Raw genomic sequence first — 129,650 nt, 5'->3', positions numbered from 1 at the left:
GTGTCTTTAGCTCAGTTACCTTGTGAGTCACAGTAGGCAGTGAGGCGGAACTATGATTTTATATTTTTATGACCACTGTGTTTTATGTAATCAAGTTCCTTACAGCTAAACTCTGGCCTGGAACAAAAATAACCATTGCAGTGGGTAAAATACTAAATATTTCTTGGTTTCTAGGTGGTAGATGAAGGGACTGCATTATTTACCCTATTTGCCATATAACGCTCACTCCCAGAAGATCTGCTGGATGTATAAAGTTCTTATGTATATGGTGTTCTTCTTTACTAACGATTACCTGCCCCAGTGGAATTAAAGAATATGTAAACCCAACAATTTAGTATCCTGCTCTCATTGTATTGCTTCCTTTGATTGGAATCCCTTGTGTTCCTGCTAGTCCCTCTTCTTTTTTTACAGGAAATCAAACTGACCACACTAGGCATGAGAGCACAGCATGGTCAGTTCTCTAGCTGGGCTGCTCTCCTGCAACAATCAGACTTATCCTGACATGTCCCCTCTGCACAGGCATTCACTGAGAAGACCAGTGTACTGCTGGGAGGACACATGTCGTTAGCTCCCCAGCCCGAACAGCAGAACCCATTGCCGACAACCATGGCTGTCGACTGATCCACCTACGTGGGGTAAGGTACAGTATGATCCTGAGATGCACCACACTCTGATCCATGTCTAGCACGACCCTTGCCAACTCAACATTGCGCATAATCTCACATAATACACAAGGGCTGAACTCGCCGGTAAAAAGGCGGAAACCGCTCCAACTGTACCACTGTATGAAATCAGGTATACTATTCTTACAAGAAATCCACTTCCCCATTTCCTACTAGCCCACCTGTCAGGGACATTACCCGGATGGTCGCGGTGCTGCCCGCGCTGGTGTGCGCCAAGGTGCAACGGTGCGTGCGGGGGTGCGCCCTCCTGTGCGCGCTGGAATTTTTCCACTAACGGAGCAGGAGTTAGGCACGCTGAAAGATTATATCGATGAGAACCTGAAAAAGGGGTTTATCCATCCTTCTACTTCCCCTGCCGGTGCTGGCATTTTCTTCGTTGAAAAAAAGGACCATTCCCTACGTCCCTGCATTGACTATCGGGAATTGAACAAAATAACTGTTAAAAAACGTTATCCTTTACCTCTAGTACCCGAGTTATTCCAAAGGCTGGGGCCTGCAGTCATCTTTTCTAAATTGGATCTTCGCGGAGCTTATAATCGAATCCGTATCCGAGAAGGAGACGAATGGAAGACAGCGTTCCGTACTCGTTTTGGGCACTTCGAGTACCTTGTCATGTCCTTCGGGTTGTGTAACGCACCCGCGACCTTTCAACATTTTGTCAACGATATTTTTCGTGACTACCTGGATCTTTAAGTAATTGCATACCTGGACGATATCTTAATCTTTTCCTCATCATTGGAGGACCATCGTAGACATGTCCGTAGCGTTTTAACTCGACTCAGGGTACACGGGCTCTATGCAAAACTCGAAAAGTGTGAGTTTGAATGCCAGTCCATCCAATTCCTGGGCCTGGTTATATCAGTGGAGGGCATCAAGATGGATCCCCAAAAGGTGTCTGCCATCCTGGACTAGCCTGCGCCTGTGGACAAAAAGGGCGTACAGCGCTTCATTGGCTTTTCCAACTTCTACCGGAAATTCATCAGGGGTTTCTCTGCAATCATTGCTCCCATCACCGAACTGACCAGGCAGGGTACCCGATTCTCTTGGACCCCTGAGGCTCAGCTGGCCTTTGAAAGACTCAAGACGCTATTTACTTCTGCCTCTATTCTGAAACATCCGGATCCAGCCTTACCCTTCGTCCTTGAGGTTGATGCTTCAGAAATTGCCGTGGGGGCAGTGCTCTCTCAGCGGCAGGGTGCCAAGGCCCTTCTTCTTCCGGTGGCGTTCTTTTCCCGTAAACTCTCGTCATCCGAAAGGAACTATGACGTTGGGGATCGAGAACTTCTGGCCATTAAGGCGGCTCTGGAGGAATGCCGTTATCTATTGGAGGGTGCTGCACATCCTATCCTGGTCTACACTGACCATAAAAACCTGGAATATTTGAGAACTGCCAAAAGACTTAGACCATGGCAAGCCAGATGGGCTCTTTTTTTTTCCTGGTTTCAATTCCACATTACCTATAGACCTGGTTCTAAGAACATCAAGCCGGATGCGCTGTAACGTATGTTTTCTAAACCTGAAAAGACTCGGCCTCCTGATACAATCCTCCCTTCTGAGAACTTCCTGCTCCTCCAAGGGGACCTTATCTCCCGGATCAGACAGGCTTCTGTGGGAATACCCCCGAGCCCTGAAGTCAGCTGTAGTGAGGGGTTGTTCTGGCATAAAGGCAAAATTGTGGTCCGTGAAGCCTTGAAAGTGAACGTGTTGGAGCTCTGCCACAACCATAAGATGGCTGGACACTTTGGTACCTTGAAGACTGCCGAACTGGTTCAGCGCACCTTTTGGTGGCCTCAACTACTTAAGGATTGCAAGGACTATGTGGACTCTTGTAGCACTTGTGCCCGAAGTAAAAACAGCCGGACAAGGGCTTGGGGTCTACTGAAACCTTTGCCTGTCCCTGAGAGACCGTGGAAAATGATTTCGATGGATTTTATCGTGGAACTTCCCACATCCGATGGGTTCTCTACTATCTTTGTTGTAGTAGATAGGTTGTCCAAAATGGCTCACTTCCTCCCGATGAGGGGCACCCCCTCGGCAATGGAGATGGCCAAGATCTTTGTCAAAGAAATTGTAAGGCTGCATGGGGTCCCGGCGAGTATTGTGTCTGATCGAGGTGTCCAATTCACTTCAAGGTTTTGGAAGGCGCTCTGCGGGTCTCTTGAAATTGAATTGGCATTTTCATCTGCTTATCACCCCCAGACAAATGGACAAACGGAAAGAACCAATCAGTCCCTGGAGCAGTACATCCGCTGTTTTTCTTCTTTCTCGCAAGATGACTGGGCCTCGTTACTACCTATGGCGGAGTTCGCATATAACAACTCCTTACATTCCGCCATCAACCAAACACCGTTCTTTGCCAATTACGGCTTCCACCCAGCTTTTTTACCCAGTTCAGTTTCCAGAATGCACTGTTCCTGCAGTTTCCGAGACATTGGACTTCTTCTCTCACTAAACACTGATGCCCCAAGTTAAAATTGTACCTTCGTTAGCACAATCGGCGCTTGCGCTACTCCTTCCTTCGCTCACAGATCGTACGTACGGCTCACACGTATTATGCTTTATATATACTGCGCATGTGTGAAACTCCACTCCCGACCTTCTTTCTAGTATAATCTGCACCCCTTCTCTTTCGGCGCAGTGGGAGAGCACATGGCGGAGAGACAGCAGGTACATGATAATAGCAGCAATGACGAGGAAAGGCCGCAGCCAGAAACGTCCAGATCTTGGAGGAGAAATACAGCCTCAAATATGTCCTTTGTAGAGATGATGGAGATGGTGGAAAACTTGACGAGGGCCGACTATGATGGGAAGTATGGACCGTACCCAAACCCAAATGTGAGAAAGGCCAAGATCATGACTAAAGTTGTGAGATGTCTGCAGAGGAATTTTGGGGTATGATGATCCAAGGAGCAATTGAGGAAACGCTGGTCAAACCTGGAATTGAGGGAGCATGATCAGTACAGAAGGATCAGGAATCTGCTTCTAAAATGCAAGTATTTGTCCTGCGTTCCTATTATTATTATTACTTGCATGCTGCTCCATGTGCTTTGCTTTACTGTTGTACAGTTTAAAATGGCAAGTTTCAGGTTCGTGGGCACAGTAATAGTTCGAAGTAAACATTGTTTGTTCGCCCACTAATATGATGTTATTGACAGATGCAGGTTAACTACATTTGTTCATGCCTATTTGTATTAAAAGAAGTTTAGTACATTGTTGTCTAGATGGGTATGTAACTAGAATGAAATTCAAACTTGATTCAGTGTAAGGAGAGGACACTCAGCAGCTGTTTACACATCTGGACGCAGGAGCACTAGTGTGGGACACCAGAACACCCTTTTTAGGGTGTCCCACACAGGTGCTCCAGTGGATACTAGGGGTCTCTCTATGTGTGAAACTTTACCAAAAAAGGTAAGTATTCCAGCTTTAAGAAAGGGAAACAAATCATGTCTTCAGCTTGGAGTTCTGCCAAAACAGACAATTGTACAACACTTCAAGCAATGTTTCATATATTCCTATTTCTTGCCTCAAATATATGTGAAGTATACCTTTTTTTTATTTACATAGAGAAGAAAAGAATCGGCACATCTGAGAACACCAAGAACCCCACACCTCCTAAATAAGGCGAAATCCCCACACACCATGAAGAAAATGTGGAGGAAGGAGAGATTTATGGACTGGGCAAAGTAGTGACCACAACAGGTGAGTGTCTGAGACCGCTGCTTCAGATAATAGATGTATGACTGCATATTTATAATACATGGTATGTTTTTTATTTTTAGATGATGTGGATGTTGTGGAAGAAGAAACTAATTTCAACAGTGCAAGTGCACAGATTCTCATCGAGGAGATGATGGTGTGCAATCGGGAATTAGAGAAGATCAAGGAAAACATCAATGATATGGAAAAAAGACTCAACAACATCATTGATGTTTTAGGCAGAATCTAAAACACCCACATTTTTTTACAGTTTGTCGTTATATTTTTTATTTTTCCAAATTTTTTAAAGTAATTTAAAACCAAATTTTGAAGATGCACACAGTATGTCATCATGTGCTATCTGCCATCACGGCATATCAATGTACGCGTTTTGTGGGTGCAACCCCTTCCTCGCAACTAAAGTAGATGAGAGGAATCTGTTGCACCCCCAAAACACGTCCATTGATCCTCCATGATGGTAGCTGGTGCATGTTGACATTAGGCATGGGATCAGGAGTGAAATCCACATTTTGACTCCCAATTTGTGTGCATCCTCAAAATTTGGCTTTTACAGTGACATTACCCCATCCGATGAAGGCAAGATCAACATAGTTTTGACATACTAATGTCTAATATTGCCTTCAATTTATCAAAGTTGATTTTCTTAAGTTCCTGAGTTGTGTATGTTATGGTTTTAAACATGCCTGTTTAACCTAAAAAAGGATATTTCTACTGTCAAACATAAAAATGTTATACACCAAAGATGTTGGTTTGTTAAAAAACCCTTTTCTAACGCACATGTGAATGTGCATGGAGTAAAAATTTTTATACTCAACAATGTGTGGCTTCTTCTTTCAATGCTCAACGCAAGTTTTTGGAGTAGGCTGGTGTTGTTTACAGTGACAATGGGGGTATTTACTAAAGGCAAACCCACTTTGCACTACGAGTGCACTTTCAGTGCAGTTTCAAGTATACTTGTAGTGCAAAGTGGATTTGCCTTTAGTAAATAACCCCCACAGTGCTCTAAAATTTGTCCCAATCATGCCATTTTAGAGACTCAAAGCAATTCATGGAGCTGAAAAGGATGCTTATTTTATCATTAATGCATTACATACATTAACAACAAAAGCAATGTGTGTGTGTAGCAGACCCACAACATAATAGTTAGCTGAAAAACAGATTGTCACCTCATGTATCAAATAAATTACATGCATTATTGAAGAAAATGGCCATTGGAGAACCTAGGAGAACCTAGGAGACAGCTAAAAGATACGCAAGCACTAAATCAAATCAAATATGAGTTCAGTTTATAACAAAAATATTTATTTTAAAAATGTTTCACACATTGGCTGGCATATCAATGGCCACCCTACCCGCAAAGTACTCAACATACTTCTGACTAACTTTGCGGGCACTTTGGGGGGGGGCAAGCCAGGACGGCCAGGTTCAAGTGTGGTCAAGGTAGTTGGATTTGGATTCTGAACGTCGGCCTCAGTCTTAACTGAGGCCACATATCATTTTTCCGTAAGAAATTGTGGAGAATGCAACAGGCAAGGACAATATGATTTTGTTTATATTTCGCCATATGGATCACTGTCAGAAATAGGCGGAACCGGCTGGCCATTATTCCAAACGCATTCTCCATGACTCAGTGTCGCCTCATCAGTGCAGCCTATCAGTGCCCATCATTGCAGCCTCATAAGCGCACATCAGTGAAGGAGAAAAATTACCTGTTTCCAAAATGTTATAACAAACTATGAAAAATGTTTTTTCATAGTTAGTTTTTTCACAACATTTTTGGCCTTTTTTCATTTATTTAGCAAACATAAATAACCCAGTAGTGATTAAATGGCACCAAAAGAAAGCTCTATTTGTGTGAAAAAAAATGATAAAAACGTTTGGGTACAGTGTTGCATGACCGCGCAATTGTCATTCAAAGTGCGAAAGTGCTGAAAGATGAAAATTGGCCTGGTCAAGAAAGGGGGTAAAAGCGCCCAGTAGGCAATTGGTTAAGGTAAATGGCAGTACATACATAAATGAGCAGGTAGAAGAATCAGTTCAGTCACAATAAGCTAAACATTGTAATTACTAGGTATAGCAGCTTAGAGTAGAGCACTATACCAATAGAGCAAAGTTAACCCAGCGATAAGCAGTATCAGTAGCAAACAGTATTAGCAATAATGTTTAACTCCACAGTAACGCCTCTGCAATCAGTAGTCCATAACCAGGGTGTACACTGTATGGATAACTGTATCTAAAGTATCTCACAAAAGTGAGTACCCCCTTCACATTTTTGTAAATATTTTATTATATGATATTTTTTCATGTGACAACACTGAAGACATGACACTTTGCTACAACATGTACTATGACATACTGAAGCAGAGCATGACCCCCCCCCCTCCACCCGAGACTGGGCTGGAGGGCAGTATTCCAACATGATAACGACCCCAAACACACCTCCAAGATAACCACTACCTTGCTAAGGAAGCTGAGGGTAAAGGTGATGGACTGGCCAAGCATGTCTCCAGACCTAAACCCTATAGAGAATCTGTGGGGCATCCTCAAACGAAAGGTGGATGAGTGCAAGGTCTCTAACATCCACCAGATCTGTGATGTCCCCATGTTGGAGTGAAAGAGGAGTCCAGTGGTAACCTGTGAAGCTCTGGTGAACTCCATGCCCAAAAGGGTTAAGGCAGTGCTGAAAATAATTGTAGCCACACAAAATATTACACTTTGGGCCCAGTTTGGTCATTTTCACTTAGGGGTGTACTCACTTTTGATGCTAGCTGTTTAGACATTAATGGCTGTGTGTTGAGTTATTTTGAAGGGACAAGCTGTACACTCAGTAGTGTAGAAAAGTGTAATGTCATCAGTGTTGTCACATGAAAAGATATAATAAAATATTTACAAAAATGTGAGGGGTGTACTCACTGCTCTTTCACCGCTCCAAAGATGCGGGTAGCAGGACTTTTTTCACCGTCCTGCCTGCGCACCGCTCCAGTGTGAAAACCCTCCGGCTTTCACACTGGAGTGAAATGGGCCAGTTTTTTCCAGGCGCTATACATGCGCTATTTTTAGAGCTGTAGCGCCTGAAAAACGCCCCAGTGTGAAAGAGGCCTAAAGAGCTATCTTTGGTAAAGTCCCTGTGAAGTAGCTAGTTTAAACGTTCAGCTGGCTAATAGTGGGCCCAGTTTTTAAGGTGGTATGTACAGTCCCTCCAAACTCTGCATTCAGTTAGAATTTGCAGAATTTGCATTCACAGAAGTCACTTGGATGTTGGAAGTCTGTCTGTAGTCTCAGTGTCTGCTTGCAGTGGTAAATCAATTGCAGCAACATCCTCTTACCAGTCCTGGTGAAAAAGCAGACCTCAATTCAGATCCGCAGATGTTGGCAACATTAGCAGCTCTGCACCGGGGTGACTCTGGTCTCAGCACACAGGTCCTCAGTTTGTAGCAGGCAAGTGGGCACGCTGGAACAGAGGTGCACACTCTCCAGTCTCCTTGCAGCAAGAGGAAGTTTTCTTTCTAAAGCCCAAGTGAAAAACTGTTCCTTTCCACTCCTCTAAAGAGTCTATATCTGGGAATTGTAATCCATCACTCCATTTTATGGAAGATCCTCCTCCCAGGGCAACATTTACCACAGTTTCGATGTGGCCTGCAAAGTTTCCCAGGTCCTTCGTGCTCACCTCCTCCCTCAGTTGGATGGATGCTGAACGGCATTGAAAGACAGTATAGGAGTCTTATATACTGTAGGCACACAATGCAGCTGCAGCACAGTGTCTTTATAGTTGCCCCCCTCCTGCCAGCTAAGCACCTGGCTACATTAGTACATAAGGATCACTTTACCAGGACATCTGCATGAATGAATGGTGGTAATTTTTAGTTTTATTTTAACTATAGAAGTGTCGTATCCATCAGATTGCTCCATCAGAATAGGCAGATGTGATAAATCGTATTATCAGTAAACAAAACCAAACTGAAATTCCAGCAATTACATAAATTGCATAGTTTCATAAAATTGGCATTTTATCTTTTTTTACTATATACATAACAATCAGCTAACTGAATAAACAGTAGTAAAAGTGACAGTATAAATATATCTCAAACGGTCTTTTCTGGGAATGTATAAAACATCCAGAGCAACTAACACTGCAGTGACCATTTAAAAAATGGACTGGCGGTGGTTGGTTGCTCTGATCATCACACTTCAAACGTTTTCCTCTTCAAAAAGTTCCATGGTTACACTTAAAGATGGTGGCTATGACAATATCATAATTGCAATTCACCCAGGACTGCCTGAAAATGCTCAACTCATACAGCAAATCAAGGTAAACTTCAACTTCCAATATGTAGTACAATTGTAGTACAATTTTGTACTATGTATAAAAATGAGCAAATACTACTTTGAGATTGTCGCATGTGCTTTGTCGTAGCAGAGTTGCCAACTCATTATTTTCTTTATGAAACATATTAAATTACATGAGTTCAGCGACATACTCAAAGTAGTGTTTCGATTTATTTAAAGGGTCAGGAGCTTTAGGCACTGGTATAGACTAGAGTGGTTTGTGAGTTACTGAGGCCTTGCTCAGTTTTTGAGTATATCATTTCAGCTAGATAGCTCAAGATCTACTTACCAGTTTGACTTGCAGATTTTACTAAAGTATGCCTTTGCTTATATTTTTTTTTAGTCATACATTTATTTTTTGCCTAAATCAGTTACAATTTATATTTAAAGAGTCAGTCTACCCAACACAGATATTTCAGTTTTTTTGTAAATGCTGAAGTAATAACAATGTATGTTTCTTCTGTTGGGAAAGAGACAATTAAGTAGCGTCCGTGATACTTTTTATATTTGCACTAACATACAATTTTTCAGGACAAGCTTTAGGGATATGTCCCCTTATTCTAGGTCCCAGCAGTAATATGAAAAATGTATCACGGACAGTACTTAATAGTCTTTGTTGCAAGTCCACTAATACGGCTGCAATCACCTCAAGCATTCTGTTGGGAGGATCATTGTCTTCGGGTCTACACACCTGCTTTGACCATTATGGATTTTTAATTTATTTTCAAAGAGGGAATGCAGTTGGAGGAAAGGTGGTTTAAACACCCAAATGCTCCAGTTGGTCAGGAACACATTCAGTACTAATAAAATGTAGTTCCCCTCCTGGAATATTCAAGACTTTTACTGACTCAGCCCAACAAGTTGCACCTATAACTAAAATATCACTTTTGGGCAAACCAAGCCTTTAAATAGAAAAGTGTTTTACAGAAAGTGAATTATTCATTCATTAAAAAAGACCAAGAGGAGTTAGAATTAGGGGAGAATGAGTTTTTAGAAAACAAATTAATAACCTGGGGACGGAATGACCATGTATATGTTAACAGAAGAGCAGCAGATAGCAAAAGAGGCAGGATGAGTCTATACAAAAATAAGATCGACTGGATTTGTTAAAAAATGTATATTGTAATATGATCTTTCTAAGCTTTGTAGCATTGCCTTACTTTTCCCAACCCTAGGACATGGTGAATGAAGCCACACAATATTTATTTAATGCCACTCAGAAGAGACTTTTCATCAGGAGCGCCAAAATACTCATTCCATTGACCTGGTCTAATCAGAACTATACCAAGCGAAGGACAGAGACATATGACAAGGTAAGAAAGAACACCATTGTCTGTTGTGAGCATCAATGCAGATAAATATTATTGATGGGCAGCAGTTGTAATTGTTTCTTGAAACACTTCAGCCTCGGAAGGTTTCACTCCCTTAATGACCATGCTATTTTTTACAATACGGCACTACGTTATTTTAACTGACGATTGCGCAGTCATGCGAAGCTGTACCCAAATAAAATGTATGTTCTTTTTTCCCCCATAAATAGAGCTTTCTTTTGGTGGTATTTGACCACCTCTGGTTTTTATTTTTTGCATTATCAACAAAAAAAGACAATTAAAAAAAATATATATATATTTTTTACTTTCTACACCCTGGTAGCTCATTGAGAACTGCAACTGATGAAAATAAAAAACTGTAAGCGCAAATATTTGTGTACATGAAGTAATATAGCATGCAATATGAGAGCAATAATGGCTCAATAGTTCATACAACAACAATTCTTAGGGTGAGGTGGCAGAAGGCAGCTCTGTGAGCAGATTGAGGAAGGGGGAGAGACACAGGAAGGGCCAACCTGAGTGTAGTATATGTACGATAGACATGTGCACACTCAAATATTTTGTTTCGGAATTTCATTGTTGTCCGAAAAATAAATTTATTTAGTTACTTCCGGAATTCATTTTTATTTATTTTGTTTAGTTAAAAAAAGCATTCGTCTGGAAATCCAAAATAATTAAGGTTGAATCTATCTTTGAAGGCTTATGGTGTCTGTCGAATGTTCTAAGAAGATTCAACGGAGCAGCTAAACTGTACGACGCCGTAATCATACATTTACAGTCGAATGTTCCGCCTACAAGCTATAGTAGAATTCTAAAGTTGTATGACACTAGTAATAATTATATTTATTATTTATTTTTATTATTATTATTATTACTAGTCAACCAACATTAGAATTCTTCTATAGCCTATGCGCGGAGCATTTGACCATAAATGTGCACTCACGGCGACTGCTTCGTCAAATCTTCATGTTGAATCTTTTCTCTCTATGTTGAATAATCTTCAACCTTTTTTGCTATTGTCTCTATAATGTCGAATCTTTTCTCTCTATGTCAAATCTTTTCTCTCTATGTAGAATAATCTTGGACTAATAGAGCTAAGGTTAGGCACATTCGACCACAGGTTTGATGGACACAGATCGCTATTGTCAGCATCATGTCGAATCTCCTATCTATATCGAACTGTTGTCGCAACGAAAGCAAAAATAAAGCATTTGTTTATGTCTGATCTTTTGGTTTTTGGAGTCTGCATGTTCGTTATCGTTTGTTAAAACAATAACAAAAATACCCCAAATTCTGCCAAAAATGCATTTGGGTGAAAACTAATGAACATTTCTAATGTACGAGCATCCACAGATCTGGCAGATGACTGGGGGAGCCTCAATCCATCCTGTGGCCTCTTTTATTCAGTTATTTCCCCCTGGTGTCTCTCTGATTCCTGGTGACATCATCTCCCTGCGCTGCATGGTGGCCCAGAAGGACTTCCTGGTGGCCACAGGACGGATTGAGGCTCCCCCAGTCATCTGCCAGATGCGTGGACGCTCGTTTTGGATGCCAATCTACACCTGCAGACACCACCATTTACAGATGACCAAAATAAAATACTGCGCTATCTGTGAAACAAAAATTATTGAAATTCATATATGAATAAATTTAAAAGAACTCTGCTGCAACTTCATGTGAGACACACACAATAACATACAAAATTAAAATACAAGTTGCATCAATTGATAGTGAATAATCAAGGATAGTGCCTTGAATATGTGACACATACACAAATTAGTAACTGTGCGACCTGTGAAAGGAATTATTAAATGCTCCTATACAATGGGTGAAAAGATCACTGATTAATCCAAGACAGGTGAAAAAACAAAAAAAGTCCATGTGTTGAAGATGCTAATTCAATGTGATCTTCCACGGTGGCACAAAAACGAAACACCTCAGAAAAAGTGAAAAAAGTAATAGTGCCTCCACCTCTATACATACTGCCTCTTACCAGCTGTAAATGATCTTCTGTTACGGGAGATCAGATGCGCCTATGGCTTATTGCCTCAGGTCTCTGTACTGTGCACCAAAGCTCCCAAGCATTATCACAAAATGGATAGCCTCACATACACATGTATTCAGAAGGTCCCCATGGAAAGATAATAAAGGCTTGCATAGTGTAAATCCTAATTTTTTTTGATTAAAAGAATAAAATTGAAATTACAATGCAGTTGAAATAAAATGCCATTAGAAATCGAGCCGGCCGCCTCTCGAACGCAGCCAGTTGCTTCCGGGATCGCCGTACACATGGTGACATCAGCACATCACTGCTACATGTGTATATGAGACAAAAAGTAGATAACTTTCTGTCTCAATGACAACATCCTCAAGACAGTGGAGGGAAATTCCTAATGGGGAACAGAAAGCAATGAGCACTGTCAGCCTTCATCCACCCTTCTAAAATAATTGTTTTTATTGTTGTTGTCTCCCTGCTGTAGATGATTCCTTTCACTTCACTAATGGGGACACAGGGGCCTGGGAAAAACGCAGCTCAACCACACATTTTTACCCCCCAAAAAAACGCACATTAAATGAAGCCTCATTAGCAGTGATGGCGAACATTGGTGCCCCAGATTTCCCATGATGCTCCACTACACTACAGAGTACCTGAGCATCATGGGGAAATGTCATCACTGCCTTAGGGCCAGTTCACACCACATGCAGTCCAGTGCGTAACTTTTCTGCATCAAAAATGCATGGAAAGTAGATTATATGGTTTTCAATGGCATAGTTCCCACCAGTGCTTGCAGTTCCAGTGCTTTCCAGTTCCAAAAAAAAATTTAGAACATGCTGCATTTTTCCTGACTGTGTTGCAATCGCTACATGTTGAGTAGACTGTGCTATGGGCGCAAAGTGAAGCATCATGACCGTGGCATGTAAACACCCACGTCTGCTGCCTATTGCAGCTTAAGGGGGGGGGGGGGCAGTTGGTGGTTGGCAAAAGCACAGCTAAAACGCACATTTTTACTGCTCAAAAAATGCACTTTAAATGAAGCCAAAGAGAAAATTAAGCTCTTCAAAGTAGAAAATAAAACCTTACTATACGACTTAAGATAAAGTGAGCATTTATATTGCTCCTAATATAATTAGTAAAACTTCAGATGTTCCAGATGCACTCAGGTTGGTGGCTCCAGTTTTAACTTCAGTGGGACCGAAAGGGCTAGTGATGAGTGTAATCACCCAAATGAGCGGGCAGTCATGTGAGCACCAAACGGCACTCTGAAGTAAGCTATTATACCGCATAATTTATAAATGACATCCACTGGGGAGCTTACTGTTATATATCAGAGGGACCTATAGAAGAAAAACTCTTTAGTGCAGGAGGAGAGGATCAGGGAGTTGACAGGCAGGTAGGGGGGATGAGGACAAAGGGAGACACAGACACAGCAGAACAGGGCTGCGGAAGATGATGGAGGCACATACTGTGACCACAAAGTCAGGGCTCAGTATTCCTGATATATCGTGGACAGCGTACAGGGGGCAGTGTATAGCCAGGCAGGATCAGCCAGGTATTACAGGTGTTATAGGGGGCCAAATGACACAGCACAAGCACTGTGTTGTATAACAAATGACGGCTACAGTGCGGATCTCCTTTTCCGGGACGACGTCAATAGACGTAGTCCCGTGTACGAGCGGCCTGCGCGCCCCCTGAGGGGCGCGCGCGGCGCGCTCTGTGATCGTCGAGTCCATGAGACTCGCCTGATCACCGATCCGTGCAAGGGGTCGATCCCGACCCCTTATCACGTGATCAGCTGTCAGCCAATGACAGCTGATTATGTGATATAACGGAGCCGGTAATCGGCTATTATTCCTCCTCGCGCTGACAGCGCGAGGAGAAAAAAAAAAGCCGATCACCGGCGGCCGTGATCGGGACATCAGTCCCGATCACGGCCAGCCCTGCTAGCGCCCACCTGCCCCCTGCCAGTGCCCACCTGCCCCCTGCAGTGCCACACTTATTAAAAGTAAGTGCCCCGTCAGTGCCACCCAGCAGTGCCCAAAGTGCCACCCAGCAGTGCCCACAGTGCCACCCAGCAGTGCCATCCACAGTGCCACCCACAGTGCCCACAATCTGCCTCAAAGGTGCTGCACCCCAGTGCCACATATCCGTGCCCATCAGTGTCATCTACCAGTGCCCAGCAGTGCCGCCCATCAGTGTCCAGCAGTGCCACCTATCAGAGCCACCTATCAGTGCCACCTATCAGTGCCCATCAGTCCCATCTATCAGTGGTACCTATCAGTGCCCATCCGTGCCACCCATCCGTGCCACCCATCCGTGCCATCTTTTCTGTGCCCATCTTTGCCCATCAGTGCCGCCTTATCTGTGCCTATTAGTGCCGCCTTAACTATGCCTATCTGTGCCCACCAGTGCAGCCTATCAGTGCCCACCAATGCAGCCTATCAGTGCCCACCAATGCAGCCCATCAGTGCCCACCAGTGCAGCCTATCAGTGCCACCTAATCAGCGCACTTCAATGAAGGAGAAAAATGACCCGTTTGCAAAATTTTATAACAAACTATTAAAACATGATTTATTTTTTTTTGCATCTTTTTTTGTTTGTTTAGCAAAAAATAAAACTCCGAGCTGTAACTAAATACCACCAAAAGAAAGCTCTATTTGTGGGAAAAAAATGATAAAAATGTCATTTGGGTACAGTGTTGTATGCCCGCGCAATTGTCATTCAAAGTGCATCAGCGCTGAAAGCTGAAAATTGGTCTGGGACTGAGGGGGGTTTAAGTGCCCAGTAAGCAAGTGGTTAAGGGAACCTCGGGTACTGCATAAGCAAAACACTTTAGCACCATTATATCCTAGAACTAGATTCTGTTGTAGAAAATTGAGCTCAATGTTATATAGGAACTAGATTAGAGGCTCAGTGGATCTCTGTTCTGTTGACCTCATGAGATATAGCTGGCACAACAAAACTTTTCGACATAATGGGTTGATTTACTAAAAGAAAATTTGCTTTGCAAGGAAACTTTCTCTCTGCTGGGGAGCTGTTTCTTAGTTTATTGAATGTGGTGAGAATTCACTTTGCCAAGAATACCCAAGGATAAACATGGAAGAAAAAAAAATATTTTTGCTTTCATATGATTGGATGATGGAAGTCAGCAGAACTTCACCTTATTTACTAAACTAAGGGAAAACTCCCTTGCAAAATTAACAGCCTATATGTCTTTATTAAATCAACCCCTTTGAGTGTCCCATGTTTATACACCTGTAATTTTCAAGAGCTGCTCAGACCATTTCTACCAATGCATCCAGCTACCTCCTATCTTTAAGTTGCAATCAAACCAGTAAACGTGGTAATTTATCCAATAGTGAAGCACTGAAGGAATCCTTGTGTGGATTTCTTTAGACATTTCTGCATAAATATGGTTCATTTAAAGCTGCAGTCCAAGCAGATATTTAAACCTTAAAAATGATTAAAAAAAATTACATTGCAAAAAAGGATTAAAATGTTATATCTTAGTTTTTCTTTATATAAGCTTCCTATAGTTCCAGAGGTAGAACTTAAAAGAGAGGGACAGTACTAGTAAGCTTTTAGGTTCTTCTAAAATGCACATGTCTGAACAGTCATGACTGTCATGTCTGTCAATATAACACAGGTAGCTTGCATGGAGGAAGAGAGGGGAGTGTCATGAGTGACTTGTCCAGTGAGCAGAAAGGGGTGTGTCTTGGACCTAGCTATGCTGCTTAATTGCACTAGATTACAGGACAGGTCTATGCTCTATGGCAGGAGTGTCTAGATCCCAAAACTAACTGTACAGAAGTACAACTGCTTTTTTTGTAAGACAGCGTACCTATATGTATTTTAACTTTGTTTTTTTTTCTGCTTACCTGGCTCTGCTGACTGGCACTGGCACCAGAATTACTAGACTTACTGAACAGAGTTACAAATCTTTTAACAGATAGAACAGTTCACATACAACGATTACATGAATTTCTATAATCAAAATGACATGTGAAAGTCTATGAATGAGTCTGATTCCCCCTGTTCAAATAAAGCCTTTTATTGCGCAAAACATTATATTGGATAAAAAAGTCCACAGCATGAACAAAGGCCGGTTATATGTTAAATGATACCAGTCTTTAGAAACAACTCATTAAACAACCACATCAAAAATAATATTTGAAATTATTCAAAAGGAATGTATTAAAGGAAAAACAAAGGTTTGTACTGGGTCCACATAGCAAATTAGGTTCGGCCACCAATTTCAGGGATCTGTGGTTTGTCATGTAGTCATGAAAAGATTACAGTAAACTGCATGTTAAAATTGATTTGATATTTTTTAAAACATGTTAAATGGATCAGCTGGATATAAACAATCCTATCAATAATAATTTATTAAAGAATACAATCAGCAAATAGATCCACTAGGTTTTCTGAAGTCTTAAAAATAATGCTTTATGATTAAAGAACGTGTAAATCCAAACACTAAAATAACATACACAGTTTAACTTGCTAAAGTGCATTAAAATCATCCTGTACGACAGTCTAATCAATCCCCAGTCCAGTCACTATGTGATAAACAGTCTTTTAAAAGCCTGAGTCATCAAAATCCTCATTTATTTTTGCTTTAAGCCCCATACACACTATCAGATTTTCTGCTTATTTTTTTCTTAAGATTTACCAAAACCATGTAGTGCAAGGGCCTGCCTGATTGCATACAAATTGAAACTCCTAAGGTTTGACCTCATATTATATGATTTTGGTAAATCTGAAGGAAAAAATCAGCAGAAAATCTTATAGTGTGTATGGGGCTTTACACGCTTCCCCTTCCAGACACTACAGCTCACAGGAGGATTTCAGTAGACGAGGCAATACTGCCAATCCAGAAAGCAGTGGGCTGACTAGATGTTGCCAGATAGGGATGGCCGAACTGTTGGCCTGGCAGTCGGTTCGCGGCAAATTTTGCCTGTTCGCGATTCGCCCGATCGGCGGACTATTGCCGCTGTTCGCCCGGCGGACTTATGTGTTTACAATGTGAAAGAACTTTGACCCATGATGACACATCCATCATGAGGTACAGGACAGCCAATTGAGACATTTCAGCACATGGACAATTGGACATTCCCCCTAACTTATAAATATACCCGATCCGGCGGCCATTTTACATTCTTTCTTCTGTCACTATAGGGAGAAGTCGCTGTGTGGAGCAGGGAGAGACTGTAGTGACACAAATTGCTAGCAATTAGGTCCACAAAAGTCCTTTTAAGGACTGGTATGGTATAGGAGTAGGACAGTATATAGGGTTGAGTGAATTGCTGGGCTTGTAAATTCAGCAGCCTGTCTTTAGTGAGTGCAGGGAGTGACAGGACGCTGTGTGTAGCAGGGAGGGACAGTCAGTTTAATCATTAGCTGTTACTATTAGGTCCACAAAGGTCCTTTTAAGGACTGGTATGGTATAGGAGTAGGACAGTATATAGGGTTGTACACGTATAATATTCTTTCTTCCAAATATCGAAAGAATATTATACTTGACTGCTGCCCTATTCTGCAGCAGTCCTTTATCAGTATAGGGACTGAGGTACAGTCTGCTCATCCCTAGCTACTAGTTCCACAAAGGTCCTTAAGGACTGGTATAGGTCCACAATATATAGGGTTGTGGTGCACTACTGCTGACTGCTGCCCTATTCTGCAGCAGTCCTTTATCAGTGTAGGGACTGAGATACAGTCTGCTAATCACTAGCTAATAGTTCCACAAAGGTCCTTTTAAGGACTGGTATGGTATAGAGTAGTACAGTATATAGGGTTGAGTGAGGTACAGTCTGCTAATCCCTAGCTACTAGTTCCACAAAGGTCCTTAAGGACTGTTATAGGTCCACAATATATAGGGTTGTGGTGCACTACTGCTGACTGCTGCCCTATTCGGCAGCAGTCCTTTATCAGTGTAGGGACTGAGGTACAGTCTGCTAATCACCAGCTACTAGTTCTACAAAGGTCCTTTTAAGGACTGGTATGGTATAGAGTAGTACAGTATATAGGGTTGAGTGAGGTACAGTCTGCTAATCCCTAGCTACTAGTTCCACAAAGGTCCTTAAGGACTGTTATAGGTCCACAATATATAGGGTTGTGGTGCACTACTGCTGACTGCTGCCCTATTCTGCAGCAGTCCTTTATCAGTGTAGGGACTGAGGTACAGTCTGCTAATCACTAACTACTAGTTCCACAAAGGTCCTTTTAAGGACTGGTATGGTATAGAGTAGTACAGTATATAGGGTTGAGTGAGGTACAGTCTGCTAATTCCTAGATACTACTTCCACAAAGGTCCTTATAAGGACTGGTATAGGTCCACAATATATAGGGTTGTGGTGCACTACTGCTGACTGCTGCCCTATTCTGCAGCAGTCCTTTGTCAGTGTAGGGACTGAGGTACAGTCTGCTAATCACTAGCTACTAGTTCCACAAAGGTCCTTTTAAGGACTGGTATGGTATAGAGTAGTACAGTATATAGGGTTGAGTGAGGTACAGTCTGCTAATCCCTAGCTACTAGTTCCACAAAGGTCCTTAAGGACTGGTATAGGTGTACTATTTGGTGTGCAGTATATAGTTGTGTAATACACGTATAAAATACTTACACATATAGAAAGCATAGTATAGTGCGTTTCCACTGTGCAGCATTGTGACTTCTGAGCGGTTTTGCAGCGATACTACAAAGAGTGACAAATGCAATCAAATAAAAAAGTATTGTAACTGGTGTGATAGACCAGTGGCCCCCAAAAACAACAGATTGAAGCGGGGTGTTATATACCTTCTTCCACATACATACTGCACTTCTCTAGAGACTTTCGTCACAGGGTCATTTAAAAAATGACAGGCAGAGGAAGAGGCAGGCCCTTCCGCAGGGGTGGTAGGGGTAGGACAGGAGCAACAGGCTTGAGCCAAAGTGGGAAATTGCAGAAGGTGCGTGCGATTACGTCAAAGGAAGCACCAGACTTGGTTGAGTGGCTCACTCAGCCTTACTCTTGTGCACCCTCCTCATCCTCTCGATCTGCACCCTCTTCTTCACTCTCTGCTTTGTGCACCCCCAAAGACACTACCACCAACACCACCACCACCACATACCTTCCGCTTGAGTCACAGGAATTATTTTCCGATCCATATCAAGACATTTCTGATGCGCAGCCACTCTTGGCATTGGATCAGGAAGAGGAGGTAGCAACAACCGCCACTCAGCAGTCTGACGACAGTACCCAGATCAGCCCAAGGAGGAGGTTGGTCCCCGGTGTTGCTGCCTACTCTGAGATCTCTAATTATAGCGGTGGGGAAGGTGACATCGATGATGACGTGTCTAGTGATGTCACATGGGTGCCCACAAGAGAGGAAGAGGAGGGGAGTTCAGAGGGAGATATGGACCAGCAGATAGGGAGGAGAAGCAGGAATAACTTACATTGCACAGGAGGGACAAAGCAGACTGCTAATGTATCAGGAGCGAGGCATCGACCATGTACGGTCACATCTGGCGCTCCCAGGACGCCGGCACATGGCTCCGCAGTGTGGGCTTTTTTTATCGTGTCCGCTGCTGACAATAGTGTTGCCATCTGCAAACTTTGCAGTCAACGCATAAGTCGCGGTAAGCCCAACACTCACCTAGGGACGGCCGCCTTAAGAAGGCACATGAGCTGCCATCACCAAGCCCAGTGGGAGCAACGGAACACACAAAGCCACACTCCAGGCTCTCACTGTCCAGCCTCATATTCTACTTCTCCTCTCTCCTCACAATTGTCCTCCACTCCACCTTCCATCACGCCATCCTCACGTTTTTCTGCAAAAAGGCAGGCTTCCGTGGGCCAAATGTTCGAGTGTAAAAAAATTATGACGTTGGATAACCCTCTTGTTCAACGGTTGACGGCTGGCTTGTCAGAACTGATAGCCCGCCAACTACTGCCATATAAACTGATGGACTCGGAGGCCTTTCGAAAATTTGTGGCCATTGGAACACCACAATGGAAGGTCCCAGCAAGGAAGTATTTCTCACAGAAGGGCATCCCAGAGCTATATGGCCATGTTCAGCGGCAAATGAATGTATCTCTGGCACACAGTGTTGATGACAAGATACATCTGACCACAGACACGTGGTCTAGCAAACACGGGCAGGGAAGGTATATCACTTTTACTGCCCACTGGGTGAACCTTCTGACGGCCGTCAAGCATGTAACCCGTGGCACCCGTGTAGATTTGGTTTTACCACCACGGATTGCATGCAGGCCTGGCTCTTCTTCTCCTCCTCCTCCTACTCCATCATCCTCCCTCTCCTCCTCGGCTGACTCCTCCTTTTCCGCTGCTAGCATCTCTCGGAGGAATTCAAGTCCAGTAGACCATGTATATCTCTATAAACTATTTTTTTTAATTAAGCACACAGACCTTCTTTCTACATTTGTCTCACTTCCTTGTACAAAAAAAGCACACCGTACTATATTCCCGCACCCTCCTGTTTGAAGAGGTTGAGCGGTGTCATGTTTTTGGGGCCCAGCAGCAAGTTGCTGGTATCAGTGCTGCTGTTAGTGCTCTCTATCTCGGTGCTGGTGTCAGTGTTCTCTATCACGGTGCTGGTGTCAGTGCTTTATGTCACGGTGCTGATGTCAGTGCTCTCTATCACGGTGCTGATGTCAGTGCTCTCTATCATGGTGCTGGTGTCAGATCACTCTATCACGGTGCAGGTGTGAGTGCTCTATATCACGGTGCTGGTGTCAGTGCTTTATATCACGGTGCTGATGTCAGTTCTCTCTATCATGGTGCTGGTGTCAGTGCACTCTATCATGGTGCAGGTGTCAGTGCACTCTATCACAGTGCTGATGTCAGTTCTCTCTATCACGGTGCTGGTGTCAGTGCACTCTATCACGCTGTTGGTGTCAGTGCACTCTATCACGGTGCAGGTGTCAGTGCTCTATATCACGGTGCTGGTGTCAGTGCTTTATGTCACGGTGCTGATGTCAGCGCTCTCTATCACGGTGCTGATGTCAGTGCTCTATATCACGGTGCTGGTGTCAGATCACTCTATCATGGTGCTGGTGTCAGTTCTCTCTATCACGGTGCTGCTGTCAGTTCTCTCTATCACGGTGCTGGTGTCATTGCACTCTATCACAGTGCAGGTGTCAGTGCTCTATATCACGGTGCTGGTGTCAGTGCTTTATATCACGGTGCTGATGTCAGTTCTCTCTATCACGGTGCTGGTGTCAGTGCGCTCTATCACGGTGCAGGTGCCAGTGCACTTTATCACGGTGCTGGTGTCAGTGCACTCTATCACGGTGCTGATGTCAGTTCTCTCTATCACGGTGCTAGTGTCAGTGCACTCTATCACAGTGCAGGTGTCAGTGCTCTATATCACGGTGCTGGTGTCAGTGCTTTATGTCACAGTGCTGATGTCAGTGCTCTCTATCACGGTGCTGATGTCAGTGCTCTCTATCATGGTGCTGGTGTCAGTGCACTTTATCACGGTGCTGATGTCACTTCTCTCTATCACGGTGCTGGTGTCAGTGCACTCTATCATGGTGCAGGTGTCAGTGCTCTATATCACGGTGCTGGCGTCAGTGCTTTATGTCACGGTGCTGATGTCAGTGCTCTCTATCACGGTGCTGATGTCAGTGCTCTCTATCACGGTGCAGGTGTCAGATCACTCTATCACAGTGCTGGTTTCAGTGCTCTATATCCCGGTGCTGGTGATCATCTCCTGCACCCTCTTCTTAGCCTACCCTGACCTTCCCTCTCCTCCATTGCCTTCATGCCCTCCTGAGTCCTGAATTGTCAGAATTTCCCATCTAAAAAAAGAATGCTTGTAGTTGTCGATCCCAGATTCACTTCATACATGTGTTATGTCAGTGGCCATGTGGTGGGACTATGTGTGCACAGCTAGTAATTATTTTGTGGCAGGAAATATGACCTGTAGGTTTGTAAAGTTCGCCTGCCATTGAAGTCAATGGGGCCCACCACGAACTTTGCGTTTCGCGAACTTTCGGCCGTGTTCGCGTTTCGCATTCGCGAAACGTCCCGTCGGAAGTTTGTCCATCACTATTGCCAGATTCTGATTGACAGTCTACAGACTTGTGAGTCAACAGCATCCCGCCCCTGCAACATTTTCTCATCCTACTGTAGTGTAAGTAGGCACAGCCTATGTAAGAGTGACAACGCTGCTCTGAATTCAGGAGCAGTGCAGCATTGTTGCCACCCCATCACAGGAAGCTGCATTAGGTAAACTTTACTGACAGGATCAATAAATATTTGTTGAACTTTGTAGGGGGACTAAAAAGAAAGCCATAATAATAAAGTGCAGTAGCGCATATTTTTTTTAAGGGAGGCCAAACATTTTACATTAAGGCTGAACTCTGAAAACAAAACAAAAAAATGTACATTTAGGAAAACCAGGCTTCCAATACTGCACTCTCATTTGGTACTGGTGATTGGAGCCTGAGAAGGAAAGGCCATACAGTGATTGCATCACTGGGCTCAAAGTAATGTATTCAGCCATACAAATGAAACAACATATCCCTAGGTACAAAATAGGATACAGCTGGCAACTCAGTAATATCCTGTTGCAATTATACTTATTTAGCTTAAAGGTGAGTACAGCATAAGTATCTCTCTTAACAAAAAACAGAGCTGCTGTTATAAACTATGTTATAGTCTTATATAAAAAAATAAAATAAAGTGTTTTCTATGTGCAAATATTGTGAGAAATGACCACAAGTGCAAACACACAACTATAATGGAAGTATAAATATAGAAAAACTAATATCACAAACATAAATTATGAAAAAAACAATCAGCTGCAAAATAAATTACTTCCTCCTATAACAGGGTAAATGTGTGAAATCCCCAGTATATGTGACTGCACAGCTGCTGAAAACTTACAGTCATACACCACACCAAATTCAATATTGTTTTCTAAATAGTACAGCTCTGTGTCTCATTAAATAATGTGCATACAAAATTTATATTAAACATTTCATGATGAAAAAAATATTTTAAATAAAAAAAATGAAAATGTAAAAAACAAAAACAAAAAAAAAACAGTTCATCTGTGTCAATGCTTCCAAAAGAATCACCGCTGTGTGTTCATCTTCAAAAAAGGACCATTATCCAGTGCACACCTCCACCAGCTAAAGTACCTGCTTATCTCAAAGATGAATGGAAAAGCATAGACAAATCAGTCTACTGATGAAGGCCAATGAGATGCTGAGACGCGTTTAGAGGGGAGGAGCCACATTTTTTTATTGACGTTTTTTTGGATCATGAAATGTTTAATATAAATTTTGCATGCACTTTATTTAATGAGACACACCACTGCACTGTTTAGAAAACAATATCACAAACAGCCCATTTATTGTCTTAGTGTCTGTGTTCATGAAGACATATAATCTGGATGAAACGCATTGAGACGGACACAATACTTTGAAACAAACAAAAAGGAGAAAGACAAGTGGGACTTTGTATGAGGCATGCACCCTGGAGATAACATAGTGATAGTCAATATGACAGGTACCCAAAATAATATATAAAAAGAACCAAAGACGCTGCATATAAACATCACATGACATCAATTGGCACTAGAAGGTTTAATTGTAAAAAAATATAAATAAATAACAAACATATTATCATAGTTCATATTATGAATATTATAAAAACCCAAATTCATCAGACAGAGGTCTCTAATATTGTAAAATATGTAATCAGCAACATGATCAATTCATACTGTAAATGCTGTAAACAACAAATTCATTCAGGGCAAATCTCTATGACAATTAATTATATTCCAAATTTAGTTACATATAAAACCAATTGATATATAAAGTCATGTAGTGTTATAATTGTAAACATAGGGAGGCAACTATTTGGCTCACAATCCCATAGTAAAACAACGAATTGGTTCATATTGTAAACCTTTATAAGTAGTCACATTCACCACGACGTGTCTCCATAATAAATAGTTCCAATCATAGTTTGTTGGTACAGTCCAGCTGATATATAGAATAAATAGAGGATGACAATATAATGTAGAGGGGAGAGCACCTATTGGCTCATAATGTAAAAAGGGAGGCATCTATTGGCTCGACGCGTTTCGTGGCGACTGCCACTCTTCAGGAGCAGGTATGAAGTGGGTGTCTATAAATATTAAGAAACAATACGTTGGACAAATTATAACTTGTATGCCGTAGATCTATTAAGGGGGAGAGGAGAGGAAGAAAAAAAGAGAGGGAAAGAGGAATAAAACCCACTTTTCCAAGACTACTTACAGGTGATTCTATACGTTGGGGCATAAACATGGCAGACTGGAAACCGGACGAAAGGACATCAGCCCCACGGGAGCTGAGGTGGACTACCCAGACACACAGCGATGGAGTTCCAATAATAAACACTAGTCCCCACAGGCGTGCCATAAGAGGGGCACGCCTGTGGGGACTAGTGTTTATTATTGGAACTCCATCGCTGTGTGTCTGGGTAGTCCACCTCAGCTCCCGTGGGGCTGATGTCCTTTCGTCCGGTTTCCAGTCTGCCATGTTTATGCCCCAACGTATAGAATCACCTGTAAGTAGTCTTGGAAAAGTGGGTTTTATCCCTCTTTCCCTCTCTTTTTTTCTTCCCCTCCTCTCCCCCTTAATAGATCTATGGCATACAAGTTATAATTTGTCCAACGTATTGTTTCTTAATATTTATAGACACCCACTTCATACCTGCTCCTGAAGAGTGGCAGTCGCCACGAAATGCGTCGAGCCAATAGATGCCTCCCTTTTTACATTATGAGCCAATAGGTGCTCTCCCCTCTACATTATATTGTCATCCTCTATTTAGTCTATATATCAGCTGGACTGTACCAACAAACTATGATTGGAACTATTTATTATGGAGACACGTCGTGGTGAATGTGACTACTTATAAAGGTTTACAATATGAACCAATTCGTTGTTTTACTATGGGATTGTGAGCCAAATAGTTGCCTCCCTATGTTTACAATTATAACACTACATGACTTTATATATCAATTGGTTTTATATGTAACTAAATTTGGAATATAATTAATTGTCATAGAGATTTGCCCTGAATGAATTTGTTGTTTACAGCATTTACAGTATGAATTGATCATGTTGCTGATTACATATTTTACAATATTAGAGACCTCTGTCTGATGAATTTGGGTTTTTATAATATTTATAATATGAACTATGATAATATGTTTGTTATTTATTTATATTTTTTTACAATTAAACCTTCTAGTGCCAATTGATGTCATGTGATGTTTATATGCAGCGTCTTTGGTTCTTTTTATATATTATTTTGGGTACCTGTCATATTCACTATCACTATGTTATCTCCAGGGTGCATGCCTCATACAAAGTCCCACTTGTCTTTGTCCTTTTTGTTTGTTTCAAAGTATCGGGGATGGTCGTGCTTGGTTTTACCCACCTTGCGCTTCATATAAAGTCCCACCTAGCTGTTTGGTTTCTCCGGACACAATACTTTGATATAAGGATATAGAAAAGTTCATAACAACAGCTCAGCTTTTGTTGAGAGATTTTTAAACAGGAGTATATAATTAATAACTTTTTTTCAAAACCCGGCAGCTGTCATTTTTTTTCCTCCCACAATGGATTTTTTTTTGTATACTTAGTGGATTTTTTTTTACAACTTTGTTGGCATGGGAGGTCACATTCTTATTAATATCACAGTATAAATATGCTTACATGTTTTGGGCCTAAGACCCTAATCATAGCATAAGCCTGGGCAGCATTTTTCACAGTTTCCATGTGGGATCCCGGTAAGAGCGCTGCTTTTTTAAAATGTTATTTTATACAACATATTCCTGCCTGGAGACCGTCCTTCGATTATCTTACACTTATACTATACTCTATACTTTCCTTATCCATTGCTTACTTGGTTGTTGGTGCTCTCCTTCATTGTCCATTGCACTGGAATGTGGGCGCACCCTTGGTGTCCTCCAGAACAATGCAGGGCTGCTGGTTCAGCATTGTACAGAGTAATGTCAGATTGCTGCTTCAGGGGATCAGTCATACAAAGGAGGAAGCCTGTGGAAGCAAGCAATAAGTATACAACCTTAAAGTGGAATTCTGCAATAACCCTAACTACTCTTAAAGTTCTCCCATGCCCCTCCTAACACCTATACTTGCTAACCTGTGAAGGAAAGATGTGCATACTTACCTATTTCCAGGCCGCTCCAGTCCGGTCACTATCTCTCCCTTGTGTCAGCCAAAAGGGGCTACATGGGAGAGGAGACAGAGTACTCCAAGAACAACTGGTAATGGCTGGGAGCGTGACATTACACATATGCTTCAATGGCCCGTAGGTTGTCAACATCCCCTCCTCTCCCCTGTAGCAGTGCTGACTGACTCAGAGGAGCAGGATCATGTGGATTGCAAAATGTGTAAGTATACACATCTTTGTTTCACAGGTTAGTAAGCCTAAGAAAAATTAGGGTTATCCCAGAATTCCACTTAAATTATCATCCCCTAAGCCAGACCTGGGAAAATTGTGGCCCCAGGACTGCATCTGACCCTTTGGCTGTCCCTGCGGCCCACGATGCCTCCACTGTCAGCATGCCTCTCTGAGCCTGTTAGTGAGGAAGCTGACAGGCTCAGAGAGCCATGCTGATAGATGTCTGTGTGGAAAGAAGCAAGAAAGGAAAGAGCTTAAGAAGCTGATCAGTACAGTGAGGAGGCTCTGTTCTGGTAGGAGAGCATTTCCTAGGAGACATCCTAATGCTCTCCTGGCACTCTGCCACCTGGCCAAGTTTTAGTTGTGTTAAACCCCAGGAGTCATGCACCGTTCTACTGATTTCAGGCTCTTTCCTTCCAGTCACAGTGCTTGCAGCTCTGCCAGATAATTATCTCCCTGAGCCTGTCAATCACACAACCGCACTCAGAACAGTAATTAATGAACCCCTGTGCCTGTCAGCTCCCTCACTGCTTTTACCAGCCCGCCCTACACCAACATTGTGACTAGGAGATCAGCAGAGAACATTTATTTATTACTGCTTCTAATAATTGTAAGTGCGCACATGGTGTCATGTGACAAAAATAATTTTCAATATTTTTAAATTGACAGCTGTTAGTTTTAATCCCTTTACTGGGTAATATATATATTTTTTGTACATACTTATTAGCTAAAACAGTTGGGGGTTTATTAGTGTGATAGACATTCAGATAACAAAAAATAGTTGGTTACATTTGGTATGTTAATAGTAGGGAGCTTTGTATATGGTTTGCCAGTACATAAAAAAATCTGAAACTCTCATTAAATAAATATCTGGTTATCCTACCATGAAGGTCCTCATTCGGAAAAACGTCCTCTTTTAGGGTAACCACACTCTATACTTTTCTCCCAGTTGTGCTTCTGTGTTGTCACCATGTCATGCATTCTTCTAATGGTGGATATAAGTGACAACTCACAATGCACAGGTATGTAGTGTCTTATCATATACTTTTTTTAATTACAGTTTTTAAACATATTTTACTATTTTTTTGCATACTTTAATTTAATCAGAGTAGTTCAGTTTCACTATGGTAACACTGTACTGCCCTGGGTACTGCTCTAGGGGGGGAATCAGGGATTTTATTTTATTTTTTTAGCACTTTGTTGTTATAATAATGATCATCGTAAAAGAAAAGTTTTCAACTGTCATGAATGGTTTAAATTCATGACTAGTGATCTGTGATTGGCTATAGCTAGTTACATGGTACAGGGTGCTGTGATTGGCTCAGGTACCATGTGATAGTTGTGGGCCAATCACAGCATAGGAACCACTGCTGTTATGAATGCATTTGGACAAAGCAGTCGTGGGAGGGGCACACAAGCATGCATGTGGTGAGGGATGTATGGGTACGTCACTTAGCCTATAGCTACTGCTCATTTGCAGTATATGTACGGCAGGCAGTTAGCAACTGGTTAAGCTGATCTTTCTGGCAGCTCGTAAGTCAAATCTTCACTCTTTTAAAGAGATCCCGTCACTAGACCATTACTTTAAATAACAACCTTTTCATAAGATTGTACCTTATCTGCATGGTATTTACCGATCCTGTGTGCAGACCTCTTCTCCAGCAAATTCACAGGTGTCACAGCTGAAATACTATAGAGTGTCAGCTGTGACACTCTACAGTATTTCTTTCCACTGCTCCCCTGGCAGCTACATGTAGCTAGGTACTGAAATACCATAGTGTAAGACTTTGCTTCAAAATGCATCTGTCTTTTGACCCCTTTTTGCTGAAGTTATGATGCTGTTGTTTCATTCTCCGACAGCCAGCAGGGGGAGAGCCAAGTTACTCCAAGCTTATAGACTTTACTACAGAATGGATGGGAGTCTGAGAGATGTAGTTCAAGGCATTGGCCATGTTAATGAAATGGCTGTTCAAAAACTACAAATTCCTATGGCCTGTGTGAGGCAGGAGGAGCCAAGAGGGTTTTATATTTTTTGCCCAGGAAAAGCTTTGGTGCAGCAGGAATCTGAGCAGACCAAAACTGTTGGAGCAAAAGCCAATTGAAGGGGCCTAGGAGTAGGCTTGAAGTTGCTGGGGCCAGATTTGTTGCCTGAGATTGCTACTAAGAGATCAATGCATTCTCCGGACTCATCATCTCGTTCCTAACCAAGAGACTTGCATATCATCCAGATTTACTGAACTATTGGTGGAATCACCTCCACTTCGGGACCAGCTTAAGATGGGGACCCCATTTCACTACAAGACTTTACATCCTTAAAAGGAGTTGGTGAGCAGGCCACTGGTCCACCTATATCCTTAATATATCCTTAATATCAGACATATCGTTGAAGGAAGAATACCATTAGCTCTTCCCTTTTACTTAGATCCTCAGTTGGGATTACTATATTTTGACTTCACTTTACCGCAATCACCAGGTGCAGTTATTTTACAGCTACCATGCACCTCCCTGAGTAACTAGTGTTACACACCGCTTAGGTAAAACTGCATCTTGCATCTATACTGTCTGCAGGATCAAATTACCACTTCTAGTGCCATAATGGTCATCTAAGGGCCCCAACGCTAGTTGGAAAAAGCTCAATCTTAGAGACTGACGCTTACTAAGTCCTAGTCCCCCCCTTTTTTTGTTTATGCTTTTTAGCACTGATTGTGTACTTCCAACCAGTCTAAACCTAGCACAGCCACCATTAGGAAATGTGGGCATTATAGTCTTGACAATGCTAAATAATATTCATGTATTGTCTGCTTGGTATCTGGGTGGTATTGCTACTGTTTATGCTGAGTTGGGGCTAGTATGCCATTTATGCCCGCCCTGGATTGCATCATACTGCGCTACAAACTAGTGCATGTAGACCTTTTTTCAGCACACATCACCTGCACACCACCGCAACACAGTGGTGTGAAGTGGCCAGGTAGGAGACGAGGCATTTTACCTTGTCCTGCGGTGGGACTGTGCTGGAATAGCTACCCAAAATAGTTCTACTGCACCTGGTGTGAATCTACCCTCACATATTGTTGCATATTTTTGTTGCATTTCATTACTTTATTATTTAAGCTATAAGATTTTAAAAATAATAATAATAATAATAATAGAAATGTTTAAAATGTAAAGAGACATCAATACAAGCATGTGCCCAGTGTTAAAATTGCAAAAGTTACTATTTTCCACCCCTTTTTTATTAATGTATTAAATTATATGTAAACCCTCACCTTGTAAAACAACCCAGTTAAAAATATACTTGAAAGGCAAAACATTTGTGAATGCTGTGATATTGTGAAGATTAAACCCATGTGGTAGGTGCTTTTCCAATGAGTTGCGCCACTCAAAATTGCATTTAAGGGCATGGAATCCACTTTCATTAAAATAAAGGGAAAGTTCACATAGACATCAGTTGCCCACACAGTCCACATCAATATGAATGAAAATACAGGCTTCCATGTTGCCAGCACCACTGCTCTTCTTACCAGTCCCTCTAACTATGTTGTCCAGTTTTACTGGTTCTCCTGGCTAGGGATGAGCCGAACACCCCCCTGTTCGGTTCGCACCAGAACCTGCGAACAGACCTAAACTTCGTGTGAACTTTAGAACCCTATTAAAGTCTATGGGACTCGAACGTTCACAATCTAAAGTGCTAATTTTAAAGGGTAATATGCAAGTTACTGTCCTAAAAAGTGTTTGGGGACCTGGCTCCTGCCCCAGGGGACATGGATCAATGCAAAAAAAAGTTTTAAAAACGGCCGTTTTTTCAGGAGCAGTGATATTCCTTTAAATTTCGTAGCTGGGGGGTATCTATAGTATGCCTGTGAAGGGGCGCATGTTTCTGGTGCTTAGAACTGTCCCTGCACAAAGTGTCATTTGTGCAGGAAAAAAAGTCTTTTAAAATCACTTGCGGCTAAATTGTCGGCTCCCGTAATACAGAGAACACTCAATGAGTGTTCTCTGTATTAGCCGACAATTCATTTATTCATTGATAAAAAAAAAAAAAATAAAAAAAAAAAACGTGGGGGTTCCCCTAAATTCAATTACCAGGCCCTTCAGGTCTGACATGGATATTAAGGGGAACCCCGTGTCAAATTAAAAAAAAAATTTGAGTTACGCTTACCGGTAACATCTTTTCCAGTAGTCTTTCAGGACAGCCACTATGAGAGATAGACTCCTCCTCTTCCTCTGGAAACACTGCGCCAGCCCATAAATTCTTACTTCCCCTGCCGGACCTCAGTTTATATCGAGATTACCTCCGGCCAGCTGGGGAGACACAAGAACACATTAATAACATATTTATCAAATACCATTATCTTGCTGCGCTCTGGTCTTTTGTAAGACTCCCCCCAATTTTCGGGTGGGAACTAGGGCTGTCCTGAAAGACTACTGGAAAAGATGTTACCGGTAAGCGTAACTCTAATTTTCCCTAATCGTCTTTCAGGACAGCCACTATGAGAGGATAAATGAGCACTTACCAGTTAGGGTGGGACTACAGCTTGCAAAACCTTTCGCCCAAAGGTCTGCTCACCTGCCGACACCAGATCCACTCTGTAGTGTTTTACGAAAGTGGAATAGCTGGACCATGTTGCTGCTCTGCAAATCTGCTCTGGCGTTGCTCCCGCTCTTTCTGCCTGGGAGGCTGCCATAGCTCTAGTGGAGTGTGATTTAATACCCACTGGGATTTCTTTCCCTGCAACTGAATAAGCCTGCTCGATGGCTACTCTGAGCCATCTAGCAATAGTGCGCCGGGACGCTTTACAACCTTTTCTGGCCCCGGAAAACAAAACAAATAAGGAATCTGACCTTCTGAATGTCTTGGTCAGTTCTAGATAGTGTAGGATACATCTCCTAACATCCAAATAATGAAATTTTAGTTCCTTCTCGCCGGAGGGATTGGGACAAAAAGAGGGCAAAACAATTTCCTGGCTTCTATGAAAGCTGGATGCCACTTTCGGCAAAAAGGCCGGATCGGTCTTTAAAACTATCCGGTCCGGAAAAATAACACAAAAGGGAGCCCTGACTGATAAGGCCTCCATCTCACTGACCCTCCTGGCAGTTGTTACTGCTACCAGAAACACTGTCTTCAGGGTAAGTTCTCTCAGAAAACACTCCTTTAAAGGCTCAAAGGGGGGTCCAGTTAAGCTCTGTAAAACTAAAGATAAATCCCATCTGGGAAAGGACAGACCCTGGACCGGTCTCTGTCTGGACAGGGCCCTAAAGAACCTGACTACCCATGGATTGGCAGCTAAATGATCTTCCAAATAAACACTGAGGGCTGATACTTGACCCCTAAGGGTACTAATGGATAAGCCCTTATCTGCCCCACATTGTAAAAATTCCAAAACTGCAGAGGAGCTCCGTACTGGGAAAGAGCTCTCTGCGCACCACTTGTTGAAACGTAACCAGACCTTTTCATAGATCTGGCGAGTTTCCTTTTTCCTACTGTCCAGGAGGGTAGAAACTAGTCTCTCTGAAAAACCTTTCGATTTTAATAAACCCTCCTCAGTAGCCAGGCCGCTAACTTCCACTGGCGTACTCGTGGGCAGAGGACTGGCCCCTGAGGGAGGAGATCGTCCTGAGGGGGCAAGAGTAAGGGAGGTTCTACCGCCAACTGCTTTAGCATTGAGAACCATGCTCTCTTGGGCCAATGCGGAGCCACCAGAATCAGAGATGTGTTTTCCATTTGAAACTTTCTCAGAACTGCTGGCAACAACGCTGGAGGTGGGAAGGCATAGCAAGTTCTGAAGTGCCAATTCTGGTTCAAGGCGTCCACACCTAAGGCTCCCTCTCCCCTTCTTAGGGAGAAAAAACAGGGGGTTTTTGAATTGTTTCTGGACGCGAAAAGGTCCACCTCTGGAGACCCCCATCTCTTTATTATGAGATTGAAAACCTCCTGGTTGAGAACCCAATCGCCCTCCCTCAGCCTCTTTCGGCTGAGAAAGTCTGCTACCACGTTTTTCTCTCCCCTCAGGAAAACTGCTGAGAGCGAAAGGGTGTAGGTTTCGGCCCAGGACAGGATCTCTGTCGCTAAAGACAACAGGGCTCCGCTTCTCGTGCCACCCTGCTTGTTTAAATAGGCCACTACGGAAGAGTTGTCCGACCGCACCTGAATGTGGTGACCCCGGAGCTCTTTTTTGAAGAATCTGAGGGCTAGTCCCACTGCCCTTAATTCTTTCCAGTTGGACGATCGAGTCAACTCGCCGTCCTCCCAAGTGCCCTGGGCTAGAAGGGAACCCAAATGTGCCCCCCAACCTTTTCCACTTGCATCTGTGGTCACTACCCGAGAAACCAGGATGAGCCACAGACGCCCTTGCGACAGATTCGTCACTTTCCTCCACCACCAGAGGGATCTCTTTACCTGGTGTGGAATATGTACTAGGGTGTCTAGAGCCTCCTGACTGTGGTCCCACACCCCTAGGATGAAGGTCTGTAGGGGACGAAAATGTAGCCCTGCCCACTGCACTGCTGGGAGGGTAGATGTAAGGAGACCCAATACTGACATCAGAACCCTTATGGAAACCAGCTGGTTGCTCTGAAGAGAGGCCACCGCTCTGTCCAGCTTTTGTACCTTTTCTCTTGGTAGAAAAACTCTCAACAGTGTTGAGTCCAACAGGAAAGCTAGATAGGGGATCTGTTGTGAGGGGATCAGGCTGGACTTTTCCAAGTTCAAAAGCCACCCCAGGTCTGTAAGGACCCCTTTGGTTAGATCGAGATCCTTGACCAACTGTGTTGGGGATGCTGCAAATAAAAGCAGGTCGTCCAGGTAGGCTATTATACATATCCCTTGGAGCCGAAGAAAGGCCATGGCTTCTGCCAGGACCTTGGTAAAAATGCGGGGTGCAGAGGATAGCCCGAATGGCAGGGCCTGAAACTGAAAATGTACTGTTTCTCCCCCTAAATATATGGCAAGGCGTAGAAACTTCTGCGAGGCCTCCGCTATAGGGATGTGTAAATACGCGTCCCTTAGGTCCAGAGATACCATGAAACAGTTGCGGGGCAGAAGAGCCCTTACTGAAAAAATCGACTCCATGCGGAATCTTTTGTATTTCACTGAAGCATTCAGGGGCTTTAAGTTCAGAATCAATCTGAACTTTGCTGAGGGTTTTTTCACTACGAAGATGTGAGAATAAAACCCCCTTCCCTCTTCTGCTTTTGGGACCCTGAGAATAACATCCTGATTCTCCAATTCACTCAGAGCTTCTAGCAAGGCCTCGGCCTTTACCATGCACCTGGGTAGATGCGTGACAAGGAGCCTTTGAGGGGGTGGTCTTAAGAATTCCAAGAGGTACCCCCTTCTTATTACCCCTAAAATAAATTGATTGGGGGATATTGTCTCCCACTGTGGTAGAAAGGCCCCCAGTTTTCCTCCCACTGTAGCTGAAATGTCACTGGGTTTTACGGGGCTGGACAGGAGGGTGAAAAATCGCCCCTCCTCTGCCCCTGCCCTTTTGGGGCCAGGTTTTCTTTTTCCCCTCTGGTTTAGGGGTTTCCCTACGCCCTTGCGGACGAAACCCCTTTTTAGTTTGTACGGGGGTTTTCCGTTTAAGAGGAAAGGATTTTTTCCTGTCCGCTGTCTGGTCTAGAACAGTCTCTAGCCCTGGGCCAAAAAGGAGGTCCCCCGTCAGGGGTATCCCACATAGTTTTATCTTGGAGGCATTATCCCCTGGCCATGTTTTTAACCAGAGGGCCCTTCTGGCCGAATTGGCTAGAGCCGCCGTTCTGCCCGACATGCGGACGGACTCAGCAGAGGCATCTGCTATGTAAGTGATCCCTCGCAGCATAGTAGGGAAGGATGACAGAATGGTTTCCTTATCTGTGCCTGCATCAATATGTTGTTGGATCTGTGAGAGCCAGTGCTCTAAATTGCGAGCCACAACTGTAACTGCCATTTCAGGCTTTAGATTGCCGATAGCCGAGTCCCACGTTTTTTTAAGCAGAGAGTCAATCCTTTTGTCCATGACATCTGCCAAGGCCCCCATGTCTTCAAATGCCAAATCTGTGTGTCTGGAGACCTGGGAGAAAGCGGCATCCAATTCGGGATTTTTATTCCAAAGGCATGCCGGCCCCTCTGAAAATGGGAACCTTCTTTTGAGGGATCTAGATAAAAAGGGCTTTCTCTCCGGATCCTGCCACTCCTTTTTAATTGTTTCCATTAAAACTCTGTGCACTGGAAACACCCTTCTTTTTGGTTCCCCCAAACCTGAATACATTTGGTCATGCAGGGTTAGGGGCTTCTTATCCGTCTGGATACCGAGGGTTGTATAAATTGCCTTTAAGAGGTCCTCTACCTCATCAAGGGATAATTGTCCTGGTCCTCCCCCTCTGAACCCTCCTGGGAATCAGAAGAGGAACTGTCTGGAAGTTCCCTACCTGTCCCTGAAGGGCCTGCAACCTCTGTCCCCCCTGTACTAGCAGGTTGGACCGGAGCAGAACTCTGTGCTAGAGGTGGGGTTGTATCCTGGGGAGATGGACCCGTGGGAAGCTGACATTTTTCAAAAAGGGACCTAAAAGAAGAGAAGGTGGACGAGAGCTCTTTGACTGAAGCTGCTAGTCCTGACTCCTGTTCAGATTCCCTTTCCCTAATGAGGGAGTCAATACAGCCTTTGCACAACACTTTGGTCCAAGATTCCCCTAAAATGTCCCTACAGGAGGCACACTTCTTTTTAGAGCTATGCGTAGAAAAAACAGAAAAAAGACAAAGTCAATCCAAAGCTCGGGATACAACCCTGGGAGTGCACTAGACCCTTTTTTAAAAGAAGGAATCTGAGCCTCCCCTCCCCCCTGGCCACCCAGGGGGTATGCCCCCCCCCATGATAGAACCATACATTGGGGTGGGGGGATCCTAGATAGAGAGTACCCCTCCCCAGGGTGCTCTTACCTTAGGAATGCTGGAGATAGAGTCTGTTGTTTGAGCCTCAGCTTCCGACATGACTGCAGGTGGCTGCTTACTACAGAGTTCCACGCTGCCTGTGCGCGTTCCGAACTCATCTCCAGCTTGTGCCCGGCCCTCCTATCAGCTCCACGACCCGGAACCGGAAGTCGATCGTATTCTAGGTCAAGCCTTCGTTTCCGCCGGATACGACGTCGCCCGTCGTTCGGCCCGCTCGGTTCAAAGAAAAAAAGGGGCGGACTGTACCCTTGTACAGGGAAATCTTTCGAACGGCTTGCCAGCTGCGTCCCTGTAGACGCGATAGGAGTCCCCCACGACCTGAAGCCGCGCTCGACTAGGAAGGGGTGGCAGTACCTGGTGAGGTAAGTAAACTGTTCGACCCGCTTGGTTTCGAACGGTTTGAACCCAGCTTTCTCCAAACGAAGCCCCTGCTTCTTTCAACCGGGTTCTTTAACGAAAAAATGGCCACAGCCTCCCCGACTGATCGGCCTGGTTCCTTACACAGTGTCTCCCCGCCGGAGGAAACACTAATAACTGAGGTCCGGCAGGGAAAGTAAGAATTTATGGGCTGGAGCAGTGTTTCCAGAGGAAGAGGAGGAGTCTATCTCTCATAGTGGCTGTCCTGAAAGACGATTAGGGTAAAATTGACGTGGGGGTCCCCCTAAATATCCATACCAGAACCTTCAGGTCTGATATGGATATAAAGGGGAACCCCGCATCAAATTAAAAAAAAACTATTGACGTGAGGGTCCCCCTAAAAATCCATACCAGACCCTTTATCCGAGCACGCAACCTGGCAGGCCGCAGGAAAAGAGGGGGGGACGAGAGAGCGGCCCCCTCCCTCCTGAACCGTACCAGGCCACATACCCTCAACATTGGGAGGATGCTTTGGTGGTCTGTGACCCCTCAAAGCACCTTGTCCCCATGTTGATGAGGACAAGGGCCTCATGCTCACAACCCTGGCCGGTGGTTGTGAGGGTCTGCGGGCGGGGGGCTTATCAGAATCTGGAAGCCCCCTTTAACAAGGGGATCCCCAGATCCCGGCCCCCCCCCTGTTTGAAATGGTAAGGGGGTACAAAAGTACCCCTACCATTTCACAAAGAAAGTGTAAAAATGGTTAAATAAGACAAACACACTTTTGAAAAATTCCTTTATTAAAAATAAAAAAAATAAAAACAAGATTCCAGCGGTGCTAATCCACTCTTGCTATCTAGCGACGAATCTCCGGGGTCCAGCGATGGATGATCATATCCAGCGACGGGGGATCTCTCAGTCCAGCGCTGTCCATACATCCTTCTTCTGTCTCCATTGCGGAGACACTGCGGAGATCCCAGCGCTGACGTTTCTTATATTAGGAGAGCGGGGCCACTCGTCACCTGACCCCGCCCCCTCTGACGCTGGTGAAGGGAGCCAGGGGTTCCCCAGTGATGTATGGGTGACCCCGCCCCCTCTGATGTAACGGAAACCTGCATTACATCAGAGGGTGCGGGGTCACCCACACGTCACTGGGGAACCCCTGGCTTCCCTCTCCAGCGTCAGAGGGGCGGGGTCAGGTGAATGGTGGCCCCACCCTCCTAATATAAGAAACGTCAGTGCTGGGATCTCCGCAGTGGAGACAGAAGAAGGATGTATGGACAGCGCTGGACTGAGAAATCCCCCGTCGCTGGATATGATCATCCATCGCTGGACCCCGGAGATCCGTCGCTGGATAGCAAGAGTGGATTAGTACAACTGGAATCTTTTTTTTATTTTTTTTATTTTTAAAGTGGAGAGCCACCCTGAAAAAAAAAATATTAAAAATTACAAAAAAAATCTAAAAAAAAAAAATGAAATTTTTTTTTTTTTTTTTACTTACCAGAAGTGCCTGTTGCTAGGCACATAATCCTAATCTTCCTCTTCCTCCTCCGCGGAGATCTTCTTTCTTCTCTCCTCCGTGCGGCGTCTTCTGGGTAATGGGTCGCGCTGTGTTCTGGGAAATGTGTGTTCCAGAACACAGCGCGTCCCATTCACAAAGCGCTGCGTGACTCGCGCATGCGCAGTAGGAAACGGCCAGTGAAGCCGTAAGGCTCCACTGCCTGTTTCCCTTACAAGGAATGGTGGCGCCGGGACCCGAGAGCCGAGGGACGGGTCGGCCTCGGGCGGCCGACATCGCGGGCGCCCTGGACAGGTAAGTGGGCTGATTAAGTCAGCAGCTGCAGTGTTTGCAGCTGCTGACTTTTATTTTATTTTTTTAAACGGCCCTCTGCTTTAATAAAGGAATTTTTCAAAAGTGTGTTTGTCTTATTTAACCATTTTGATACTTTCTTTGTGAAATGGTAGGGGTACAAAGTACCCCCTTACCATTTCAAACAGGGGGGGGCGGGATCTGGGGGTCCCCTTGTTAAAGGGGGCTTCCAGATTCTGATAAGCCCCCCGCCCGCAGACCCTCACAACCACCGGCCAGGGTTGTGAGGATGAGGCCCTTGTCCTCATCAACATGGGGACAAGGTGCTTTGAGGGGTCACAGACCCCCAAAGCATCCTCCCAATGTTGAGGGTATGTGGCCTGGTACGGTTCAGGAGGGAGGGGGGGCCACTCTCTCACCCCCCTCTTTTCCTGCGGCCTGCCAGGTTGCGTGCTCGGATAAAGGGTCTGGTATGGATTTTTAGGGGGACCCCCACGTCAATTTTTTTTTAAATTTGATGCGGGGTTCCCCTTAATATCCATATCAGACCTGAGGGGTCTGGTATGGATATTTAGGGGGACCCCCACGTCAATTTTTTTTTTAATTTGACACGGGGTTCCCCTTAATATCCATGTCAGACCTGAAGGGCCTGGTAATTGAATTTAGGGGAACCCCCACGCTTTTTTTTTTTTTTTTTAATCAATGAATGAATGAATTGTCGGCTAATACAGAGAACACTCATTGAGTGTTCTCTGTATTACGGGGAGCCGACAATTTAGCCGCAAGTGATTTTAAAAGACTTTTTTTCCTGCACCAATGACACTTTGTGCAGGGACAGTTCTAAGCACCAGAAACATGCGCCCCTTCACAGGCATACTATAGATACCCCCCAGCTACGAAATTTAAAGGAATATTACACTTTTATTGTTTCACTTTAATCATTATTAAAATCACTGCTCCTGAAAAAACTGCCGTTTTTAAAACTTTTTTTTGCATTGATCCATGTCCCCTGGGGCAGGACCCAGGTCCCCAAACACTTTTTAGGACAGTAACCTGCATATTACCCTTTAAAATTAGCACTTTAGATTTCTCCCATAGACTTGTATAGGGTGTTCCGGCTTTTCGAATTTGCTGCGAACAGCCCAAATTGTTCACTGTTCGCTGAACAGGCAAACAGGCAATGTTCGAGGCGAACATGAGTTCTACTCGAACTCGAAGCTCATCCCTACTCCTGGCTCTCTTAAGCCGCGTACACACGGGCGGACTGTCTGTCCAACTTAGTCTGCCGAAACACATTTCAGCGGACAGTCCGCTCGTGTGTGGGCTTCAGCTGACTTTTTCAGCGTGCAGTCTGGCGGACTAAGTATTTCGGAATTTCCGTAATATTGTCCGTCCAACTTTGGTTTCAGCGGACAGTCCGCTCGTGAGTAGGCTAGTTGGATGGACTAAGTATGGCGCATGCTCAGAAAGGATTTACACGGCGGAAGGTTGCATTGCTGTGTATTGGACGTCCTATTTCTAGTCCCGTCGTACGTGCTGTACACGTCATCGCGCAAGCTTTCAATGGACTGTTTGTTCATCGTGTGTGGTCAAGTCCGTTCATTCGAAAGTAGGACGGACTGTCCGTCGGATTGTCTGACGGACTTAGTTGGCCAGACAGTCCGCCCGTGTGTAAGCGGCTTTAGCCTTTAGTCACAGCTCCCTGCTGCATTACCTAATCCTGGCTTCTGAATAGGGGCTCTCATTACACCGTGATAGGAGCCCACCTGACACCTGTAACAAAGCCTCCTCTCTGCTGGCTGGAGCATCTCTGATCCCTGGGTGAGACTGTCTCTTGATTCCTAGCTGGGGCTCATCTGACTCCTGGCTGAGACCTTTTTTTTCCCCACACTGGGAACCCTGATCTATCCTCAGCCTTGCACATATAACCACCCTGAACACCTGTGTGCTCAGACAAGCTGCAGGCCCCTGGTAAAATCCAGACAAAGGATTGGAAGTTCTGATCCAGAACTACAGGATCCGGAGAAAAACAAAAACACAGCTTTCTCCTCTCAGGAATGATAGTCTGGAACCTCGCATTAACCCTTAATGTGAATCCTGTGTCATATTCCCCTCCATCACAGTGACAGAGTCTCACTGCGTCACAATACATAAAAAAAATCATAAATGTCCTAGGATTAGGATCCCCTGAGTTAGCACATCGGAGAGGCACAGTTTGGCCTGTTTGCCCTAGATGCTGGAAAGCCTTGTCCCGCCACTGGTCAGAATACTGCAGCCTTTAACCATATCTCTCAGAATAAAATTATTGTCTTATTGATTGTATAAGTACAATTGCTAATAGTCTCTTCTTTTATGCTTTGCTTGGCCTAATAAATTCTTTGAAATGCAGTACTGTGCAAACGTTTTAAGCAGGTGTGAAGAAATGCTGTAAAGTAAGAATGCTTTAAAAACAAAACAAAAAAAAAACATATTTTAGACCTACCTGGAGCGGTGGTAACCCCATCTCTTTATCAGAAAGTGAGCAAACAGAGGAAAAATCTAAATCAAATCAATGTTTATTAAGATTATCCTTTGGCTTCAAACTGGCATCAATTCTTACACACTTTGTATACTTAGGGTCCTTTCACAGGGGCTTGTCCATTGGAGGGACTCCTCTTGCTCAGCAGGATCAATCTGCTGATCCCCCGCTGAGTAGGTGGATGACAGGTCTGTCTCTGCTTACTGTGCTGAGACAAACCTGTCAGAGCCCCTCTCTCCTCTATGGGGAGATCGAATGAAAACAGACTGCCTGTCCGTTTTCATCCAATCCCATCGGATCAGCCATACAAATGGAAAATAGGGTCACTATCCGTCTGGATTTTAAGGACAGGATGAGATCAAATAACAGTGGGTGTCAGCGGACATATCACCGCTGACATCCGCCATTCTATAGGAGGTGAATGGAAGCTCCGATCAGGTGCACCTGAAAAACTGACAGCCGGACATGATCAGAAAGATTGTGCGAATGGGGCCCTACACAGTCAGGGGTTTTACAGGATTAGAGTCAGGTGTATGATTAACCAATTTCATATGAAGGTTGAAACACAGTCATTAACTGAAACAGAAACAGTGTAGGAGGCTTGAAGAGGAAGTAAACTTCCCTGGGTTCACCCTGCTCGCTAGGGAGTACCAGAAGACACAGTCAGACAAGGATGGATGGATGGATAAAGCAAGGGAGAGCCAGATAGTGAGCCAAGGTCAGGGCAGGCTGCAGACAATCAGGACAAGCCGAGTCGGTACACAAGAGATCAGTTCACGAGAGGTCAGGTTAAAGCAGGTTAAACGAAGGAAGCTTCAGAAACAAGCATTGCTCAAGCAACCAGAAGCTGATCTGGAAGGAAATTAAATAGAGAAGCACATGGGGGGCTGAACAGGAAGTAGCAGAAAGGAATTATATAATTAAGCAACAGGTGGAGCTGGCGACACCCATAGCTGCAGAGTGCAGCAGAGCTGAACACAAGATAGTGGAACAACAGGTGCCAGCCGACCCACAGCAGTAAAGGTAAGACACAGATCAGCTCTGCAGCTGATCTGTGACAGTACCCCTCCACTTAAAAGGTCCCCATACATGTCTGGGGGCTTGCTTGGAGGGAAAATTCCGATGGAGTCTGGTCACCAAGCGTGGGGCTGAGACATCGGTGGCAGGAACCCAAGACCTCTCCTCCGGACCATAGCCCTTCCAATCAATCAGATAGAGTAGCTTCCCTCGGTAGTATTGGGAGTCCAATATTTCTTTAATCTTGTACTGATCCGTGGTATCAGCGACAGGAGCGGGGTGAGAAGAAGGGCGAGAGAAGCGATTAAGGACCAGTTGTGACCAGGAGACATGGAAGGCGTTGGGTATCCTGAGAAGAGATGGCAGACGGAGCTTGAAAACAACTGGATTGATCTGACAGAAAATAGGAAATGGACCAATGAAGCAAGAGATGAATTTATCTGAGGGCATCCAGAGTCGGATGTGCTTAGTAGAGAGCCAGACAGAAACTTAGGAGCTGGACAGCGATGATGATGTGCTGCCATTTCATGTCTGGAAGCAGCTAGATGAAGATTCTCAGAGACTTCTTTCCAGATTGAGTTGAAGGACTTTTGGGTTTCAGCTGCTGTTGGTACAAGAGGAGAAATGGGAACAGGAAAGGGAACAGATGGAGGCTGCCCGTACACAGTGAAGAAGGGAGATTTTCCAGAACTGGCATTGGAGTGATGGTTTAAGGCAAACTCTGCCCAGGGCAAAAGGTCCACCCAGTCATCTTGGTGGGCTGAGATGAAGGCATGGAGAAAACGTTCTAGAGGAAAAGAGATTTCATCTTCAAGTACGGAAAGGTTTCTTCACAGTTAGAGCTGTGAAAATGTGGAATAGACTCCCGCCAGAGGTGGTTCTGGCCAGTTCAGTAGATTGCTTTAAGAAAGGCTTGGATACTTTCCTGATGGTACATAATATAACTAGGTACTAACATAGGTAAAGTTGATCCAGGGAAAATCTGATCGCCTATTGGGGGATCAGGAAGGAATTTTTTTCCCCTGCTGTAGCAAATTGGAGCATGCTCTGCTGGGTTTTTTTTTCGCCTTCCTCTGGATCAATTGTGGGCATAAAATTGGGTATCTGGATTGTACGATTATTTTTTTTAATTTATTTATTTATTTGTTTTTAAGGTTGAACTGGATGGACTTGTGTCTTTTTTCAACCTGACTAACTGTGTAACTGTGTAACTGTGTTCTACATTTTGATTGACACGTTCCGTTTGACTATTGGACTGGGGATGAAAGGCAGATGAAAAATCCAATTTAATCCTAAAGGAGCTGTCCAAGGCTCTCCAAAACAGAGCAGTAAATTGAACTCCTCTCTCAGAGACGATATGTGAAGGTATCCCATGAAGATGCAAGATCTCCTTAATGAAAAAAAGTTGTGGCAAGACTGGGAGCAGAAGGTAGGCCTGGGAGAGGAATCAAGTGACACATTTTGGAGAACCGATCCACCACTACCCAGATGACTGTAGAGCCTGTAGAGGGGAGCAGATCTGAGATAAAATCCATGGAAATACAACGCCAAGGTATATCGGGAACTGGTAAGGTTAAAAGCAACACAGCAGGGGCGGACGTGGAAGATTTGGGTAGTACACAAACCGTACAAGTTTGAACGTATTCCTTGACATCCTTACAAAGAGAAGGCCACCAGTAATGATGCTGAAGAAGGTCACAAGTACGAGGTATGCCAGGATGTCCAGAGAGATTGGAGTCATGTGCCCAAGCAAGGAGTTTGGGACGAAGTGCAGGAACTACAAAAGTTTTATCTGGAGGAGGCTGTGCAGACCAGAGCTGAGTAGTGGCTAGAACACGATGCAGAGGGATGATGGGACCAGGAACTCATGATGGGACATCAAACAACCTGGACAAGGCATCGGCTTGTTTCTCGGAGATAGGTAGAGGGTAGACTCAGCCTCGGGGAGGAGAGGTCCCAGGTAACAGATCAATGGAGCAGTCATAGTGTCTGTGAGGAGGAAGGTGATCAGCGGACTTTTTGCAGAAAACATCTCGGAAAGACTGATATTGGGAAGACAACATGGGAGTTGTGGAGGTCTCAGCCAGAAGAATGGAAGGAGGAGGTAGCACCTTGGAAATACATAGTTGCTGACTCGGAGGACCCCAAGCCAATACTTGTCTAGAATTCCAGTCAAGATGCGGGGAGTGTTTCTGCAACCATGGAAGGCCCAGGATGATGGGACTGGAAGATTTATGCAGAATTAGGAAAGAAATCTCCTCAGCATGCAAAACCCCAAAACTCGGAAGCTAAAGATTGTTCAATGAAATTCCTGGCAGCACCAGAGTCCACATATGCGGAGAGTTGATAGGCATTTTGAGCCCAGTGGATAGCCACAGGAAGGGTGAAATGAGGGAAGCGGACACAATTAAAGGATCTGCCTAGATCATCTCCCTCCGAGTGACCTAGACCCTGGAGTTTCCTGGATGGACTGGACAGGAGTTCAAAAGATGTCTTTTATCGCCACAATAAAGGCACAGGCCCAATCCCATGCTTCGGGCGCATCCTTCGGGAGTGAAGCGAGTTCACCCAAGCTGCATAAGTTCTTCCAACGTGTGAGAGGTTGAAGATGTAGAGGGTTCCACAGGTCTTTGGACTACCTATGCTGGACGGCCAGCAGGGGGATGACTGTATTTCTCCAGGACTCGCTTCTGGAAGCGAATGTCTATTTGAATGCTCAATGCGATTAAATCAACCATTGTGGTAGGAATGGTGCTTCCAACGAGTTCATCCTTGACTCGCTCAGATAGGCCTTGCCAGAAGGTAGAAGTATGGGCCTCATTATTCCATTTGAGTTCAGCGGCCAGCGTACGGAATTGAACTGTGTATTGGCTGACTGTCATTCCTTGCTGACGAAGATGAAGGAGTGCCCCAGCAGCCGAAGACATTTTGCCGGGCTCATCGAAAGTTTTCGGGAATGCATCCAAAAAGAGCTGGAGGTCGGAGGTGATAGAATCGTGTGATTTCCAGAGTGGGGAGGCCCAAGCTAGAGCATCACTGGAGAGGAGAGAGATTATATATGCGACAGATGCAGGCAGGGATTGCCAGATGTAGCAGGTAACACAGGAGCAGCTGAAGCAGGAACAGGAGGAGCTGAAGTTGCAGAAAATTGCAGACGATCCAGACGGGAGGCAAGATCCTGAAGAACCAGCATTATTTGCTCTTGATTTGCTTGCTGGGAGTTAAGCTTTTAAACTAGATGTTGCATTTGATCCTCAGTCAGTGGCCGATTCTCAGAGGCGCTCATGGCTTGAACAAACTGTCACGGTACTACTACAGTGAACCCACAGGCAGGCAGGTGACACAGGATTTACTGTATACGCTGCCGATGAAGAACAGAACTGAGCCGGGCCCGAAGGGTAGGCGGAGGTCTGACATGAGTGTAGGGAACTGTGCGCAGGGATTGGGCAAACAACGGTAGGGGCGGAGTCAGCACAAAGATGCGAGAACGCTCTACGCCCCAGCGTCAGTCGGCGAGGTGAAGATTCCCACCCTCCCTCCCTTATGGTTAGTTATACCCACATATATGTATATGTGGATGTCTATAAAAAAAAAAAAAAAAGGGGGAAGGAATAAGAAGGCCAAATTGAAGGTGAATTGACTCAGGTTTGCAGTAGAGTTAATGCAGTTTAGGTAGGTGCTAACTTGTCTTTGATTTCAGGAGTTTGTGCTGGATGTCGTAGCGGTTGGCGGGTGTTGGTCAGTGCAGGTAAAGGAAGATAACCCCTCCCCACAGAGAAGTTGATGCGGGAATCATTGGAGATATGGGCCTGTTGCTGATATGCCATATAGCGATGGTTTATATGGAAGCTGGTGAATGGGTGCACTGCGGTCAAGAGTTGGGTGTCTTTGAGCTAGCATGTCAGCTTGAGGCCTAGTTACAGTAATATGACCGCAGTGCCTGTTTGATCGATATGTTAATGGAGTGGGGAGGGGGAATGTCCTGCAGAAGACCAACGCGTTCAGTTGTTTCAGTTAACTGATGTTTTATGTTTTGGTTTTTATATGTTAATTATTATTTTGATTAATAAAGGGGCTGCTACGGCCACTAATTAGTCCAAAAGAAGGTGTGGTCTCCTTTAATGGGAAGGGGCAAGGTATGGAGTGGGGTGGTCTTTTCAGCAGCAGTGCAACATCAGTTATACTATAATCATGTAATCAGCAAATGAGCTTTGAAGGAATGCCCGCCTGTGCTGTTTCTTCAGAGCCTTGTGCCGTGACTGTCACACAGCCGGAGTCCACAGACCTGGAAGGAAGACAGGCGAAGATTGATGTGGTCTCCAGCTGAGACAATGAGGGCTTCTTTTGCAGGTAAGTTTAACATAATGTGCTAGTACACAATGCATGCTAACACATTGTGTCTTTACTTTTGCAGGTCAAAAAAACCCTAATGCCCCGTACACACGAGAGGGATTAAGTCTGACAGACCTCCAAAGGAGTTCCGCCGGAGTTTCGACGGAGTTCCGACTGAGTTTTGGCGGACTTTTCGACCGAACGGACTTGACCACACACCATCACACCAAACTCCGACGGAGTCGAACGTGATGACGTACGACTGGATTCGACGTAGGAAGTTCATAGACAGTAGCCAATAGCTGCCCTAGCGTCGGTTTTAGTCCGTCGGAGTAGCACACACACGAGCGGATTTTTCGACGGGGACCGGGTCCGGCGGAGTTCCGTCGGGAAAATTTGAAGCATGCCTCATTTCTAAAGTCCGTCAGACTTTGGCGAGTCAAAAGTCCGTTGCAGCCCACACACGATCGGATAGTCTGACGGACTCAGTCCGTCGGAGTTTGGATGTCGAAAAGTCCGCTCGTGTGTACGGGGCTTAAGCTTTACTACCTCTTTAAAATTGGGTAAGGAACAGCCAAACTCTGCTACTAAGGGAAGATTTTAAAAGACAGTTTCATGTCAAAGATTATATACCATGGCAAGACTGAGCACAGCAACAAGACACAAGGTAGTTATCCTGCATCAGCAAGGTCTCTCCCAGGCAAAGATTTCAAAGCAGACTGGGGTTTCAAGATGTGCTGTTTAAGCTCTCTTGAAGCACACAGAAACAGGTAATTTTAAGAACCATAGACACAGTGGTCGGCCAGGGAAACGTAATGCAGCAGATGAAAGGCACATCATGCTTACCTCATTTCGACATTGGAAGATGTCCAGCAGTGCCATCAGCACAGAACTCCTGGAAACCATTAAAGTGGAGTTCCACCCATTTAGAAGTCAGCAGCTACAAAAAGTGTAGCTGCTGACTTTTAATAATCAGACACTTACCTGTCCCACGGTCCAGTGATGTGAGCGAACAAAGCCCCGCTCCTCTTCCCTTCCTCTCTGCTGCATTGTAACTGTGGGCACCCAGCTGTGGCTTCACAGCCAGGCACGCACTGCACATGTGCGTGCTGCGCTACACACTCTGAATGGCCCCAGGCAATCTTCTGGGACCTGTGACGTGTCCCAGAAGATTTCAGGGAGGGAGGGGGGCCTCTAAAAAGAAGGTATCTGGCCCCCCAATTTTGGGTGGAACTCCGCTTTAAGGCCCGTACACATGATACAAAAATCGGAATTAAAATTTCGTCCGATGAACGATCTGCCGATTTTCAGATTGTTAGTATGGTGCTTTCGACAACTGATTCCAGTGTTTTTCATCAGACAAAAGCTGAATGTGCAGACTTTAACATTTTAGTCGTACCTGAACTCAACGTCCGATTTTCATTTAATTAGAACGGTTTTCGTATAAAAAAGATTGTAAGAGCAAGACTACGCATGCTCTGAAACAAAAGAATACATATAAAACTATTCAACACATTACGTCACTTCTGAAGTTGAATTCTGTCGTATGAGAATTTTCGTATGGTGAATAACCTCTTCACTTTCGGCATGAGACTAGCTTGCAACAAAAAAACTGACAAAAATCTGCTCTGGTTTGATGAGTCAACATTTTACATATTTGGTTGTAGCGGGAGGCAGTTTGTTCGCCAAATGGCTGGAGAGCAGTACAAGAATGAATGTCTGCAGGCAGCAGTGAATCATGGTGGAGGTTCCTTTCAAGTCTGGGAATGCATTTCTGCAAATGGAGTTGGAGATTTGGTGAGGATCAATGATGACCTCAATGCTGAGAACTATCATCAATGTAAAGCAGAACAAGGAGTTCTGGAAGTGGCAATCTATCATCTGCTGAGTTCCTTCAAAAACTGTGTGCAATTGTACCTAGAAGAATTGATGCTGTTTTGAAGGCAAAGAATGGTCTCACCAAATATTTATTTAATTTGGAATTCTCTTCTGTTCATTTACTTTCTATTTTCTTATTTGATAAAAAAAAAAAAAAAAAAAAAAACTATGAACCCTTCTATTTCTAAAAAGCATTCTTAATCTTAATCTGCTTAAAACATTTGCACAGTAGTTTACCTCTAGTTATGTTGGTAAGTGCTGGGTGAGCGAGGTGTGTCATCTTCAGGTGTGCATACAAATCACAAAAATGGAACATAGCACCTCTAGGGGTAGCTATATACTTTTTAAATTGGGTATTTCTAAAGGGCTATGGGCACTGTGAAAGTATGTTGGATACTTGGTTCCCTTGCTGAACACTGTGGTTGCACCCACCAGCTGCAGCATCACGGCAGGACACAGAGCCCCACTTTCAGCCTAATTTTCAGTGTAAAGGAAATTTTTTAAGTTACCAGGTTTTAGGTACCTGTAGTTACACTGGTACAGGAGCTCTAGTCACTGTATGTATGCCAACGCTGTCCTCCTGTTTCATAATATGTTATAAATAGTGAACATTTTTCTTCTAGGCAGACATTATTATTGCCAACCCTTACCTGAAATATGAAAATGATCCATATACTTTACAATATGGAGGCTGCGGAGAGCCAGGAAAATATATACATTTTACACCTAATTTTCTGCTGGATGATAAGCTGCTTTCAGTATATGGACCTCGAGGTAAATACAGTTTCATTTTTTGTCATTTTTATCTGTACCATAATGAAGAAAATAATTATGCTATTGGCTTTATGAAATCTATTTGATAAGGATAAGATCCATATCCCATATTCAGTAATTGATAGCAACTACTTGGAAATCATATTTCCCTGGCATGGCTACAGTAAAACAATATATTGATGGTGGCTAAAGGTTACTGCACTTTATACCAGGTGTATTAAATTAAAATTCACAGAGGTCTGATCAGTAACATTTTCTACCAACATCACATCACAGTCCCCGACTTCACATCAGTTTCCCATTTACAGCAGTGTTCTCAGCCTTCTTCACAGTAGTGTTCTCATCCTCCTTCACATCACCCTCCCTCCACCCCTTCCACAGTAGTGTTCTGAACCCCCTTCATATCACACCCCCACCTAAAATTCAAAACAGTGTCCTCAACCCCCTTCACATTAACACCCTCCCCCACAGCAGTGTCCTCTGTCCTCCTTCGCATCCCCCCTCCACAGTAGTGTCCTTTGCCCTCTTCACATCACCTCCCCAAATGCACTGCCCCACTTCAAATCAACCCCCCCCACAGTAGTGTCCTCTTCCCCCCTTCACACCACCCCACCTCCACTGTAGTGGCCATGGCCCCCTTCATATCACCCCCTACACTGGTGTCCTCCTGTGACCTCTTCGCATCACCCCCCACAGTAGTGTCCTTCTCTGCTCCCTTTCACATCACTCACAGTTTTGTCCTCTGCCCCCTACACATCACCCCCCACAGCACTCCCTCTCTTCACATCATTCCCCCCTCCACAGTAGTGTCCTCTGCCCCCTCTCATATCCTCTCCACCCAACAGTATTACCCACTGTCCCTCTTAAAATCACCCTCTACAGTAGTGTCCTCCTCTGCTCCATTCACATCACCCCCCATCCCAACAGTACCAACAGTAGTTTCCTCTGCCTCCCTTAACATCATAACCTCCCCCTCACAGTAATTGCCTCTGCTTCCCTTCACATCACCCCCCCCCCCCCCACAGTAGGGTCCTCCTCTGGCCCCCTTCACACCACTCCCAACAGATTCCTCATCTGGCTCCCTTTCCATTACCCCCATGGTAATGTCTGCCTCTACCCCTCTTCACATCACCCTGCACATTAGTTTTCTCCCATGCCCCCCTTCACATCACCCACCATGTTAATGTCCTCCCCTAACCCTCTGACATCACCTCCCTACAATAGTGTCCTCCTCTGCCCCCTCACATCATCCCCCACAGTAGTGTTCTCCTCTGCACCCTTCATATAACCCCTCTGCAGCACTGCTCCCTTCACCCCCCCCAAACAGTAATCCTCTCTGCCTTTTCACATCACCCCCCCCCCCCCCCCTACAGTAGTGCTCTCTGCCACTTAAAATCACCTCCTTCCCCACAGTAGTGTTCTCTGCCCCTTCACATCACCCCCACCACCCCTCATTCTTCAAAGCCACATCTTCTGCCATCCTCCACTCTCTTACCTTAAACGAGTACACTTAGCAGAGTGGGAGACACAGCAGCCCTGGATGGAGGGTGGCAGCAGGAACTGCCAGAGTTAAGTTTTCATATTATCAAGCTGGTGATTGGTTGCTAGGACTGCTCTGTGTCCCAGTAACCACTCACCTGCTGGTTAAAGGGGTTGTAAAGGTTTGTGTTTTTTCACCTTAATGCATCCGATTGGATTGGATAGATAGGATAGATTGATAGCAGCGCAGCCATTGGCTCGCTCTGCTGTCAATCCCATCCAATGATGCGGCCACCGGGGGGCAGGACTGAGTCATACACTCTGTGTCTATGGACGCAGCATGTACAGTATGACAGGGAGCGCACCCACAAGCTAACCCCCTCGGGATAGAGCTTCCCAGAGGGAGGTTAGCTATTGCAGGGAGGAGCCGAGACAGCTGCAGAGGGACCCCAGAACAGGAGGATTGGGGTCACTCTGTGCAAAACGAGCTGCACAGTTGAGGTAAGTATAACATGTTTGTTATTTCAAAAAAAAAAAAAAGAAAGAAACAAACCTATACAACACCTTTAACTTAGAAAGTTGAAAGTTTACTCAGGCAGCTCCCAGTCCCACTGTGCATCCACCCAGACAGGAAAAAATCTCCAGAAAAATAAAAATGCTTTTTAAATAGAGTAGGTAAAGGTTAGAACCATCCTGTCTGGTGAAACTGGATTGTAACTTACAGAGACCTAGACAGTGGTAAACCTTATTTTCCCCAACTTTATGCAAAAAAAGAAAAAAATGGCTGAACTTACTAATTAACCTTAGGGCTCGGTTCACATATGAGCCGCATGTGGCTCACAGCAGGGGTCCGGTGCATACTGGTTCACTGTTTCAGGTCAGATTTCAGCCTGAATTTTGGGCTGAATTTGGACCTGAACCTTACTGTAAAACGCACTGGACTCGCTGCAACGATATGTGAACCGGCTCCATAGAGAGCCGATCAAAATCTCCTGCTATTGCCCTCATCCATTTCGCAATGGTGTGAACCCAGCCTAAATGAAAAAGCTTCTCCATGTTGCTGTTATAAAAAGGGTAAACAGTGTTTGGGGTAAATCATACATACTTGCCCATAAAATACATTTAAAGCGGGAGTCCGCCGGGAGTCCGTGTTTTTTTTATTTTAAAAGCCAGCAGCTACAAATACTGCAGCTGCTGACTTTAAAATAGTGACACTTACCTGTCCAGCACGCCCACGATGTCGGCACCCGAAGCCGATCTCTCGATCGTCTCTCGGGTGCTGCCGCCGCCATCTTGGGTATGGGAATCAGGAAGTGGAGCCTTTCGGCTTCATTTCCCGGTTCCCTACTGCGCATGTGCGAGTCGTGCTGCGCAATAAGGATGGACCCGCTGCCTCTGGGATCTGTGTGTTTCCCAGCAGGCAGCGGGGGACTTTCGGAAAGGGGCGTAATCTACGCCCCTTTCTGCAGAGAGCTATCCCGGAAGTGGGTGCAGATACCTGTACTGTACAGGTACCTGCACCCCCCTCCCCCCTGAAAGGTGCCAATTGTGGCGCCGGAGGGGGGGAGGATTCCAATGAGCGGAAGGTCCACTTTAGGGTGGACCTCCGCTTTAATGTATAAAGTTGGCCTTGATTTTTTTTTCTCAATTGTTCCGGTTATCTTTAATTGATATTTAAGATATAACCTCTCTTCTCAATGGACTGATGGTGTTGATATGTTATGTATTCTCATTTTCACAGGAAGAGTGTTTGTTCATGAATGGGCTCATCTACGGTGGGGGGTCTTTGATGAATATAACTTTGAAAAACCTTTTTATGTTTCAACTGACATTAAAGTTGAAGCAACAAGGTAAACACTTTTATTGAATAGTTTGTGAAATGTATAAATTAACCATTGTAATAAGGACTATACACACTTGAATACTGTCACCCATTGTAGAATCTCCATCAGTTCCCCATGAACGCTTAATTCACAAATTGAGGTTAGTTGGTTTAGACTGTATGGTAGGTGCCTGGTTGCAGGGGTGCGGCCAAAGGGCGGTGATACATAGTGTTTACTCAGAATGGTCTGGCATGGTAAGTAGGGTACCCTAAGACTATATCCTGGGACCAATTCTGTTTAATTTATTCATAAATGATGTAGAGGTTGGTATAAATAGCTCAATATCGGTGTTTGCTGATGATACAAACTAAGTAGGGCAATTACTTCACAGCAAGATATATAAACCTTACAAGAAGACCTCAATAAAAAAAAAGGGGTGGACAACTTCTTGGCAAATGAGGTTTAATGTTAAGAAATGGGGCCAAAGACATGCATGCAAGATACCCGTCGGGGGGGGGGGGGAGACCCTGGATGGAAAAAGATCTGCAGGCTGTAGCGTGGGGGGGGGGGCTCTGGGCGCAACATTTAGGGGGGTGCAGAGATTAGTCCTGCACTGTCCTGAGCCCCACGCTGTAACTGTCCGTCGCCCTGTGTCCAATCAGGGTGTTGGGTCCCTAGCGCTGCTGCCACTGCCCTCTCCATCCCAGGCCAGGCTTTCAGCGCCATCCAATGATGAGGCAAAGGAGCCTCATCATGGCTCCTTTGCAGCTCCCCGCTCTTTCTTACTCTTTCTCTTATGCTCCCTCTATCATGCTATCTCTTTCTCTCTCTCTTGTCCTCACTCTTTCTCTCGCTCGCTCTCTCTTTCACGTGCTTACACTCTCTCCCAAAAATTGCAGAAGGGAGTGCTAAAAGTCCATTGATTAGGCGGCGCAAATTTGTTCTCTTGCCTCGGGCGCTGACAACCCATGCTACACCACTGGTCCTAGTTCATTACAGACTCAGCGATGGCATGCAATGCCAAGCTGCAGTAAGCAAAGCAAAAATAATATTGACATGCATTAAAAAGGGTATTTACTCACGGGATAAAACTATAATTCTGCCACTTTACAAAACTCTGGTTGGCCTCATCTCAAATATGTCAGTTTTGGTTACCAATCCTTAGGAAGGATGTGCTGGAACTGGTGAGAGTCCAGCGAAGGGCGACAAAGCTAATAAGGGGACTGGAGGACCTCAGTTATGAGGAATGACTAGAAGCAATAAACGTATTCTCCTGGAGAAGAGATGCTTGAGAGGAGATATGATAGCGATATAGAAATACCTCAGTGGTGATTCTAGCATAGGGAAAAAAACATTCAGTTTCAGGTAGCTTAAAGAAGAGGGCCACCTTAAAAAAATGATTAAAAGTCAGCAGCTACAAATGCTGCAGCTGCTGACTTTTAATAAATAGTGCCCGCGATGTCGGCAGCAGATGATGAGCAATCACACATCTCTTGTCTGCCCCCACCTCCATCCTCTGTCAGGGAATCAGGAAGTGAAGCATTGAGGCTTCACTGCCTGGTTCCCTACTGCGCAAGCACGCTGCGCATCTTCACTGGTCCACGTTATGTTCTGGGAACTGTGTGTTTCCCAGAACACAATGGGGGGCAGGCATCTGCGGCTAGCTGCAGCTAGCTATTCCCGGAACTGGGTGCAGATACCTGGATTATACAGGTATCTGCACCCCCCTCCCCCCTGAAAGGTGCCATTTGTGGCACCAGAGGGGGGAGGAATCCGATGAGAGGAAGTTCCACTTTAGGGTTTAAGAAGACAGGGGGGCACCCAATGAAATGAGTGAATATTGTAGTAACAAATAATACTAGAATCAATTCAAGGAGTTTGCCTTCTGTCTGCTTTATATACCAAGATTATTTTTACTGTACTGTTTCTACTGTCTCTACTATAAAGATCCTACTGGCTCATCTTAACACCCACCTCAGTTATCAATGTTCACTGCAAACCCTTCTGCCTAGAATTCTCTTGTTGAATTTAGCCACAAATGTCTAAAATTGACCAGAAGAAGGAAACAATATGTATCACTAAATGTATATTTTGAGGTTTGCACTGCTTCCTCCTTGCTGCCAGTCCTATCTCTATTGCCAGGGAAAGACTAGGCTGGCTTGGACAGATGGCCCTGAGTAGAGATAATACCCTTAGTCCAACCTCAATCAGAGCTGGACCTGCAGTCAGTGACAAAAGTGAAGCATTATAAAACAACCTTCCCCCTATGATCTTCCAGTACCTTCTTTCATTGTTGCTGTGACATGCATAATGCAGAGAGCTGCAAAGAAAGTTTCTGGAAGCTTGCAGAACTGTGAAATGTGTTGTGCTTGACTGCCAAAGAAAGCTGAATGATGAAGATGATTTGTGATGATGTGCAAATACAAAACAAATACAGTATATCATGATGAAGGCTCATATTTTATTTGAAGGGGTCCATATAATTTTTAAAGAGCAGCAGTCTTGTTCATTTCATAATAAGTTCCTTCTTTACTGTTCATCTATCATGTTCCCCTTTTTAGCATACGTATGTGAAAAGGAGTGTTACAATAATCCATGTTCTTAATGAATGAAAAAAAACTGAGCTGATTTCCCCATTCACATATTGGAGGTGGATGGGGAAATCCTCCCCGTTGTGTCATTGTATTCTGATAGCAGGACTCCCCTGCCAATAAAATACAATGATCATCGCTGCAACTTATTGGCTGCATGTGCTGGTTGAGTGGAAATTTTACAACAAGCCTGTTCACGAAAAGTTGACCGATACATTGACTTCTCATGAATGGGAATGTCCATACATGGATCAAAATTCAGCCTGTTCCTGTTGAAACAGCTGAAATTCAATCCATGTATGACCAACTTAAGACAACAGCAATATTTCAGGGTGGCTACTGCTTACTGCATGCCATGGTAAACTTTGTGTGGTTCACTTTTAGCCCACAGGATACTGTCCCTACTACGACAGGACCCATTGGTTGTGTTTGCCTCCTTAACCAAAAGTTCCTCCCTGTCTGCTGCCCAAGCTACTGGCAAATAAGTGTCATTATAACAAATACAGCCCTGGTATTGCAAATTACTACTGTCATTTGTTCAGGATAATCAATTTTTTTACCTACTATATCTTCCTTTTATTAGATGTTCCCGTGATATTTTTGGAGTGTATATAAAAAAGTCAGACCAATGTCAAGGAGGTTCCTGTGACACACGTCCGTGCTATTATGACTCTAACACTGGGCTCTATGAGGAGGGATGCATGTTTGTGCCTGATAAGTACCAGCAGGTCAAACAGTCCATAATGTATCTGCAGGCATTACCATCAGTAAGTATTGTTGTATTTTACCATGCGTCTATTTAGATATTCATAAAAGACAAAACTACAAGTTATACTTGTCTCATACAAGAAGTAGCGCACAATGGGGATAGCATAAAAATGGATTAGTCTTTAGATAAGTAACAAAATTGATTTATTGCACTAAAAGTCAAATTAGTAAAAAACTGCAGCAACAGTCAATAATAGTGTGAAAACTTGCAGATAGTTGCGAGAACAGTCATAAAAGCATATAGCTAAATAAGATACTGGTATATAGTAATCAACGATATCACTACTGAGTCTGGATGAGAGGGGCTTAACATCAAACAATCAGCTTCAAGATGGTCAGTAGAAGGGGCTGTCACAACTCTAGATAGATGGTCTAGGAATCCCAGTATTTGAAAGGGGAGAATAGTATCTCAACCCTTAAACTGTCAGATGAAAAATACTCAGCCAGCATACACATGTACACACGCACGGGCACAGCGAGGAGAACCCCTAGATGGACACGGAAAGCCCCACCGTAGGACGTGAACAGAAGCTCCGCTGGGCTGGCTGTATAGCTGTACCATACAATGGCTAGACTGCTTGCGAAGATTAGTTCTGTTTGGTTTTACCACAGAATCCTGCGGTGGAATAAGGTAAGTGGAGATTTCTAAGGAATTGAAAAAAAAAAAAAAAAATATATATATATATATATATATATATATATATATATATATATATATATCTCCGTCCTGGCCACTGGTAAGAGTTTGGAGGTGGGGATTTTGCTAAAATTTATCCATCTGGGAATGCTTTCTTCTCCCCTCTCCAGGAGCAGGTAGGGGGGAGGCTGTATGGTCTGGTGGTTTGCCGCTCCGCTCCCCCTTCTTCATCAGCAGCAGCTGCTCTCCTCTTCCCTGTGCTCTCCTCCTCCACCGTCCCCCCAGCCCACACGCCGATCGCATCGGAGGCGGGCGGGAATCACTTTTTTTTTTAAAAATAAGGGGGGCGTAGTGAGGAAGTAAGGGGGCATGGCTTAGCGCGGCGTTGGCACGGGCGTCACAGCGGAGGGCAGATTAGCTTATGAAAAAGCTTCATTGTCTGTCTAATTTGGACTAACAGAGAGACACACAGGCATTCCCGAAGGCACATTTACTCTGCATCAGGCTGAGTGTATAATAGCAGTACCAATTACTGAACTATTGCTCAGCAGTGGGGGCATTTTTTCCTTGTAAAGTTCCTCTGCATTTGTGCTTAGGACTATGCATTCTGGAAGGGGACGTACAAGTTCCTCAAAGAGGGGACCAAAGGTATCACCTTAAGGCTCTGAGGACCCTAGTCTTACCCCAGCAATGCCATCTCCTCCGAAGATCCAGAGGTAGCTGATTGGGGTGAGCCGTCGGGTTTGTTAAATTTTGCAACTGTTTTCAACACTTCAGCCCCTGTCTACATTACTGAGGATGTTTTTTCCTCAGCTTTGGTGGGGCTGGATGAAATCTTCTGAGGAATCAATTGTGGAAGAGCCTTTTTCAGTATAAAAAATTGCTGGTACAATCAATGACAGAAATGGTTCGCTCCACATTTAAGTTACCCTTAAATGAGTCAGCTGGAAATCCATCTTCTTCTTTGGGTTTCCTAAAGCCTCTCCAAGCTATGCATGCTTTTCCTTTCCATCCTTTGCTGAAACAGCTTATGTATTCTGAGTGGGATCACCCAGATAAGCATTTTCTCCCTCCTAAAAGGTTTTCTACACTTTATCCTATGGAGGAAAAATTCACAAAAGAAATTAATGCGGCTATTTCCTCTGTGAATAAAAATGTAACTTGTCCAGTAGACAATGCTAAAATGCTTAAGGATCCAACCGATAAAAGAATGGAATTCCTCTTAAACAGCGAATTTTCTTTGGCAGAAACAGTAACTCAAGCTACAGTGGTGGCAATAGGTCTAAGTCAATCCCTGAAGGACCAGTTGAGACAGGTGCTCAAGGTCATCCATGATCAACAGGCATGGGATTTAGCCAAGCTACCAGGGGCATTATGTTTTGCTATTGATGCTATCAGAGATTCTATCCTTCAGGCTTCACGCCTGATGCTTGTACTTGTGCATATGCGTAGGATCTTATGGTTGAAAAATTGGTCAGCCGAAGCGCCATGCAAAAGACTCCTGGCTGGCTTTCCTTTTCACTGTGAACGGCTGTTTGGAGAGGATTTGGATAAATACATCCAGAAAATTTCAAGTGGAAAAAGTACCCTTTTGCCAATTAAGAAAAGGAATAAACGTCCTTCATTTAAACGGGCTCCTTCTCCAGGGTCAGGGGCATCAGCCTCTAGGCAGTCGCAACAGCCTCTGCCATCAGGTTCAAGGGGTAAACCTCAGGGTCAACCCCAAGGACAAAAGACATCATGGGGAAAGAAACCTACAAAGAAGAATGCTAAGAACTCTTTATGAAGGGACGCCCCGGCTTGCACGAGTGGGGGGAAGACTTCTGCAGTTCTCAATGGTCTGACAGGAAGAATTTTGGGACAGATGGATGCTCTCCATAGTAGGGGTTACAAACTAGAGTTCCAGGAGTTTCCATCTCCTTGTTTTCTGAGGTCAAACATCCCCAAAGATCCAGAGAAAAAGAAGAATCTCTTTCAAACGTTAGACCGGCTTTTGTCTCAACGAGTGATCATGGAGGTTCCCATGGAAGAGCAGGGGTTGGGATTTTATTCAAATCTCTTCATGGTGCCAAAACCAAATGGGGATGTCAATCCATTCTAAATCTCAAGGATCTGAACCGATGCCTAAATATCTGCTCATTTTGCATGGAATCAATCAGGTCAGTAGTCTTCATCCTGCAAGTGGGAGAGTTTCTGGCCTTAATCGACATCAAGGATGCATACCTGCATGTGCCTATTTTCCCCGCTCATCAGAAATTTCTATGTTTCGAGGTAGAAAAACTAAATTTTCAGTTTGTAGCTTTGCCCTTTGGTTTAGCCACTGCACCCTGGGTGTTCACAAAAGTTCTAGCCCCTCCTCTGGCCAGACTAAGGGATCAAGGTATAACAGTTATTGCATACCTAGATGACCTGCTCTTGATAGACAGGTCAGTAGCCCGCTTAGACAAAAGTGTGGTCACGGTCAATTACCTGGAAAGCCTAGGCTGGGTTCTCAATCTTCCTTAAAACCATTAAGAAGGTTAAAATACTTGGGTCTGATCATAGATACAGAGAAGAAAAGAGTATTTTTGCCACAAAAAAACATCAGCACCATAAAAGAGTTGGTCCGGGTCATAAGGGCAAAGAAGGACCCTCCTATTCGCCTTTGCATAAGGTTGTTAGGGAAGATGGTTGCCTCGTTCAAAGCCGTTCCTTATACTCAGTTCCATTTGAGACTGCTGCAAAACAGTATCCTATCTGCTTGGAACAAAAATGTCCAAGCCTTAGACCTTCCAATGCATCTATCTCCAAGGGTGTGCCAGAGCCTCAGATGGTGGTGGTTATCCAAGAATCTGCAGAAGGGGAAATCCTTCTTACCAGTCACATGGAAAGTGGCAACAACAGATGCTAGCCTTTCCGGTTGGGGAGCAGTGCTGGAGGAGGTGACTGCCCAGGGAAAGTGGTCCAGATCCAAAAGGACCTTGCCCATCAATATTCTAGAGATTCGGGCAGTACGCTTGGCACTAAGGGCCTGGACATTCAGATTGCAAAATTGTCCTGTCAGGATTCAATCTGACAATGCCACAGCAGTGGCCTATATCAATCATCAGGGGGCACAAGAAGTCTTACGGCCCAGACAGAGGTCAACCATATCCTAACTTGGGCAGAAAATCATGTTCCTTGCCTATCGGTTGTCTTCATTCCAGGAATAGAAAATTGGCAGGCGGACTACTTGAGTTGCTGGCAGTTGTTCCCGGGGGAATGGTCCCTTCACCCCGATATCTTGCTGGTAATATGCCAGAGATGGGGGATCCTGGATGCAGACCTATCTATGTCCAGGTTCAACAAAAATATCAACATCATTGTGTCAAGAACAAGGGATACTCTAGCATGTGGGACAGATGCTTTGGTAACCCCGTGGGATCAGTTTTTACTGATTTATGCATTCCCTACTATTCTGCTGCTTCCACAAATTCTCCGCAGGATCAAGCAGGAAAGGAAGTCGGTGATTCTTGTGGTCCCGGCGTGACCCAGAAGATCTTGGTATGCAGAGATCATAAAGATGGTGGTAGGGGACCCACGGACTCTTACACCACGCCCAGACCTGCTCTCGCAGGGTCCGGTATTCCATCCTACTTTACAAGTGCTAAATTTAATGGTTTGGCTATTGAAACCCACATTCTGAGGAAGCGTGGGCTGTCAGGATCGGTTGTATCTACCTTGATTAATGCAAGAAAGCCTGTCTCTATTGTCATATATTATGGAGTCTGGAAGGCATATGTTTCCTGGTGTGAATCCAGGGGTTGACATCCCAGAAAGTATATCATTGGTAAAATCCTTGCTTTTCTGCAAATAGGGTTAGAAATTAAGCTCGCCTTGTGTACTATCAAAGGCCAGGTCTCGACCTTATTGGTATTGTTTCAATGACCACTTGCTTTGCATTATTTGGTCCGTAACTTTTTACAGGGGGTAAATCGGCTTAATCCACCGGTTAAGCCACCCCTGAACCCTTGGGACTTGAATTTAGTTCTGTGTGTATTACAGAAACAGCCTTTTGAGCCAATACAACATATTCCCTGAGTCCTTTTGACAAGGAAGGTATCAGAGTTGGCTGCTCTTTCTTGTAAAGAGCCATATTTCATTATTCACAAGGATAGGGTAGTATTGCGTCCTCATCCTAACTTTCTACCGAAGGTAGTGTCAATTTTTCATCTAAATCAAGATATTGTTCTACCTTGATTTTTTCCAGAACCCTGTTCTATGGAGGAAAAGTCACTACATTCGCTGGATGTAGTGAGAGCAGTCAAAGTCTACTTGAAAGCAACTGCTCAGATTCGAAAAACAAATGTTTTGTTTATGCTGCCTGAAGGTCCTAGGAAAGGACAGGAGACAGTGAAGTCTACTATTTCTAAGTGGATTCGGCATGTAATTGTTCAATCTTATGGTTTGAAGAGGAAGATTCCACCTTTTCAAATCAAGGATCACTCTACCAGGGCTGTTGGTGCTTCGTGGGAAGTGCATCACTAGGCCCCCATGGCTCAAATCTGCAAGGCCGCAACTTGGTCTTCAGTCCATACATTCACTAGATTCAATCAGGTGGATGTAAAAAGGCATGAAGATATCGCCTTCGGGCACAATGTGCTGCAAGCTGCAGTATAGGTCCTCAAGTCTGATGGCTCACTGCTTTTTGTTTGTGTCTCCCACCCCTCTGGGACATCTTGTGATGTACGATAAAGAAAATAGGATTTTTACAACAGCTTACCAGTAAAATCCTTTTCTTGGAGTACATCACGGGACACAGAGGTCCCTCCCCTCTTTGGTTACACGTGTATTACTTGGCTACAAAACTGAGGTACTCCCAGTAATGGGAGGGGTTATATAGAGAGTGAATTTCCTGTCTTAGGGAGTGCCAGTGTCCATCATCTAAAGGTGGCCTGTATACCCATACCGTTATTACTATGGCTCTGTGTCCCGTGAAGTACTCCAAGAAAAGGATTTTACAGATAAGATGTTATAAAAATCCTATTCTTTTTTTTTTAAAACAAACCTTTAGAATAGTTTTAAACTAAAGAACCCCTTGGTGTTACAAGCAGACTTTTCTGCAGGCACCGCTGCAGTTCCAGAAGAACATAGAAAATGCAAATGCAAATGCACTTGGGCCTTGAGGAAACATTTTACCACATTTACTTTATATTCTTAGGGCTCATGCACACCAAATATTACTGAAAACCCATGCTGTATCATGCTGTATCACTTGTTCTCAAACTTGTATTTCCATTGTCTCTATTCAATAGATTTAATTTGGAAACTACAGTCACAACTATTATGCATTAAGGGTATTTTCCAAATGTACTGCAATACCTTAGAATGGGACGAGCTGTTGTCAGTAAATGTGGAAGGCCAGCATTTTTTGTAAGCTTTGGATAAAGTAGGGAAAGGATTGAACTTCTGTATTTTAAATACTTTTGCTGTCCACACTTAGATTTACCTTATCTCTCTGTTCTATCTGATACCCCTCACCTGGAGAGAAAATGAGGAAAAAGCTCTCTTGTGAGGGGACATCAGCAATAAAGATGACTTCTAACTATAACTCATTCTACTTTTATTGCTCATATAATTTTCTCCCCTTTTTTTTCCAGGTGTTTGAATTTTGTAATGATGATAATCATAACATTGAGGCTCCTACGCTACAGAACAGAATGTGTGATTTGCGCAGTACCTGGGACGTCATTATTAACTCCACTGATTTTAATTCCACTTTGCCAATGGATCATTTAAATATTCCTGTTCCCTCAATCTCATTGATACAGTATAAAGACAGGGTGGTTACTCTGGTGCTTGATGTTTCTTCAAGTATGGGAAATTATGTAAGTTATCATTCATAGTTGTGGTGTTGTGTTCCACACAAGGCTTTGTTGGATTGATTTTATTTAATGTTTTATGTATGAATTGGAGGCATCACTGGTGGAACTATGACCGTAGCAGTCCATGTGGCTGCTATTGGGCCCTAGCTAGAGTGTGGCCCAGTAGGGGCCCCAGAGATGAGGAATGGTGGGTGAATTTGAAGTTAAACTAAGCCCCATTTCCACTTCTTTCAGACTTATATTGCTGCTGTCACTTGTAAATAAAAGAGCTGGTAAAGGAAAATATCCAATACTCTTACATTGCATCTCTGTCTGGTGACATCATATAATGCAGAGCATGGCAGAGGAGGAGTAGTGGAAGATTTCCTCTGACTTCAATTGTGCTCAATTGTCACTGCATCTTTTTAATTTGTAGGGGTGGACAGAGCTGAGTAAGTCTCAGCCTGAGCAGCACCTGGAAGTTACTTTTTTAACTAGACGTGGTATATCTGGATTTTGCAAAAGCATTTGACACAGTTCCCCATAAACTTTTAATGTACAAAATAAGGTCCATTGGCATGGACCATAGGGTGAGTACATGGATTGAAAACTGGCTACAAGGGCGAGTTCAGAGGGTGGTGATAAATGGGGAGTACTTGGAATGGTCAGGGGTGGGTAGTGGGGTCCCCCAGGGTTCTATGCTGGGACCAATCCTGTTTAATTTGTTCATAAACGACCTGGAGGATGGAGTAAACAGTTAAATTTCTGTATCTGTGGACGATACTAAGCTAAGCGGGGCAATAACTTCCTTGCAGGATGTGGAAACCTTGCAAAAAGATCTGAACAAATTAATGGGGTGTGAAACTACATGGCAAATGAGGTTCAATGTAGAAAAATTTAAAATAATGCATTTGGGTGGTAAAAATATGAATGCAATCTATACACTGGGGGGAGAATCTCTGGGGAATCTAAGTTGGAAAAGGACCTGGGGGTCCTAGTAGATGATAGGCTCAGCAATGGCATAAAATACCAAGCTGCTGCTAACAAAGCAAACAGAATATTGGCATGCATTATAAAGGGGATTAATTCCAGAGATAATATGATAATTCTCCCGCTCTACAAGACTCTGATCTGGCCGCACATAAAGTATGCTGTCCAGTTCTGGGCACAAGTCCTCAGAAAGGAAGTACTGGAAATGGAGCTAGTACAAAGAAGTGCAACAAAGCTAATAAAGGGTCTGGAGGATATTAGTTATGAGGAAAGGTTGTGAGCACTGAACTTATTCTCTCTGGAGAAGAGACGCTTGAGAGGGGATATGATTTCAATATACAAATACCATACTGGTGATCTCACAATGGGGGTAAAACTTTTTTGCAGAAGGGAGTTTAACAAAACTCGTGGCCACTTATTAAAATGAGAAGAAAAGCGGTTTAACCTTAAACTATGTAGAGGGTTCTTTACTGTAAGAGCGGCAAGGATGTGGAATTCCCTTCCACAGGCAGTGGTCTCAGTGGGGCACATCGATAGTTTCAATAAACTATTAGATAAGCACCTGAACGACCGCAACATACAGGTATATACAATGTAATACTGACATATAATCACACACATAGGTTGGACTTGATGGACTTGTATCTTTTTTCAACCTCACCTACTATGTAACTATGTAACTGTACTATACACTTTACTAATAACTCTACTAGTACACTCCATGCTGTATTAGTTCATTCAAACTGGTATTGTTTCATTTCAAACTGGTTCATTCTATATGCCATGCTGTATATTCACTATTCTGCACTAGTCCCTTCTGTGTGCCATGCTGTACATTCACCATTTGCGCATTACTTCAATCCAGACACCATTATCTAATCTGCACCATTTTATTCTTCATCCCAGGCTGTACAGTCACCATTCTTCACTGGCTCTTTCCACATGCCAAGCTGTACATATCCTATTCCAGACAGGCTCCTTCTGTATGTCATGCTGGCCATTGACTATTCTGCACCAAATCATTCTACATACCATGTTGTATGTTTACCATTCCATAACATCTCAATCCAGACACAATGCTGTACAGTCAATAATTTGCACTGACTTTTTCTGCATACCAGGCTGTAGGTTTATTTTTTCCACGCTGGCTTTATTCTGCATGTCATGCTACACATTGCGTATTCTGTACTAGCTTATTATGTATGCCATGCTGTATGTCCACTATATGCATTGGCTCATTACACAGGGTTTGATATACATTCCCTATTTCAGAGCAGCTTATTATGTATGCCATGCTGTAAGATCATTATTTCACACTGGCTCATTTCATATGCCAGGCTCTACATTCTTCATTCTGCAACATCTCATACCATATGCATACACCCCAAGTTTTTGAGATGGGAGCAGTTGCTGATTAGCAAGAGTATGTAGGCATAGGACACATCCCCCGCCACACTCCGTTAAAAAGGAATTATAAAAAAAATTTTGGTTAAACTCGCAAGTGTTTTTTTACCACTACTATTTTATTTTACTGGCTTTTGAAATTTACAAACTCAGCAATTTAGACATTGTATGAAATGTTTAGCACTTTGCAACACTTTTTAAAAGATACATTTTTATACAACTATGTAGGTCAGACTAGGGGTAGGCAACATTTTGAGCACAGTGTGCTAAAAAATGTTTTTAAAGAAATTAAGCATGCCGATTTTATAACAAAAAAAATGGTAACTTCACACTCTCAATCACAAAAAGGATTTTTTATGAAGTAAAATCGATGGACTGTAACATGTCTTGGACGCTAAGTGTTTAGTCAGTTAGATTAGGCTGTAATAGAGGGGTCAATCCCCACCATGCATGTGGATAAGGGACTAAACCAAACATCTAAACTGTTTCTAGTGTGGTCACCAGGTGACGTGAACAGTGCTGACCTGAGTGAACTTTATTCACATTATGTGCCAAGTGTAAGTTTGTTGATCAATGGGAAGGAGGCGGCATTCTCCATCGAGGATAGAGCCTGCTTCCAAAAATGTGAATAATGCAATATTCCATAGGGTGTATTTACACTGCTATTCTGTCTTTGGCTGAGGACAATTGAAACCTGTTTAATCACGTATGTATATACTGCACCTTGTTACCATAGGATAGGATGCATTTGCATTGCTGTTTATTCTCTCTTTCAGGTGTTGCTGTGTTGGTGCGTCTTCATTGGCTAAGGAGAGACAGGGATCTAACCTGTTGTGTATACTAACCCATTTCTATATTATCACTGTATATATATTTTAAATAGATAGTGAGGAATTAAGGCTGTTGCTTAGGCCTGCCTTTAAAATTGTACAAAGATATTTTTGATAACTTTGTTGTCTCATATGACCCATCCCAACTTATTTTATGTCTATTTGATACCTATGTTTATTGCATGTGGTACGCCACACTAATATATATCTATATTGTTAACCCTTTCCTGTTTCCCTACCTGTCCCAGTTTCCGCAAACTCTGAGACAAAGTTTTGTGGGCAGGGGGAGGATCTAGCACCCTGGAGTTTAGGCAGGGTTGCTCCTGACATGTTTACTTGTAAGAGAGCAGTGCAGGGTTGGGACTGCAGCTTGCAGTCCAACCAAAAGTGACGGTTCTGCCAGCTGGAGAACCTGTCATGGTAGGAGGTGGAAGGGAAGCTGTTGCCACTAAAGGCCCAACCACCTTATTACCAGGGACCACAGTGAGTAACTGAAGAAAGTACCAGTGCAGCATTCTCACAAACCAGAGATGGTGAAGAATAGGGAAACTTCAGTGGGTATCAAGCCAGGGACCCAGCCAGTGGAGGTGACGCTTGCAGAGCAGCCTTGTGTGTCAAGCCAAGGACCGAGCAGTCCAGTGTGGAAGCTTGAGAGGTATCTTGAGGGCCAAGCTAGGAAGCCAGCAGAGAGGCGGGAGTGACGCTTGATGAACATACCACCGTGAAGACTGGAGGAGCTCAAGGGATTCAGTGGTAGTGAATCAGCGGGTCTAGTGAGAGAATAGGAGCTCAGTGGGCTCAAAAACTACAAGGAGTGATTGTAGTGGAAGTGAAAGGAACTGTTGAGCTTTGTGTTAGGAACTGTTAAAGACTGTTGTCATAGGAGACAGCATTCCCACACATGCAGATGTGGCGTCTTGCTGGATGCTTTTCCCTGCATGGCTGTCCTCCTATGGAAGTCTCGGAGTCTGCCAATTGAACTTGCAACTACTTAAGGGTGTCCTGGCCCTAACCCTCTTTCCCCCAAAACGTTTGTTAAGAGAAATAAAATCTCGTTTGCATTCAAGAAGTGTCCGGCGCCCAATGACTTTAATTAGCTTGCATCCACCATGCCTCGCAACCCACTATATACAGAAGTATGTCAGCTATCATGGGCCTGGAGGTTCTCATTAGACCGAAGGAGACCTGGGACCTTGCTACATATACAGTGTGTATGTATATATATATATATATATATATATATATATATATATATATATATATATTTATTTATATTATTATTATTATTATTATACAGGATTTATATAGCGCCAACAGTTTGCTCAGATCTTTACAACATGAGGGCAGACATTACAGTTACATTTCAAATTTGGCACAAGAGGAATCAGAGGGCCCTGCTCATTACAGCTTACAATCTAAAAAGCAAGGGTCAATTGATACAAAAGGTAATAGCTGTGGGGGGATGAGCTGATGGAGGAAGTAAAACAGTGTTAGATAGAAGCAGGATATGCTTCTTTGAAGAGAAGGGTTTTCAGGGATCGCTGGAATTCTGTCCAAGTGGAACTGGTCAAAGTGATGGTAGATAAGCAGAACACCAACAAAACATCCCGAACCGGCTCAGCCTTAGGGTGCTACACAGTGGCAAATACTGTGAATGCCTCAAACCCCAGGCGGGAAAGAAATTTCTGGTGAGTGCAGTCACAATAAGAGCACGGATAAGTCACGCATGCTATGATCACTTTGGGAAGAGGATTTCAAACCAGCGCCATGATTTCTTATTTCCCCACCAGCACTAAGCACAAATTACTGAACTTTAAGGGAAAACTATCGCTAAATTTGACTTTATTAATTTATTTTTATTTTTTCACTTCATCATCAATTTTTATTTTTAATTCATATTTACATTCATGCTTGGGATTGATGTTCACCAATGTGTATGTTATACATGTTTTTTTTGCACATAATTGTACTCAGCAATTTTTGCACAGAATTATACTAAGCAATTAGGCTTTAAGATTTAAGGTAACATTTGTTATAAATTACTGGTAGTACACATTTTTGATCTCAGGTGGATGATCACACCTCACAGAGACTACACATTGGGGCTGATTTACTTAGATGAATGCACTGCGCCGGTTCATACCTCAATTTGTGCGCCGGATAAATTATTTATTGAGCGTATGAACCAGAGCACGCATAAACACAACTGATAATATGTTGGCGCACGTGATAATAATATCCCATTGATAATAGCGCACGCCGTATCATTAACAGTCCATTCACACATGGACAACACAACTTCCAGAGCGACTTTGGGAGGCAACTCGGACACGACTTCAGTGTGAATCACAGCGCGACTTGGGGCGACTTAAAACACGACTTGGGGCGAATTACCCCAGGCCAGGCGACTTTAATAAAATAAAATGGCATGGGTTCCCCTCCAAGAGCATACCAGGCCCACCAAAAAAAAAAGGGGGCTTGGGGGTCCCCCTCAAAATCCATACCAGGCACTTCAGGTCTGGTATGGATATTAAGACGAACCCCACGCAAAAAAAAAATGTCGTGGGGGTTTCTCCAAAATTCCATATCAGGCTCTTTAGCTTTGGTATGGATATTAATGGGAACCCCGCACCAAAAAATAAAAATAAATGGCGTGGGGGTCCCCCTCAAAATCCATACCAGGTCTGCCATGGATTTTAACGGGAACCCCGCGCCAAAAAAATACATACCAGACCCTTATTCGAGCACGCAACCTGGCAGGCCGCAGGAAAAGAGGGGGGGATGAGAAAGCGACCAGAAGAAAGAAGATGAAAGAAAAAGACTTTAATAAAGGAATTGTCAAAAACTATCTCTTGTCATTTTTAACACTTTCGTCACTTTTTTGGTGAAATAGTAGGGGTACTTTTGTACCCCTTACCAGGATCTGGGGGTCCCCTTGTTAAAGGGGGCTTCCAGATTCCTATAAGCCCCCATGCCCGCAGACCCCCACAACCACCGGCCAGGGTTGTGGGGATGAGGCCCTTGTCCTCATCAACATGGGGACAAGGTGCTTTGGGCGGTACCCCAAAGCACCCTCCCAATGTTGAGGGCATGTGGCCTGGTACAGTTCAGGAGGGGGGCCGGCTTGTTAATAGTAAATGGGGAACTGCGCTGTGTTACAAACGCAAATGCTTTGTGCATCAGCGTGAGCTGCAACTCTTGGAGCAAACCTTTTGTAAAACAGCCACATTGTCTCCATGTAACACATCACTAACAATTGATCAAAATATTTTTAGACAATTACATTTTATATTTTAGATTAGAAGATATTGAATCGCATGATCAGTGCCACATCTACTTTAATTTCCTTTAAAATTTTCTTACCCCAAATCCATAGCTATGGGACTATGGGAAGCTGACATGGCCACCGAATTCTCACTTGAGGAGTGGCGAGATATGATCCTGAATATGCATAGATGTTCCAGGTCAATGGCTATAAAGGACACTGTGGTGAAATTACATACACAATGGTACCTCACCCCAGAAAGGGTTCATAAGTTCTATCCGTCGGTCCCTGACCTGTGTTTTAGGGGCTGTCCTGTGACTGGCACCTTGCTCCATACTTTTTGGAGCTGTCCCCAACTTCAACCCATCTGGGATCAAGTTTCAGCCTTAGTGGCTACCATCGTAGGGTCTAGTGTTGATCTAACAGCTGCACACTGCTTACTCTTTGCCCCGATCCCGAGGATTCCCCGATCCTCCCAAAGGTTAATTAATACACTATTTAGTGCCATCCAATGGGCGGTGGCACTACATTGGCGCACACCCTTGGCTCCCTGGTCTCAGGTCCTCCGGAGGATGGACTCTATCCGCCTCATGGAGCGGATCCACCATACACTCATGGATTCTATGCACATTCATACCGCCAAATGGGCCAAGTGGCCTACAAGTGCACGGCCCGAGGGGGTGATACTTCTTCCCCCCCCTCCCCATGAGGCTCCCTGAGTGTGAGTTGGATTTGAACCTCCTTCTGGGACACACTAGTCTCCCTTGCCTTGATCTTATAGCCTACTCCACCAGACAATTTGACACTATCAAGCACCCGGAGCTTAGCTGCTACTAGTTGCTACAGGGCTGAAAGATAACACCGATTGTTTTTTGATGGTATGGTCAGTTGTTATAAGAAAATTAGTTCATTGTTTTGTTAACCTACACAGACAATTCGAATAACTTGGCACAGTATCTTTAGATGTGTATGGCATGAGCTCAATGTAGACTGTCTATAACAGAGGTTTTTATTTTCTCTGTTCTTCAAGATACTAAATTGTCTAAATACTTCTGAAGTGTACTATTATGTTATCCACTGATACTGCACTATACATGTGTTTATTATTGTTTTATTGTTTCTCACCCAATAAAAATGTTTGTATTTAAAAAAAAAATCTTACCCCACCCAGGTGGGAGTATTTAGTAGAGGCAGCAGTTCTCCTGATTCTTTTCTTCTCTCCGTTTTTTTCCTGGCAGGTACTTTTCCTGTGTGCGAAATCACACATATTTATTTTATATATATATACATATATATATATATATATATATATATATATATATATACACTGCAGGCTCCTTACCGGGATTGTATCTTCCTTTACTTTGCTGCAATGTTTAACTAAATAGCTTTTAATATTTTTCAGAACCGTATTCAACGATTGAACCAGGCAGCAGAAATCTTTGTTATGCAGATCATTGAAGCTGGATCTTATGTGGGAATTGTCAAATTTTCAACGTCTTATGAGATTGCAATTTCACTGATGCAAATTAAAAATGATCAGGATCGAAAGACTCTGAAATCCTTTCTTCCACAAACAGCATATGGCGGAACAGATATATGTTTAGGAGTCCTGACTGGAATTGAGGTAATATTCTGAATTATTGTAGATATACTGTACTGTCGCTGCCCTGGATGGATTTAGTAAGGGGAACTCCACACCAAAATTTAAAAACAAACGTCCCCCATAAAATGCATACCAGACCCTTATCCGAGCATGCAACCTTGGGCTGTGGTTATGGGGGTCTGCAGGCAGGGGGCTTATCGAAATCTGCAAGCCCCCTTTACTTAGTACCCTTACCCATTCACCAAAAAAGTGTCAAAAAGTAATTAAAACACAGAGGTAGATTTTGACAATTACTTTATTAAAAAATAAAAAAACATTGTCCCCCCATGTAAATCCATCGTCAAATACGACACCTGGTGCACCACCGGACCCGAAAAAGCAAAAAATATATTGCTCCGTAGTCAACTAAGGCAAACCACCGAATGCCTGGCTTGCCGTTTGACAGTTCCTATACTGTATAGGTAAGGGCCCCTTGTAACGTTGCCAACTTAGCATGCATTGGTCGATAGGGGGGAGGTGCCACCAGGTTATGTCGCCACTCGCCAGTTGGCCTAGACCCTTACCTATATAACACCTGTCAAACTGCAAGCCAGGCATTCGCCCATTTGCCTTAGTTGATGGCGGAGTGATTCTTTTTTTTTCATTTTGGTTTGGGGTTGCCTTTAAAATCTATACCAGACCTGAAGTGCCTGGTATGGATTGGGGAGGAACGCGGTGCCGTTTTTTTTCCATTGACAGCTGATGACTCATCAGTTAAAAACACTGTGGCCGGCTTCCTGGCCCACTTCTTAAAAAACAGCTATCCACTGCGCCCTGATCGGGCAAAGCCTTGCCCAATCAGGGCTTAGAATGCACAGTGCAGCGTGCAAATTCGGGTGTTCGCTTAACAGGCAATGTTCCAGCTGAACTTTTGCTTGGCCCAAACCGTTCACCCATCTCTAACAGACACAACATGTGAGGAATATGAAATATTGAGGTAATATATACTTTAAGACCAGCTAAAGTGAATAGAGGACACTGATGCTGGGAAACATGGAAGGAAAAAGGAGAAGAGGATGACAGAAAACAAGATGGATAGATAGCATCATCGAAACAATGAACATGAAAATAAGCACTCTCTGGAAGCCAGTGCAGAACAGAAAAGCCTGGCTCGCTATGGTCCATGAGGTCACGAAGAGTCAGACAAGACTAAATTACTGAGCAACAACAACAGTACACTTTAAGCCTTGCCTTGCTGCGCAACAGAATTAATAAATGTGTCCCTATGGGTTTCTTGTACTGGGTAAAGGGACAAATGGTGGAGTATCATTGCCTCAGCAATAAGCAGCTTCTCCTATTATAAAAGACATGACCAGAAGCTATTGGCTTGATGTTCTTTGTTTGATGTAGGTGCACTGCTCCCCTGGAAAATGACCCCAGTTGTGGTCAAGACCTCTTATGAATGTGAGTAATGCTTTTCACCTACTTGTATAAGCTAAATCTCAGCACCCAAATTCGCAGGTCTATTCACCACAATATTTATTAGTAAGTTGTGTCATCCTCCCTTTGATACATTTAATTTTTATTTTGAAAGTAGAGGCGGACATTTGGACCTTGAGGTTGTGTTTGTTGATCTCATTCTCAAACATTGGAGACATGGAAACGTCAAAATTGATGGTTTGACCCTATTAAGTACAATCTTTATTGCTTATACACTTTGAAACATTTTACCACCACCATACTGTACAACTTTCTGTTTTCTCATTTTAAATGTAGGTTAATAAAAAGTTTGATGAATCTTCACATGGCACTGAAATAATTCTGTTATCAGATGGGGAAGATAATTATGACACCTCCCTATGTTTCAACGATATATATGAAAGTGGAGCTACCATCAATTTTATAACTCTGGGAGAAAATTATACCAAATCACTAATGGATATAGTTAAAAACACAGGTAAAGAAATGTAATAACACTCCTACTCTAAAACACAGCATTTTGCAGTTATATTTATTCAGTGTAAATATATTACAGTAAACTAAAACATATGGGCTCTTCTTGTAATATCCCCCAACCCTAGCCCATTTATCCTAGTATAATTACATTTGCAGTATTACTTGCAGGCGAATTCGAGATTGCAAAATTATACAAATATAGCCAATGTTCCATTACACATCCACAAATGCTTAAAGGGTACTGTACGTAAAGATTACATTTTATTTTTAGATAACCTGGTCAAGTTTAGATGGCTGTCTGTGTTCCCACTAGGAAGATTCACCACTTAATTTGTCCTAGGGACTTTTTTCACTGACGTAGAAACTGAGGCTTTACTGTGTTACACACTGATTCACGTGAAGGCTTTTGAATTGCTTTAGTCCCTTCTCACCACAAGGTCTCTTTCACATGAATGGTAGTTTCTACTGCCCTCTGAAAAGTAATCTGCAGTGAATCGCTTTTCAGAGCAGTAGCTGCCAGGAGGTGGTATCAGCCTGCCCATACATAGATCTAAATGTGTCCAGTCCCTGCTGAACCAGCTGAATTTCAATCTGTGTATGTCTGGCTTTAACAAGGACCTTCAGTGTTGAGGATTTTATGAGATTAAAGCTGGATACACACTATAAAATTGTCTGTAGATTTTTTCCTTCGGATTTACCAAAACCATATAATATGCAGTCAAACCTTAAGAGTTTCAATTTATATGCAATCAGACAGGCTCTTGCACTACATGGTTTTGGTAAATCTAAAGGAAATCTGACATCAAAAATTGTATAGTGATTGGCTTTCATACAACCATAGCCTATAGCTAAGTGAAAAGGCATCTCAAAACGTAAAAATTAAGACCTGGTTGTTTGTGAAATCCCTGCAAATTATAGTACAATAAATTGAAATAAATAGACATTTTAACAAATTTTTTTTTTTTTTTTTCAGGAGGACGACAGTTCTTAGCCAATGATAATGTTGACAACAGATTACTGATTGATGCATTTACAGGGCTTTCCTTTGAAAATGGGGATATTACACAACAGTCTATTCAGGTGATTCAATTTAAGATATCAGGCTCCTGCAGACGCTTTCTTGCTTTTCCCCCTTTCTACCTTTCCTTTGTATTGGCTTTCAGCTATAAAGCTGGAGGAAGTGTCAATGGACTACGAGTGAGCTGATCAGCGCACTCATAAAGCCTCATACACACGATAGGACTTTGTACAAACTTTCCCTTGGATTTTTGTACAAAGGGCGTCGGCCCTGAACTTGTATTGCATACACACAGCAGGACTTTTTCAGCCAACTTTCACCAAATCATGTGGGTTTTCTGCTCTTTATCGCCACCTTTGGTCAACTTCTGTATTGTTGTCTGATCTTTTGCATTGGTTCTGAGCATGCCTGTTTGTACTTTGTACAAAAGTCCTATGGTTTTCTGTACACACGATCAGACTTTGCTCCATCGGACTTTTGTTGCCAGAAAGTTTGTCCGTTCACACAGCCAACAAAAGTCAGATGAAAACCCCAAAAGTTTGTCTGATGGAGCGTACACACGGTCGGATGTTGCTCCAAAACAGCTAATTTGCATGTTTGTTGTCAAAAAGTCTGATCGTGTGTATGGGCCTTTAGTCCATTGAGAACTGCAAGCCATCTGCCGTAGTGGAAGACAAGACTTGTTTGTTTATTCACAGACCCCTGTGAATGAATGATGCAACTGTGTGGGCACCAATTTTAAATGTGACAGTGTCTGTTGGGGAGAGGAACCCCTACCCCAGCTGTCATGCAGAGGGGGGCTCAAGGGGTAAGGGCATAGGGGGCTTAGCAACATGTTACACCTTAAACATGGGTGTAACATGTAACATGTTCCCAGAGGTGAACTCAACTTTTAGCCCAGGTTCACACATGTGCATTGCGAATTGAAGCTCCGGTTTCACTGTAAAGATAAAAATCAGTTGTTCAGAGGTTCCTCTGCATTTAAGCTGTGGATCAATGAGCAGGGAGAGGGGGATGTGCAGTGAGGAGAAGGAGAGAATTTGTGTTCAGAACTGAATGCATCTGCGAATCAGATGCGTTCCCATAGAAGATAATGGGTTGTAATTCGCACCGCAATGCCCAGAAAACAAACATGTTTTTTGTGCAATTCGCAGTGCGAATGCAACACACATATGTGAACCAGATCCATTCAAATTAATGTATTTTAAAATGTCCTGCGAATTGGATGTGGTGTAAGCCGCATCTAATTCGCATAGGTGTGAACAGGGGCTTAAACAGTATAAACAATATGTACACATTAACAATTTTCATAACAAGTAATCAGCAAGGCTTTGCAATAAAAAAAGTCCAATGAACATGAAAAAATGTGAGCAACAATAGGATTATGAAAGACATGGGGCACCCTGGGACAGAACCGAAAAGTTTGTTTTGGTACATGCCGCAGTGATCAATTAGCATGAAAAATATCAGTGATTAAAAAAAATCTGAAAAAGTGAATCAGATGTAGAGCCAAATTAAATATATATTGATATAATGGGCCTTAGACATGTCTTGGGAATGAGCATGTGCACATCTTTTATATGCACGTGAAGAGCTGTGAACTGGAATCTGCCCAAGAAAGACATCTTGTCTGCTGGCATGCTCTTCCTGACACAAAGCGTCTCTTCTGCATTAAAATTCCTGCCCGTTTGCCAATTTTTTTATTTTGGCCTAAAGTTCCTCTTTTTCCACACCAGAACAATAAAATAAAGGAGCAATATTGTTTCCCCACTCTCCAAATTTAACTTTCTTGTGAAAGCCATATTATGAATGATTCTGAAAATGAAAGGTCTAGGCCCCACAAAGGTATCTGATAGTTGCAGAAAAACATCTGAAATAAAGTTATGAATTATTTCTCTGCAGCTTTCATACACCCAAAACTGAGCTTGAACTTTTATGTCATGCTGTTTCCAATACTGATGTAGTGCCCTCCTCGATAGGTCGCTAGGATGGATAGATACATTTTGGCTCCTATGTAATCAGTGGAGTTATTTGTGATTGCTTTGTGCTGTTCTGGACTTCACTGGCTGCAGGTTTGATTGTTTCCCCCTGCCTTCTGGAGGATTCTAGAATGTAGTGGGACGGGAAATTGCAAATCAGCAGCCTGAATTTTTTGTTGGCTCCGCCTGTCTCTGGGGGAAAGTACCCAGTAGCAGGCTGAGGGGTACATAAACAGTCTAGGGCCTGGGACAGCCTGTTCTTGTTCAACGGGAGAATCTCCCAGCTCAGCTGAAATTCTGCATGTGGTCACCAAGGTCCCAGCTGAGTTAAACTTGGAGGGCTTTGAGGGATTTCACTGAGCATCTGGTCTGGAGAGCTTGCTGGTGATACTGGAAGTATCCAGGGATATTATGAGTACAAACATGAGTTTAGGGATCTAGTAATTGTTTGCCATTTCCCTTGTGCACATGTACCAGTGGTTGCTTGGACTGGGACAATTCTAACAGAGTCTTAATGCTGGCTATTCTCTTAGCTCCTGCTGTAAAGGCTGTTCTAAGAAGCACATAAATAGTGTCATCTTGTTACTGCAGTGTTGTTAGAGTATCCCATAGCTACCTGCATCCCACTCAAGTTTATTCAGCCATAAAACCACAAAAAGACAACCCCCTAGACTGATCTTTGAGCCAGAGTGAGTGAATGTTGCTGTCTGTCTGCCTGGCTGCATCTGCACTAATCTGGGAGAAGAACCTGTGGCAATCAGCAGCCCCTTCCAGGTTAACACTACACCACATTATGGTTTTAATTTGCTAGTAATCACACTAAGTAATCATACAAAATAGGGGTAGAGTTCATATAAAAATAAAACATTATTTAAACCCGCCATGAACCTCATAAAATCGAAATAGCATATGACATGACTATTATCTGCTTTAAAGCACAGCATTTTATGTATATATGTTTACTTACAATCTATTTTAGATATATTTACCACTAATTATTTATTTCAGCTCGAAAGCAAAGCATCAATCCTTAAACCAAGAGACTGTTTGAATGGCAGCATATTCATTGACAACACAATAGGAAATTATACTTTCTTTGTAGTAACTTGGGAAAGTGCATTACTAAATATTAGCTTACAAGATCCCACAGGATGTATATATACTGCAGTAAATTTCACCAATGATGCAGTCTCTAAATCATCAAGGCTTGAAATTCCAGGAACAGCAGAGGTAAGCTATAAATGTAAAGTATTTCTTTATGTCTAAGCCCCCAATCACACCGGTGCGACTTGTCATGCGATTTGACAGAGCTCTCTCTCCCCTGCCTCCTTTCTGCTAGTGCAGCTCCTGTGTGTCTGTGAACACCGGCTTAATACAGGAATGCTGCACTGTCAGGAAGGTTGAGGGGCAGCAAGGACAGAGCCAGCACCACGTGCCAGCTCTCTCCTCTTCTCCTTGCTACTCCCAGCGCTGAGTTGACCGAAGTAGTGATGCCGTTGTCACTACTTCTGTAAGCCTCATAACAGAAGGAAAGTGCCCCCATCCCTACACTAAACTGTTGCACCCAGGGCAGCTGCCCCACCCTCCCGCCTCTTGTCCCGTTCCTGCTTGACACCATGGTATGTCTTAGTTATACAGTATATCATACAATCAAGGGCATACACAGGCATTCCATACATTACATTTTATTCCTATATAGAGCAAAGGGTGTCTTTTGCACATGTAGCTATTATAAAACAAAGTCTTTTTTTTTATGGAAAACTATGTGCAAATAAGATAGGGAGACAGCTGTCTGGTTGGATGACTTTCCTTCTAGTGTAATTGTCTAGTAGACTGAGATCAGCATCACCTGGTGAGAAGTAATTTCCCACTATACATGTAACAGTACATATGTCCTCTGAATTTGTGAGTGATACTATTGTCTCTATTAGGATTTGTTTCCACTAGTGCAATTTGTCATGCGACTTTGGATACATTAAGTCACATAACAAGTCACAGTCCATTAATTTCAATGGTACCCATTCCAATCTATGCGACTTTGAAAATCAACAACATTGAAAAGGTTCCTGCACTACTTTGATGCAACTTTGATCCAGAGAGTATAAAGTTGGATCAAAGCTGCACTCAAAGTCACACTCCAAAGTCACACTCTAAATCATGCAATTTTGGGGTTGCAATAGTGGAATAGTGAAAGGTTGTGAAATGCCACAGTGACCAAGGCTCTTGTCCCTTTTCTGTTTTCTCTATCTCTTCTCTTTTCCCTCTATTTGTACTCTCTACCGTTTTTTTTTTTTTTAACCTTATAGTGTAAGTGTTGATAGATAGTGTGACGGGAGTCACTTTGGGCGGTGGGCTGGTGGAACCCATAATCCCTTGGAGAGCTCAGGAAACCCTTGCTTCAGCTTCCCACCATGTCTATTAGGGGCATAGGTTGACTAATAATGTGGCTTGGATTTCTTAAAATGGAACAGTAATATTTATCCACAATATCTCTCAGGAAATATCCAAAGACTATTCCTGGCTGGTTTATTTGATTTTGAACTATACATGTTAATTGAAAGAGCTGGTCACCTTGGCCTTTGTAGCTGGACAGTCTGCTAATTCTGGGAGCTCCTGCTTTTGTGTAAAGGTGTCCTGTGTTTATATTTATAATAATGTGTGTTGTGTCTTCTGAGCTAAAAGGCGGCAAGTCTGCCCTGAATGGCAAGACACCACAGCAGTGATGCTCTATACGTCACGGATGATGCACCGCAAAACACACTATGGGGACAGTGGGAGTTACTTCTATGTAAGGAATCAGGACAGCGAGCTAAGACGGCTTTACTACGATACAGCGCCACCAGTGGTACTGGAATAGTGATGTTCCCTGGACTTCCGTTTGACTTCTGAGCACCCTGGACGATTGGAACTGTGCAGTACAGGACTCCCTCGCAGATGGGCTCTCATGGAGTTGCCTGGGATACCTGACGGACACTAGAGACTCCTACATAAACGGTTGGGTGAACGGACCATTGGCTTGACTGTCTAAATCACTGTTTGCCCTTGTACACACGGTCGGACATTCCGACAACAAAATCCGTCGGATTTTGTCTGACGGATTTTGTCCGAAACTGGTGTTGCATACAAAGTTGTCGGAAAATCCGATCGTTCGTAACGTGATGACGTTATTTCGTTACGACGGGACTACGTTCAGGCTAGTAGCCAATATCTTTGGTCTAGGAATTTGATTTGAGCATGCGTGGCACATTGTCTGATCGGAAATTCTCTACAAACGATCAGACTTTGAATCATGTTGTCAGAGAAGTTTATAGCCCAGCTCTAAAACTTTGTCGGTCGGATATTCTGATGGAAACAGTCCGATGGAGCCCACACATGGTCGGATTATCCGACAACACGGTCCGATCGGACATTTTCCATCGGAATGTCCGACCATGTGTACAAGGGCTATAATTACTCCTGTCCTGACCCATAGATAACCTCAACCCACTGCTCTTTTTCTAAACCTCTCACTGGGCTATCTCTACCAATATGGCTTGGCTTGAAGCTGAAGATAAATACTACTGATTGGTAGTGGTTACATGCCATCCTCTTCAGTGCACCTGTCTGCTGGACAATAGTCAAATATAACCATACTCAGTGGTAGTGGCTTCATAGGGTCAACTACTCAGTGTGTGGAACCTACCATATTTACACCCACATATCCCTCAGCCAGGGCCCCACAGTTATTAGGGGCGATATATGCACATTTTCTAATGGTGCTTGTCACCGGTATATATGTGCTTATATAATTGCTACCTTTTGTAACTTATATTAATACCTAATTGGATCCCTTCTCACCACTATCGCTTGTAAACACAGAAGACAGGTTTTTTTTCTGTTTTTTTTTAGAGCCTATTACCTATTTTAGCCAATAAAGATATGTACTTCCGCAGTACCACATCTGACCACCGGTTGGCTCTTGGGATATAAGTGTTATCATTCCCAGGAGTCAATGGGCAGCCTCTACAATAGGTGTGCCCCATGCTTTGTATGCAATGCGCATGCGCGAGTTTGGGAGATAGGGTATACTGCTAGGAGCTACGAGTGGGCTTCAGATGCCAACACTAAAGATGGTATCGTGCTTACTAAGGAGGTAACAGTGTGTAATTTGCATAACTATCTAACCTAAAAGAGTTAATTTACTACAAATGCCAGAATGTATTGTACAAGAAGTGACCACGGCGGAGGTGTTTTTTATTTTTTTTTAAACTGGAATTCCACTTAATGTCCCTCCCACAGTCAAATGTGACCACACCCACTATTTTATGCAGTGTGGAAGGTGCGAGTATGGGGTTGTGGTTGAGTTCCTGCACCTATTTTCTGAGAAAAAAAGTCCTGGTCGTGACGCAGATGCTTTTAATTAGACAACGTTGTCTTATTTTATATTAGTCTAGGTGTTGGTGGTGGGCGCCTAGTTTTTGTATTTTCAGTGTATTTTTTTTATATAATTGTGCAATAAAATTTCCCTTAGCAAGCAGCTTGGTCCGCACGTGACTTCTTTCTCAGGGGGTCCTCTTTACCCCTGTACCTATATTTTTGCTAGAGTTCTAAGTCTCGGAGATCACAACATAACTTGTAAGTCTGCAATTCTAGGGATGCTGTATCTGCTATGCACGACTACCTGATGGTGCAGCACCTATATAATAGTGAGTTGAAGGTTTCCATTTTTTCCAGGCCTCTGAGTCACTTAGGCTGGTTAAATGGTTACCTAATTAGCTCATGTTAACTTATGTTTTTGGTTACAGTTGGATAATCTGATCAGGAGGGGGTATGTTCTTCTCAAATGTATAAAAGCCTGTATTTCCATGAGCTAGTCTCGCCTAGTTACAATATGTGGCTGTAATATTTGATATCTGATGTACAGACTGGAGGAGGCTGTATACTGACGGAAGCACTCAAGCAGAGTGCAATGGGGATCCATTACAGATAGATAGTCTGTCTGTCTATCTACCTGCTGTTTTCCTATATTAGCAGAATTAAAAATCGAACACTAGAAGATGAATAGCATGCAAGCATTTCTGTGTCAGTAGTATTGTAGGTCTCTGCAGCTACACTACCCTAGCCACTTCAAGATCTCAATATGTATATATAAATTGTGGCTTTGAAGTGGTTTACAGGGATTATGGCTGAAGATATCAGCCATAAACCCGGTATTGTTTTTTTCAGACGGCGGTGGGCCTTCTCATTAAACCATTCTTAGCGGCTCATGAGTGCTTTTAGAAGCGGCAGGAGGGGACTTCCCCCAGTCCGCTTACCAGTTTTTTTCGGGTTTACCGTTTCCCAGGCTTGCTCAAGAAACGATCCGGTACCATTTTTATTCCCTGCTAAAAAAAAATGTATACTGTTCAGGGTTATAAGCCATTTTCTAGAAAAAAATACAAATTTAAGCTTGTAAACAAAAAGTGCCAGAAAAAAGCCTAGTCTTAAAGTGGCTAGACCAGGGGTGTCCAAACTTTTTTCAAAGAGGGCTGAGGGCCGACCATTTTGCCTGACATTCTTTAAACCATCAAAATGAAATGCAACTTGAAAAATACACTGCCCAACAAGAAATCTCTTGCCTTTTTGGCTGTGTGTGGTGAATAGTCTAAGGCCGCGTACACACTGGCGGATTGTCTGCCCAACTAAGTTCGGCAGACAATCCGACAGACAGTCCGTTCAAAATTTGCATGAACGGACTTGTCCACACACGATGAGCAGACAGTCCGCTGAAAGCGTGCGTGATGACGTGTACAGCATGTACGACGGGACTAGAAAAACGACGTCCTATACACTGCAATGCAACCTTCGGCCGTGTAAACCCTTTCTGAGCATGCGCCATACTTAGTCCGTCTAACTTGCCTACACACGAGCGGACTGTCCGCTGAAACCAAGTTTGGACGGACAAAACCAAGTTTGAACAGACTGTCTTACGGAAATTCCGTAAGACTTTGTTCGTCAGATTGTTCGCTGAAAAAGTCCGCTGAAGCCCACACACGAGCGGATTGTCCGCTGAAACACTGTTCAGCGGACTAAGTTGGACAGACAATCCGCCCGTGTGTACGCGGCCTTAGGATGAGCTTGGGCGTTTTATTTGGATATATATATATTTTGTGGTCCCCAACGAATCCCTGAGTGCCGCTCAGGACTAAGGATGAGCTTGGGCGTGTTATTTGGATATAGCATATTTATCTGCGTATAACACGCACCTTCAATTTAAGAGGGAAGTTTCAGGAAAAAAAATACAATTTTAAATTAAGAACTGTGAAGCAAATTAAGGAACAGTGCCCATCAATACAGCCTAATCAGTGCCCATCTGCAACCTCACCATTGCCATGAATGCAGCCTCTGAATGCAGCCTCACCATTGCCATGAATGCAACATCACCATTGCCATGAATGCAGCCTCTGAATGCAGTCTCAGCACTGACATGAATGCAGCCTCATCATTGCCATCAGTGCAGCCTGATCTACGCTCATATGCAGCCTCGGACGCGACAGGGAGGGGGATGGGACGAGCTCCAACAGATTACATACAGGAGAAACTCCTGTTTACTTGGAGGCCTCTTTAATACAAAGTCCTGCCTTCTATGATAGGCAAAACAGTTGTCCAATGCCAGCCCAGGAGATGGGACTTCCTATTACAGAGGCCACTGAGTAAACAGGAGATTCTCATGTATGTAATCTGACAAGACTTGTCCCGCCACCTCCCTGTCCCCTCAGAGGAATGATAAATGCGGTAGATATCTTTTGTTGGGGCCACAAAAGATATATATATATATATATATATATATACAAATTACCAATGGGGCCATATTAAAACCGAAACAGGGGCCAGCAATTGGCCCACGGGCTGTACTTTGGACATGCCAGGGCTAGACCCAAAGCAGTTAGCACTCTAAAGCTCTTTCAAAGGTAGTAACTGCATACCTGGAGCCCAGGGCACTTGGCAAAGGCCAGGAGCCAGTGATCCCAAAACCAGATAATAGCAATTCCCCTGGTTTTATACCTGCAAAGTGAGGCTGCAGTCATGCTCTACTCTTTTCATGAGGTGGCTCATAACCCGAAAGGGTTTTACTACACCATGAAGAGAAAAGAAAAGCAAAAGACTTTAAGGAAAGTAGGATCAACTCACATTTTGTAGGTTAAAAACAGGCATCGAGATAGTCCTTTGAGTCCACACTCATGGTGGTGTAGCCACCCATTCGGATCCAGGAGATGGCTCAATGTGTAAGGGGAATCCAGAAGCGAGGGCTGGAAAGCTCCTTGGAGCACAGCGGCAAGCGGGATGATTTCACAAGGCGTTCTGCAATGCATTTTTGAGTATGCGCACTGGCGATGACAGGTCAGGTGTGCTCCCTTGTCAAGCTGGTAGTCCAGGGCTAAGGATGCCTTTATATTTATAGAACACACTATCTAGTGGTGTAAATTGGGAATTACATCATAACTAAAATGAAGTACTTTACTAAATCACAATGGTGCAAATATAGAATATATGAAAAAAAATGATATCTATAATAAGAGAAAAGAAAGAAGCTGAGTGTGTAGCATTGGTATATGTGACTCTGTCAGAGACCCATATTATGCAATTACCATTACACTCTAGGTTCCCCCATTTCTCCTTTGTAAGGGCAGACAATACACATATGTGGCATAAGAAAATCTATATATAAAGTCAAATGGAAAATAATGTATAAAATCCACATATCTATATGAAATTATATAGTCAGCATATCTATATGACGTGGACTTATAGGCCCCCATGGATGATGATTATTACATTATTGATTTTTTATTTTTTAAAAACAAGATTTTCTTAACTCATTATTTATGAACCATATAACCTAGCGTGATGTTTATATGCAATGTCTTTCTTGTGTTTTTTTTTATTTTTTATAAATCAATAATGTTATACATTTTATAAAACAATAATGTTATACTCATCATCCATGGAGGCCTATAAGTCATAATCATGAAAAAAAAAAATACTTGCCCTATATTCCCTTTGGCCCAACCCATTCATGCTTGCTTAATGGAATTGTTAATGGACCTCTCCTTTAACAATATATATTTAAAAATTCCAGAAATATAAAATAACTCTTGTCTTTCTTTCTCTGTAGAGGGGACAATGGGATTACAGTCTCTGCAATACTTGGACAATGAATCAATCCATTGTTTTAATTGTGAATTCAAAAGCAGCTGATGAAAATGTGCCTCCAATTACCGTCAAAGCCCATATGAATACAGATAAAAATGTTTTTCCTTATCCAATGGTGGTTTATGTGTCAGTGAGTCAAGGTATGTTACCAGTGAAGGGAGCAAACGTCACAGCGATTATTGAACCCGTGTCTGGAGCACCTACTGTTCTGGAGCTTCTGGATAATGGAGCAGGTAACTGAAAAAATATTATTTTGTATGACATGAATTAAAGTAGGGGTATTGCAGAAAATAAATAGAGCAATTATACAGTTCATAAATTTAAAAAATGTCCAGTTCATGCAGAGAAAAAATGGTTGGTTGGTTGATTGGTTAACACTATCACTAACTGAACTCTTAATTCAAAATAACAGTAACAGTTCCATAATGAGTTCAGATGCAAGTATTAATTATTATCAAACTATGTTTGATTGCTGGTGTTTCCACTTGTGTGGCTCATTGGTATATCTTAATGTGGTGCTTCATTTGACAAGGTTTGGAAGGCATGCATTGTTATATACCTTTCTACCACTGCTTGTGCTGAACAGAAACTACCATAATGACAAAGAAGTGTAATTTGATATTACTGATCATATGTTTAAATAGTCAAATTCTAATATTAAAGTGATTGTTAACCCACTTTTCTATGTTTACATAATCTGTGCTGCCTCCTCATAAACTTCCTTGGTAAATAACACTATTAAATGATGCGTCAAAGCCCCCAATTTTGGCATTGAACCACAGCTTAAGTATCAGTTTTCTGTGGACTACCCCTGAAATTCTTAGATTTTTCCCTTTTTCTGTCTTAGGTGCTGATATTGTGAAGAATGATGGAGTGTACTCAAAATACTTTACTGCTTTTAGGGTTGATGGGAGACATAGCCTAAAAGTGCAAGTTAAAGGTGTAGAGGGTAAAAGCCGTTTAACATTGCGCTCAAGTCACGCACTGTATGTTCCTGGTTATATAGAAAATGGTAAGATTACCTTTAATTCATTTGTGTGGTCTAATTGCATCCTATTCCTTGGCCTTGGTGCCAGAGTATTGTTTGGTCACATGTACAATTGCTGTTCAAGCACAAACATTTAGTCAATGTGGTGAGCTAGGCAGACACATGCAGATATCTTTGCGATATCCTTAACTCCCTTATGGTCCATAATATGTGCTTGGGCTTAGACAGCAAACCACTTTGGTATAAACCAAGTGAAAAGTTAGGGCATCATGGAGAATACCTGCTGCCCTGCCTAAGAGAAGTAAGCAACATCCAGGTCTACATGACAGTGGGAGAAAGTTCTGAAACCATCCCAGCCCACATCTAGTATAAGTGAGCCACTAAGTCCCAAAGGGCCCTTGTGCTGCTGCATGGTCTGCATAATATGTCTAAAACTGCTACATCCTTTCTACATAGTGTGTATGTTTTGGTTTGGCACAATCTTGCATCGTATTGCTTATTTTAAACCTAAAATTGTAATTAGCTTCCTATTTATCAATCAATAAAGAAATTAAATGGTTGTTGACTTGCTAATGTCCTGTAGAGAATTAAAATCAGTGGCGCTGGTGCTTTTTTATTTAATTGTGATCAGCAAACTAGGGGATATACAACTTTAAAGAGGCCAGGAAATGTGTAAATATTCTGCATATACTATTATTTCCTGCTACAAAGCATTTGTAAACTTCTCCCCTAGAAACACGCAAGGAAAGGGCCAAACTCAGGTTATTAGGTTAATGTTTGCCCAGCCTGGGCTTATAAACCATAGTCTAGCATTTTCTGTATATTTTGGCCACTATGGAGATAGAAGATTTTAAAGTGTGTGTGTAAAACCCTAAAATGAAATATAAATATATAGCAGCTCAATCCCCTTCTAACTGTAGCACTGCCCGGATAGGGGTTGCAGATAACTGGGTTCCCCGCTCCTGCACAGCCAGGCAACAAGCATTTTTCACCTTCATCCAGACACAAGGAACAGTTATTGAGCTTGATTTTTGTATATTAGAGATAATAACTTGGGTGGGGGATTGGAATTATGAGATGCCCAGCTTTAACACAACATAACCAGGGACAACTTCCTCTCTATGTACATGCTATAGGACTGCCTTTCTCCTAAATACTGACAATCACTGATGATCAAACATGCAAAAGCCCCTTAAGGACTAGGAACTCTCAATCTCTTAGAAAGTAGCACAAAGTGTTGTAGGCTGCATACCTGAGTATTTCCAACTCTATTGTAGACACTGATCCCAGCCCTACTAACTGCAGGAACTACCAGCCCACCTGGCTGCTTCTTCACCAGCCCACCTGGTTGCTCAGAAGATCTCCCAGGGCAAGGGAAAGGAATGATTTAAGCTCAATACTGTCTTCCAGAAAGGCTTGCTACATGTGGCAGTCTTTCACTGACTCTGTCTCTGAGTGTGCTGATATACTCACGCTGTTCTGCTTGATCCCACTGCTTCTCAGGCAAAATTCCCTTCAAACCGCACTGTTGTCAGGAACCTCTCAAGCCAACCTGAGCTCTAGCCTCCCAGACCAGGGGTTTCCCTTTAAGGTCACTGACAGTCTCCTCAGCACAACATCTTCCACCCGACGCCCCTGCTGTCCCGATTCAGTCCCACTGCCTGGGGATTGGCCAAGTTCCCCTAAGTAAGCAGATCAACCCTCCTGGCTTCTGCCCACTAACATTTAGAAATTATTCCAAACTTCTAGAATCTGGGAAAAACACCAAAAACCTTCCTGCATAAGTCATCCAGCCTGACCTGCAGTAAACTCATGACCCAATTAAGAGTCACAAGTTAACTTGGAGTCTAATAGCACATTAGAGGATGCTATATAACATTAACAGAGTTTTTGGATTTTGACATTAATGACATTTTGTCTCACTATGTTTTTGTGGTTTTCACATCTTGCTCTTGCAGTATAAATAAGGGATTTGCATTGTCATCCCTCCACTGTGAAAGCAAAGCTGCCAAAATGACACACAGCATGGATGCTATTACCCCTATGTAGACCTTGAAATGGGGCAATCCCTGCATATGGCAGTAAAAAAACTGTGGCATTGACTTCTGGGTGTTAAAGTCTGGGAAAAGGTGATGTCGAAGGCATTGACTTTGAGCTGCTGGTTTTTGCCACCCTCTGCTCTGGTCCTGCACAGATTGCAGTACACAGCAAATGGTCACCTGAACACTCTTTTAAAAGAAAAACAAGTTTAAGTTACCTTTTTAATTTTTATTAGTAATCTGAAAAAGTTTTGTTAGTATCAACAAAACCTAGTATCTAAAACTTTAGTTTCATGTTGTCAGGATAATAGCATTTATGCTGGTTATTATGTATTTTCTCATATATATGTAGCACACCCCCACAAGGGCCACTGGTTGATGATGATTAAAGCACAGTCACTACAATCCTTCTGATAGCAGCAGCACAGATGATGATGACTGGAGTTCTCCCTCACTAGTGCAGAGGCTGTCAGCACACACAGAGCACAGTCCAGACACACCAACACAGAAATCAGCCTAGGGGATGTGTTTTTGGGATTTTATTGTTGAATAACTTTGAGGGAGTGTAGGGTAGTATGGATACCCCAAGACCAGTAACAGAAACAAAAGGACACACTTCTCTATAGTGCAAACTTCAGGAACAGATCCTCTGCCCAGCTCAGAATATAATCCTCCCATGAGAGAATAGAAGAGACCAGCGGTATGTACTCCTCAGGAGGGGAACTACTTGACTCCAGTTCAGTGGACTCTTCTCCCAAGAAAGAGAGAGAGAGAGACTAACTGTATGAGCCTCTCAAGAGAGGAAGTACTCAGCCCAAACTTGGAGTAAAATCTTTCCATGAAATTAAAGGGGACTAGTTGTTATGTACCTCTCAGGAGAGGACTTAAATGTCTCAGCAATCCCAATAGTACACAATCATCAGGATCTTGCAGTAAAGCAGTACTCAGCTCACAAGGCCAGGGGAGCAGCTGTGTCCTTCAGCTTCCTCCGGGTGCCTTCCATTGAGGCTCTGCAGACTAGAACCTTAGGGGAAATCTCAGGGTGACCAGAGAGCTTTCTGGTGTAGGTCCTCCCAGCTCTTCCATAACCGGGACCTCAATGAACAGCAGCTTGAAACAGCAGAACAGCTTGGGGTAGGGGTGAAATTCCTTTAACAGAAAGACACTGCTGTTTCTAAAGCTTGGACTGTTTATGTGCGCCTCAGCCACCTTCTGCTCACACCTCCCCAGGGATTGGCTACAGCACAATAAATATTTATCTGCCCATTTACCTTGCTCTGCTCCTATGTTCTACAACTTTCTTGAAGGCAGGGAAGAGCAATCAGATCCAAAACAGCAAAAATAAATCAACATCTGCTCCACAAATTACAGAGGAGCTAAAAAGAACAAAATGTACCTAACATTCTAGTAAGCTAACTAGGAGGGTGCTACATTGACATATGAACTGATCAAATTTGAAATTTTCCTCATTTCTACTTAGTGTTATTTAAAATAAACAAAATCAGTAACAAAAATATTTTCAGTAAAACTAATTATGAAGTTGAATGCCTAGAAGTATCACAATATAGCATTATTTCTATTTTCTAACATATATTAAAATTACAGGTAAAATCACATTGAATCCATCAAGGGTAACAGTTGATGATGGTGATGGTCTCAATCTGGGGGAATTCATTAGAACAGCTTCAGGTGGAGCATTTGAGGTGACTAATGCCTTATTATATCAGAAGCAAAATATCTTTAAACCGGAAAAGATATCAGATTTAGAGGCTACAATAGAAAAGGGGCGTATCAACCTGTTCTGGACAGCCACTGGTAATGTTTTGGATGAAGGAACAGGTAAGCTGTTTATTTGCTTTAAAATGTGTTTTATTTTGCATTTAAAATATAACACAAATTCACATTGTTACAATCGCTGAAATCCTTGATAAAGAGAGTCTTTTGTTAGGAATTCATCTACTATAATAGGTATTTTGTCAATTACTTCTGCTACAGTTTAAAAACAACTTTGAGTTATCCAACAGACTTTAATAAATAAAAATCTGACTTTTTTATATCTCAGACATCAGGTATGACACGAAAGCTTTGTTTTTGTTTTTTAAATAACAAACATATCATACTTACCTCCACGGTACAGCTTGTTTTGCGCAGAGTGCCCCCGAACATCCTCTTCTGGGGTCCCTCTGCATCTCTCACAGCTCTTCCCCACATTAGATAAACCCCTAGGAGAAGCGCTCTCCTGAGGGGGGGGGGGGGAGGGTACCTTGCAGGCACTCTCCTGAGTCATTCAAATGGCGTCCATAGATGCCGAATGTATGACTGGATTTAATTGACAGCAGAGGGAGCCAATGGCTGTGCTCAGGGCTCGAGTCCTGCGGGAACGCGTAGGAACGGCGTCCTTGCACTATTTTCACAGCGGGAATGCCGTTCCCTTTGCAGGACTAGACCCGCCCGAATGAGATGTATGCAGAGTAGCACAGGAAGCGTTTGGCTGTAGTAAGTTCTCCCTCACTTCACACAGCACTGTTCGCTCCCCAGCGGCCCCTCCTCTCTTCTCGTCTATCCCAGATGATGTCACAAGCCAATGGGGATAGACGAGAAGAGAGGAGGGGCCGCCAGGGAGAGGACAACGCTGTGTGAAGTGAGGGAGAACTTACTACAGCCAAACGCTTCCTGTGCTACTCTGCATACTGGCTAGTAAGATGACAATGTGCCCTATAATGTGCCCAATGGTGTGCTATGTGCCCCATGCCCTAATGTGCCCCCTGCCCTGATGTCCTATGTGCCCCACTGTGCCATATTATGTGCCCTGATGTGCCCCATGCCGTAATGTGCCCCCTGCCCTGATGTCCTATGTGCCCCACTGTGCCCCATTATGTGCCCTGATGTGCCCCATGCCGTAATCTGCCCCTGCCCTGATGTCCTATGTGCCCCACTGTGCCCTAATTTGCCCATGCCCTGATATGCCATGTGCCCTGAGGTGCCATGTGGCCTGATGTGCCCCCTGCCCTTATGTGCCATGTGCCCTGATGTGCTATGTGCCCCATAATGTGCCCTGATGTGCCATAATGTGCCCTGATGTACTATGTGACCCATAATGTGCCCTGATGTGCCATAATGTGCTCCATGTGCCAACGTTTCCCCATGCCCTGATGTGCCATGTGGCCTGATGTGCCCCATGCCCCGATGTGCCCCATGCCCTTATGTGCTATGTGCCCCATAATTTGCCCTGATGTGCTATGTGCCACATAATGTGCCATAATGTTCCCTGATGTGCCCTGTGCCCTGATATGCCATGTGGCCTGATGTGCCCCGCACCCTTATCTGCTATGTGCCATAATGTGCCCTGATGTGCCATAATGTGCCAACGTTTCTCCCATACCCTGATGTGCCATGCGGCCTGATGTGCCCCATGCCCTTATGTGCTATGTGCCCTGATGTGCTATGTGCCCCATAATGTGCCCTGATGTGCCCCAATGTGCCACATAATGTGCCCTGATGTGCTCCATAATGTGCCATAATGTGCCCCTGATGTGCCCCATGCCCTGATGTGCCCCATAATGTGCCCTGATGTGCCTCATAATGTGCCCTGATGTGCCATAATGTGCCCCGTACCCTGATGTGCCATATGGCCTGATGTGTCCCATGCCCTGATATGCCCCATGCCCTGATGTGCCCCGTGCCTTGATGTGCCCCGATGTCCTATTTTTTTCTTTTTTTTGGTGCGGGAGTGGATCTTGGGTGGGAGTTCCACACTTTTTTCCCCAGGACTTGACCCCTGGCTGTGCTGCTATCAATCCATCCAATCAAGACCTGAGACACTGGCTTTTGCTGGTGTACGCGTCCCCGGGATATGATAGAAGGGTTTCAGGCAAGTAAAACAGGGGCTCGGGGAGGGGGCTGCAGCATTACAGGAGGTTTTTCACAACAATGCGTAGAATGCATTGAGGTGAAAAACCTTGAAGGTTTATAACCCCTTTAACACTGTTAAAATAGCAATTATAAATAAATCTCTATCTATCTTTGGGAACTGTCCAATTAATCACTGCCTTAAAAGACTGAAGCTAACATGGATGAATCCACACTGCCTGGCCACTATATTCCGACTGTCCCTGGCACAAATGTGTTAATCCTATACAAACAAATATTAATGAAAGTATACCTCTGCCCAGACTATCGGACATTACATTATTTATGAGTTCTAAACAAGTAGCAATGCAGATCTTAAATCTCTGTCTCTAGCTGATTCTAGAAAGAATTAATTCTCAAAGATCCCCACAGATTACAACAAAGACCCAAAGTTTGACATGTATTTGTTTTTTAACAGCTTAGGTGTTCCCTCTGTGTATTAGCATTATAGGGTTGGTACAATAAAAAGTAATGGGGTAATAGCTAAGTTTTCAGTATCTCTGTTGTGAAATTTGAAGGTAAATTTCACCACAATGCATATAGCTAGAGGTCATTTAGAGCTTATTTTAAGGTGTTTTTACTGCTTGCTCAGAATATAAATACTTTAGTTCAGACAGAGGTTCACTTAAAACGCACCTTGCATGGAAATGAAAGGTCCACCTATCTTTTAACCCCCACCCTATGTAAAAACACTGTGTCAACAGACAAAATAAATTAAATTAAAATAAATTTAAATTAAGTAGAAAGATAAAAAAATATATTTATTTTACTTATACTTTACACATCAGTTTTTGCCCGTGGTGCATAAGTGCATAAGTGAGGGTAACATCTCTGGGCCTTCCTGTGGGTACTTAAGACAGAAGAATTGGCTTCTGCACTGTTCTGGGGCTAAACTCCAACCACAACTTTTTACCTTTGTGTAGAGTAAGGAAGACTCCTACCGTGTTTTATTCCTGTGCCCTGCTTAATGAGGTTTCCCCCCACCAGTGTCAATGACTCTTGGCTTACTCTGGCTCACAGAACCTCAGCCATAAAAATGGTTGAAATCTGACAGAAGGCCTAATTCTTTTCCACTGAAAAATATTGGAGAGCAAGAAGGGATGAGAAATCTCTGTAGTAAGGACACAAACAACAGAAAAACCCTGTCAGAGATTATAACATTTCACCACTCTGTCCAAAAGTAAAAAAAAATATTTGGGTTTAAATGTATAAATTTGAAATAATATTTTTGGTGAATTGATTTTAGAACCTAACCTGGTTATCTTTTCTTTTTTAGCTTCAGAGTATGATTTAAGAATGAGCCAAAGCCCTAAAGATTTAAGAGACAACTTTTATGGATCATATAAGGTTAACATGACCAGTGTCAACCCACAGTTAGCTGGATCAAGGGAATCCTTCTCATTTGTACCACAAAATGAACCAATTTCAAATGGAACAATTCTATTTTTTGCATTAGTTGCTATTAATGACGCCTTTCAGAAATCGGACATATCAACTATTGCCCAGGCAGCTCTCTTCATTCCTCCAACATCAGAGGCACCCACAACACGGAAGAGAACAACCACAGAGGGAGCAAACCATGCTGAAACACCAAATGAACATGAAAATGAACATGAACTTGAACATGCTGAGGGACTTAATTCTTCTGTGATAGTCGCAATAGTGTGTTCAGCTGCCGTTCTAATATGGATACTTATATATATTATTCTTTGCTTTGTGAAAGTTTGTAGAAAATAATTGAATGAGTGGACAACAGTGAACAATATATTTAAAGTGCACTTAATTACTTACACTGTAATTTAATAGAGTCGATAATTTATATCTGATAGAGTTAACCCAAAAATGAATCAGATTTATTTATGCTTTAATGTGACAATACTGTGGTTCTTGCTCATATTATGCGCAGGGTGGTCAGTCAGATGAAATGGAAAACGAATGCGTTGCATGCACTGTTCAATGTTTATTATTAACATTTATTAAATGTATTCATTGTATCAAATTGCTTTTTCTCTAACCACTTCATCTCTGTAAGGTTTTACCCCCTTCCTGACCAGGCAATTTTTTGCAATACGACACTACGTTACTTTAACTGACAATTGCGTGGTTGTGCAACACTGTACCCAAATCAAATGTATGTTCTTTTTTTTCCCACAGATAGAGCCTTCTTTTGGTGGTATTTTATCACCTCTGTGGTTTTTATTTTTTCGCGCTATAAAACAAAAAAAAAGAGCAACAATTTTGAAAAAAATAAACAATAATTTTTACTTTCTGCTATAAAACATTTAAAAAAACAATATATATAAAAAAGCAAATTTCTTCATAAATTTAGGCCAATATGTATTTTGCTACATATTTTTGGTAAAAAGAAATCCCAATAAGTGCATATTGATTGGTTTGTGCAAAAGTTATAGCGTCTGCAAACTATGGGCTAGATTTAAGGATTTTTATTTATTTATATTTTTTTTAACTAGTAATCAGCTATTTTTAGTGGGACTGCGCCATCGCTGCGGACAAATCTGACAATAAATTACACTTTTTGGGGACCAGTAACACCAATAAATGACACTGTATAAATGACACTGGCAGGGAAAGCGTTAACATCAGGGGCAATCAAAGAGTTAACTGTGTTCCCTATGTAGCGGATGACATTTTGGACAGAATGTCATACCCATGTAAATTTAGTTTTTGTCTCAGAAAAGTAGGGGTTCTGAGGGTTAATTGTGTAGGTAGGCCTTAACACCAGTCTGGCCAGGCTGTGCTTGGAAGTTCTGCCTGGTCACGTGCACGGTGAGGTGCACATGACAGGCCAGAACCAGGTCTGGTTGGATGTTTGGATATCAGCCTTCTCGGAACCAATCAGTGGGAGTGCCGGGCCTGCTGAGGAGTCTGGGAAGGGGTACTTAAGAGGTGTGGGTCACGTGTTTCGAGAGAGGAGTTTGCGAGACCCGTGGGGTCTGTTCTGGTTCCAGGCCTGGGGTAGCCTGTGAGGAGTCCCGGTCAAGGGGTGTTCGACACCCCGCAACATGTTCCTGTGGAAGGCCCCTGATAGACCTGCCAGGTCTAAGGGTAGGGATCCGTCTGTTCCTGAGTCTTGGACCCAGCTGGTCCGAGGCGCAGTAACTGAGGGAGGATCCAAGGTGTCCAGGTGCGCTCTGGGCTTGGAGAGGCACCACAGCTCGTGGAAGTGACCGGGGAGGACTCTTTGGAGGAGGGCCGGCAAGTGGCATCCTGGGAAGTGTCTGGTTACTGAGTTGGGAAGGAAATTGGCGAATTCACACTTTTCCAGTACCATTGAGGAGACTGGAAACATTCCAGGTACTGAGGAAAAGGTTCCTATTCACCTTTGGTTACTACTTGTCCACGTTCACAGGACTGTTTCAAGTTTTGAGTCAACGTGCTGACTGCCATGATCTCTGGCTAGAGATCTGTTCAGCCTTGAAGTGCCCAGCTGCGAGTGGCTACTCTCTGGGTGGAAGTAGAAACTTTGCTAGACCTGCAGTTCAAGGTGCCTGAGTTCTTCACCCGTGCCCTTTGTTCCCAAAGAGACTGTGTTGTTGGGAAGTTATTATTGCAAAATAAAACCCTTTAACCTCCCTGGCGGTGCGATTATTTCGGATTTTAGGTGCTAAAAGCGGTACAATTATTTTGCATGAAAATTTGGCGTTTTATATTGTAGTCCTGTAATTCTTAGCAATAACTCTCTTAAATCTGTCCAAACCAGAGTCTAGCAGACATCCCGGTATGATAAAGTTTGAAAAATGAAATCATAAATTATAATATAATAAATAATTATAAATAATTGTACCAAATAATAATATAACAATAATAACAATTATTCAATAATGTAATCAAATCAAAAACACTGAAATTTGCTCAGTTGCAGAATTGTCACTGTCATTACTTTTCAATATTTGATGACGGATCTCCCCACAAATCGCTATCGCTCAATTCTGCAAGTGATTAAAAAATTTTATCGCTGTTTTCTAGCTGGTCTAAAATCATTTTTGATGTAAAGGGACAGTTTTGGTTGCTATGGACAATCTCCAGTTTCCAGGCATAAAGAACAGTTTTTATTATATAAAACTGCATGCAGGGCACTGGGCAGAACACTAGGGACAAAGGGGATGTGAAATATTTACATACAGCAATGTAATCTGTAACATTACATTATACTGTATGTATAGTGAATGTTTCACTTTTTGAATTTGGGGCCGATCTCCATCCCCATGCGTCGCAACGCTCGCAGGGAACTGAGATTGGCTCCATGATAGATTGAGTGGAGCATGGCTCGCTCGTACAGCGGGGGGGACATCGCTGGATCCGAGGGAGAAGGTAAGTAAACATCCTCCTGGATCCAGCGATGCGGTCCCGAGTCTGGCTCGGGGTTACCACTTTTGGTATAAAAATTCCACCCCGAGCCAGACTCGGGGATACCGCCAGGGGGGTTAAAGAGGACTTCATCTGTGTCAGCATTCAAGTTGTTGGGTATCAACCCTGGGAACCCCTAGACTTGGAAGAGCAGGCCAAGAGAAGGTAACTGGTAAGCCCAATAAGTCAAGGCCACCTAGCAAAGGTTATGGCCGCTACATGTGAGGGCTCGTGGTCCGGGATTTACAGTTACCTCGCAGGGCCTTGGAACAGAGGGTGAAGAATGTTTTGGAACTGCGCCACAAAGATCAGCGCCATTTTGGAGAGACTTTCACTGAGGTGCGTAAGCATGGGAGGAGTCTGGGTGGGTTAGACAGTTAGCTGGGTGGTATGCATACCGCATTGAATGTGTCATCGTGATAAGTGTTAATGTTTAAACATGTTTTTCCCTTCTTTCCCTTTCCCAGCACCCTAAAACAAGAACTCAGGCACTACTTAGTTTTTTTGTGTGTAGGATTTTTACCCTAATTGTTACCTGGACAATGGGGACATCGTCTAAATAACTGGGGGGATGTGTAGCGGATGACATTTTGGACAGAATGTCATACGCATGCACATTTAGTTTTTGCTTCAGAACAGTAGGGGTTCTGAGGGTTAATTGTGTAGGTAGGCCTTAACACCAGTCTGGCCAGGCTGTGCTTGGAAGTTCTGCCTGGTCACATGCACGGTAAGGTGCACATGACAGGCCAGAACCAGGTCTGGTTGGATGTTTGGGTATCAGCCTTCTCGGAACCAATCAGTGGGAGTGCCGGGGCCCGCTGAGGAGTCTGGGAAGGGGTACTTAAGAGGTGTGGGTCACGTGTTTTGAGAGAGGAGTTTGCGAGACCCGTGGAGTCTGTTCTGGTTCCAGTACCGGGGTAGCCCCGTGAGGGGTCCTAGGCATGGGGTGTTCAACACCCCGCAACATGTTCCTGTGGAAGGCCCCTGATAGACCCGTCTGGTGTGGGGTAGGGATCCGTCTGATCTCCCGAGTCTTGGACCTGGCTGGTCCGAGGCGCAGTAACTGAGGGAGGATTCAAGGTGTCCGGGTGTGCTCTCAGCTTGGAGAGGCAAGTGACCGGGGGAGGACTCTTCGAGGGCCGGCAAGTGGCATCCTGGGAAGTGCCTGGTTACTGAGTTGGGAAGGACATTGACAAATTCACGCTTTTCCAGTACCATTGAGTAGACGGGAAACCTTCCAGTTACTGAGGAAAAGGTTCCTATTCACCTTTGGTTACTACTTGTCCACGTTCACAGGACTGTTTCAAGTTTTGAGTCAACGTGCTGACTGCCATGATCTCTGGCTAGAGATCTGTTCAGCCTTGAAGTGCCCAGCTACGAGTGACTACTCTCTGGGTAGAAGTAGAGACTTTGCTAGACCTGCAGTTCAAGGTGTCTGAGTTATTCTCCCGTGACCTTTGTTCCGAAAGAGACTGTGTTGTCCAGAAGTTATTATTGCAAAATAAAACCCTTTAAAGAGGATTTCATCTGTGTCAGCGTTCAAGTTGTTGGGTATCAACCCTGTGAACCCCTAGACGTGGAAGAGCAGGCCAAGAGAAGGTAACTGGTAAGCCCAATAAGTCAAGGCCGCCTAGCAAAGGTTATGGCCGCTACACCTATGTGTCATTTCTAACTGTAGGAGGAGTGCTTTGACTAAAGGAAAACAGAGATCCATGTTTCTGTTTAGCAGAAACATGAGATCTCCATTTTCCTTTCTGGCAGAACAGCTGTCTACCTTGTTTACATAGGCAGACCACTGTTCTGCCTCTTTACAAACATTCGCCGGGTTCCCAATGGCCATTGCGGCCACCGGACCCGTTTATTGGGTCCCGCTGTGTCCAATCACAGCAGGAGCGGGGCTCTGGTGGTGCGCACGTGCGCCTGAGAGCCAATCACGTACAAGTGGGACGGTCCTTATGAAATGAAAGTCTCATATCCACTTATTCTAGAGAGAAGTCATCAGGAATTGATAGCTGGCTTTTGTATGGAAAAGCAGAAATCCTGCAAAAGAATTAAGTGCAAGGAAGATGGGACTGCTGTTCTGTTTCAAATGCTGTTTTAGGCTGGGTTCACACTGTTGCGAATTGGATGCAGGTTTTGCCAAATCCAATTTGCATAGCAGGATATTGTAACAGGCTCTCTATGGTGTGGGTTCACACGTCTCCGCAGCTATTTTAAAATAGTTCCTTAGATCCAGTATGTCTGGACAGTATGGTCATCTGTCGACTTTGCACCATCCGCAGGCAGCTTAACACTTCAGTAAGACACAGAAAGTGAATCCAACCCAATTTTAGACTACAATATTTGTACAAAAGGACTTTCAAGACACCCCACTCTGACCACAATATGTATAAGTTAAACGATGTAACTTTATTACAAAAGCAATGCAAACATACAGATAAAGTTAGTAAGGTTGACACATTTATAAACAGTTGCATCCATCATTGTATGGCTCAAATATTAAAATAAATCCAAATCCCACACAATCTCTGGTAGTCATAGGCGAGATAGCCCAACATATTTCAATATTATATCTTCTTCAGGAGTAGAAGCAATCATATGTCTGTAATACAATGTGCAAGCTTTCAGATAAATCATACACAAATATGAATGATTACTTTAAACTATGTAGTGAAAATGCTCAACAAGGCCATCACTTACTGGAAGTACAAAAGGTTAGCCTGCCATTATGTTAAAAACAAGGTTGACCCTTGGATCAAGGAATGCCCTGGCTGTCCGCCACATGAAAGATGAAGGAATAAATAAAAAGATCACAGGAGAATTAGCCCAGATAATAGCTGGAAATCGTCCCAGTAACAGAAAAAAAAATGTATCAAATAAAAATTAGTAATCAAAAGTAAACTCTTATGAAAAGAATAATTGTTTGCAAAGGGAAGTGCAAAAAAAAAAAATATCTATCTTTTACCACCAAATTGTGTTTTTTGTGTAAATCTATACACTGAGCTTTTAGAGTATAAAAGAAAATCTCGGAGTGCTTTCACCTCAAAAAGTTATAAATATAAGCAGCACAATTACCTGTATAATCCATGTGTGTGTATTGCCAAAGATGACCAGATACCAAGGATAGAGAGGAAGAGATCTTGAGCTCTAATCTTAAGTACCCTGCCCAATGTGGCAAGTCAAAAATATCTTCCCCTATATGGCTGTGTACATAATGCCAAATGGTTCAGGCATATCACCCTATTGTGAATGTGCCAAACACAAGGCCTATGGACCAAATGCCCCCCACCCCCCACCCCCCACCTCTCCTACAGTTCTGCCCCCAGCCTCTACTCTGAAGCAGCACATGGTAAAGGGGGTGCAACGTGATATAAGGGAGGGTGGGAGGCTTGACTTCTGATAGTGGGTGGAGGGGCACTTGACATCTGATGTAAAGGAGGGGTACTTTGGATATATGCTTATAATTACTATGAGAATAATACAATCCTATGCCAGCTGAAAAGGTGGGTGGCACACCATTGGTATCATCCACAGGAGACTTAATTGGAGAATCCTCAGACAAAAGACCATGGCAGAACCATGTTCTCTCTGAGCAATCTCCAGTGTTGTTGCCAGGTGTCATCATGTCAGGAGCTGCACCGAGTCTCCACTCACCATGACGGCATCATGATGCTACAGTGATGGACCTGTGCGGGGGCCAGGAAGAGGAGAGTCACGGAGATGCTTCCTATGCCTCATGGGACTTGTAGTTCTGCAACAGCTGGAGGTCCACTAATTGTATATCCCTGAATTACAGGATCTTAGAGGCCTGTCACACCAAAAGGGGAACATGGAGCTGGGATATTCTAAAACATTTAATGTGAAAATGGCTTATTGTAGCTTAATGTGTAATAAAGTACCTAAACCTCAATCAATCAATTGCCCTGAAACTTTGCACAGGTTAAGTTTTTAACTTTCCAAACCTATCCTAGAAGTTTCATGCATTTCAGTGTTTCACAAGGTAAACTAGGGGCCGTAAGCTTGTTTTTTGAGGAGCTTAATGTGGCTTAATGTAAAAAAAAAAAGAGCTGAAATGTTAACCAATCCCCCAAAACTTCGAACAATAGAAGACTTTGTCTATGTCAACATAGTCAGAAAATTTTATAACATTTGGTAAATCACACCAAAAGTTTTTTACATTAAGCTATATTTTACAATCCCAAAACACGTGGCTTTGTGTAAAAAGAGCCTAATGTACCATAATGTGCTTAAACTTTAATAAATTGTCTTGAAACTTTGCACAACCTAAGTTTTCAACTTCTCAAAACTATCCTAGAAGAGTCATGGATTTTGATCTTCCACAACGAAAATTAGGGTGTTAAGCTTGCTTTTTCCCTCATATGGAGCTGCCCAAACATTCAGACATATTGGATGCAGATTGTTCAGTTTTGATGACAATATGGGATCCCCAGTAGTATTAGACCCCAAACTATGTCTTCTGGGACTTCTGCCAGGTGTAGAAATTGACAAATACCAAGGTAAATGAAACTCTGTTCATGGCACGTAAGGGCATAGCCAAGGTATGGATGCAGGCTCAGCCTCCCTCCATACGCCAATGGAAGAGGGACATTAATGATGCACTGCCACTTAAAAAATTAGTCTATGTCCATAGAAAGTGCTTACTCAAAGGTGTGGGATAGATGGTTAGAAGATGGAGAAACATATGCCTAAAATACTCCAAGCCCTACAGACAGGCCTATTTAGATGAAAGTACAAATTGACTGTTCTATGAAGATGTAAACCATGAAAATCTTAATCAGAACTGTATTGGTAGCAGAATGACATGAAGTCTCTTAAATACTGGATGTCTATATCCTCATAAACTTGTGCCTTAACATGTATGCACAAAGAATCGAACGCAAAATGACTTATAATGTACTGTTTATTATTCTACATAAGAAACTACTTTGTAAAATGACTTTTATCCAAATAAAGTTGGCTTTTTCCAAAAAAAAAAGGAAAGAAAAAAAAAAAGCTTATTGGGGCTTAGCTTACAATAAATTACCTAAACCTTAATCAATTGCCTTGAAACATTGAACAACTGAAGCTTTCAGCTTCCCCAAACCTATCCTAGATGTTTCATGTATTTTTGTTTTCCCTTGTTTTTTGTGTAGCCCCTACCACCTTTTGTGTAGTGGCCGTAGTGTGGGACAGCCAATGGGGGAATATTATGTGTGTGTGTGGGTACCACTGGCCAAACGCTAGGGGTTTCTTGGCCATTGGTGCATGCCATGCTAATTGAGGAAGGAGAACCAGAGATGCTGGATAGCTACTGGAGGTAGCTGTTACTGGAAAGGACCTAAGGAGGAAGTCTGGTGTCTATCCTACTATCTTATGTCTATCCCTATTCAGCCGTTGCTCTAATACCCAGTGTCAGCCTGTGCTCCTATTGATTCTGCACTGTGGAATACTGAAAGGGACTCGTGAGTCGGGAGTTCTGTTCTAATCTAGTTTTGCCATGGATGTTCTCAGCCCTATACCTTCTCTGTCAGTTACTGAGTTCTCCATGAAAGCATTCAAAAATGTACTTAAAATGACTGGCGCCAAACTTTTCTTTGATTGCACAGCCCTTTACTGGCATAAGGTTCTACCCAAGCTCAAAATGTAAGAAAGAAACCCACTATTCACAGAAAGCAAATGTTGACAGTCACCACATCCTGGTTATGTATAACATAAGAGAAGAAAAAAGTCCCCCTAGGGAATGGGATTTTGAAAGTGCTGAAAACAATGGAGTATGTAAAAAGTATAAAGCTCATTTTATATAGTAAAAACATTCAAGAGTTAAAAATAAATCATGTGGAATATACAAATCCAATTTGAATATAAATTAAATACATAAAAAACATCTCTTAGTAAGACCCAACACTTGTTTCCAGCTTGATGCCCTTCTTCAGGGTATTTATCAATGTATAGAGCCAAAATGTCTAATGAAAGAACATATTATATTAGTATACCAAATAAAACATACATATATTGTGTTCAGCAAATGCAATGTACAGGGGCAGATAAATAAGGACACAAAAAGATCTTATATCAATGATGATTCTGCATGGTATCTCACACGACAAGAAAAAGTGTAAACAGCTTGTGTTAAAAAGGTCTCTCCAGATCCAAAGAGTCAGTCCCAGCGAGGGTCTCCGCACAAGGAAAAAATTGCAGACTAAAGATCTAAAAATAATGGCAAATAAAATGTATATTTTCAAAAACCAAATAAAGAAAATGGCTTTCCAGACTGGTTAACCACTTCCCGACTGCCTCACACAGCTATACGTCGGCAGAAGGGCACGTACAGGCAGAATCACGTACCTGTACATTGCCCTTTAAGAGGCGGCAGGGGCGCCCGTGGGAAGCTCCGTGAGTCGGGGCACAGGTCCCATGGACTCGATCGCTGCGGGGATACCCACGATCGCCTCACAGAGAGGAAGAACGGTGAGATGCTAAAGTAAACAAGCATCTCCCCGTTCTGCCTAGCAACAGTGTCACTGATCTCTGCTCCCTGTGATTGGAGCAGAGATCAGTGATGTGTAAAACACAGCCATGCCCCCCACAGTTAGAAACACGCCCCTAGGACACACTTAAACCCTACACTGCCTCCTAGTGGTTAACCCCTTCACTGCCAGTGTCATTTACACAGAAATCAGTGCATTTGTATAGCACTGATTGCTTGATAAATGACAATGGTCCCAAAAATGTGTCAAAAATGTCCGATGTGTCTGCCATAATGTCACAGTCACAATAAAAATCACTGATTGCGCCATTACTAGTAAAAATAAAAATTATTAATAAAAATGCCATAAAACTATCCCCTATATTGTAAACGCTATAACTTGTGCGCAAACCAATCAATAATCGCTTACTGCAATTTTTTTGTCAAAAATATGTATTAGAATACATATCAGCCTAAACTGAGCAAAAAACTATTTTTTTTATATATTTTTGGGGGATATTTATTATAGCAAAAAGTAAAAAATAATGCGTTTTTTTCAAAATTGTCACTCTTTTTTTGTTTATAGCGCAAAAAATAAAAACCATAGGGGTGATCAAATACCACCAAAAGAAAGCTCAATTTTTTGGGGAAAAAAAAGACATCAATTTTGTTTGGGAGCCACGTCGCACGACTGCGCAAATTGTCAGTTAAAGTGGCGCAGTGCCGAATTGCAAAAAGTGCTCTGGTCAGGAAGGGGGTAAAATCTTCCGGGGCTGAAGTGGTTAAAAAACTAAGGTAAATATTGACCTACCCAAATTTAAAGATCAAAAAAGATAATTGGTAAGCCAGAAAGTCCAGCCATATATAAAAAAATGCATGCCAATATGGAAAAAGTATCCAAGTTGTCCTATAGTCAAAGGGGTATGTTTACAGATGCAAATAAATAGCTGACATGAGTGCCCAAAAATAAATATTAGAATCACAACATGGAGGTAAGTAAATGGAAAAGCAACTCATTTACCTGGTTAGTTTTATACCAAGAAGTATGTGGATATCTTTCCGCTATATATGCCGTCACGGCTGATATATACTTGCCGCTAGATGGTTTAAATAGGAGACCGGAACGCCCAAGCATGCGCAGTGATGCTGAAGGGTGAAGTGATGTAGTCGCGATGGCACGTAACCGGCGTTGCAGATGGATGACGTGCACAGATGTGTAATGGCATAGTGTTGCCAAGACAACAACCTAACACACCAGCACAGAAACACCGCAAAGCAATCACAGGAAAACAATGTACTAGAGCGTCAGGGAAAAGTAGCAAATCTAATGCGAGTGACATTGTAACGGAACAATCCACAAATACTGGTGTTCAAAGAATAGCAAACTAATCTCCCGAATAGGATAAGGCGGGGGCCCCCTGCACCAGAAGCTCACTGACACCCCCCGATGGCGGAGTGATGCCCTGCGCTAAGCGTGCGCCGACACAGCAATGCCATGAATAACCCGAGATGTGACCGCCTGAGAAATGGCGTGCACATCCCTAGGTAAGAGAATTGATATATAAAACTGTGTCATATGAGACATTGCAGACCTCACATCATGGACCAAATATAAGCCTACAAAAAGGATACACAAAAAGAAAGAAAAAAGTAGAATATCAAAAAACCACAACCATGTCAATGAATTATGAAAAGTGGTAATACATACATATGCAAATTGATCAAGCATCTTAAATATAGAATATAGATCCCATCTACTCTAGAGTAAGTATTATAGGGAAGAACATAGAAAAATAACACAAAATATGATGTCTAGTGTTTTCATTCTTCCCATCCACCTGAGGCAAAGCCTTCTAAAAAGGGACGAAAACTTATTACATCATTAAGACCCGGGGCTGATGTAGCATTCAAAATTGCTATCCATCTAGTTTCTCGCTGCAGCTAGATCCTATTCCAGTCACCTCCCCGAGTGTTTGGTTGTATTCTATCCAATATAACAAACTTGATTTTAGAGATCCTACTGCCATGGATATCCCTTACATGGCGGCCCAGGGGAAGCTCCGGGCAAGATTTTTTCATACTAGTAATATGTCTTGACGCTCTTTTGTGGAATGGTTGTTTTGTTTTGCCCACATAAAATGCGCCACACTAGCACATCAACATGTAGACAACTCCTATGGTTTTACAATTTGCGTAATGAAAAAGCGTTTTAAAAACCTTACCACTGAGGGACCCAGAAGAGGAGGATCAGGGCCACTCTGTGCAAAACCAACTGCACAGAGGAGGTAAGTATGACATGTTTGTTTAAAAAAAACAACTTTATACAGTATCTCACAAAAGTGAGTACACCTCTCACATTTTTGTAAATATTTTATTATATCTTTTCATGTGACAACACTGAAGAAATTACACTTCACTACAATGTAAAGTAGTGTGAGTGTACAGCTTGTATAACAGTGTAAATTTGCTGTACCCTCAAAACAATTCAACACACAGTCATTAACCACTTCAATACAGGGCACTTTCGCCCCCTTCCTTCCCAGCCCAATTTTCAGCTTTCAGCGCTCTAGCGCTTTTAGTGACAATTGCGCAGTCATGCTACACTGTACCCAAATGAAGTTTTTATCATTTTGTTCGCACAAATAGAGCTTTATTTTGGTGGTATTTATTCACGACTCCGTTTTTTATTTTTTGCGATATAAGCGCAAAAAAGCGGAAATTTGGAGAAAAAAACAATATTTTCTTTTTTCTATTTTAAAAGAAATCCAATAAAATCAAATTTTGTCATAAATTTAAGCAAAAATGTATTCTGCTACATGTTTTTGGTAAAAAAAATTCCGTTAAGTGTATAATAATTGGTTTGTGTGATCACGGACATATGTACGCAAATGATCATGTACATATGTGTGCAGGTGATCACGTACATATGTGTGCAGATAATCATTGGGACATATGATTTTAGTGGGACATATGTGGGGGACATGTTTTTTATTATTAGAGACATGTGTTTTTATTATTTGGGGACATGTATGTTTTGGGGACATGTGTGGGGACATTGTGTTTATACTGTGTAGTGTGTTTACTGTGTGGTGATTTGTGTGTACACTAGACTAGTGATCAGTGAGTAAAAAGCTGTAAATAACAGCTCATACTCACTGATCATCAGCCGGCTGCAGCGATCTGCTCTCCTCTCCTCAGCGATGACTTCTGTGTGAGGAGAGGAGGAGCCGATTGCCTAGCAACCGGCTGTTTGTTTACATCACATGACGGCCGTAATTGGACACGGCCGTCATGTGATCAGGAGGGCCAATCACAGAGCCCTCCTGCCGATCTGAGATGCGCCGTGTCTGGGTGACACGGGCGCATCGGGATCGCGCAGCTGCGCGGGCGCGCGCGATCCCGCTCCTCCTGATGGACGTTCCTGAACGTCCTATCAGGAGTAGACGGCTCCCACCCGGCCGTATATGTGCATTGGCCGGGTGGGAAGTGGTTAATGTCTAAACCGCTGGCAACAAAAGTTAGTACACCACTAAATGAAAATGTCCAAATTGGGCCCAATTAGCCGTTTTCCTTCCCCGGGGTCATGTGACTCATTAGTGTTACAAGGTCTCAGGTGTGAATGAGGAGCAGGTGTGTTCAATTTGGTGTTAACGCTCTCACTCTCTTATACTGGTCACTGGAAGTTCAACATGGCACCTCATGGCCAAGAACTCTCTGAGGATCTGAAAAAAAGAATTGTTGCTCTAAATAAAGATGGCCTAGGCTATAAGAGGATTGCCAAAACCCTGAAACTGAGCTACAGCACAGTGGTCAAGACCATACAGCGGTTTAACAGGACAGGCTCCACTCAGAACAGGTCTCACCATGGTCAGCCAAAGAAGTTGAATGCACATGCTCAGCGTCATGTACAGAGGTTGTCTTTGGGAAATAGACGTATGAGTGCTGCCAGCATTGCTGCAGAGGTTGAAGGGGTGGGAGGTCAGCCTGTCAGTGCTCAGACCATACACCGCACACTGCATCAAACTGGTCTGCATGGCTGTCATTCCAGAAGGAAGCCTCTTCTAAAGATGATGCACAAGAAAGCCTGAAAACAGTTTGCTGAAGACAAGCAGACTAAGGACATGGATTTCTGGAACTAGATCCTGCGGTCTGATGAGAGCAAGATAAACTTATTTGGTTCAGATGGTGTCAAGCGTGTGTGGCAGCAACCAGGTGAGGAGTACAAAGACAAGTGTGTCTTGCCTACAGTCATGCATGGTGGTGGGAGTGTCATGGTCTTGGGCTGCATGAGTGCTGCCAGCACTGGGGAGCTATCACTGCCTTGCTAAAGATGCTGAGGGTAAAGGCGATGGACTGACCAAGCATGTCTTCAGACCTAAACCTTATGGAGCTTCTATGGGGCATCCTCAAACGGAAGGTGAGGGGACAGAAAATTTACACTGTTATACAAGCTGTACTACTTTACATTGTAGCAAAGTGTCATTTCTTCAGTGTTGTCACATGAAAAGATAGAATAAAATATTTACAAAAATGTGAGGGGGTGTACTCACTTTTGTGAGATACTGTATATCCTTTAAGCTAAATGTCACTCATTTGCCTTGTGGGAAACCAAAATCTATAACATTTTCAGGATAGAGTTGGGAAGATAAAAACTTTGGTTTGCGCAAAGTTCCAAGGCTATTGATTAATCACTTTAGCCCCAGAAGGATTTGCCCCCTTAATGACCAGGCCAATTTTTGCAACATGTAGTAGGAACAGATGATCTGTCTCTCCTCCTACGTCAGAACATGGATTTGTGTGTTTACACACACAAATCCACTTCTGGCTCTCGTGCCCACAATCGCGTCTTCTGGCCACAGGCATTGGGGTCCCCCACCGTGCAGCGGGTACGTGCCTGCTATGGCTCTTAAAAGACATTTCTTCAGTGTTGTCATATGAAAAGAAATAATAAATGATTTACAAACATGTGAGGGGTGTACTCACTTTTGTGAGATACTGTACCTCCTCAGTGCAGTGGTTTTTCACAGAGCAGCCCTGATCCTCCTCTTCTCAGTTCCTTCCCTGGCACTCCTCTGGCCAAGTGCCCCCACAGCAAGCAGCTTGCTATGGGGCACTCGAGCCAAGCCGCAGCTGTGTGTCCATTTAGACACAGAACCATGGTTCGGCCCGCCCCTCTCTCTCCTGATCGGCTACATGACTTTGATTGACAGCAGTGGGAGTAAATGGCGTTACTGTTGTGTCTCAGTCAGGAGGGAAGGAGAGTCCCAGACAATCGAGGCACTCAAGCACATCGCTGGATAGAGAGGGGGCTCAGGTAAGTATTGGGGAGCTGAGTGAAGTTGCTGCACACAGAAGCTTTTTTATTTTCTTATCTTAAAGTGGAGGGCAACCCTAAAATAAATAAATAAATAAATATATATATATATATATATATATATATATATATATATATATATAGCATTAAAATTCTTAAACAAATGTGAAAAAAAGTGAAAAGAAAATAATTTAACCAGAAACCCCTTTTGCTAGGCAGCATTCCTAATCTGCCTCTTCCTACTCTGTGGTGATCTTTAGTCTTCTCCTCCTCACATTGTCTTCTGGGGAATGGGGCACGCTGTGTTCTGGGAACTGTGTGTGTCCCAGAACACAGCGCGCCCCATTCACAAACCTCTGTGCGACTCAGGCATGCACAGTAGTAAATGGGCAATAAAGCCGCAAAGCTCCACTCCCTGTTTCCCTTAGTGAGGATGGTGGTGCCAGGACACGATACCAGGGATGTATCGGCCTCGGGGGGGGGGGGGGGGGCAACATTGCGGGTGCCCTGGACAGGTAAGTGTTCTTATTAAAAGTCAGCAGCTACAGTGTTTGTAGTTGCTGACTTTAAAAATAAATAAAAAATTCCACTGGAACACCCCTTTAATGCATAGAATGCACCTTCTGCCTTTACAATCACTTTAAACCACATTAAGTTCCCCCAAAAAACAAGCTTAAAGGGATTGTAAAGTCAGAAGGTTTATTTATCTTAATGCATTCTATGCATTAAGATAAAAAGCCTTCTGTGTGCATTAGCCCCCCTCAGCCCCCCCCCCCCCCCCCTAACACGACCCTGAGCCCCATCTAGATCCAGCAATGACATTACAAGATCCTGACAATCACAGTCACGATTCCTAGAGGCAGAGGCATGATAGGATTTGTAGTTTCACCACAGCGGGAGTGCCGAGCTTTCGATAACAATGTAATACATGCATTTTTTTTTTTTTTAAAGGACAAACAAGGCTCTTTCTTTTTGTGAATATTGTCCTGTAACAATTATTTTTTTTTGTTTTTTTGCAATCCTTAGTTCCAATTAAATGTAATAATACTAAACAAAATGCATTTTTTTATATATAGTAAATATATGTAAAAAGGTGTAAAAAAATATTAATAAGAGCAAAGCAAACAAAAATAGAAAAAAGTTTAACTATTAGTTAATATAATAGAAAAGAAAAAATCACCAGGAAAATTACAATTGAATAGGGGAGGAGAATATAGAGTTAATCAGTGCTGATTAGAGAAAACTAAAGGATTTATAAGGGGTTCAACAGAGGAACATTTAATTGGAAAAATAATTTGTTTTTTTTACTTGTCAAGGTTGATTTAACTCTGTTCACCTGCAAAACGAAGTTCATCCCTTTGATCTGTAGATGCAAAACATAGAAAGTTACAATTGATACAATGTAACTTTCTGTGATGTGGTTGTTGTTTATAATAATAAAAATGCCATAAAACTATTCCCTATTTTGTAGACGCTGTAACTTTTGCACAAATCAATCAATATCTGCTTATTGCTTTTTTTTTTTTTTTTTACCAAAAGTATGTAGAAGATTACATATAAACTGATGAAAATTTGAACATTTTTAAAAATTGTTTAAAAAAAATTGGGATTGTAGCTCTTATTTTGTTTATAGCGCAAAAAATAAAAACCGCAGAGATGATCAAATACCCCCAAAAGAAAGCTCTATTTGTGTGTGTGTGTGTGTGGGGGGGGGGGGATTATAAAAATTTCCTTTGGGTACAGTGTTGCATGACTGCCCAATTGTCATTCAAATTGCAACAGTGCTGAAAAATGAAAATTGGCTTGGGCAGGAAGGGGGTGCAAATGTGAAATGGTTAGTGTATTCTAGTAAAGGTATGCTGTAAACTAAGGTCTGTTTTGTATTTTTTCAGCATTGTTTTCTTACTTTTGTAAGTCCCAGCAGGCCATGGCCATCTCATATGTGGGCATCTGAAGCCAGACTGTATCTGTTTCTGTATACCATGCATGCAGGTTACCCAGCATGCACTTACAGATCTCGCACATACTCAGAGCAGCACGAGCAGTGTAATAGTTTGTAGGTACGGTTTCCATAGCAACAGCAGTGTCAGGAAATTTCTGCCCCTCAGCTATGGAAACATCTTCTCCCCCTCCAGGAACCAGAAAGTTTATCTATTAACCCCATCAAAATTGCCTGCATCAAAATTGCTCCATCAAATTGCCCCCATCAAAACTGCCCCATCACATTGCTACCATCAAAATTGCCCCATCCTATTGCCTCCATCAAAAGTGCAACCATTATACTTCCCCATTTAAAACTGCCCCATCATATTGCCCCCATCAAAATGCCCCATCATAGTACTCTATAATAAATAATTAGTAATGCTGTGGCTGTGCTGTCCCCCAGGCTCTGTAATCAGAGCTGAGATGCTCCAGCCGCCTCCCCCACCACCCATCACTGTGTATAAGAAGCTTTGGTAACCATGGCAACAAAAGCCTGGTCAAAGGGAGGAGGAAGTGAAAAATTAATACAGCATATATACAGTAGGTGCTGAAAAAAATAAAAATAAATGTCCAATTTGTTTACAGGGCACAGATTAGTGAGGGACGTTGAAGAGTTGAAAATGTGGCTGTAACTTCGCTTTAAACTGTTCACATTAAATGTTTTAGCAATGTAAAATATAGCTCAATGTAAATAACTTTTGGTGTGATTTACCAAATGAGCTGAAATTTTGAGAATATGTTGGCATAGATAGAATCTTCTATTGTATGAAGTTTGGGGGAAATTGGATAACATTTAAAGTCTTTTTTTGTACATTAAACCACATTAAGCTGAAACATCTCCACCCAAAAACTGAAACACATTTGCTTTTGCTTATGTCTATTTAATAATGCTGGTATGTTATTTTTCTTAACCAAAAAGAAGATAGAGAAGGAAGTGCCACCTGAATATAGTATTAGAGACAGTTTTTAATGGCACAGATAAAATCACACTTACAGGAAACAGGATATACAAAGGCTCATCTGTGTGTGAGTGGTCCGTAAGGAAGCCTCGGTTTTTCTATGCAGAGATGGGAAACGGCAGTCGTTGTTGCTGCTCAGCCTGGAGCAGATCCTGTGGTCATCAGGAAGAAGCTGGGGCTGAGGTCACGGGTCACAGGATCACTTCCAGGGGAGGACTCCACAGAGTGAGAAAGGTTGGATAGGCAGGCTACACGCTTGGAGCTGCTGCTCCTTCAATTGGCCAATACACAAGAAAATACTTTGAAAAACACCACACAGACATCAGGTGACCTTGTTTACCCCTTTAGCTCTTTCTCCTTGTAACGTCCACTCTCTACCACTCCTTCTGACAGCTCTGTCCTCTATCCTTAAACTATCTCTCCTTCACCCCTCTTCTCCCCCCCACAGCATATATATATATATATATATATATATATGTATATATATATATATATATATATATATATATTTATTTATTTATTATATTATCACCCTCATTTCAGTCCTCTCCTTATTAATGCACCCACCAACTCCTGCTAATTCTAAATCCACACACCCAAAAAATCTCCAGGACACTGGGGCATGTCCCTTCATTTAGACGAAGATAAATTCCACTCCCATATTACCTCCCTCACCCTCCTGGTTCTCCTAACCTCTGCAGATATATCCCCAAACCCTGAGCCTCCATCATTTAACTGTACCCCATGCACCCATTACCCTCTCTGGCAGCAGCCGCAATCAACACAATTTAGTTCCCATTTCTATTCTTTCCAAGACCAGACTCGCTTTCTCTTGTGCCCTTTGGAATTCTCTCTCTGTCTTTAACAAACTCACCTCTCTTCATGACCTCTTTATCGCTAACTAATTTAATCTACTCACCATTACCGAAACCTGGCTTCATGAATCTGACACTGCGTCAACCAATTCCATGGTGGTCTTCTCTGGACTCACTCCCCCAGATCCAGTGGACATTCACTTTCAGGTACTTCAACCACCGCCCTCTCTGTCACTCTCCTCTTTCGGAGCACGCTGCATTCGTCTTTTCTCTCCAGTTTCTCTAAGGATAGCTGGGATCTACAGGCCCCCTGGACCAGTATCAACCTTTCTTGATGACTTCTCAGACTGGCTACCCTACTTTCTTTCTTTTGAAATCCCCACAATCATTCTGGGTGACTTCAACATCACTATTAATACCAACACTCATGCCACTTCCAAACTTCTCAGCTTAACCTCATCCTTTGACCTAAAGCAGTGGATACACACTCCTACTCACTCTGAAGGCAATACCTTTGACCTTGTTTTCTCTCACCTTTATACTCCATGCAACCTCTCTAACTATCCATTCCCTCTCTCTGATCACTACCTTATTAGTTTCACTCTCTCCCTCTCCTCCACCACCTCTCCCTCCAACCGCCTTAAAGTTACACGCAGAAACCTATGTTAACTCAACCCTTCTCTTCTCTACTCTGCTAACGACGACCTCTATGACAAAATCTCGCTTACTCTGGTTTGTCCTCTCCTCCTCTCTCTACTCTTTGCTTCATGATTCTCTTTTTTTCTTTGTGCTTGTGGATTTCTCCTCTTCTTTTTTGGTCCTGATATTTCCCATTTAATTTTTCTTCTACTCCCCTTACTTTATGGTTTGCTCTATTCCTTCACTTCTTTTCACTCAATGCAAATTTTTAGGGTTAGCCCTCTCATCCCATAGCAGCAGATGCATATATTTCCCCACTGGCAGTTGCGGAGCTGTCTGACATCATGGGTAGTTCCATGACAGGTACACCTATATGAATATTATACTAGAAACCTTTTTTGATATGGTGATATACTATATTGCCAATAGTATTGGGACGCCTGCCTTTAGACGCATATGAACTTTAATGGCATCCCCTTCTTAGTCCATAGGGTTCAATATTGAGTTGCCCACCCTTTGCAGCTATAATAGCTTCAACTCTTCTGGGAAGGCTGCTCACAAAGTTTAGGAGTGTGTCTATGGGAATATTTGACCATTCTTCCAGAGCGCATTTGTGAGGTCATGCATTGAGGTTTGCTGAGAAAGCCTGGCTTGCAGTCTCCACTCTGATTCATCTCAAAGGTGTTCTGTCGGGTTGAGGTCAGGACAGGCCAGTTAAGTTCCTCCACCCCAAACTCACTCATCCATGTCTTTATGAACCTTGCTTGGTGCACTGGTCCAAAACATTTGGTGGAGGGGGGTTATGGTGTGGGGTTGTTTTTCAGGGGTTAGGCTTTGCCCTTAGTTCCATCAAAAGGAACTCTTAAGGCGCATACCAAGACATTTTGGAAAATTTCATGCAGAGAGAAGTGACCGACAGTCACCAGTAATAACGAATATGGCGGCAACTCATTGTGAGAGTGACATGGAGGCATTGGAGGATGTTCCTGGGCCATCTACAAGTGTTTCTGTATATATATTATATACTCGTTCAAACAGAAACTGGTGGACTGGTGATAGCAATCACTGATCAGACAGGTAACAAGATTCTATAATAATAAATCCCCCCCACAACACAAGCAGCCTCTGAGGATATCACAACAACACTAGCAGCAACACTAGTATCACTATAAGGTTCTCACACTAACACAATAGCAGCAGATTATTAGGAAAAAGCTAAGTTGAACTGTAGCTTGCTTCACCATTATTCTGCTGCTGTGCTTATGCTTAATAATAATTTGGGTTCTCTGACAAGTGACAATTCAAACGGACCAGCTAAGATTGACTGTCTTCTGAAATGATTCAGTGTCTGTGTCTCTCTCTGCTAGAAATCGTAAGTGAAAGTAAGTTGGCTGTACGTGTGTACTTAGTTCTAGCTATTTTACTGCTCCTCCTCTTTGGTTACAATCAGCCAATAACATTCATCATCATCATCATTATTTTTATTTTACTTCCCCCTTCCAATTCCAGAATCTTTTCTCTGTCAATTTTTTTTTCTCTATGTCGAATATTTTCTCTCTGTCAAATCTTTTCTCTATATAATCTTGGACTAATAGAGGTAAGGTTAGGCACCTTCGACCACAGGTTCAATAGACACCGATTGTTATTGTCAGAGTCACGTTGAATCTCGGATTCAATATCGAACTGTTGTAACAACAAAAATGAAAATAAAGCATTTATTTATGTCGGATCTTGCGTTTTTTGGATTCTGTGCTTCGTTATCATTTGTCAAAACGAAAACAAAATACCTGAAATTCGGACGAAAATGCATTCGGATGAAAACGAATGCACATGTCTAATAATTAACTGTCAGGTTTGGAGCTGCACAACACTAATCAGGAAATCTGCTGGGCCTGCCTCCCTTTAGACGTGTTCCTATTGAAATTATCTCTCAAAAATTGACATTTCTGTTGCAGGGGATGCCTGAAATCTGGTTTTTATCTTAGTCAGGCTTTCTGGGGAGTGGTCAGTCCACAATTTGTGTACAGAACAACTCCAGGCAGCCATATTGCAATCTATTCTCAGAAAATTACATTGGCTGCACATTGAAAAGGAAAGGCAATTTTTAATAACATTCAATTATAATATGATTAGTGTCACAATTATATGCCCTATATTAGTTTTTCTTTATTTGCTATTTGTGGAGTTACTCTTTAAGTATCCAGACACAGTGATAAAAACAACAATCTCCAATTCCAAGCATACAGTATTTCACAAAAGTGAGGAAGTGAGTACACCCTCACATTTTTGTAAATATTTTATTATAGCTTATATCTGTAGTGAGTAAATAGTTTGTATAACAGTGTAAATTTTCTGTCCCCTTAAAATAACTCAACACACAGCCATTAATGTCTAAACCGCTAGCAACAAAAGTGAATACACCCCTAACTGAAAATGTCCAAATTGGGCCCTATTAGCCATTTTTTTTCCTCCCAGTTGTCATGTGACTCATTGGTGTTACAAGGTCTCAGGTGTGAATGGGGAGCAGGTGTGTTCAATTTGGTTTTATTGCTCTCACTCTCTCATACTGGTCACTGGCACCTCATGGCAAAGAACTCTCTGAGGATCTGAAAAAAAGTATTGTTTTTCACAAAGATGGCTAAGACCCTGAAACTGAGCTGTAGCACGGTGGCCAAAACGATACAGCGGTTTAACAGGATAGGTTCCACTCAGAACAGGCCTTGCTATGGTGGACCAAAGAAGTTGAGTGCACATGCTCAGCGTCATATCCAGAGGTTGTCTTTGGGAAATATATATACATATGCTGCACAATGTATCAAATTGGTCCAAATTGGTCGGCATGGCTGCCGTCCCAGAAGGCAGCATCTTTTTAAAGATCATGAACAAGAAAGCCAGGAAACAGTTTGCTGAAGACTAGCAGACTAAGGACATGGATTACTGGAACCATGTCCTGTGTTCTGATGAGACCAAGATAAACTTATTTGGTTCAGGTGGTGTCACATATGTGTGGCGGCAACCAGGTGAGGAGTACAAAAACAAGTTTGTCTTACATACAGTCAAGCATGGTGGTGGAAGTGTCATGGTCTGGGGCTGCATGAGTGCTGCCAGCACTGGGGAGCTATAGTTCCTTGAGGAAACCATGAATGCCAACATGTACTGTGACATACTGAGGCAGAGCAAGATCCCCTCCCATCAGACACTGGGCCGCAGGGCAGTATTCCAACATGATAAGCTTACTTATTGAAGAGTACAAGAAACGACTTTCTGATATTGATAAGAACATAGATAGGTTATATTTACAAATCAATATACTTAATACTCATCCAGCTTTCTCTGAACTTAATGAAAAGCTGAAAGTGCATATTGAATTTTTTTTTCGAAAAAGGAAAATACATTTTTACGTGATAAACAGGCCTTTCTAGAAGGTAGAGACTACAGATGGCAGCAACATGCCAATGTTGGATCAAACCAACCTAGAAATACACAGGGCCACCAATCAGATGCATCCGATTCTTCATCAGTGGCATCTACCATATCTCAACCGTCGGTTAAACAGTTCAAGTGCACTAGACAACCAAAGAGGTATAGAGATGGTGATATCACTGATGTAAAACCTAAACGCAATCAGGGCAATCGTACATGCAAAACTCTTACTAAAAACATTTCCTTGTTGCCACAAACCCAGGATGAGTCGGTCTCCTCTGGTAATATAGGACCTATCAGTAAAGAAGCCAATGCTACTGCTATAAAAACTCCAAGTATATTTTTTCCAAAAAACTTAGGACCCCAATGCCCTCCAGATCCAACTAAATAAAAAATACTACACTTGACCTTGACAGCAATATACCAAAACTTAATGTTATCAATCTTTGCTCCTATTCCCCTACAGCTGATGAAATTTCTGTTCTTTCTAAAGGACTTACTTTTTGTCCTAATCATAAAGTTCATAAATTCAAAACGATTAAAGACCTTCACCTATTTACACGTAAACTTGTAAACTCCAGTTACAGAGTATGTTTGACAAAACCAACTCAGGTGGGGATATTGGTTAATCTTTGAGTGAGCGACAAGCGTTAGCCAATTTAAATTCACCACTAGAATAAAGTGACACAAGATATCTGATCGATATTATCGATTTGGAATCACTACTAACACAAGCAACTAATTCAATCGCACCCCAATCGACCATCCCAGGTTTAGCGAAAAAATCAGGTCTATATCCACCTCCAAATTATAACCATGGGATAGCTACTTTCTTGAGACTCACGACCAAAGAGATCAAAAAATTAAATGTGACATCATTAAATCGTCAGACAAGGGAAGAAACATTGTCCTAATGGACAATAGCAAATATGTGTCAGTGTTCATGGATAGACTTACCAACACTGACTGGTATAGGCCCATAACATATGAGTTGATTACTAGATACAATGAGCAATTTTATATCCTTGTTGATAGAAGAACCACAAAAAAAATGTGGATCCTCCTGGGAGACCAATTGTGTCAGGGAATGGATCTATTACAGAGAATCTTTCAAAGCTGATAGATGAGTATTTTAGACCATTAGTATGTTCTTTACCATCTTACGTGTGAGATACTATTCATCTCTTCCAAATTATTGATGGGGTCCAAGTCTCTGATCAAACCATTCTGGTATCTATTGACGTAGAAACATTATATAGTCCAATTCCACACAACAAAGGCTTAAGTTGCATTAAAAAATTCTATCACAGAATCTACTCCTGAATCAACCATTGAATGAGTTTATTTTATTAGCCTTAGGTTTCATCTTGGAGCACAATGTGTTTGGCTTCAATGGCCAATATTTCCTCCAGGTACAGAGCACAAGTGCCCCTGGCTACGCCAATCTGTACCTGGGGGAATAGGAAGGCACCCTTTTCGGGGACGAGACCCTCTCTATGTTTATGTCTAATATTATTTTTGTGGCGCAGGTACATAGATTACTTTTTCATCTTGTGGAATGGCCCAATTGAACTATAACATACTTTTCTAAATATTCTAAACTGTAATGAATTCAACTTAAAGTTTAGTATGTCATATGATTCAACTTCCATGACCTTTTCGGATATTGAGATCTTCAAAAACTCGACTAATGCGTTGGCTTGTAAACTCTTTAGAAAACCAACTTTGGGTAATACCATCTTACATTCTAACAGTTTTCACCCTAAACCTCTGTTGAATTCGATCCCCTTCAGTCAATTTTTAAGAATCAAACGCAATTGCTCCAATAAGGATGATTTTGTTCGGGAAGCTAAATCTTAAAAAAAAAAAGTATTTTAGAAATAGGGTATAGTCATAGATGTTTAAAACGAGCATTTAGCAAAGCAAACAATAAAAATCGTCAGGATAGTTTAAATCCACAGATAAGACCTGTAACGGACAAAAATGCTTATACTAGAATCATTACTACTTTTTCCAATGAACACAGACAAGTAAAAGAAATCTTAAATAAATACTGGCACGTTTTGACTAGCGACCCACTTATTGGCCCTTTCGTTCCTCCAGTACCTTGTCACTTTCAGGTGTAGCACCTCAATGGGATATCTTTTAGTGAAAAGTGAGTTCAAGGGCCTATCCCGAGGGGATCCCTGTAATACTCTGGATACATTCCCCTGTGGGACATGTGGGTATTGCCATTATATGAATACGGCCAGAAATCCAAGTCTCCCCAATGGTCGTCTTTTTTACGGCCAAACACTATGTCAACTGTCAAACGATGTTCATGATTTATTTACTGCAATGTGAGTGCGGCTGCTATTATGTCGGCAAGACAATCCCAAAACTATGGAAGAGACTTTACCGACATGTAGCAGCCATGACAAGTGTGAATCCAGACTTCCCGTTAGGCCGTCATGTAGCAGCAGTACATGACGGACGTTTTCCCAAAATCTCAGTTTTAGTACTTGATAGACTCCATCATACCCCCAGGGAAGGAGATCTAAACAAAATGCTCCTCCAACGGGAAATGAGATGGATTTCTAATCTCGATGCGACCTCCCCCCCAGGGTTGAACGAAGTGTTAACTTCTAAACCTTTTCTTCAAGGTTTTGCATCGGGTGGATATGAAGGGGATCTATAATAATTGGCAGCTATGCTTATTAATCATTTATCACTGCCTTTTCCCTTTACCTTACCTGCATATATTTCACTGATGTATTTTCATATAGATTCATTTGTTAGATATGTTATTGCCCATGTTATGTTACCTGGTACATTTTATTGTCATATTTGCATTTCATCACTGCCTATTTGATTGGTATATTGTACGTACAGTGGTGTGAAAAAGTGTTTGCCCCCTTCCTCATTTCCTGTTCCTTTGCATGTTTGTCACACTTAAGTGTTTCGGAACATCAAACCAATTTAAACAATAGTCAAGGACAACACAAGTAAACACAAAATGCAATTTGTAAATGAAGGTGTTTATTATTAAAGGTGAAAATAAATCCAAACCATCATGGCCCTGTGTGAAAAAGTGATTGCCCCCTAAACCTAATAACTGGTTGGGCCACCCTTAGCAGCAACAACTGCAACCAAGCATTTGCGATAACGTGCAATGAGGCTTTTACAGCATCCTGGAGGAATTTTGGCCCACTCATCTTTGCAGAATTGTCCTAATTCAGTTACATTAGAGGGTTTTCGAGCATGAACGGCCTTTTTAAGGTCATACCACAACATCTCAATAGGATTCAGGTCAGGACTTTGGCTAGGCCACTCCAAAGTCTTCATTTTGTTTTTCTTCAGCCATTCGGTGGTGGACTTGCTGGTGTGTTTAGGATCATTGTCCTGCTGCAGAACCCAAGTTCGTTTTAGCTTGAGTACACGAACAGATGGTCGGACATTCTCCTTCAGGATCTCTTGGTAGACAGCAGAATTCATAGTTCCTTTTATCACGGCAAGTCTTCCAGGTCCTGAAGCAGCAAAACAGCCCCAGACCATCACACTACCACCACCATATTTTACTGTTGGTATAATGTTCTTTTTATGAAATGCAGTGTTCCTTCTACGCCAGATATACTTGGACACACACCTTCCAAAGAGTTCCACTTTTGTCTCATCGGTCCACAGAATGTTGTCCCAAAAGTCTTGGGGATCATCAAGATGTGTTGTGGAGAAATTGAGACGAGCTTTGATGTTCTTTTTGCTCAGCAGTGGTTTTCTCCTTGGAACTCTGCCATGCAGGCCATTTTTGCCCAGTCTTTTCCTGATGGTGGAGGCATGAACGCTGACCTTAACTGAGGCAAGTGAGGCCTGCAGTTCCTTGGACGTTGTTGTGGGGTCTTTTGTGACCTCTTGGATGAGTCGTCGCTGCGCTCTTGGGGTAATTTTGGGCGGCCGGCCACTCCTGGGAAGGTTCACCACTGTTCCATGTCTTCGCCATTTGTGGATAATGGCTCTCACTGTGGTTCGCTGGATTCCCAAAGCTTTGGAAATGGCTTTATAACCCTTTTCAGACTGATAGATCTCAATTACTTTCTTTCTCAATTGTTCCTGAATTTCTTTGGGTCTCGGCATGATGTGTAGCTTTTAAGGATCTTCTGGTGGGCCTTACTGTGTCAAGCAGCTCCTATTTAAGTGATGCCTTGATTGTGAACAGGTGTGGCAATAATCAAGCCTGGGTGTGGCTAGAGAAATTGAACTCAGGTGTGGACAACCACAGTTATAGTATGTTTTAACAAGGGGGGCAATCACTTTTTCACACAGGGCCATGATGGTTTGGATTTTTTTTCACCTTTAATAATAAACACCTTCATTTACAAATTACATTTTGTGTTTACTTGTGTTGTCCTTGACTATTGTTTAAATTGGTTTGATGTTCCGAATCACTTAAAGTGGTTGTATACCCACATTTTTAACTTTTACCTACAGGAAAGCCTATAATAAGGCTTACCTGTAGGTAAAAAAAATATCTCCTAAACCTGTACGGTTTAGGAGATATTCCCCTCGGTATGCGCCGCTGACTGCAGCGGCGCATGCGCACAAGGGGTTTCTCGCCGTCAAAATCCGGCAGCGGCCGAGCGGCCGGACTGAAATCTCCCGCGTGCATGCGCGGGAGTGACGATATCGCGGCTCCGGCCACTCACAGATACACAGAAGAAATGCCGAGGGAGCATGTCAGCTCCCTCGGCGTGGTTCGGGCCAGATGTCGGGGCCTCGTTCTAAGATAAGTATTTCATAATGAGCTAGTATGCGGTGCATACTAGCTCATTATGCCTTTTGCTTTGCAGGTTTAAAAAAAAAATGTGCGGGTTTACTACCGCTTTAAGTGTGACAAACATGCAAAGGAACAGGAAATGAGGAAGGGGGCAAACACTTTTTCACACCACTGTATATGCTGTTCAATTAGTGAACGGTTTATCATGCTGACTGCTGTGTTTTTATTTTTACAGAACTATCCCACGCCTTAGCTTCCATTTTAAGTGTTCTTCGCTCCTAATGGCCTATATAATGCTTTATGCCATTTTTTGACAATATATGCCCTGGTTTGGGGATGATTAGCTGCTCTATGCCTGTTTGGTTGGATGTCCCCTGGCACGGAAAGGCCCTCTGACATTTTCAGGTGTCTCTGGGCCTGCTTCCAGCTTCTTGTCCCATCTGGGCAGTATACCGCGCATGTGCAATTGTGCTATGCCGGTTGAGGCTTGGCTGTTCTCTCTGTGTCTGGCGGCGCTCCGACGTCTGATGCCATTGTGGCACTGCATGCCTCCCCACCGAGGGAGCAGCTGCTGCTTTGCCTACTAGCACTTCTCTGCTGACACTTGATGTCGGCAGGGGGAGGTTTGGCGACACACCCTTTTTTAACCATTTTTTTCCCTTTTTCACTCTACTATGGTTTTTAATTATCCCAAGTATTGATCCGCCTGTGTGGGTGGTTTTGGGGCTTCCTTCCTTATTCATATATAAGCATGACTGCAGCATTAGCTGATTGCTGCATGCCAAGCCTGTATGGTTATCAGCAATGATGATTTCACTCTCCCTTTGAACTTTGGTAAGTTTATTGCCAAATATTTTTGCAACATTTCCTGGAGTATCTGCATAATAGTTTCAGTTTGAAGTCTATGATTTCCCCGTGACTGTTTGCTCTTTACTCTGTGGGTTTATTTTTGATATACTCTCCCTGTTGCATTTTATATTAATATGTGTCAACATGTGTCAGCCTTGATTTACTTGGGAGTTTTTTGAACTAATATTCAGGGATTTATGTTAATTAATTTTATAACACAGTAAGGTTTACCTGTTCCTTCAAAATGATATACACTTAAGTTTTTTCCTCTGATTTTTACATATTTAGGTAATGGTGGTGTTTTGGATATTTTAACCAACCCCTCCATGTATATAGACAAATAATTTCCAAATTTGTATATAATGGTTAACATATATTTATACACCTGTTTTCATGCTATATACTGTGTTTTTTTTTTATATATAATTATTATTGTTTAAAGGGATCTTGGTTTGAGGTTTGCAGCTCCTTGTAGATTTCCTAACCAATGCCTGGCTGCTTCCTTTTCTCTCCCCCCTTATTGGCATTGAACCACACACCCTCAGCCGGGTGTTGATTTACATACTCATGCCATTTTTTGGATTGGTATTTTGTGATTTGACTGTCCATAAATATTTTTGCGCAAAAAAAACTTTAATACTTTGAAAAATGTAAAATACTCTACTCTTAATATACCAACCTTGGAGACCGGGGCTCTGGAATATTCTCTGTCTGAATTAAGTCATCATCTTGTACCAGCATCATATGAATTGTAATCAAATATTTCTAGTAAGTGCCTCAGCTTTTCGCTTCAGATCTATCGCCATGTGTACATATTTTGTGTTCTAATGTTTCGATGCATGAATTTCATATATTATATTTCTAATTTGTACTTATTTGTCTTTATGCTAGACACTACAGCATATATCTTCATAACCCTGAAGAAGGCATTGTAATGATTTTTCCAAAACATGTTGGGTATCCTGTCTTGTTAAGCCAGGTGGTGCTCTTGCTATAGAGAGTCTCTCTGACCTGCCTTACGGGAGATTTAGCTGTACTGTATTGTCTTATGTATTGTTTTATTATTTATTCATATTTTTATATATTTTTTTGTAAAATGTTATTATTTTTCTTACATTTTCCATACTTCTTTACTTCATTGATACTCATTAAAACCCCTACCCGTACTATCCCTGGGGCCTCTTTTCCTTTGATTTTCCAACATGATAACGACACCAAGCACACCTCTTAGATGACCACTGCCTGGCTATAGGAGCTGAGGGTAAAAGTGATGGGCTGGCCAAGCTTGTCTCCAGACCTAAACCCTAATGAACATCTGTGGGGCATCCTCAAGTGGTCGGTGGAGGAGTGCAAGGTCTCTAACATCCACCAGCTCTATGATGTCGTCATGGAGGAGTCGAAGAGGACTCCAGTGGCAACCTGTGAAGCTCTGGTGAACGCCATGCCCAAGAGGGTTAAGGCAGTGCTGGAAAATAATGGTGGCCACACAAATTATTGACACTTTGGGCTTAATTTGGACATTTTCACTTAGGGGTGTACTCGCTTTTGTTGCCAGTGGTTTATACATTAATGGCTGTGTTGCATTGTTTTGAGGGGACAGCAAATTTACACTGTTATACAAACTGTACACTCACTACTTTACATTGTAGAAAAGTGTAATTTCTTTAGTATTGTCACATGAAAATATATAAGAAAATATTTACAAAAATGTGAGCGTATACTCACTTTTGTGAGATACTGTATATTGATAATCATAACGACAAATTATACTGATGGGCTAATACTTCCAGAAATGTACTGGGAGTAGATGGTATAAAGGATCCTCAGTGTACAGAAGGCTATTCTACAAGGTTCCTGGATAATTACGCTTCTTCAGGAGGAATAGTATTTGATATCATCTGTAACAAAGCATAATAGAAAACATATACACACTGGACATTTTTGGACGTTTTTACAGCAGCTATTTTTGGCTTCAGATGTTTTTTTTCTACAGTCGATAAACTCCACATCATGTTATCCTAAGTGTCCATGCACACATAGGCAGTTATCAGCTGGGGCATTTTTTTGGCTTTAAAAAACAAAACAAAACTAGTGGGTTCTGAGAAGAGTCGTAAAAATGCTCTAATGTCAATAAACGCAGATAAGCACAGATAAACACCCAAAAATGGTGCTCACCAGCTTTTTGTGACGTTTTTGATCCATAAAAAAAATAAAATATAAATGCTAATGTGGAAAAATGCTAATAAGCGCTAAAAAAGGATATTGCAAAAACGTTGAAAAACTCACTGCAAAGCTACTGGCGTTTTTATAATGTTATTTTAACGTCCAGTGTGCGTGAGGCCTAAGGCCTCACGCACACTGGACATTTTTATAGCTGATATTTTTGGCTTCAGATGTTTTTTTCTGCAGCCAGTAAAGTTATCCTATGTGTCCATGCAAGCATAGTTTGCAAACACAGTTTTTGGCAGGGGCATTTTCTAGCTGGAAAAACCCCCAAGAACTAGTGGGTTTTAAGAGGAGTTTTTCAACCGTAAAAATGCTCTGATGCCACCTACACACGAGCGGAATGTCCGACAGATAAAGTCAGACAGGCACTTTTCACTGTATATTCCGATTGTGTGTATGCCCCATCAGACTTTATTTTTCAAAAATTCTGACGGACCTAGAAATAGAACATGTTCTATATATTTCCGACGGAACCAATTCCTATCGGGAAAACCACTTCTGTATGCTGTCCTGACGGACCAAAAAGAACTCATGCTCTGAAGCAAGTACGAGACTGAAGCTATTGACTACTGGCTATTGAACTTCCTTTTTCTAGTCCCGTCATATGTGTTGTACATCACCACATTTTTGACAATCTGACTTTGGTGTGATCGTGTGTATGTAAAACAGTTTCAGCGGAATTCCGTTGGAAAAACCTTTAGAGATTCCGATGAGAAAACCGGTCATGTGTACAGGGCATTACACTGATAAAAGCTTAAAAATGCTAAAAAACGTTTAAAAGAAAAAAGGTTTTTCCTGACGCCAACATGGCAGAATACTAGTGATAGAGCTCTGCCTCTTGACCACTCCCTCAGGACCAGTGAATAGCATAAATGAAGACCTGGTAAGCCATCGCCCCTTCTTCCTTTTTTCCCTCATACCGCCACGCACCAGTGATGAAGTAAGGAATTTTATGTCCCACACCCTGCCGCTGAGCAGTAACCGGCTGGGTTCAAGCCTCTCCCAGTGTGTAGTCTCAGTGCTTAGGCTGCTAACATTTTTTAGGCTTTAGGTAGGTTTCAGGTGAGTGGGGAGCAGGCCATATTGTGCAGTAGGTATCAGGGTATCCCTATAGGTGTAGGGCGGACACCCAGCGCCATATTTACCAGCCTAGGGTGCTCCCGATGATGTCATAGTGCTGCGCCCGATCTGCACATGAGCACTGGCTGATGGAAGCTCTGGGCAACATTTTGGTTCTGGGCAAAGTGATTAGTTTAGCTCATAAACAACAGGAGGAGTCTGGGGGCAGGTTCTGCCTGTCCCAGGATCACCTAAAAGTGTCAGTGGGCTGCTGTGGGATGGTCAGTATACAGCCTCCTGACTGTGTCTTCAGACTGCGAAGTTTGTTCCTAGATCCAGTCTCAGCAACCTTCTGTGCCACCATCTGCTGGTAGGAAAATTTTCTGTACATTCTTTTTCTTTGCTTTGTTTCAGCTGTTTGCTTTGTTGTAGTGTTCAGACTTTCATGTCAGAAGGTTACTGTCAATCTCCATCGTTCTGTTTTGCTTTTCAGCTATCTCTCTTTTTTGCTGGCCATCCCTTATTCTCTACTACCATGAGTCAGCCACCATTTATGTAAGACCCTCAATACTTAAGGTAGGGGGACCACCAGTTGGTAAGTTTTCAGGTGTCCTTAAAAGAGTGTCCTCTAATGCGGTTTGCTTAGATATGCTTCAGATCTGCACACTCACGCTCTCGGAGTTAAAGAACAAGAGAGGACAGGCATTCTCGAAAGGAGCATAGCTCCAGACGTCGCTCCAGGTCAAAAAAAAAAAAAGATCCAAAAGAGCACGTCGCGCCTCCTCTTCTCCAGAGCAATACAGGCATCCCAGCAAGAAAATAGGCTGGGCTTATAGCGCAGTCCCCCTTTCCAATAAATTAGTGTGCAAAGACTGTCTAGAGGAGTCTGAAGTAGACAGGGACAAGGACACTGCGCAAGTCTCATTATTACTGAAGAAGGTAGTATGAGATTCCTTGTCTGAGTTTACCTCAGCCCAGAAATCTGCCCAAAGGGTCCCATTGGAAGGTCAGCCGGGGACTTCAGCAAGCAGTGACAATGCCCAGTGTAAAAAAAAAAGGCGCTCCCACTCAGGAGAAAAGCTCCAAGGAAGACGTCTCTGCTTCTCTTCCCCAGAGCCAACGCCTCAGCAAGAGTCCTGCAGGTATCTATGTCTAGGAGGCTGCTGAGTAGACACTGCCTGGAGGAAGTATACAGCTAACAGGTAATGCCAAATGTCTTTATTGTGGGTTGTAAGTAATAAGGGGGCACTATTAGAATAAACCTTAAGTGATAACAATAAAGTGCTCTAGTGCTTAATAGTACCGCGGGTATCTTACTAGTCAATACATACTGCAATATACATTAAATAGATCAACTCAAAAAGTGACCATATACATAAAAAATTTCCATATACATAAAGAATGTGACACTGAAGTGAAGTGAATCCTGTGTCCCCTCACTGCCCAGGAGAAATGCACAAACATGTCACCCGGTGAATTATAGTAAGTAGCCTACTCACCGACTCACCATGACCCCTTTATTTAAAAAGAAAGGTCAGGGTAAACTTTTGCAGGTTTAAGGAACTGCCAACCTTGATGGAGAAACTCTGCTTAGGTGTACCAGGAGTAATGTTTCAATCCACGTTTGCTCAAGAAAAAATATAGAGTGAATGGGCCCATGGCATAATATCGTTTTATTTAAAATAGCATAAAAAACAAAAATAGCTAAATGGCCTCTTACTTTAAAACTGCCTTGCCTCGGCACTAGAGGGAACGAACGTATCAGACCGGGTGAGTTGGAACCTAACCATGCCTCTTCCGCTGCTTGAATTGGTGTGCGTTCCACCCCCTGGATCTCGGGAACCAAAAGTTCGGACCAAACGATGTAACCGGAATGCGCTTCGACATACGTTTCGTCGTAATGACATCATCAGGAAGCGTACATCGAGGCGCATATTGAAAACTGTTGCCATAGGAGACAGAGCACTTAGCTGCGCAGATGTGGCATCTTGCTGGATGCTTTTCCCTGCGTGGCTGTCCTGTAGAAGTCTGGGAGTTTACCGGGTTAGCATTACACAGACACATTTGGGTGCCCCAAGGAAAGTGGTACTGTAGCGCTCAGAGCGCGTTAGTGGGTGTGGCCAAATTGCCTTTGCTGACATCATCAAAACAGCTGCCTTAGGCAGCAACAGATTTGTGTATGACTATCTCTGTTACTTGGGGAACCACAGCCTGGTCCGGGTAATATGTCCGGGTCTCGGGTTGACTGGAGCCCTGACACTTAATTCGGGACCCGGGCTGTCCGGCTGGGTCCTGGACAGGTGGCACACTCTAGGTGTCTGGCGCCCATGAATCTACTTTGCAGAGGCTGCCTGCTGGCCAAGTGGGTGGCGATTCTGTCTAGCAGCACTAGAGTTGCTGGTTCAATTCCCCAACATGCTAGTGCTTGTGTTGAAGTTTATTTCTTCTCCCTCCCTTCTCCCTCACCACAATCCAAAGACATGCTTAAAAAATCAAAGCTCTGGAGGTTCTCATTGGGCTGAAGGAGTCCTGGGTACTTGCTACATATATTATAGATGCAGCAGTCTGCTACTCAAAATAGGGAGGCTGACCAGGAAGTCCCCCCTAGTTGCTTGTATAACCACTGGAGGTGCACCCTAGCACTTTAGCGGCTAGGGAGGTCATATGGTTGAGACCCTGGACTGTGTATTGCATCCTAGATACAAAAGTGGGGAAGAATGGAAGAGGATCGAGAAAAATCCCTGTATAAACAGGCTGTCGAAACTGTGTACCCTGAACAAGCTAATGGTCAACCTGCTTCTACATACTGTAGCATCTGCAAGTTCCGGCAGACCAGCAATATCCAGTCCATGTGCTGGGTGAGTCTAATGGGAATGGTTTAATAATTATCAGCCAGCTGCTGCACCTGCAGGACTCTGAGGAGAGTGGCAGGGTCTGCATCCCTTTAGACATGATTTCCTATTGGGAATATCTTGCAAAAAATGATATTTTTGGAGCAGTGCATGCCAAAAATCTGACTTGTATTTTAGTGCAGACTTCTAGGAAAATTAGTGAGCCAGTCACACAAGTGCATACCCAGACTCTTAAGATAAGACCTAGAAGGCATGCTTCACGGGTTTCTGGACAGCATGCTGTACAGAGCCTTGGATGAAGGTATCAGACACTCATGGTCACTTCGGGAGATTCCTCACTGCTCCTCCTCAAGACCATTTCTCTCCCATGGAGCTGCCAATAGTGATGGACGAACTTCTGACGGGACGTTTCACGAACGCGGACCACGAACGTGGCCGATAGTTCGCGAAACGGAACGTTCGCGGCGGGCCCCATTGACTTCAATGGGAGGCGAACTTCGCAAACCTATAGGTCAAATTTGCAGCCACAAAATAATTATTAGCTGTGCAAACATAGTCCCACCACATGGCCAATGACATAACACATGTATGAGGTGAATCTGGGATCGACAACTACAAGCATTCTTTTTTTATATGGGAAATTGTTGTGACAATTCAGGACTGTGGAGCGCATGAAGGCAATGGAGGAGAGGGAAGGTCAGGGACCAGGGTAGGCAAAGAAGAGGGTGCAGGAGATGATCACCAGCAGCGTGACATACAGCAATGACACCTGCACCGTGATAGAGTCATCTGACAACAGCACGTGATAGAGAGCACTGACATCAGCAGCGTGACATAAAGCATTAACACCAGCACCGTGACATACAGCATTGACAGCAACACCGTGATAGAGAGCACTGACATCAGCAGCGTGACATAAATCACTCACACCAGCACCGTGATATACAGCACTGACAGCAGCACCGTGATAGAGAGCACTGACATCAGAAGCGTGACTTACAGCACTGACATCAGCACCGTGATATACAGCACTGACAGCAGCACCATGATAGAGAGCACTGACATCAGAAGCGTGACATACAGCACTGACATCAGCACCGTGATATACAGCACTGACAGCAGCACCGTGATAGAGAGCACTGACATCAGAAGCGAGACATACAGCACTGACATCAGCACCGTGATATACAGCACTGACAGCAGCACCGTGATAGAGAACACTGACATCAGCAGCGTGACATTAAGCACTCACACCCGCACCGTGATATACAGCACTGACAGCAGCACCGTGATAGAGAGCACTGACATCAGAAGCGTGACATACAGCACTGACATCAGCACCGTGATATACAGCACTGACAGCAGCACCGTGATAGAGAGCACTGACATCAGAAGCGTGACATACAGCACTGACATCAGCACCGTGATATACAGCACTGACAGCAGCACCGTGATAGAGAGCACTGACATCAGCAGCGTGACATTAAGCACTCACACCAGCACCGTGATATACAGCACCGACAGCAGCACCGTGATAGAGAGCACTGACATCAGCAGCGTGACATTAAGCACTCACGACAGCAGCACCGTGATAGAGAGCACTGACATCAGCAGCGTGACATTAAGCACTCACACCAGCACCGTGATATACAGCACTGACAGCAGCACCGTAAGCAGCCCCAAGAGGAAGTCAGCACAGCACAGGGATGGTGTGATCCCCTCATAATAAGAACCCCCAGGAGTAAGTCAGCACAGCACAGGGATGGTGTGATCCCCTCATAATAAGCAGGCCCAGGAGAAAATCAGCACAGCACAGGGATGGTGTGATCCCCTCATAATAAGAACCCCCAGGAGGAAGTCAGCACAGCACAGGGATGGTGTGATCCCCTCATAATAAGCAGGCCCAGGAGAAAATAAGCACAGCACAGGGATGGTGTGATCCCCTCATAATAAGAACCCCCAGGAGTAAATCAGCACAGGACAGGGATGGTGTGATCCCCTCATAATAAGAACCCCCCAGGAGTAAGTGAGCACAGCACAAGGATGGTGTGATCCCCTCATAATAAGCAGGCCCAGGAGAAAATCAGCACAGCACAGGGATGGTGTGATCTCCTCATAATAAGAACCCCCAGGAGGAAGTCAGCACAGCACAGGGATGGTGTGATCCCCTCATAATAAGCAGGCCCAGGAGAAAATCAGCACAGCACAGGGATGGTGTGATCCCCTCATAATAAGAACCCCCAGGAGTAAATCAGCACAGGACAGGGATGGTGTGATCCCCTCATAATAAGAACCCCCAGGAGTAAGTCAGCACAGCACAGGGATGGTGTGATCCCCTCATAATAAGCAGGCCCAGGAGAAAATCAGCACAGCACAGGGATGGTGTGATCCCCTCATAATAAGAACCCCCAGGAGAAAGTCAGCACAGCACAGGGATGGTGTGATCCCCTCATAATAAGAACCCCCCAGGAGTAAGTGAGCACAGCACAAGGATGGTGTGATCCCCTCATAATAAGCAGGCCCAGGAGAAAATCAGCACAGCACAGGGATGGTGTGATCTCCTCATAATAAGAACCCCCAGGAGGAAGTCAGCACTAGTGATGGACGAACTTCCGACGGGACGTTTCGCGAAAGCGAAATGCGAACGGACCCAAACGTTCGCGAAACCGAACGTTCGCCGCGGGCCCCATTGACTTCAATGGGAGGCGAACTTTGCAAACCTTCATGTCGAATTTGCGGCCACGTGGTAATTATTAGGGGGTAAAACGTAGTCCCACCATCTGGACAATGACATAATACATGTATGAGGTGAATTTGGGATCGATAACTACAAGCATTTTTATTTTATTTGGGAAATTGTTCTAACAATTCAGGACTATGGAGCTAATGAAGGCAATGGAGGAGAGGGAAGGTCAGGGACCAGGGTAGGCAAAGAAGAGGGTGCAGGAGATGATCACCAGCAGCGTGACATACCGGAATGACACATGCACCGTGATAGAGGCATCTGACAGCAGCACCGTAATACAGAGCACTGACAGCAGCACCGTGACATACAGCGCTGACAGCAGCACCGTGACATACAGCGCTGACAGCAGCACCGTGACATACAGCGCTGACAGCAGCACCGTGACATACAGCGCTGACAGCAGCACCGTGACATACAGCGCTGACAGCAGCACCGTGACATACAGCGCTGACAGCAGCACCGTGACATACAGCGCTGACAGCAGCACCGTGACATACAGCGCTGACAGCAGCACCGTGACATACAGCGCTGACAGCAGCACCGTGACATACAGCGCTGACAGCAGCACCGTGACATACAGCACTGACAGCAGCACCGTAAGCAGCCCCAGGAGGAAGTCAGCACAGCACAGGGATGGTGTGATCCCCTCATAATAAGAACCCCCAGGAGGAAGTCAGCACAGCACAGGGATAGTGTGATCCCTTCATAATAAGAACCCCCAGGAGGAAGTCAGCACAGCACAGGGATATCATAAGCAGCCCCAGTAGAAATATGACACCGCTCAACCTCTTCAAAGAGGAGGGTAGGGGCATATAGTACGGTGTGCTTTTTTGGGTCAAGGAAGTGAGCCAAATGAATTAAGAAGGTCTGTGTGCTTGATTAAAAAAATAGTTTATAGACATATACATGGTCTACTGGTCACATGTGTTGAATTCCTCCGAGATCCATGCCTCATTCATTTTTAGAAATGTGAGGTAGTTAACACTGTCGTGAGCTAGGCGAGTACGCTTATCGGTCACAATCCCCCCTGCTGCGCTGAACGTCCTTTCGGACAGGACACTGGATGAGGGGCAAGCCAACAGTTCGATTGCAAATTGGGCAAGCTCTGGCCAGAGGTCAAGCCTGCCCACCCAGTAGTCTAGGGGTTCATCACTCCTCAGAGCGTCCACATCGGCCGTTAACCCAATGTAGTCGGACACCTGACGGTCTAGGCGTTCCCTGATGCTGGATCCGGATGACACCTGTCGATGGGTCGGCTGAAAGAATGACCTCATATCCGAAGTCACCAACACATCTTCAAACCGGCCTCTTCTTGCAGGCGCTGTTGGATTGGTACCCGCAAATCCTTCTCTGGGAGTGGGAATTGCTCCTCTGCCAGCGCACGCAAAAGCAGAATGCAGCATTTCTCGAAGCAAGGCCTGGAAGTGCTGCATTCTGACAGCCCTCTGCGACGGCGGTAACATTTCCGCCATTTTGTGTTTGTACCGGGGGTCTAAGTACGTTGCCACCCAGTACTGGTCCTTGACCCTCATGCTTTTTATACGGGGGTCCCTATTAAAACACTGGAGCATGAAGGCCCCCATTTGCACTAAAGTGGAAGCGGTGTGGTGGCCTGGCTCCTGCTCATCATCCAGGATAATGTCGTCCTCTTCATTCTCCTCTCCCCATCCTCGCACAACAGGGATCCCAGAAAGGTTTAAAGCATGCTCTTCTTGCTCCTGCTCATCCGCCCCGGCACCATCCTCCTCTGACTCCTCATCAGACTCCTGTTGTTGACTTGTCTCAGATAGAGTAGCCCCCCCTGGGAATTCATCCAGCATTGCGACTTCCTCATCTTCCCGCTCCTGCTCC

At 43.2% G+C, this 129,650-nt stretch overlaps 1 protein-coding gene across 1 annotated transcript; it reads left to right on the top strand.

Annotated features, from left to right (window-relative positions):
- Nucleotides 1-8,516: 8,516 nt before the first annotated feature.
- LOC143928228 (calcium-activated chloride channel regulator 1-like) lies at nucleotides 8,517-91,349 on the top strand. The gene is made up of 14 exons (XM_077452978.1): nucleotides 8,517-8,709; nucleotides 9,902-10,039; nucleotides 47,945-48,095; nucleotides 51,316-51,424; nucleotides 54,572-54,755; nucleotides 61,012-61,239; nucleotides 69,110-69,331; nucleotides 71,066-71,246; nucleotides 72,219-72,325; nucleotides 75,251-75,472; nucleotides 82,377-82,647; nucleotides 83,262-83,426; nucleotides 87,047-87,280; nucleotides 90,627-91,349. The coding sequence occupies exons 1-14, from the start codon at nucleotides 8,551-8,553 to the stop codon at nucleotides 91,085-91,087; spliced, it is 2,832 nt and encodes a 943-aa protein (XP_077309104.1). The 5' UTR covers nucleotides 8,517-8,550; the 3' UTR covers nucleotides 91,088-91,349.
- Nucleotides 91,350-129,650: the final 38,301 nt, after the last annotated feature.

Source organism: Lithobates pipiens, unplaced genomic scaffold (genome assembly GCF_037356315.1).
Source record: "Lithobates pipiens isolate NorthernLeopardFrog02 unplaced genomic scaffold, aLitPip1_a1.2 Scaffold_23, whole genome shotgun sequence".
In the NCBI taxonomy this organism is placed as follows: Eukaryota; Metazoa; Chordata; class Amphibia; order Anura; family Ranidae; genus Lithobates; species Lithobates pipiens.
The sequence above is the reverse complement of the archived record's forward strand: the minus strand, read 5'-3'. Positions and strand labels throughout refer to the sequence as shown.

Coding starts and splice junctions, on each gene's coding strand:
- LOC143928228 (XM_077452978.1), top strand. CDS start 8,551: ATGGACTGGCGGTGGTTGGTTGCTCTGATCATCACACTTCAAACGTTT. Junction 10,040..47,944: donor GGACAGAGACATATGACAAG/GTAAGAAAGAAC, acceptor TTTTTCTTCTAG/GCAGACATTATTATTGCCAA. Junction 48,096..51,315: donor TTCAGTATATGGACCTCGAG/GTAAATACAGTT, acceptor TCATTTTCACAG/GAAGAGTGTTTGTTCATGAA.